At 35.3% G+C, this 119628-nt stretch overlaps 11 protein-coding genes across 14 annotated transcripts; 6 read left to right on the top strand and 5 right to left on the bottom strand.

Moving 5' to 3' along the window:
- Window positions 1-2400: 2400 nt before the first annotated feature.
- Window positions 2401-18198, top strand: LOC104887305 (aquaporin PIP1-2). The gene is made up of 4 exons (XM_010671921.4): window positions 2401-2879; window positions 3927-4216; window positions 15409-15549; window positions 17919-18198. The coding sequence occupies exons 1-4, from the start codon at window positions 2501-2503 to the stop codon at window positions 18045-18047; spliced, it is 939 nt and encodes a 312-aa protein (XP_010670223.2). The 5' UTR covers window positions 2401-2500; the 3' UTR covers window positions 18048-18198.
- Window positions 18199-26041: 7843 nt separating this feature from the next.
- LOC104887286 (probable glycerol-3-phosphate acyltransferase 8) lies at window positions 26042-33879 on the top strand. The gene is made up of 3 exons (XM_010671902.4): window positions 26042-27186; window positions 31981-32543; window positions 33424-33879. The coding sequence occupies exons 1-3, from the start codon at window positions 26569-26571 to the stop codon at window positions 33740-33742; spliced, it is 1500 nt and encodes a 499-aa protein (XP_010670204.2). The 5' UTR covers window positions 26042-26568; the 3' UTR covers window positions 33743-33879.
- A 3401-nt stretch (window positions 33880-37280) lies between these two features.
- On the top strand, window positions 37281-47166 carry LOC104887276 (ascorbate transporter, chloroplastic). 2 transcript variants are annotated; one of them, XM_010671892.4, is made up of 11 exons: window positions 37281-37680; window positions 39125-39744; window positions 39870-39977; window positions 40238-40393; window positions 41058-41273; window positions 44009-44218; window positions 44989-45126; window positions 45284-45385; window positions 45557-45622; window positions 46440-46524; window positions 46637-47166. In XM_010671892.4, the coding sequence occupies exons 1-11, from the start codon at window positions 37626-37628 to the stop codon at window positions 46732-46734; spliced, it is 1854 nt and encodes a 617-aa protein (XP_010670194.2). In that variant the 5' UTR covers window positions 37281-37625; the 3' UTR covers window positions 46735-47166. The 2 variants fall into 2 exon arrangements, with proteins under 2 accessions (XP_010670194.2, XP_048494243.1); XM_048638286.2 differs by lacking the exon at window positions 39125-39744 and having other exon boundaries at window positions 37286-37680.
- Window positions 47167-48774: 1608 nt separating this feature from the next.
- LOC104887268 (cytochrome P450 86A8) lies at window positions 48775-50940 on the bottom strand. The gene has a single exon (XM_010671882.3). It carries the CDS (start codon window positions 50758-50760, stop codon window positions 49177-49179), a length of 1584 nt encoding a protein of 527 aa, XP_010670184.2. The 5' UTR covers window positions 50761-50940; the 3' UTR covers window positions 48775-49176.
- Window positions 50941-53703: 2763 nt separating this feature from the next.
- On the bottom strand, window positions 53704-58195 carry LOC104887262 (origin of replication complex subunit 5). Its single transcript, XM_057395371.1, has 6 exons — window positions 57954-58195; window positions 55987-56870; window positions 55452-55880; window positions 54681-54999; window positions 54311-54592; window positions 53704-54162 (listed from the first exon to the last, which is right to left on the bottom strand). The coding sequence occupies exons 2-5, from the start codon at window positions 56805-56807 to the stop codon at window positions 54542-54544; spliced, it is 1620 nt and encodes a 539-aa protein (XP_057251354.1). The 5' UTR covers window positions 56808-56870; window positions 57954-58195; the 3' UTR covers window positions 53704-54162; window positions 54311-54541.
- Window positions 58196-59726: 1531 nt separating this feature from the next.
- On the bottom strand, window positions 59727-65163 carry LOC104887248 (hypothetical protein). 2 transcript variants are annotated; one of them, XM_010671860.4, is made up of 3 exons: window positions 64885-65163; window positions 62501-63409; window positions 59727-60165 (listed from the first exon to the last, which is right to left on the bottom strand). In XM_010671860.4, exons 2-3 carry the CDS (start codon window positions 63407-63409, stop codon window positions 60073-60075), a joined length of 1002 nt encoding a protein of 333 aa, XP_010670162.2. In that variant the 5' UTR covers window positions 64885-65163; the 3' UTR covers window positions 59727-60072. The 2 variants fall into 2 exon arrangements, with proteins under 2 accessions (XP_010670162.2, XP_010670155.2); XM_010671853.4 differs by having other exon boundaries at window positions 62501-63426; window positions 64885-65162.
- Window positions 65164-67669: 2506 nt separating this feature from the next.
- On the top strand, window positions 67670-71866 carry LOC104887219 (hypothetical protein). Its single transcript, XM_010671818.4, has 9 exons — window positions 67670-67829; window positions 67924-68004; window positions 69590-69679; window positions 69770-69939; window positions 70681-70750; window positions 70987-71066; window positions 71174-71236; window positions 71381-71457; window positions 71596-71866. Exons 1-9 carry the CDS (start codon window positions 67752-67754, stop codon window positions 71694-71696), a joined length of 810 nt encoding a protein of 269 aa, XP_010670120.1. The 5' UTR covers window positions 67670-67751; the 3' UTR covers window positions 71697-71866.
- A 163-nt stretch (window positions 71867-72029) lies between these two features.
- On the bottom strand, window positions 72030-74568 carry LOC104887231 (hypothetical protein). Of its 2 annotated transcripts, none has more exons than XM_010671828.4 (3): window positions 74191-74568; window positions 72849-72977; window positions 72030-72374 (listed from the first exon to the last, which is right to left on the bottom strand). In XM_010671828.4, the coding sequence occupies exons 1-3, from the start codon at window positions 74515-74517 to the stop codon at window positions 72207-72209; spliced, it is 624 nt and encodes a 207-aa protein (XP_010670130.2). In that variant the 5' UTR covers window positions 74518-74568; the 3' UTR covers window positions 72030-72206. The 2 variants fall into 2 exon arrangements, with proteins under 2 accessions (XP_010670130.2, XP_048494218.1); XM_048638261.2 differs by lacking the exon at window positions 74191-74568 and adding an exon at window positions 73087-73517.
- A 9075-nt stretch (window positions 74569-83643) lies between these two features.
- Window positions 83644-88049, top strand: LOC104887240 (bifunctional L-3-cyanoalanine synthase/cysteine synthase, mitochondrial). The gene is made up of 10 exons (XM_010671840.4): window positions 83644-83999; window positions 85484-85593; window positions 85692-85749; window positions 85860-86123; window positions 86408-86545; window positions 86646-86697; window positions 87022-87101; window positions 87185-87244; window positions 87450-87530; window positions 87705-88049. Exons 1-10 carry the CDS (start codon window positions 83835-83837, stop codon window positions 87801-87803), a joined length of 1107 nt encoding a protein of 368 aa, XP_010670142.2. The 5' UTR covers window positions 83644-83834; the 3' UTR covers window positions 87804-88049.
- A 5391-nt stretch (window positions 88050-93440) lies between these two features.
- LOC104887210 (ATP-dependent helicase BRM) lies at window positions 93441-108880 on the top strand. The gene is made up of 14 exons (XM_010671807.4): window positions 93441-94505; window positions 96562-97890; window positions 98349-99656; window positions 99826-99938; window positions 100117-100204; window positions 100285-100371; window positions 101573-101665; window positions 101756-101839; window positions 101926-102129; window positions 102586-102828; window positions 102910-104448; window positions 104538-105083; window positions 105575-105823; window positions 107888-108880. Exons 1-14 carry the CDS (start codon window positions 94245-94247, stop codon window positions 108548-108550), a joined length of 6807 nt encoding a protein of 2268 aa, XP_010670109.2. The 5' UTR covers window positions 93441-94244; the 3' UTR covers window positions 108551-108880.
- Window positions 108881-109185: 305 nt separating this feature from the next.
- Window positions 109186-114740, bottom strand: LOC104887203 (ubiquitin-conjugating enzyme E2-23 kDa). Its single transcript, XM_010671803.4, has 6 exons — window positions 114382-114740; window positions 114161-114240; window positions 113489-113603; window positions 113344-113396; window positions 113109-113237; window positions 109186-109547 (listed from the first exon to the last, which is right to left on the bottom strand). Exons 1-6 carry the CDS (start codon window positions 114423-114425, stop codon window positions 109417-109419), a joined length of 552 nt encoding a protein of 183 aa, XP_010670105.1. The 5' UTR covers window positions 114426-114740; the 3' UTR covers window positions 109186-109416.
- Window positions 114741-119628: the final 4888 nt, after the last annotated feature.

Genomic DNA, 119628 nt, shown 5'->3' on the forward strand with positions numbered 1-119628 from the left:
ATCGCCATTCGTCAAGTCAATGCTTGAGAGTAGAGATATAAAGGAATCTGGCATACTTCCAAGCGCTTGCGCTAGTGTGATTCGAACTTGAGACCTCAAAGTCACAAAGTGAGTTTCCACCACCTCCACCAAACAAGCTTGATTAGGTTATTTCTTTAATACTGGACGACCAAGCTTAATATTTTTTTTTGTACGCTACTTTACTATATTATCTTCTTCATTTTATATGTTTTTTTATATATACAAATGAGAATATTCGGTTAAAGATTTTAAAGTTTGACCCACCAAAAATGAAGTAGGCACTATATTATGGGACAAAGGGAGTAGTATGCTTTCTCTGTTCTAAATTAATTACAACAACGTTTGCCATATTTAGTAATATCTTTTGTAATTTATATCTTTTTTATTAGATGAGTCGCACTTTTTATCTTTTCCTATTTCCTCCTTTTGCCACGACTTTATTAAATTTTATTTGTGTCAAGAGTTAAGCTCTGTTTGGGGAAGCATTTCAGGTGACTTAAATGATAAAACGCTATAATTTTAAGTCACCTCATATGATTAGTGGTGTTTGGTGGAGGAACTTAAATAAAATTTAAGTCTAGAATTTGATTCAAATTGAGTTGGAGTAAAATATAGAGTTTGAAATTAGGTGTTGATTTTTTTTTCTTTTTTTTCTTTTTATCTTTTTAAGCCTAAAAAGATATTTTATTTTTTATCTTTTTACGCCTAAAAAGATATTTCAACTCAGTCATAAATAATTTTACCAAACAAGTTATGCAATAAGCTATCTTATCCGTTTCAACACCTTAACCGTTTCAGCTGCTACCTAATCAGTTTCAGTCACCTTATCAATTTCAGCCAGTGTTGCCAAACACAGCCTTAGTATCACAATAAAAATATCTAAATGAAGTATTACTTTGTAAACTAAACAATACTTCACAGCAAATCAGTAATAGTATTTTTTTTGTCATTTCACTTTGTAATACTTCATGTGTTATTTTCCTCATAACTATGATAAAAAGATTAATAATAATAAGTTAATAACTTGATACGTATTTTTACGTACACAAACTAAACAATGATGTTTCTCATTCCATAAATCATTGAAGCAGAAAGCTAAGGGAGTGAGAAAAGGAGATTAGTGGAACTAGGAGGAAGTGGTTTCGACGGAGGCTGCAGCCTTGGTGACGGCGGTTCATTCAAGTGAAGGCGGTGGTTGTCCCGATCGAGGCGACGTTTGTGGTTGGCCTAGTGGGTTGGTGGCGGGTGTGTTACGTACTTACGTGTGTAGTAGACTAGTACTAGACTACTAGCGTACTCGTGGCTTGTGAATTGTGAGGAAGGGGAGAGGAGAGAAATAATTATCACACCAATCATTATCTATCTTTTTGAGATATCTTCAAACAAATAATTCTTGATATTTTCTAGAAATTGATTATAAATAATATTTTTGGGATTCTTTTTTGGAAAATATCAATAACATTTGATGATATACTCCAATCTCAATTATACATCACTATATTTTTTATTTTTTCTCAAAAAAAAAAGTTTACTTAAATATGATGAGTGGACCTATGTAATATTAAGTGACACACACGATCATTAAGATGTTAAATTCCACTAAGAGAAATAATATATATAGTATATTTGACAAATAAAAATGGGAAAAAAGATTTAAATTCTATCTAATGAGCTTAAGATGTTCTAGAGAATAATTGTATCATTTACATGGGTCCGCGACATTAGGTTTGTTTTCTCATTTTTCCTCTCTTATTTCACGATCGAATTCTCTTTTTCCAACTACTCCTCCACCTTTTTTTGAGCCAAGAAAAATGTTAAATTTATTATAATAAAGTGGAAATAAGTAGTTTTAAATTTATTTTCCAATAAAATAAAATAGCAAAAAAGAAGAATGAGTTGGCATATCATGTAGGCAATATGATTTTAATTTGATCATAGTTAGATTTTTTAGTGATTACATCTAGAATAAATCTAGCCAAATATGAAACTAGATTTTATTTAAATAGTTAGCTAAATTATTTTTCCACGAGTCTAGTAGGCTATTTTTGTAACTTCACTTATTGTAGGGCCGACAACTCTTCAAATCTCGAATTTAGCTAACTTGGACATACTTCCTCCGTTTCATAATACTCGCTACACTTTTCATTGAGGGAAGTTTCACATGACTTGCGACACTTCCTTTTTGGCAATAAACTCTCTCTATCTTTCTCTTTTCACATGGGTCGCTTTTCTTTTTTACTCTCTACCTCTCTCTTCTCCAAAAATTGCCTAAGAGTTCGTGAATTGAGAAGTGTAGCGAGTAAAATAAAACAGAGAGGAAGTACAAACAATACATTCTCCCTATACATCTTTTGCCTATAAAAAAAGGTCACTTCTCTTTCAACTCTTCCCCAACACAAAACACCTCTCAATATATCATCACAATTCACATACATACATACACTTTTCCATTATTCCCACAAAGCAAGAGCAAATATTAATGGGGTCTAATTCGAAAGCAAGAAAAGAGAGAGATTTAGAGAGGGAAGAAGCAGAAGAAATAGAAGATGCAGTAAGATTAGGAGCAGACAAATACCCAGATAGACAACCACTAGGAACATCAGTTCAAACAAGAGACCATACTAAAGAAGAACCACCAGCACCTTTGTATGAGCATGGTGAGCTCAAATCATGGTCATTTTGGAGGGCTGGAATTGCTGAATTTATGGCAACTTTTCTCTTCCTTTACATTACTGTTTTGACTGTTATGGGTGTTAAAAGAACACCCCAAGTTTGTGCTTCTGTTGGTATTTTGGGTATTGCTTGGGCTTTTGGTGGTATGATCTTTGTTCTTGTCTACTGCATTGCTGGCATTTCAGGTAAACTTTTAAGAATTTTTTTGGTGAAAGAATGTAATTTTTTTTTTTGCACAAGTGTTATTTGAGGTGCGTGGAGGCACATGACATGATGATGATAACCCTATCTTAGATATTTAATTTTAAGATCATGATATAAGGGTTTCACTTATTTTAGAAGGAAGAAAATATATAATATATACTTTTTTCGTTTTATAATTCTTGTAACATTTTGATTTTTGCATAATTTATATAATATTAACTTTGATTATGTCTTTTTTAGAAGAAAAAAAATACAAATAAATGTATTAATACAACGTTTGAGATATATACTTTCTTAGCTTTATCATACTTGCAATAATTTAATTTTTGCATTATCTATATAATCAATACTAACTTTGACTATATATTTTAGTTTTTGAAAAAATATATACAAATAAAGGTATTAATATATAATATAATAATAAGCAGCATCGAAGGGATTGTTTAAGATAGAGATTAGTGAAGGTATAAAGACAAATTAGATAAAAAAATAAAACATTGGTCAAAGAAAAGGTTTTGATTATTAAGATGAATTGAATAATTTTAATTAATTTGTTCGTTAACCACTACTTTGATCTTTTTCCTAAAAATATGTACATGTCTAACCATTATAATGCAACTATTAAAAAGACCAGGTTTAAATGTATAATTTTCGACATATCAACTTTCTATTCCATACAATTATTTTTAAAATATACTAATAACTAGAGATATTAATATTCAGAGTGCCACAAACGTAAAATTTAATGTGTTGCAAGAGTTTTAAAATAGAAAAAGTATGTGATAGTATGATTGTTATGAAATAATGGATGAGATGGACAAAATTTTGGCCGGTGTTTGAGATGGACGTATCATCATGTGGAACTTCACTGACCTTAAAGAAGAAGAAAATTATAGACAAAGAAAGTGATTTTTTTAACTTCTCTTACACAAAGTTCTAATACATTGCAATGACAAATTAAAGTTCAATTTTGTGAAAATTATGAGCTAAAAAATAGGATATGTATGTGTTTGTGAAAAATTGTGCAGGTGGTCACATAAATCCAGCAGTAACATTTGGTCTATTACTTGGAAGGAAGTTGTCTTTGTCAAGGGCAGTCTTTTACATATTAATGCAATGCTTAGGAGCCATATGTGGTGCTGGTGTGGTTAAGGGTTTCCAGCCATCATTATATGAACTTAAGGGTGGTGGAGCCAATGTGGTTAACCATGGTTTTTCTAGAGGTGATGGTCTTGGTGCTGAGATTGTGGGCACTTTTGTCCTTGTCTATACTGTCTTTTCTGCTACTGATGCCAAGAGAAAAGCTTCCAATGTTCCTGTAAGTATCTCTCCAGCTCTTCCAAAACATTATTATTCTTTTTATGTTACTTTCATTTTTGATTTTGTGAGTGTTGCATAATTTGTTGTAGATTTGTAGTAGTTTTTTTTAAATTTTGAAACCATATATGTTGTAGCTGCTTTGAACATATGCATTGAACATGCAGTATTAGAACCGGTAATTTTATGGTACAATTGTTGCGTCACGTGGCAATACAACTCTCTTACGATTCTGGAAAAATAAGACGATTGGGAGAATTATTGAAAAATAAAAATAACTTTTAAAATATTTTGATTGGTTGAGAAGGATTTGATTGTATTATGTACTATTTACAACAGTGTCATATAATTAGGTTTTACTTACATAAAAATTAATATTAATGGTTAAAGTGAAGTCTATAAATAGAGAAAATACAAAAGTTTAAAAATGCATTTGAGCAAAGGAACCATTCTTCTAAAAGGTACACTAAGAAGTAAGAAAGTTATGGAATATTACTTAAAATTTACTATAGTTGTTCTCACTTAGTTCTTATATATTTCGGTTTTTTCACCATATACTCCTGACAATTTTTTTTTTGCACCATATACCTTTTCGACTTTTGAAATTCACCAATACCCTTCACTTTTCAAAAAAATACATCAAACTACCATTTTGACTAACGGTGTTAAATTTCCGTTAGTCATCAACCCTTAATCTCCCCAAAACCTAATTAACTACCCTAAAACATAAACCCTAAGTAACCCTAAAAACATAAGTAACCCTAAAAACCTAACTAACCCTGAAAATCTAACCCTAAAAGCCCACCAGCCCACCAGCCCCCCACCCTAGCCCACCACCCCGATCCCCACAACTCCAGCACCCCCGCCCCTGCAGTCGTGCCTCCCATTCCCCACCACCCCAGTCTGTCGCACCTCCCCCTTCCCACCACCCCCAGCTGCATCCCCTCTCCCACATCCCCTCTCCCATTCAAATCTCGCAGATGCCCTTTCCCTTTCGAAAAATAGTTGACCGGCAAAAACAGAGGAGAAAGAGAGAGAGTGTTGGGTGTGCGTTTTTCCGGCAAAAAACAGAGGAGAGAGACCGTGGGATACTGGGATGTGCGTTTTTCCGACAAAAAATAAAGGAAAGAAAGAGAGAGTGAGGTGTGCGTTTTCCGGCAAAAACAGAGGAGAGAGAAAGAGCGTGGGGTGTGCATTTTTCCGGCGAAAACAGCGGAGAAGAAGAGATAGCGTGGGGGTATGCGTTTTTCCCGCGAGGGTGTTGCTGTGTGTAGGGGCTGCGGGAGAGGGGGAGGGGGAGGGGGAAGCGGGTCTACAAGGGAGGGGGGCTGGTGGGGGGGTCAGGAGGTGGCACTGGTGGTGGGTTAGGGAGAGAGAGAGAGTTAGGCTTTACTTAAGATTAGGGTTAGGGCGGGGGAGGGTGTTTAAAATTAGGGTATTAGATTAAAGATTAGGGTTAGTGTTAAGGTTAGATTTAACTTAGTTAATTAGGATTAAAAGAAAGTTTAGGGATTAATGACTAACGAAGTTTAATGCCGTTAGTCATTAAGGGTAAGTGAACGTATTTTTTGAAAAGTGAAGGCTATATGGTGAATTTCAAAAGTCGAAAGGGTATATGGTGAATCTTCAACCAACTATATATATCAATCAAGAAGATGTATACAAAGAGAGTGTATAGCAGTAGAATTTCGGCCTTATAGTCATGGTCAGACAGATCAGTGTATTTGTGAAATGTAATTTTTTTTTTTGTAAGAAGAAAAGGCCCGAACCTCGGTTGGGTCTTAATGGGCCAGACACTTGAGAGTAAGGAGGAAGGGTAAGGGGAATACGCTCACGGCCCGTTTGGTAGTTGGTCATAAAATTTGTGTGTAAATTTGTGAAAAATATCATTGTCCATTCCTATGGTAATGCTAATTTATCCTAAAGTGTCCACTTTCCTTCTTGAATTTTCATTCTCATCCAATACCACCTTGTAGGTGGTAATGAGTGGTAATGAAAATTGCTTCCCCTTGGAGACAAAAATACAAGTTTAGGAGTGAGATTGCTTGCTCACGGAGAAAAAATGCCTCCCCATGAAAATTTTAAGGGTGTTTTCCTAATATAATTACACTTAAAATTTATTATCATTACTGCAATTTATTAACGTCTACCAAATGGGCCGTCAAAATACTTCTAATGGAGATTGAACCCCAACCTTGAGATCGAAAGGATGCTCTCCTTACCAGTAAACTAAGTAATATATTTGTGAAATGTAATTAGCCTCAGTGATTGATTGTAAAATTTAAATAAGTCTGGTCTTGTCTAACAGACAAAAAGTGTCATATATTTTTTTTTTGGTGAAATATGGATTCAATAAGCTTAAATGTCTTGGGCTAAACGCCTTAATACATAATTATCCCACATGTTCAAAAGATAACTAGGGGGGGTGGGGATAAGCCTAGTTACATTCACATCCAACAAACTTTTCCTTCCTTCCTTAGCCATCGAATCCGCGATCGTGTTGAGATTCCTTGGGCAGTATTGGACCTTCATCTCTTGGAAGTAGCGGCTTTGCTCCCTGCATAACATAATAGAGTGGTCATTTGGAGCTGTACATTTTTGAATGTCTGTAATTTGTTGCATCGCTTTTTTGCTGTCCGTGTTAATCTGAATGTGTGTCACCCCGTGCTCCCTTGCGATTGATAAGGCCCAGTAGATACCAAGTATTTCAGCGTGTAGAGCATTATTTGCATAAACTTTCCTCTGGAAACCTCGGATCCAGATACCTGTATAATCAAAAAAAATACCAGCCACACACGAAGCAGATTGAAGATTGACGAAGGATGCGTCAACATTTATGATAAGCCATGGGTGATGGGGGGTGTTTAAGTGCTGAATCTCGGGTTCTCTTTGTGACAGTGGGTTGGGGGTAGCCCTATAATGGGCCATAGCATTTTTGTGAGCTTTATCAATAGTGAGGTCGAGAGAGGGCAGCGGGCTATTCTCAAAGACAAATTTGTTTCTTTGGATCCATAGTTCCCAGCAAATGAAAGGAAACAAGTAATTTATAGGAAGACCCCTAAACATTGTTTTTTCCTGCAGGTTACTCTCTAACCATTCCTCAACCCTATCATGATTTTGACTAGTGAGAGACAATTTTTCCCAGACACCCCGGGCATAAGTGCATTCATTGAGGACATGTTTGGAGGACTCCTCGAAGGAGTGGCAAGCTGGGCATAATGGAGATTGAATGATGTTACGATGATGGAGAAGCTTATTTGTGGGAAGGCGATCCCACCATACTAGCCAAAGAAAGATTTTTATTTTGGGTGGCATATTGCCTTTCCAAAGCCAGTCCATGTTAACCACGGTTCTTCTATTTTTTGTGATGGCATGGTAGGCCATTGTTAGAGAAAATTTGCCCTCAATCTCAAAGGCGGAAGATGGTCTATCACAAGATGGATTGTGCATGTCTGGGAATTTTATTTCCATGATACGAGACGAAATGAAGTCCGGAAGGGGTAGAGAGATGGCATCAAGGTTCCACTGGTTTGCTTGCCATAGATCCCTAAGCTTTAGAGAGGATTCGGTTTGACTTAAAGGTCCGCTAATGAAAGATCGAATGGCTCCTATACGTAACCAGTTATCGTCCCAGAAAGAGATTTCTCTCCCATCTCCTAATTGCCAAACCTTGTTTTCCTGCAGGAGGTCCCATCCTAGACCTATGTTCTTCCAAATTTTTGAACCATTTTTGAAGGGAATGACTCTATCTTTTTGGATATATTTAGACCTAATACAGTCTTGGGCTAGGTTTTGTGGCCCCTGGCTCATTTTCCACCCTAAACGAGCCATATAGATAGTGCTAAGATCCTTGAGGGCTCTAATTCCCAAACCTCCTTGGTCTTTGGGGAGAAAGGTGGCAGCTTTTCCTACAAGGTGAATTTTTTTCTTTGAATCTTTTTCCCCCCACAAGAAGTCATTGCAAATCCTATCCAACTCTTCAGTGGTAGTGACAGGGAGGGTTTGATTTTGGAGATAATAAGCAGGGATGGAATTGAGTGTAGAGTTGATAAGTACTAACTTTCCGGCTCGTGATAGGTAATTTGTTTTCCATGCAGCAAGTTTTTTCCTAGCTTTATCAACAATGAATTGAACATCTCGTCTCTTTGGTCTTTTGTGGGAGAGGGGGACCCCTAGGTATGTTCCTAAATCAGGTGATTCCTTAACCCCAAGTGTTTCTTGAAAGAGGTGCTTATGGTCCGGGGAGGTGTTGGGCGAGAAGAATAAACGACTTTTTTGTTCATTAACTTTTTGACCTGATTCAGCACAGAAATCTGCGAGGGTATCTCTTACAGAGAAGGCCGTGTCTTCATTAACTTTCCCAAACAAAAGGAGATCATCTGCAAACAACAAGTGAGATATAGGTACTCTTTTCCTACCTACCCAAAAAGGGGTCCAGTTTTTCTTTTGAGTCTCTATATTTATTTTCTGCGTTAGGTGTTCGAGACAAATATTGAACAGATAAGGTGACAGGGGGTCACCTTGTCTTAGACCTCTAGAATGAAGGAAAGGTTGGGTCATTTTACCGTTAACCAAAACAGTGGAGGAAGCTTGCGAGACACAGTTCATAATCATAGCTATTGAATGGTCATCTATGTCTAGGTAGCTAAGGCTTTGCTTTAAGAAATGCCACTCAATCCTATCGTAGGCTTTTTCAAGGTCAATTTTTAAGGCAAACCAACCGCTATTACCTTTTTTTAGGTTCATTGAGTGAAGAATTTCAGTGGCTATGACAAGGTTGACCTCCGGACCCCTCCCTTTTATAAACCCATTTTGATTTGAAGAGATCCAATTAGGGATTATTGGTTTAATCCTTTGAACGATTATTTTAGTCACGACCTTATAGATGGTGTTACAAAGGCTAATGGGTCTAAGTTGTTTGACTGTGGTTGGGTTTTCAACTTTAGGAATAAGGCAAATTAGGGCATTACATAAACTTTCTGGGACCTCAGCTTTCCTGAACCAGTCAGCCAGTGCTATTTGAAGGTCTTGACCGGTGGTATCCCAGGTGTTTTGGAAGAAGAGGGGATGAAAACCATCGGGGCCCGGTGCTTTAAGGGGTTTCATAGAAAAAAGGGCAGTCCTAACTTCTTCTAGAGAGGGGGGGTGGGCATAAGACCTACAAAATGTGACAGAGGGTCTCATAAAGGTCTTATTAGGGCATTGTAGTGAATCAGACGTGAAAAGATTGCAGTAGAAGTTTCTTATATGATCTCTAAGTTGATCGGGTTCAGTAATGTCCTCCCCAACATTATTCTGAAGACTTAGGATTTTTCCTTTATGTCTGCGGATCTGCACATTTCTGTGAAAGAAAGCGGTGTTTCTTTCTCCTAGGGCATACCAATCCATACGACTTTTTGTAAGCCAAAGAATTTCTTCTTGGTCAAGAATATCAATTAGGTCCTTTTGTAAATTTTCTAGCAGGTCTAGATGAAAAAAGGAATCCGGGTGGGTCTGAATGTATTTTTCTAAGCCACTTAGTCTACTAAGGGTCCTTTTTTTACGATGATAAATGTTCCCAAAACTTTCTTTGTTCCAAGAGGTTAGGTCTTTTCTAGTGTTATCTAACTTGGAAGCCAACTCAGACCCCTCCCCCCAGGCTTTCTCGACTACACTTAGGAATGAAGGGTGAAGGGTCCACATAGGTTCGAATTTGAAAGGTTTCGGGCCGGTTCGGGCCGTAGGCTTGTCAAGGTGGAGAAGCAAAGGGCAGTGGTCGGAGGTGATTTTTGGCAGGTGAGTTATGGTGGAATTTGGCATTTTAGCGAACCATAAATCGTTTGCGCACCCTCGGTCCAATCTTTCGTGGATGGGGTTGTTTTTTCTTTTGTTGTACCAAGTGTATTTAGATCCGATAAAACCCATGTCCAGTAGATTACAATCATTCAACATTTTATTAAATAAATCCGTCCGAGTTTTCGAAATTGGTCTACCCCCCCATTTTTCATGCTGACAAGTTACCTCATTAAAATCCCCATATACTACCCATGGTATATTCATGTTACTTGCAATATCATACAAATGTTGCCAAAGTTTTTTACGTAATTTAAGCTTAGGACTTGCATACACTGCATTTAAGAAGAAGGGTGAGAAACGATTTTTTACCTCCACCAGTGCGAGGACGCTTTGGAGGTTGGCACTCAGAATAGTGATGGTGACACGAGCAGAATTCCATAGCAGAAGAATTCCTCCCGCAAAACCGATCGGGTCGACCAAGAACCAGCTATCAAAGGGAAGCTTTTGAATTATTTTTTCAGTGGTTTTTCGGCTGGCATGTGTTTCAGCTAGGATAACAATATCAGGGTCGTGATCTTGCATGATCAAGCGGAAATTGGGTTTGAAAGAAGTGCGGGCAATGCCCCTTGAGTTCCAATAGATGGCTGACATATTATAGGGTAGGCTTGGTTTGGCCATTAAGGCCTTGAGTAGTGGTGACTTGTTCGCGGCCCACGGATTGACTTCGTCCCTTGAAACCGGGTCTATCCACATCCCTCTTTGCGGAAATGCCGTCAACGTTGCCTTGTTTGGGAATTTTCTTCCTCTTCCCTCTTCCCAATTCACTTGGAACGTCAATTGATGAAGCATGGGGAGAATCCTCACTTCGACCATGGCGTTCGCATGGCTTAGGAAGGTCCAGTCGATGCTCCTGTGCTTCACTTGGTAAATTTCCCTCAGAAAAGGGAGGACCACCGTCGGATCCATCCATGGCCCCAATCTTAGCATCAACAGCCTTTCTTCGTCCTCGTTGGTTATCGGCTTTGTTAGGAGCCATAGAATGAATAGAAGCAATGGTTGGGGAGATGAAACATGTCCTGCATTTGAGGTAAATGGGCCGGAACTATGGCTCCTTCTTCGTTGTACATCAACAAATTCAGAAGGTATGGTGGAATCATCATCGGGTTGAGAATGAAGTTTTTGACTTGTTGGAGTGGGATTTCTATGAGGTTTTCGCCCTCTTTCCAAAGATAATAGACATGGACTTGGTTGACTTCCGGTTTGGTTGGGAGTGGTGGTTTCTCGAAAACACATGGGAAAATCCACTCCTTGAGGATTAGACGTGGTGGTGATGGGGTTGGGCTTTGTGAATCCGGTGAAACCGGTGGTGGTGGGGTCGAGGGATTTGGGGAGAGAGAATTTTCCATGAGTGGGTGATTTTTCAGTTTGGTTACAGGGGGTAGAGTTTTTGGGGTCTGATGAGTTTAAATTTTTTTGAGGAGAGGTAGGATTTACGGGTGTAGGTAATTGTAGGGGAGGGGTTGAGTGATTTGATTTGCCATGTTTCACATGGTTAGAGGTGGAGAACTCTTCACACAAATCTTCTTTTCCTTCTTCCAAGATTTGTAGCAGTTGAAATGAGTTCTGGGTTGGCATAGGTTGGGCTATGATGTGACAAGATGGAGTTTTGCTCATATCTTGAGCAACAGGATTTGATGGGTTTGTGGGAACCGAAGTGTGGGAGGAGACTCTCTCTTTTGAGTTTTTTGTTGGGTTTTTTATTGGGGTCCACCTTTGGACTTTGAGACTCTTATTTGCGGGACCCTTTTTTTCTTTTTTGTGCGCCGCATATTCTTTCCATTTTGGGTCATCTTCCTCCTCTGAGATTTGCAGATGGGGGCCTTCAAATTTAATGGTGCAATTCCGGTTACTATGGCCAAAGTTTGAGCATTTATTGCAATACCAGGACCCTTCCAAGTATTCTACACTTTGGAAGACGTTGCCCAACCAAATGCCCATGATTGGTTGACTTTCTTTTTCAACAAGGACACATATATTTGCATACCTTTTACCTTCTCCCTTTAGGGTATTATTATCTATCTTCACGAGCTGACCTAGTTTTTTCCCCACTTGAACTAGAATGTCCTGCCGGAAAAGTTCCAAAGGAAGCTCAGGGAGTTTGACCCACACCGCTCCTTTCTCGCACTTTGCGTTTGATGGCTTAAACCCCGCTTCCCATTGTTGCACCCAGACATGGTGGTTTTGAATACACCATGGTCCGTCTGCGAGGACCTTCGCCCTTTCATGGATAGATGAACAGTTTATTGAGTAGAAGCCTTTTCCGAGCGCCGCAAGAGTAGGAGTTTGTGACCAAGCCCACAGTCTCGCTAATTCTTTAGCCAAGAATTCTCTCGCATAGGACCTGCCGATGACTTTAATGATAACACACAGTTTCCAGGGGGCACATAGCTCCTCATAGTGTTCCTTAGAAATTGGAATGAATGGAGTTTGGAGTGAAGTGGACGGTGGGGGGGTGGTAGCATAGGGAGTTACTAAGGGTGGAAGGAGTGAGAGGCTTTCATGTTGTGGGTTTGGGGTGGAGGTAAGGATGTTTGCGTATGAGGGAGGGGTGGTGGAAGGGGTGGTACCTGGGGTTTTGATAGCTGATGAGATGGTCGACTCTCTGAGTGAAACCAAGCCTCCTGGTGGAGGATCTTCTTGCTCAGCATTGATGACTCTTTCTCTCTCTTTCTCTCTCTCACTTTCTCTCTCTTGCATTTTTTTCCCCTGACCACATACTACCATCATCATAAAAAAGTGTCATATATGGCAACCAAAGTTTTGTATTGTGTTATCTAAATTGGAGGATTGCGATTTCTTTTTTCGACTTTAGGGTTACAACAAAGTGAAAGTATTGATGTGATTTTAGAATTGATATCAGTAACTGACACAATATAGTACTGTAGTAAACTACTTTCCAGCTTTTTTCATTTTCAGTTGGGATTTGGGCATTCGAATCTAATTTATTTTCATCGGACCTTCAGCTTTTTTCAATTATTTTTCTTGTGGGGTACGTCTCATCAAAAATAACTCTTATCTCCTATGAATGGAAGATGAACTATATTCATATTGGGTTCAACATTTAAATCCAGTTATTAAGGGTCCGTTCGGTATTACGGTAATATGCTGTTTTTTAGTTTTTTGATTTTCAAAGTTATGATATTTGTCTTATACTGAACACAAAATTAGTCAAATTTATTGAGAACGTGATGATTTTGAAAACTGACAACTAAAAAATGAAAATCACTTTTTTTTTTGGTTCCTTGTTTTTCGTTTTTAGCTTTTTTTTAAAAAAAAAAAACTGAAAAAAAAAAACGATAACGAATGGGCCTAACCAATGGGTTAATTCGTTATTGTTCTTGTTTCTAGATTTTTAAAAACTAGCAGATATCAAATTATGGAAATCATATGTATAATAATTTTCAGTTTTTTGTTATTAGTTTTCAATATTCTAAAAAGGTTGAATAACATTGGTTTCATTATAATAACTTACTCCCTCCGTTTCAAATTATAAGACATGCATGATGTTCGAGGTCGAACTTTGATCGTTAATTACTCTAAATTTATATTGATAGAAAATTTGAAAAAAATGATGTTACTGTAGTATTTTTTAAGACGAATCTGACGGTATAATTTTATTTATCATATTGCGAGAGATATTTGTGGTCAAAACAGATTTTCGTAAAACGTAAATGCCTTATATTTTGAAACAGAAAGAGTATATAATATGGCATTAAAACAAATCTTAAAAACGAATACTGGAAATTGACACTTATTTGTTATCATTTTTTCTTGTTTTTGGTTGGATGTAGTAGTACTTGTAGCACCCCAACATTATTGAGTTATCAATTGTCATGTGTGTGTACCAAATACAATTGTCGAAGATAAGGTTGCTTATTTTTGACCTTTGTGTCATAGTTTGAGTCAAGTGCCTTGGATATTGGTAATTTTGAAAATTTGAATTATGATAGGGTTCATAATTTTTATACTAGTTTTTGAAATGGTTAGGAGAATATAATTGACCAAACTCTAACTCTCACAATTTTCTGAATAAATTTGTTTAATGGTTTGATTTATTGAGTTTTTTTTTGTTAAATCAGAAGAAATTTGAGAGTTGTGGTGTTTTACATTACAAAGTCACATTGTTAATAGGATATTTGAAAACATGTAAATATCATAGCAATAATTCATTTGAGGGAACTCATAATATCGTAGCAATAATTCATTTGCAAACTTATTAGCAAAGACACATCAATTACACATAGATTCCCATCCCATATAGTTGAGTAGACATTCCATTTACAAGAATAATATTCAGTCACTTAAATTTATTTGTTTTCATTGACAGGAATAGTATTTAATGATTTGAATGTTCATTTCAATACATTGAAGTAGACATTTCAATGACAAATGATGGACATTTTAATGAGTTAAATTGTGCATTTTGAATCATATTCTCATCCTAATTGTTCAAACTAATCTTTCATAATAATAATAATAATAATAATAATAATAATAATAATAATAATAATAATAATAATAATAATAATAATAATAATAATATGATAAATAATAATAATTAAATAATATTATAATAATAATAATAAATAATAATAATAATAATAATAATAATAAATAAATAATATAAATAACTACTAATATATTATAATAATAATTATTATTATTATTGTTATTACTACTAACATTATTATTGATTATCAAATCACATTAACAACAAGAATAAGAACAATAATATAAGAAGAAAAAACAAATAATGAAGAAGAGATATTCACAATAGTTGCACTAACAATATTATTAATAAAAACTTTTAATTTATGTTAATTAAGCTGAATATACATGGCCATTCTAACTTCTAATCAATTCGTAATTGAAAATGTAGAAGTAAAATAAGTTGAGAAGTAGAAGCAATGTAAATAATAATGTAAAGTTAAGTTCAATTTGTAGACAAAAATAATGATTTATATTTACACGTGATTATGTGAGGGTATATATATATGTAGAACAGGATCACGTGAAAACAATCCTTATGCTGAAAACTGAAAACTGCAACATAAAATGAGCAAAAAACATAAAATGAGCAAAAATATAAAATGAGTAAAAAACATCAAATAAGCAAAAATTTGTAAAATGAGCAAAAGAAACAACTCAAGAGGGTATAAAGAGCTTCTAGGCCCCATATGGTGAAACTAGCTTGGTCAAAACACATTTTTTCATTAACATTGCATTGCACTGTTGTGGATTGGATATCTTAATTGATTGTATCTGAGTCGTAAAATGTTTAAGAAATCTTTTTTTTTTTCTTTTAGTCCAACAAATTAAATTATGGTAACTTATTTTCCTATTATTGAAAAATTGCAGATATTGGCACCACTACCAATTGGATTTGCTGTGTTCTTGGTGCACATGGCCACCATCCCAATTACAGGTACCGGCATCAACCCAGCCAGGAGTTTGGGTGCCGCCATCATCTTCAACCAGGACAAAGCTTGGGATCAACAGGTACCAATATGAACTCTGAATTTAAAAATTTTATGAATAGAAGTTGCCTTAGTTGGTAAGAACCTAAACGAGTTGGAGGGAGTAAAGAGAATTTCAGCTAGGTTGTCAAGGGTGAAAATCAATCTCAATAACTCTTGTAACTAAGATAGATGCGCAAGGCTCATAACGTTGAGGTCACAGGTTTAAATCCTGTTTCCGCAAAAATTTAATATTGTCAAAAAAATTTGAAGTTTTTTGCGGGGATATACCAGAGTAATAGGGCATTTTGTGGGGATATGCCTCACTAAATTTTTTTGTAGGGATATTTTAAGTTTTGTTAAAAGGTATCAAAAACACTATTTTTGGCAAAAAAAGTCAAATTTTCAGCCTTTGACTTGGTAGAAACTTGCGAGTGAGCCACAAAGTGACAGTGAGGAAGTTACAGAAAAATGAATGTAATAGAAGCAATTGAATAAGGCACACAAGGATAGGAGTTAGCTCAAGTGGGTAGAGCGCTCCCCCTTGGCCCTTGAGGTCAAGGGTTCAATCCTTACCAATGCTGGGGTACTTCCTTAGCATGCTATGCGTGTGTTACCAGCCAATGTGTTGGTAACTTAATTTCCTAATCAAAAAATTTAAAAAATATTGAATGAGGCACACTATACAAAGAGTTTTTAAGCAAGTCAAAGGCTGAAATTTTGACTTTCTCGCCGAGAATAGTGTTTTCGGTACCTTTTAACAAAACTTAAATTTAGGTTGGTATATCCCGACAAAAAAAATTTACTGATGTATAGCTCCACAAAATGTCCTTGTCCTATTACCTTGCTATATCCCCGCAAAAAACTCAAATTTTTGGTTTGAAATGGATATTAATTAGGTTTTTCTCTTGGGTTGAGGTGAGAGGGAAAAAAATAAGAACGAGAAGGATAGACTCACTACACTATTCGGATCAACTAAAAACTATAATAAAATTCTTTAATCATGAAAAATAAATGGATTTTCCCTTTAGGTTTCGAACCCATGTCTCTTCCTTGAAAAAGAGAAATTTTACCATTCAACTATATCCGCATGTTTCCTTCTTGAGAAGATTGCTCACTCTGAGTTTGATTTGAAATAAATCTCTATTATATAAGGGAAGGGGTGAGCAATGGTGTCCTCTTTTGAAATGCATATTTTGCCCCCTTCCCTTTCTAAATTACAAAAGGAATGTAAAAATCAAAATCGACACTCATAGAAAACTACCGAAAATTAATTTACAACACTCACTCACAATTCACTCACAAGAAGAAACTTTACAAATCACTCATATATTTGAGAAAATCAAGTTATAAAAATCATGTAAATCATTCAAATAATCATGATACTTTATTAAAACTTAAAATTAACATACAAACTAAAACTAATATCCTAGAACATCAATACATACAAAAAGATTTACAAAAATTTTCAAATCACTATTCTCAAGAACCATTCACAATTAATGGTGGGTCATGATAAAAAAATAGAGGTGTATTTGTAGTGAAATCAGAATTTAGAAGTTAGAAAGGAAAAAAATTATTTACTTTTTTGTAGTGTTTTCTATATATAATGAAACTTTTACATATATTTGGACCTATCTTTTTCTATTATATAATAGCGATTAATTATCAAGGTTAAAAGGTTTATGTAAAATATCATTCAAGAATTATAGTACAACATATCTCTTTTATATAAGGGAAGGGGGGAGCTATGATGTCCTCGAATGAAGAGACTATGTTACCTCCTTCCCATTCTAAATTACAAATTCACTTACAAATCAAATGGGGGTTCAAACAAAAATACCAAAAAATATTATTATAACAATCACTCACAAGTCAACTAAAATCATAAAATTGCATAATTTACGTTATGCAAATCACTAAAATGAGAAAACTTTACAAAAACTTAAAAATTCACTTTTAAACTACAACCTATAATAAAATTGACTTGAAATCAAAGTGTTCACTTTCTTTACAATTTATGAAGTACTGTACTTAATTCAAAAATCAACTAAAAAATTATAACATTAGAAATCAATACATAAATTCAATATAATTTATATTTTGTTCATAGAATTTAACTTTGAAAAGTAAAAAAAAAAAAACAAAAACAAAAAGAATGGTGAGAGACTTAAGTGACAGAAACTAAACCAAACAAATTTGCAACTAAAAACAATTATACTTCGTATGTCTAATGTTCAAATTTTGACTCTTATGCCGAAGAAAATCGACTTTCTGTTTTGAAAAAAATTCAAGCACGCATCGCGTGCAAAAAATTCTAGTGTGTATTATGCAATGCCATTGTGGTATTATATATAAGTACAAATATACAATAAGATGACTTTTTTTTTGTTCTTGTGTGTGCACGCGCAGTGGATTTTTTGGGTTGGGCCCTTCATTGGAGCTGCACTGGCTGCATTATACCACCAGATGGTGATCATGTCGACCCCTTTCAAGTCCAAGGCTTTCAAGCCCACACCCACGCCCACGCCCGCAGTTTGAAAACCGGCATTTTCTAATCGTGTAGTGAAATATTATGTAATGAAAGAGTTAGTCTTGTAAGAGACCGCTTTGCTAATTTAGCTTGTTGTTATGCTTCTATATTTTAAATATTATGGTTTGGAAATATAATCAAACTGTAATTTATGGTTTAGTATGAAGTTTGTTTCTCTTGAAAAAAGAAAAAAACACAAATCGTCCCAGGCTTGAAGTACTATTAGTAGTTTTTAACTTTTTATCATATAAAAATCATCCTAGCCATAGGTGTATTTTTTTTAATATTAGGTGTTCATTACTTCATTGACTCACACTTCTTTAGGCCTTTATTAAGCATCAAAGCTATAGATAATTTTCATTAAAAAAGGAAAAAGAATTAAGGTAAAGGAATCCCTGGAGTCCCCAAACCTCAAGTACTGCAAACGGGAAGGTTCGATCTTGTCAGTTGTCACCTTAAGATTACAAGATGAATCCCCAACCAACTATCACAATATTTTTATTTGGTGCAGTTTAACTTGGTTTTGGTCCCATTTGTGTTTTGCATGTGAGATTCTTAGAAGATATTGTATCTTATTAGTATATAGAATGTCAACATCAAATCTTCTTAATAATCGTGGATATTACCGCTATTATTATATGTGATTATACTAGAATTTAAATTTTGCTTAAGGAATTCGGTCAAGCCACAATTTGCATAACAACTAGTTTTAGTCCCGGGATATATTCTGAATAATTATAATTTTCATGTATTAATTATTTACTTTAAAATTATAACACCAAACATTACTTGGTTTAGTAGTTAAGACTATAGTATATAAAGCTTAACGTCATGAGATCAAATCTTATACCATGTAATTTTTTTTATTATATGTGGAGTTCATGAACCAGACACTCTAATATATAGCATCACGTGGCACAGTTCCTTACTTAGGAATATCTTTTATTATATTTGTATAGATGAAAAATGTTGACATAGGAGGTCCAAATGGCCCAAACGTGTTTAAGTAATTGGGCTAAAAATTGCATTGAGAATACATGGTTGCACAGGGCCAAAAACAGATTGGTTTTGCGGACTAGTGCAGGCCATATTGGAAAAAGTTCTAAATTAAAAGAAAAAAAAGTCAGATAATACGAAATAGATGACCGAGTTATTATATATATCACGAGCGATATGGAAATGGATCGAGTAATCTGTTCTTTTATCCAAGAAAAGGTATTTATAGTTTGCATGGTCCAATCATTGATTCCGAAAATTTCTACAATAAATTGGGTAGGTTTAGTAAGTTCCCTATCCCCGATTCTGCTATTTACTTTAACCGAAACTGAATTTTATGAAATAATATTACTGGAATATGGGAGGAACTCCCCGCCTTAGATGGTAGAAATATAAAGAGGAAGTACAATTTTGAATGCTTTGGTTATGTACAAAGTAACAAACATTCAATTCTTAATTCGAATTGGATTTAGATTCGTATACCCTTTTTTATTCTTTTCAGTCATTCATTGAATGATAAATCACTACAAGTGATGGGGATACACGATTTAAATAACGGAAAATCCAATATTTCAAGATTGTATCTAGAATGACTGGAAAAGTGGAAACAAGACCAGATATAATTTGATCGTTATGGGCAAATCCAAAATCTTTGTAGATAGAGCCAATCATTAGTTCCCAACCATGGGGCGAGTGAAATCCGATACATAAATCAGTTAATAAAAGAATAGAAAAAGCTTTTATTGTGTCACTTAATTATATAGGAATTCCTGAACCAAGAGTTAAGAAGAATAAGTTCTTTATTTGCCAGAATAGAATAACCGCTTAGAATAAGGAAACAGATTAAATTTGTCGAGAAGTGCAAAATAATATGGATACAATCCTCATTATGCATCTTGATCAATTGAATCGTTTCATTGTGGATTCCTATACGAAGCTTTTGAAGGGGTGTCCACGCCAAGTTCTGTTTGGCAAGCATGGACAATAATCCAGGAGGTGAAGAAGGGAGAGTCCCTAGAGGACTTAGCTTGGAACAAGCACAAAACATACGAAGTGATAGACAACTAGAAGATCTAACCACACGTATAGACGAGCTAATGCGCATGATGCAACAAGGTATGCATGGGAGGCGCAACAATTCTCCTAGTCCTGTTAGGAGTGTACATACTAGCCACCATGAAGCTAGTTCTGATGAGGAGGTTCATCATCCACGCCATAGACAACCACCAAGGATGATGATAGAGGTTTAAGGCTTGATCTCCCATATTTTGATGGTGCTATGAAGCCAGAGAAGTTCCTTGAATGGCTACAAAGATTAGAGAGAGTCTTTGATTATAAAGACTATGATGACAATAAGAGATTTAAGGTAGCTATCTTAAAGCTCACAGGGTATGCTAGCCCATGGTATGAGAATCTAAGGAACAAAAGGCGCAAAGATGGCAAACCTAGTTTACATTCATGGGAGAAACTAAAGACTAGGATGAAAAAAAGGTTCCTTCCTTCTGATTTTACTCAAGATATGTTTCGAAAACTCCAAGTTTTGCAACAAAACTCTCTAAGTGTGGAGGAATATGTGTGGAATTTGAGAAAACAAACATGTTATGTGATGTAGATAAGAAAGCTGAGCATAAGATTGCTCGTTTCATTGCTGGATTGGATAAAAGAATAGCTAAGAAGGTGGATTTACAACCTTATTGGAGCTTTGAAGAGGTGGTACAAGTGGCTTTGAGGGCTGAAAAGTATGTCAAGGCTAAGAAAGCTCCAACCTTTAAACCTTTTGTGAAGCAAGGAGATAAACCTTATGGTGGCGCCAAGAAGGAAGAAGGTAATACATCTACTTCTAAGTTTGATAAGTTTAAAGGGGACAAAGGTAAGGCTTCTACACCCCTGGGAACAGATGAGAGGCGCATATGCTTCAAGTGTAAAGGTTATGGACACATCTTGAAAGATTGTCCAAATAATAGGGTGATGACTTTAAGGGACATCCAAGAGATAGAGGATGAGTATGCTAAGGGCAACTTTGAAGAAGAGGAGCCTAAGGAAGAAAAGGAGCATGAGGATGAGGCCACCTATGAAGCTGATTCAGAGGAAGAGTCAGTGTATGAGGGCCAATAATTGATAGTAAGGCGCATGCTCCACACTCAACCAGCCCCTTTGGAGCACACTCAAAGGGACAAGATTTTTGTCACTCGTGGCTTAGTGAAACAAAGGGTATGGGATTTAATAATTGATAATGGTAGTTGTGCTAAAATAATGTGTTCATTAATCATACATTCGGTTGTATCATGTGCATGATACACTCAAGACTAATTTTTACTCATTTGAAACTTTCATTTTTCGTACATTTTACTTATTTGGATTATTTTTAATGAGCAATAAAAAAAAAACAACTTTAGATTTACCATGCTTACCATGCTTACTGTACACTCGATCATATGGGTGCAAGATAAAATTTGTATAAGAAACTTGTCAAAAATCAATCCAACGCTAATTACATCCATCTCCCCCCAAGAAAACATATGGCTATGGGACTATGCCACTATGGGACTATGGGTGAAACTCAAATCTACTGGCCGGGTCAGCTTATGATATTAACTACTACTATTATTAAGGAGTAAGTTTAGATTTCAGATGAAGGCTTTATAAATCTCTGACACTTGCAATACTTCATATAAAAAGTGGCATGTTATGATGTTAATAATCATCTAACATTTCCTAGACATGCATGGCATATAAATATTTCTTAGACAAATATGTTTAACTAATGTATTATTCTGCAAGTCTAACCTTAGGGTCTATTTTTCATAACTTATTTTCACTATACAGTTCAGTTACAATCAGTTTAATTTATTTCCAATATGTTCAGTTGAGTTCAGTTCACTTCTCAGCTCAACTCAATTTTTAATTCATTACTTTTAGTTATAGTTTAATTCAGTTAAGTTGCAATCAATTCAGTTGTTTTATGCCAAATAAAACAAGTCCTAAATCATAACTCACAAGATCAAAATAAATTATGTATATAGTATCAAAGTTAAAAAAAAAATGTGTAATTTAAAAAGAAATGAAGGGAGTAATGTCGTGTCATGTAATCGTACAGTAGTTGCATTAGATACTCAGTGGTAGTTTTGTGGAATTTGGATACTCTATATTTCTTTTTTTTCTCTCAGAGCAACTACAATGACAAGCTACAACCACTTGTAGCTTTGTGTCCCACATTAGATTTCCAAACTACAACATTTTCAAGCTATAACCTCTCCCAATAAAAAACTATAAACAACGTGAAATAAAAAGTAAAAGTTAAAAGTGAAAAGTGAAAGTGGAGGTGTGGAGCTACTTAGCTTCCCAAAACAAGTTTCCTTTCACTCCAACAATGAAGCTAGTAGCTCCAACTCTTTGATATTAGCAATCTCGAATTTATCATTATTGTCCGTTGGGGGCTGCTCTTAGCTATTTCCAATCAAATTGTTACACTGAAATCAATAAAAAACAATTCCAAAAAATCACCTTATATTATTTCCCTTCATATAATCCTAAATTGATATAATTAAGAAACAGACCATTCACCTCAAAAAAAGTAAAATTAGACCATCCGTTTCTTAGTATAGTGTGGACTTTGGTAGTAGACTAGGGGTGTATCCTTAAGTCCTAACCTAGTTATAAACCCACCACCTACCCTCAATTAATTCTTACCAACAATCTACAGCATTTCTTGGTTTATCTCTCTTTCAATTTTCTCCATATGACAAACATTAAATTTAGCAGGCATATTAATTTCTAGTAGTACATGGACTAACTTCTGCTAGCTAGATGTCAAATTGAAGCAATAATCTATGACTTCATTTTTCTCCATCCAAATTTTCGGTCTTTAAGAAATTGGAGCAATTTATTCCTAGTAACTAAGGAGCCTATTATGTCAACATTATTATAGCAACCTATGTTAAGTAAGGAAAAACAACTTACCTCTTATCACCAAAATAAAATAAAAAGGAGCAACAACAACTTACTTCATGAACTTGGTATGCAATATATCAAAATTGAATGCACCACATTATCATCATGATTTTGGAGTATCTAGAAGTTATATATGTCTCAATCACATATTACAACAAAATTAAATTAATTATAACTTTGTAAAGACCTTACATGCATAACACTTATTTTTTATGAGTACTACATAATACTCTGATTTTTCTTAATTATGATCCTTTTTCTATAATTTTTTTGGTGGAAAGAGATGATCCTTTTCTATTTAATATATTTTTTTAATTAACTTAGCTTGTAAAAGAACTATATATATATATATATATATATATATATATTCTCATGCTCGATTCTTTTAAATTATATTTCCTCTTTATTTTTTAGTTGACCCATTTCTATAGGCACATGATTTGCGGACACACTCATTTGAACCTTAATATTTTTAATTATCAATAAGCAAAAATTACAAAAAAGTATGCATTGAGAAGAACCTAACAAGATTCGACATGATTATATCTCTCCTTAAATACAAATCACAATTTCTTGTCAAAGTCATATGTAAATAATGCTTAAGTCGAAATATGTTATCTGATAGAAAACAGAGGGAGTATATATGTTAATTATACATATCCAGTGTCTATATCGGGATTAATCAAAAGCCAACCAAAGATTGTTTCATTATCGCGTCTTTTTACAAAATATTGTGAATTACTCCTATATCTTATAAGAAGGTGGCATTTTTCAGTACCCTAGAATTATACTGTACACACATATGCTTATATATATAAATTAGGTTATGACTTTTTGGGTATAGAGTACTCTTGAATTCACTAGTAAGATAAGCGTTGAAGTTTCTGATCTTTTGCCTTTGCCTTCAAGTAGATGGATTAGTTGGACACTTGAACATTATACTATGTTTTTTATTGGGTGCGCTACGAATTTGTTGGTCTGATCAAACTACTTTTAGTAGTTTTATTTTCTTTTGTTTTTGTCTTTTTGAGTAATTTACTTAGGTTTAATCTCGTTTTTGAATGAACTTTTTCCCTGAACATGAAACCTTACAAGGGACCATATCATGATTCATGATGTTGATCTTCAACTATGTAGAATTGATTCAAAAGTAGCCATTATTTATTATTTTAAGTGTTGAATGTAGTGGTGCTTGAGCTTAAGAGGAATCTTAATAGCTGTATTCAGGGTATATTATCTAATTTCTACCTTATATGGTAGTAGTATTTTCACAAACTTCATAATATATAGCACCTTTAAAATATATGTATTGTACATTCTGACCTAAATATAGCCATATAGCTAGGTAAACTTCACGATGTTCAAGGCAACGTGTGCATAGAAGTCCTCATGTGCTTAAAGTGTAAGAACAGGCTCTCAGGCCTCAGCCCTTAGGTCTCAGTATGTGTTACTTGGAGCGTATGCACCCCAAGATATAGGATGATAATGAGGCTGGCCTGATCGATTAGGTTAAAGCTCGAGACAGACAAACCTTGGCTCGTGGTGGCTCGGCTCGAAAGCTCGTAAACAAACTCGATTATACTTTTATATAGAAACATAGAGAAACAATATATTTATATATATACATAAATATATTACCCTAGATATCACACAATAATAAGTTAATAGTTTCATTGTCTAAAACAAAACCTATAAATTTCAAATATTAAAAAAGGAAAAACATATAAAACATGTGAAGATTAGGGTGATAGAGAGTCAAGCCTGTTTGTGAACAGTTCGAGCTCGGCTCATTTAAATTTGGTCAAAGATTACTCGTTAAGCTTTTAGTTTGGCTCGAGCTCGAATAAACTTAAACGAATACAAGTCGACTAGCTGAGCAGACCATAGTTCGGGCTTAGCTCGATCGATAAGCAGCGATAGGACACATGTAACTCATTCTTTTGGACCAAATTATTGGAAAATGATCAATTCAGTTCTGTTTCTCTTACAGTTTTTATTCAAGTCAGTTCAGAAATATTAAGTTAAGTTTGATTCGAACAGATTCAATGAAGTTCAATTCAGACAAATTAAGTTTAGTTCAATCCAAAAGAACATAGCCTAAAAGTATGTGAATTATTGTGCTAAATGCTAATGTAAATATTGCATGGAAAAAAGAAGTTGAAAAATATAATTTCAAAATTGCGGATCATTATTAAGAGGGTGCTAATGAGTCAAAAATATCTGAGTTTTTTAAAAAAAGAATTTTCACTAAATGCAACTAAGTTCGACTCAAGAAAGTCGTAAATGGTAAATGAGCTCAAGATTTTTTTTTTTCCTTTTCTAGTTTATAGTACAAGATACTTCATAGGACTGTGCAACTAAACTGGTGAGAAAGTCAAAAGAACTAATAAAATAAAATATACTATAATTCGATAGGACTATGTTCGAAGGAGCTTAATTTTCAAATTCATGCTAAGTTTTAAGTTAGACAAAACTTAAAATCTTAAAATCAAAGATGCTCAACACTTGAAGAAGAGTTGGAGCATTTACTTATAAGCTGTTTAGCCTTGTACCAGCCTCTGAGCTGGTGCATGCAAACTAGTAGCCTAGCAGGGTTTGGTATTGTAACCAATTATCTTTCCTCATAAAAAAGGATGCTCAACACTTTGCACAAGTTTCACTACAACACTATAAGTGTTTCAAATTGAGCCGAACAACTCCAAGCTCGAACCCAATTCACCTTGATAAGCAAGTTTTTTTTAATCCATATGAGTCATGAAGCCAATACAAAGTACAAAAGAAAGGGAGGGAGATTTGAACCTATGAGTTATCATTCATAGCACCTCAATCTTAACCAATGAGTCAAGACATTTTTGATATTCAGCTTGATAAGTGATAGTGTAGAGGTGATCATTTTGGCCCGGCCCGGCCCGACCCGCTTTTGGGCCGGATTTTGGGCAGAATTTTTCGGCCCGCGAGCCGGGCCCGCCCGTATTTTTTTGGGCTTTGGGCAAGCCAAAAACGACTTTTTAGTCTATTTTTTGTTCCGGCCCGTTTTGGCCCGCAAAAGCCCACTATTTTAGCCCCGAAATAGCGAGTTTTGGACACAAACTTCGGCCCGAATTTAGGCCCGACCCGACCAATGGGTAATTTTTTTTGACCCCGGCCCGATCCGGCCCATGATCACCTCTATGTGATACCACCCCGAGTTATTATATTAGCAGCAAAAAAAAAAAAAGCAATATCTTGTAGGTTACCCAAAGATCATAAATACTCCCCTCTCACACGCTAATACACCAAATAGTAGTAGCAACTAGCAAGCAATAAAAACCATTTAATACACCTTCAACTTCCAACCCACACACCTATTTCTTTTTCTTTCTTCATTCATCTTTACCTCTTTTATTCACACTTTAGTTTCACAATAACACCACAAAAAAACATCACAACAATCTCTCTCTTTTCCTCTCCCAACCGTTGGCCAACCCTTACCCTCCCTCCCAAAAAGTCAATTCTCTTCCCTCCATATAAATCCCCCATATATACCACTTCCTCCAAAACACAAACTTCATCATATATAAAACCAAAAAAAACCCATAAAAAATGGGTAAGTTTCCTTGCATAACACAATGCAACCCAGAAAAAAAATCATACAAATCAGTAGCAGCAGATTTAGATGGAACCCTATTAATCTCATCATCATCTTTTCCATACTTCATGTTAGTAGCAGTTGAAGCAGGAAGTTTATTAAGAGGGTTTATCTTACTTTTATCACTTCCATTTATTATAATCTCTTATCTTTTCATCTCTGAATCTTTAGCCATAAAAACTATGATCTACATAACTTTTTCTGGTTTAAAAGTGCGCGAGATTGAGCTAGCTGCTCGTGCTGTGCTCCCTAGATTCTATGCAGCTGATGTGCGTGCGGAGAGTTGGGCTGTGTTTGATAAATGTGAAGGGAAGAAAGTTGTTGTTACGGCTAATCCAACAATAATGGTGGAAACATTTGTTAAGGAGTATTTAGGTGGTGATAAAGTGTTGGGGACTGAGATTGAAGTTAATCCTAAGACTAAGAAAGCTACTGGATTTGTTAAAGGAAGAGGTGTTTTGGTTTGGGAGAAGAAAAAAGAAGTTGTTTTGGAAGAGTTTGGAGAGAATGATTTGCCTGATGTTGGTCTTGGTGATAGGGAATCTGATCATGAGTTTATGTCTCTTTGTAAGGTATGTGCAATTACTTAGGTTACTTCCTCCGTCTCATAATATAAGTCAACTTGTTGCGACTAAATTTTGACGTTGGATTTATAATCATTAGTATATCTGATTAGGTACATTATACGTACTATTAAGTTTGATTTTTATTCCTAGCTATAGCTAACTGCTTCGTCTCTTTTTTACATGTTATATTATTTTTTAAAGATTAGTGTTTTAATATTTGACTTATGATTTAGAATCTTGTTAGATTTGTCAAATGTATTTTTATGATATAATAAAAAAAATAAATTAACAAAGATATACCCTGTATAAAACAAATTTTACATGATGATGTTTACTTTTTATGAACTTTGACCTCCAATAGTGAAATTAAAGTTTACTCATAAGTAGCTTTCTACAGTAGAATTTAAAACAACACAATTCACGTTAAATATCGTTTTATATACCCATAACTTTATTAAGAATCAAAGAAATACTTCGATTTTACAGCATTAGTCTTTTCGCTACTTGCTATGTGGGGTCACGTGCATTACATGCTTTCTTTGAGTTTCTTTTTTGTGTGTGTGTGTGTGTGTTTGAGTTGTGTTGTCATTAATTACAAGTTTACAACTTACAAGTTCATGTTTTTAATGCACAATGGACCATACATGATACATGTGAGCTGTGTTATGCTATTGTTATTGCCCTATTGAGTAGCAGTTGAACTTGAAGACTTCTGTTGCTGTACATTGAATGCATGTTAACACTCCATGCATGTATCATCAATCATACTCGCTCTGTTTGTTTTTACTAGTTACACTTTGCGTTTTAACACTATTCACAAAATTAATGTTTGATTATCATATATGATTAATGGATAAGGAAAAATATAGTCATATGATATCTTGTTTGATTCGTTTCGATAAATATTTCAGAATACAACTTTATAGATATATTAATGTTCAAAGACTTCAAACGTTTACATTGACAAATGTGAAAAGATAAAATGTAACTATTAAAAGAAACACGGGTAGTATCCAGATTGTCAAACAATATTATATACATATAATTAGTATAGCTTATAATAATAAAAATGGATTTTAAATGAATTTTAGTTTTAATTTATACACTTGTTAATTTTGACCATTATATTATTATATTAACATCTTATATGTTAAGATTGGATTTAAACTTGTGTACTAAAATATATGGTTAAACTAGATATAAATAACCTAAAAATTAATATGGAGCCTCTATTTAAACAAAAAACGGGAGCAATAATGGTGAGATAGAAACACTAGTCAAAGATTTATTATGAGAATAATTATAGCAAACCAATACGACAATACGAGTTGATACTATATCTTTACATCCAGATTGGGATATAAATGTCTTGAGCAGGGATATAAATGAGGCATGCATGCCAACCCAACTACTACCTACATCATTGGTCAATCATGTAATAATACATATTCTAATTAAATAAATTCATTCGGAAAACCTCATGATATTTATTAAATTTATTGAAAAAATGAAAGATATAATGCCCTCCATAAGCAATTCTACATATAAACATTAAATACATGTCTTAAAATGGAAATAATTTATGAATTCATGACAAAATTTCACATCATTTGAGATAATAAATGCTTGATTCAAATTTTTATTTCTATTTTAAGCTTCTTATATATGTATATCATTTTCCAAAACTTAATACTCCCTCCGTTTAATTATAAGGCATGTAAACCACTTGTACGCATATTAAGAATTTAATTAGTTTTCGTTAGATTTGCATAGGTAATAAGAATTGACATTAAATATTGTATTGATAATAGAAAATAACCTATAATCTTATCTTGATAGTATAAAGTTGCATTTAATTTTATATTGGTAATGTACAATGCCTTATATTTTGAAACAAAATTTTTTAACTAAAATATTTTTTGGGAGAATCCTATCACTCTCTCTATTCTTTTTAATTCCGTGAAAAAAAAAACACTATATTACAGGACGAATAAAATTGTAAACTCTCATGTATAGATCCTTGGAGTTTTAGAATCAAATGGTCAAAACACACAAGTCAAAGGTTAGAGAAACTTGAACCTAATCAATACTCTTATCTCGCTTAATAAGTCATGGAAATTGGATTTTGCTTGTACTTCTTCAATAAGCTAAGTTTGCTGGTAGGTGAGCTAATTGGAGGTTGATCATCAAACTAAGATTCTCCCCTGCATAATGTAAATGACGTGGAAGTGGACACAATTAAGTAAAGTAGTAAACACATGTATATTTTAAACGGTTATAATTATCTTCTCGAACTAACTATTTAACATAATTATAGGAAGGATTTTATATTTTAATTAATTAAATTATCTAATTGATAAGTCTTAACTTTTGCACTAGGTAAATAGGTTAGAAAAAGCGTTTTTAAAATTCAATATACTATTTGATTTCTTGTCCCGCTAAGAAGTTGTTTGGCTGGCCTATGTAGGAAATTACTTGCAGTTAATAGCTATAAAAAAATATTCACATACACAAATTATTCTGGGCAAGGATGCAAAAGAACAAAAAATAACTGTAATAACAAGGAACAAATTGCCCTCAAAAAAAAAAAAAAACAAGGAACAAATAAATGAAATGAGTGTGTGTGGAAGAAGTTTAATATAATATACCCTCAAAAAAAGAAGAAATATGACATGATTAATACATGAGATTGTCTATAGGTGGAGGTGGGTCGTGTTACTCATGTATGTGTTGAATTAGGATCAATATTTAGACTATTCTTAGAAATATAAAGTAATTATTCGTGCTTAGTACATTTGTAAAAACTTAAAAAAAAAATGTTCTTTTTCTTTCAATTTTTGCTTTCTAGAAACTAGTAACAAATTTTTTTAAAAAAAATAGGTTCAATATTTTGTTGTACATTTTCAAATGGAACATATGAAATATGAGTACAACGAATTTAAAGTTAATTCATTAGATAACATATATGATCATATGACGTGTAAAATCTTCTAGTCAAAAACTCAAAAATAACATTAGTACTAAAAGAAGTTTGGTTGTACAAGGAACTATTTTAACTAATGTTTATATAAAAAACCAAAAGTTAAACGTAAATCCATCAATTTAAGTATAATATACATGTTTTTTTGGCCTCCACTACGGACTCTATGGTAAGATGAAATGTCTTGTTGAATCGAAATGGCTCGGATGTTAATCCGGCCTAGGTTTGCAGGCAAATACTTTAAGAGTAGGGAGGAGTGTAAGGGAAAACACGCTTTAATTTCAAAGTGTCCGTAATAGGGTTCAAACTTTCAACCCAAAACTTGAGATCGGAAGATTCTTTCCTTGCCAGTTGTTACTAAGGGCCAAGCTTAGTTTTCAAAATATACATTTGTATAGAGCCTAGAGGTGCCTTGAACATGCAAGCTAAGTAGGTGAAAAAACAATAGAATATAACACTGATTTTCTTGGAATAAAATTGGTTCTCAACCTTCTTTTAAACCTTTTGCTTTCGAATAAAGAAAAAGAGGTGAAAAATGAAAAGGTGTTATATTCTATTGTTTTTTTATGCTTTTGGGATAAAATTTAAAAGCTCCAAGAATGATGATATTATCTTCTTATTTATTTTCCGCTAACCTAAAAAATGAAATTAGATAAAGGGGTACAAAATTAGTTGAGCTGAAAGGCCACCATATAAAATTTAAGTAGCCACAACCACAAAAACACAATATCTAGAGTACTACTTAACTGCTTTCCAACCAAATAACGCATTTGTAATCAGAGTTATCTTATCAGTTACTGATTTATCTCCATCCACATTTTAATTTGAATATCATAGTATTTACTTTCATCTCCAAATTTTTGTTCCCTTGAATTTATCTACAATATTTTCATGTAAGTACCATACATCAGACGATACCAGTATCTTCAAAATTTTGTGTAAGTGAAATTACTTCATAGGAAGTTATACCACAACTCTTGAAGTAATTTCACTTACACAAAATTTTGAATTAGACGGATATATAATAAATGGGTCACTTATAAAGAAGTGACCTCAAAATTACCCGACAATCGAGGGTAACTTTTAGCTCTTTATTAGGTTACTTTCTGTTCTATAAAACTGACCCAATTAAAATAAAATATTGTCTTTGTTTAAAAGTGACCCTTTCTAATCTATACTGAAACTAATTGCAACGTATATATTAAGGGAAAAAAATATATATCTCCATTTATCCTTGTTGTAAATCTCACTTCTATGCTCTTACTTAAGTATATTTATTAGCGTATATATTAAGGTACAAATATAATTTGTCTCACACGAAGACTGGCCTTCATTATATTAACTTTTCTTATAATTTATAGTCTTACCTTAAATGATAAGGTGATAACATATTTTAGGTACTAAAATGATCAGGTGACCTAAAACAACTAATTTTATCAAAATAATCTATCAATTTAAACAACTAATTTCGTCAAACAATTAAACTAATCAGTTCCCGCACCTTATCATTTCAGCTCTATCTTATTAGTTTCAGTTGATTTTCAATTAGTATTGTCAAACAAAACCTATATACTTCAACATATATCCTTAATGATTAACAATTATCCTTAATTATAATTTTATTTACTGATGCATGTAAAAGCCCATGATATTAAGCTTATACTGGTGAGACATGTATCATTGACCTACTTTTTTAATGACATGTATATGGTGAAAAATTCGTATATAATTTTAACTGGTTTTATCATTAATAAATAATAAGTACTTCATTTTGTTAATTTTAATTACAATGTATAATGTATTTGACATAATCTCTACAGGAAGGATACATGGTACACAAAGACAAATCCGCAAAACCAGTACCACAAGATCGACTAAAATCACGCATAATCTTCCATGATGGACGGCTAGTACAACGTCCGGACCCACTAAACGCATTAATAACCTATATATGGATGCCATTTGGCTTCATCCTAGCCATTTGTAGAGTTTACTTCAATCTTCCACTACCTGAGCGTATCGTAAGCTATACATACGCCCTCATGGGAATAAAACTCGTCATACGTGGTAACATTCCACCTGCACCTTCACCTGGGTCCCCTGGAAACTTATACGTGTGTAATCACAGAACTGCACTTGATCCTATTGAAATTGCAATTGCACTTAAAAGAAAACCTTCATGTGTTAGTTATAGTGTGTCCAAACTTTCAAGGTTGATATCTCCAATTCCTACGGTTGCTTTGACTAGAGATCGTGCTATTGATGCTAAAATGATTCGTAGTTTGCTTGAGAAGGGTGATTTGGTTGTTTGCCCTGAAGGGACTACTTGTCGTGAGCCTTACTTGCTTCGTTTTAGTGCTCTTTTTGCCGAATTGAGCGACAGGTAATTTATACTTCCTCCGTTTCTTTTAAATACGTGATACATGACACTTTGTTATATAGTGCTCTTTTTGCGGAAGTGAGCGACAAGTAATTTATCCTCCCTTCGTTTCTAGATACGTGATATATGACACTTTGTTGTATAGTTTGTTTTAGGAGTATAAGGTAAGAAGAGTGATAAATATATCTGTGTTTAAATTATTTCCTTTGTATTTTTTTTTATTGCAACATTAAAGGTTGAACCATTATTAAATCGAGGGTAAGAGAGAATTTTTTAGCTAAATTTAGTTATATTATAGATTAATGATGGCCTTGTTTGGTAAATAGGTTTGGGGCAAAAATAGGATTTGAGCTTATTAGAGGATTTGACTAGTCAATTCTCTAATTTAAGTGTTTCGTAAAAAGAGAATTCAATTAGCTTATTGAGTCTAAAAAGCTCTTTTTGAAAAAATTAGGGGAGAAATTTTTTGACATTAGAGGTTTGGGATTTAGTGGAGCAATTATATTTATGTCTTAAATTGTTAAGAATTACATTAATATATAACAAAACGTACAACAATATATTATACACACGTCCTTATTTAGTCATTTTACACAATAATGTAGTAAACAACTAGCAGCTATTCATCAAAAATCTTTATACAAACAGATAATACAATCAGCTAATTATCAAATTGGATAATTTAATTTCCAAGTAAGACGTCATAATATAAAATTGATGGTACAAGATTGTGTCCAATTTAAAAAATATATGGTGGATATAGGACTAGCTACATCACAATTCAATATTGTTGTTTGAATTTTGAAGAAAAGTTACTATAGTGATGTCTGAATTGATGCAAGTACTTTATATAGATTTCTGATATTTTGATTGTGTGTAACAGAATTGTTCCGGTGGCAATGAACTGTAAGCAAAACATGTTCTATGGGACAACAGTAAGAGGTGTAAAGTTTTGGGACCCATATTTCTTCTTCATGAACCCAAGACCAACGTACGAAATGACCTTCCTAGATAAGCTGCCGGCGGAGATGACGGTGCAAGAAGGAAAGACACCGATCGAGGTGGCGAATCATGTGCAGAAGATGTTGGCAGGGGTGCTAGGATTTGAGTGCACACAACTCACTAGGAAGGATAAGTACTTGTTGCTTGGTGGAAATGATGGCAAGGTTGAATCTATTCATGCTGCTAAGAAGTCTAGTTAATTACAATTAATTAATCATGGATTTGCTTAAAAGATTATAAATTATATTTAGTCTTGGTTTTTGGTTGATTGGTGAAATTGGAAAAATATTATCGGGAGTGCAAATTTAATGATTATTACTATTGATCGTTGTAGACTTGTAGCTGTGTTTTGAATGGGTTAATGTTTGAATTTTGTATTCTGATAAATTGTGATTATTGACGATAAGTGCCTGGTAAGAAGTACTATAAGACATTCACGCTTCACGAAAAGTTATTTTGACTACAAATTTCAAATTATAATATGACAAATAAAAATAATAACAAGTATATTATTTGAGGCTTGAAAATTATTATAACAACATTTTTTTTCTATCAACATGAAATAAGAGTAGTTAACCGTCAAAGTTCGACCTTGGACATCATGTGTATTATATCTTGAAATGGAGGGAGTGTCAACCTAACCCGTTTTACTAGATGGCTCATATCTGACCGAATGATCTTATATACTTAGGGGACGTTTTGTTCAAATAAAGGAATGAAAAGGAAATGGAATCAAGTAGAGAGAAGGAATGTTAACAATAATTGTTACTTTTATTGAATGTTTGGTTCAACAATGTAAAGGAATCACTTGTAAGGGAATGAAAATGATTTTGTTACCCCTCTAATTTGAAGGGTAACATTTTGGGAGTTTGGGTTACCATCAAGTAAGGGTAATGATTAAGCCACTAACCACATCAAACACGAAGTAATTGATTTAGATTATTGAATCCGTCTCCATATCCTAAAAAAGCTCAACCAAACAAGACATTAGGTAACGTTTGGTTCAAGGTATGGAATGGAAAGGGAATAGAAACAAATAGAGTAGAGTATTAGATGTTTGGTTCAATACATGAAATGGTTACAATTATCACCAAATAATGCATTTTGTTACTTGAGAGAGAGGAAAAGGTAATAAATTAAAGGAGTTTATTATCACCAAGTAACGATAATAAATTGACGAGCGATTGAATCAAACAAAAAAAGTAAATCAATAATTAATTTCGTTTCTTAAAACTTTAACCTGTATTTGTTATTTTCTTATCGAGGTTGAGTCTGAGTGCTTTTCGTGTTATAAAATGTCAATTCCATGTGGAATATGATTCAATATGTTTTACAAAATAGACAATGACTTAACCATTTTGGATCGGGCTGATTATTCATTATAGAATAGGACTATAGGAGTATACATTTTCGTCGGGTCAATTCTAATCTCATTATGCCAACAAAGAAAAGGGAATAAACATTTTAGGATTTGGGAACAAAAAATATGCACACTGTAAACAGTTTAAAGGTAGGTGAATGAAGATTGAAGTCCACCCAAAAATCTACGTGTCAATTTATTTAAACTCCACGAAGGACCCAAATAAACAAATGATACATATTGACTTATCGTTCGCTTTTTGCCTCTATTGACCTTTTCCTTGCTATCAATAAATTGCGGCTTTCTTATATTTCAGGACGTGAATTTCCCACAATACCCACCGCACCACCAGTATTTTAACCTAACGCTATTTGCAGTTCGTATTTACTAAAAATCGTCTATTCTTATTTATTTTTCTTATTTTGATTTCTTTCCCTCAATAAAATTCTAAATAACAAGAACAAATAAAATTAAGAATATTTTATATCTAATTAAGGTTATTTATTGTAATAAATAGGTATAAGTGAGATCGTTAGATAAAATATATATATATATATATATATATATATATATATATATATATATATATATATATATATATATATATATATATACAAAAACTTAAATAGTTATACAAATTTGTGAAGTTAACTACAAAAATAACACGCAAAGATTAGAAACAAGTAAAGTGATATGACCAAAGAGTAAAATGATATATAATTTCCAATATTTTATAGCTCTATCGAATTAAGTAATAGGTGATAAAAAAAACTTAATAGATCATGCTTTAACGATTTAAATTTCTTTTATAATTTCACATATAAGGCATGAAGAGTCATACAATATACTCCAAAAATTAGGTAATATCGGAGTGATGTTCGATTTTTCTAATCAATATATGATTGATTTAATAATGATCCCAACAAGACTTACACTAAAATTAGTTATCCTTATTACTAGTATAACATTATCACTTATTAAACCGACCGCTAAAGTCTTACCTTTATATTTTGTATTTTTTATTTATAGTCTAAAGAACTTAAATGAAACGAGTTAATAATAACTTATTATGCATTGAAAATCATATAATATAGTCAGTTTTCATTTGATGTAGTTAATTTACATTTGATATAATCAGTTTTATATGATATAATCACTTTTATACATGTATCTGACATAGTCAATTTTCGTATGATATAATCGGATTTTTTTTTAATATAGTTAAACTCGGTCGACCCGAGAGTCTTAGGCTATGTTTAGTTCACCTGAACTTATCTGATCTGAACTTATTTTTTCTGATCTGATCTGAACTAATCTGATTACAAGATCTTATCTTTTAGATTTTTCTCAATATATAAGAAAAAATATAGTCATGTGGGGTCTTGTTTGATTCGTCTCAATGAGTACTTTATTAATATTCAATTATTATAATTTTTACTAATATGTAATGAAAGATATATGATTTTTAAATATAAGCATGATCTGATCTGAATTTATTTTTTCTGATCTGATCTGAATTTATTTTTTCTGATCTGATCTGATCTGATTAAGGGTATTGTTAAACATCGCCCATAAATTACTTAAAATCGCCCAAAATATATTTTTATAGCCCAATTTACCCTTTCCTCTTTTCTACACTACCCACCACCCCCACCACCAACCTTCTGCCATTTCACCTTCTCTTTTCCCCACCACCCCACCACCACGTACCTGCCCACTATCACCGTCGCCGCACAATCAATCCTCCAAACTAAACAGAATTCTCTTTGAGTTCAATAGCAGAAAAGGATTCCTTTTGTTCGTGTAATTGGAGCTCTAATTGAGTTTCCAGAATTCTCTCCTCTTCGTTCGCCATTGTTGGAGCTTCGCGAAGCCGTGGTGCCACGACTACGTAGCCACCTTGCACACCGCAGCCAGCGATTTTTTTTTAAATTGTAGAACGTCCCGACAGGATGTTCAGCTCATGGGGCGATCGTCCGGCCAGGACGTTCAGCCCATGGGGCGATCGTCCGGCCAGGACGTTCTACAATTAAAAAAAAATTCGAGCAGTGTGCGAGGTGGTTGCGACGTCACGCTGGGTGAGGGTGGTGGTACATAAACAGTGAAGGAGAGACAGTGAAGGAGAGAGAGAGGGGTAATTTCAGTGGAGGAGTGAGGTGCGTGGGTGGTGGTGGTGGAAGGCAGGAGGTGGAGTGGATGGTGTTGATTTAAGAAAAAAATAAGGAAGGTTATAAATGTAATTTCATTATTTTTTTTGGGCGATTTTAAGTAATTGTTGGGCGACGTATAAAAGTTCAGCTGATTAAATATGAAATAAGCAAAAATAAGGTGAACTAAACATAGCCTTAATATTGTGTAATGAATATTGATGGGGGGCATTAATGGGAAATTAAGAGCTTCTATAGCTAAGGTGGAGTGAGCAGTGACGTGTCAATACGTGAACCCTCCTTCTTCCACATGCTAACCTCAACAGTTAACGAAAGCGGGAAAAATTCCTTGAGATATTCCGTCAAGTGTCAACCTTCTTTCTCTGCTTATCATCTCCAAGTGTTCGTTCACTTAGGAGAGAGATAGAGAGAAAGATAGAGAGAAGAAAATAAATAGCTGAAATTGCAGAACTAATTTTTACTTCTGCAATTTAAAGATAAACCAGCAAATTTTTGAGATGATTTAACGATTCTCAAGTTTAATTCATTCTGCAAATTCAAGTTGCTGCTATAACAATGGCAATTGGTGGTGTTATTTCTAATCGAAGCTTTGGTTCTTTTCTCTCTCCTGGTAATTTTGCGAATTCTATGGTTTGAATTTGTTTCTTTTTAATGTAATTTCAGGTATTTTAATTTTGTTGACGATGATTCGAATGTCTACTGATTTGAGTTTTTCTGGAAATTGAATTGTTCTTCTATGTTGTAATTTGGTTCACACTAACCTAATTTAGTAGGAAATGTAGTGATTTGTTCTTCTATCTTTGTGTGGATAATTTCGTTGATACTGATATTGAGAATTGTCTGAATTGAGATTAATAATTTCAGATAATTCTGGTGGTAAAATACTAATTTGATTATTTTATTGTTAAATTTCATTTATAAAGTTAAATTTGTTACAACAATCGACATGCAACTTTACCTTTACCAAGGGCGGGTTTTACGAGGTCCAGATATGTTTGTATATGCAACTTTGCTGTGACCTGCATTAGTACTTTTAGGCTGGCTGACATTCGAAAATACTCTCTCCGGTCTCTATTAGTTTACTCATTTCTTTTGCACAAAGTTCACAAAGTTTTAGGAGAAACAATGAACATAGAAGGAATGAGAAACTATTATTTTATGTTAAAGTTGAATGTATGTGTGATAGAAAGTTAGTGGTCTCATCCCAAAAATAGAAACAAAAGAAATAAGTAAACTAATAAGAGACATCCCGAAAAGTAATATGGGTAAACTAATAAAGACCGGAGGTAGTATTGATTAAGGATTGATTTTTTGTATGAAGAACACTTGTACTCATCGGAACTTATTAGAACATATAAGAATTTATCTAAACTTATATTAGGTCTGAATTGAGCTTGGATAGAGTTTATTGGAATATATCTGTAACTTATTTGAACTTATTTTACGTTAGAATTTATCATTTTGAGGGGAAAACAACAAATTATAGCCTAAGATACTATTCTCAGTCGAGACTTTTGTGCGGGGGTTCTTGATGGATGCATGTTGGGTTGTTGTTGTTGATTATGGTTCATTTGTCTCGGATTGCCGATTTGGCAACCTTAAAGGTCACAACTCACAAGTTAAAGAAGTTGGGATCGCTCAATGATTTGTTAGGACTTCAGAGTAAGGTTGCATAGATTTGAAGTTCTACTGACCTTTTTTTTAATGAGTTTCATGCTGGTTTCTGTAATGTTTCCATGGTGAGTGGATCACTTTGTTTTGTAACATCTAAGTTGTGTTTGAGGAGGGCGGACTTATCAAAATGACGATTTTGTATGACCAAAAACTTGTTTTATGAAGCTGCATTGCTGTCTATGATTGATGCAGCATTTAGTACTTCTATCTTAAGTCGCCAAATCCTCAGTGCTTTTCACCTGGTTATATGGTATAAATATTGGAGCATTGGCTCTGACAAAAAGCGGTTTAACTTGTTATGGCGATGGGCTACTAGATATTTTGATAGGAGCAAAGTGATGAACAAATCCTTTACAGCACCTATTTCCTCTATTGTACAGGTATAGTAAGCCAGAAAAGATCTGATGTAGCACGTCTCAAAAAAGAGGATTTTGGACTCTCTTTCGGGCTATTCGGGAAGGAGCAAGTGCTGAACAGAATATCCCACCACGTGACTAAGAACTGTCTAACTTCGAAATGCTCACATTGCGCGCTTGTATGCATTATAAATTCGTCAGAATCGAGAAATTCCAAGCAAGCCAAGGCAACTTATGATAATAATAAATGGTATCCACATTTCCAACATAAACATGAGCTCTTCTGTGCTCCAAGTTCTGTCAAAAGGATTCGAGTATCTAGATGCCGCATCTCTCCTGTATCCTGTTATAGAGGAGACACTGTGGTGCCATCTGGAGCAGTAGATAAGTTTTTTGTTGTTAACAACAAATTGCCTAAAATTAATCATGTTAGGGATCACGGGGTCCGTGCTTACTATAAATCTGAGGATATCGACATAACGGAATCGACCTTTGAGTCACTGGGGACACCTGAGGGAGCAGGTGAAGTTGTTCTCCCTGACAAAAGTACACAGAAAGCAGCTTCTTGGTTGGATCAGCTACCTAAGCGTTGGGTAGTTGTGCTGCTTTGTTTTGTAGCATTTCTGTTATGCAACATGGATCGTGTGAGTTGCTCTCCTTTTCTTTCTTCTGTAGCTAATTACTTGGATAGTTCCTGTAGAACCCTGTGTATGCAACAAGTGATGTGGTATTAGTCAAGCGACATCCTAATTAAAAAGTGTGTTTGCAGGTAAATATGAGTATCGCCATACTTCCGATGTCCAAGGAGTACAACTGGAATAGTACGACTGTTGGTCTAATTCAGTCGTCCTTCTTTTGGGGCTATCTTCTTACTCAGGTTTAGCTCTAATGCTCAACAAGTCGAACTTCTTAGCAGAGTTCTTTTCATCACTTAATTTGCACACATATTTTTTGTATGTAGAATTAACACGAAAATTATGGGAAATTTTCTGTTTAGCGTGTCTAAGTATTACTGAAGCATACACAATTATATTCATAGATAGATATAGCAATCTTATTTGACTACCTAAAGTATTTTCTCGCGCATGGTATCCGCTTCTGAGTTCTGACATATTCTTTGTGTTTCCTGACATACAGATTGTTGGAGGTATATGGGCGGATAAGGTTGGTGGGAAACTTGTCTTAGGTTTTGGAGTGATTTGGTGGTCAATAGCCACAGTGTTGACTCCTATTGCTGCAAGGATAAGCCTGCCTTGCTTACTTGTCATGCGCGCGTTTATGGGGATTGGTGAGGTTGGTGTAGCTCTTACAAAGCTTTGTGCAATAAATACAATTATGCATTCACATTTTGATTCAGATAATGCTAATTTCTTCTGTGACAAGCATGCTACATTGCAAGTTGTTAGCATTGGGCCTATAGCAATGGCACGGTTATGCAGGCAATGCATGCGCTATATTTCAATCTGCATAAGTAGTTCTATTGGGTACTTGTTCAGATTTTGTTTAGGGCACTCGGTTGTGTTGCTGTCGTTAATCTAATACAAGTTGATGACCTGATCTCTATAATTGTCACAAATGAATGCAACACACTGCCTGTTGCCCTGCTGTCATTCACAGTCACACAGGTTTTGAACAACTTCAGAGTTCAGACCTACATACTCGCGTTTCCTAGTCCTTGCTAGGTTTAAAATGTAGCCATCTTGACAGCTCAAAATGTCTTTTTTCGTCAAAGTTGATGTAGATAGAATCACTGATTTCTTCTCTGAACATTTCCGCAATAAAGAACTCTAAGAAACCATCAACAAAGTCCAAACCAATCATAATGCTAAAAGCAATGGAGGAAATACGTATCTGCCGCTTCCGCACGTTCTTTTTATCATATTATCTCCTATCTAAATGCACTTCCTGCCTCGTATTACTTTATCTCTGTCCCTCAAATAACTGTTTCATGTTTCAGGGTGTTGCTATGCCTGCTATGAATAATATGATCTCAAAGTGGATTCCTGTATCTGAGCGAAGTAGAGCACTATCCTTTGTCTACAGTGGCATGTATCTCGGCTCTGTGACAGGATTGGCCTTTTCCCCTTTTTTAATCCACAAGTTTGGCTGGCCTTCAGTATTCTATTCTTTTGGCTCTCTTGGAAGCATCTGGTTTGCGTTGTGGATAGCTAAAGTAAGCGCACTCTTCTCTTAATCACATTTACATTGGACTCTTTAACTTCCAGCTGCCTGATTTTTTTTTTTTTTTGTCAATAAGCACAAGGCAAACTGTTTTCATGCTGTGTCACTGCTAATACCACTGTCTTTGCCGTCTGGCTATGCATTGTAAATGTGTAACTATGCATTATATCAGATGCTCATGGTACTAACCTTTAGAACATGATTGAGATTGTAATTTTATCAATCCGATTTATCAATGTTCTGCCTTAATTTTTCTGATGGGAAAATCTAATTCGGTCTTTCAGAACATATTTTAGTAGAATTGCTATCAGTCCCCTCTTTCCTTCAAGGGCTGACTTCATTGTATGTCGTTATGATAGATACCAAATAGGTGAGATAAATTTCAGTTCTGTAGTCGGTCAAATATCTTTTTAAATCATTACCAATCCCATTTTACCTTGGTAGCTAGTATTTGTTGTGTATCACTAGAACATCTATTGAACAGATGAGATGAATTGTTTCCCCTTGGTTGTGAATGACAAAGTTGTAAAAAGAAAAAACTCTAGAAGGCCTTTTAAGCATGTATAGGGGTCTCAATACCCAAGAGTCATAACAAAGCATCCTAGGTCATAGGAGACCATTTGAAATAATATCCATTCCCCAAAACGAGCATATGGTGGCCTTTGGAGATATTTCGAGGTTGATCTGCAAATATAAAACAATAGGCATTTTAAGTTACAGTAAAGGGCCTCGAGCATCCGGGACTCATCCCATGTAGGGATGGCAATTGGGTTGGTGCAGGAGATGGTCCCTCCACACCCGCACCCGCATAAAATTCCCATCGTCATCCCCGCTCCGCCATCCATTGCGGGCGGATATTTCCACACTCATCCCCGCAGCGGTTACGTATTTAAACTCATCCCCTCCCCACCACTCGCATGGGTACCCATGGCCCGCTTCATACCTGGGGCGTACCCTCTTCATACCCGCAACTATCCTCCCAATTGTCAAACAATCTATCAGTACTACTTCATAGCATAATATAGAAAAAAATTAAAATTGATAAGTCACCACAATTAGACAGATTTTAGTCTTGAGTCTTCAACTCATGTTATGGGTGATGGTTACATTTTCGCAAAATAAGATTATTAATAATATAAATATATAGCATGTATTTTTATAATAAATTTTCTAATATATAATATGTTTTTTAATAGATAGAAGGGTATGAGATGGAGGAGAAGCTGGGCGAGTTGGGATACGTGATGTATTTATTCTTCAAGAATCAAATACTTGTGCGGAAGCTAATCAATAACACTTAATCAAAGTAACCAAGTAACCAGGATAGAACTTAGATTATTCAATGATAAAGGCTAAGCCACCACAAGGAATAATACTAAGGGTTTTGAATGCATAAAGGCTAAGCCACCAACACTCAAGAGGATTTGTAAACACTCAAGGTTTAAACAAACTCACGAAAATTCTTATTAACATCTGTAGGAAATTCGAACTACATGCCTTGGTATTTATACTACTTGACAAAAACATAAACCTAGTAGAATTAGGACAAGTCCCTAATTCCTAGACTCCTTAGACTCTTTGAATCATGTAAAATCCATCGTTTTAAGAACGTAGGCAAAACCATGATTCCTAATTCAACTCTAACTAGGAAAACAATTAAATGATTCCTACTTCAACTCTAACTAGGAAAACAATTAAAGATATGAATCCTAATAGAATTAGGATCCTCATAGACATGTCCATTTCACACGCCTATTCACTACCTAGGTTAGTTAGCAAACATGCTACCACCTTAGTAGTCATTCCCATGAAGAGTCCTCCATGTACATCAATTGAGCCAAGGTTTAAGGAGATACTCTTGTATGCAAGTGCTAGAAATGCTCCTGTATCAATACGGGTATAAAGGCTATAATTTACACTTTTGGACATTTATGAGGCTTGGGCAACAGACCTCACGGGATGCATCTTGGGCTCATGTGATTCTCTGGAGCATAGATAGCCTTCGCAACTGTTTTAGGGTTGAACTAAAAATATACAATCACCGTAGACTCATCCGGAGGCCTTTAAAAAGGTCACAGATAGATAACATCGTTGGATCCGGAGAAGTCTAGATTTAGCTCCAAAATAGCCAAATCTGTGAAAATATCGTCCGTCATAAAAATCTAAAGGCTATAGTTCACGCTAACGGACATGTCTGGGGCCTAACTAACAGACTTCATGAGATTCATCCTGGGGTCATGGGAGCTGTTTGTTTGAGTATCACTGGTATATCTACTGTCACATCATATAAATTCTAACCCTTTGGTGGTGATGTTTGTTTGTGTATCATTAGGATATCTAGTGAACAAATGAAATGAATTTCACTGCTAGATTTGATAATCTTCCCCTTTTTTGGGGGTTGTCGGAGGCATGCAACTAACCAGTATAAGATCTGAAGTTAGTGCTCAAGGAAAAAAAAAGGGTTTATCTTGAAAGGCAGATCCTTTAGTCTGATTGGATGTTGTAGATACATAGATGACACTGGATGTTGTAGATACATAACATTTTCTCAATCTGATTGCCTGATCCTTTAGTCTTCTAAATACTGATCTCACTGATCTCCCTTTTTCATTCTTTAGTCATATGTTTGTTTCATGTGTCACTATGAATGATAATTATCAAGCAAGTGTGGTGAGTTCACTTCAAAATTCAGTTGGAAACTTCATGTTTGTCTTTGACTATTCTCAGGCACATAGCTCACCGACAGAAGATCCAGAAATTAGCGCTCAGGAGAAAAGATTCATCTTGGAAGGCAGCATATCCAAGGAACCTGTTACTGTCATTCCCTGGAAACTGATTTTATCAAAAGCTCCAGTCTGGGCTCTCATTGTATCCCATTTTTGCCACAACTGGGGTACCTTCATTCTCCTGACATGGATGCCAACGTATTACAATCAGGTATCTCAGAACTAGAGTCTGCCATGATGCTCCCTTCGTCCTAATTCAATCTTCCACTACTGTTTTGTATGTCCCTAAATTATCTTCCACTCACCTTTTATGTAAAGAAATGTCCAACCCCCATGTGCAGACTGCAGTGGATCACATTCTTTCACTACCTTTTATTTCTATCCATCATATAAACCTTTTTTCTGTCAAAATTCCTACACTTTCTCTTACTACTTTCTCTCTCTGATTTTCAATTTCTTATTCATATTTAACCACCATTTTACCCTGGTGCGTACTATTTTCTTTTTAAATATGTGTGCTCAAGCAGAAATCAATTATAAGTTGCACGAAATTATCAAAAATATGGCAGTATGCAGTTGTAGACTTGTTGTAGTTCTCAGAGGCCAGAAGAACTCCTCTTATAAATGACGCTAGTAATGGTGCCTCTTCTTTGAAAATTTTTGCAAATTGATAGTCCTCACCACAGGATGATGCTCATATCTATGTCCTGTCAAATTTGCGTGTATAGCGGAGTTAGAAATGGAATTCTGAATTCCTGCTTCTTGTTTATCAGGGCATTGATTCTGCTGTATGCCTATATCTTTATGGTTCGAGTTTCTTTTCTCTATGACTATATTATTCAAGCGACTCTTTCATGTGACTGTTCTTAGGATTTAGGACTCTGAATACTTAATCTAATAACTTCTATCAGTTCGCTTAATTTGACAGTATAGTAACATGTTCATGGGCTTTCCTACTCTAACTTGAGCTGCTTATATCAGGTGTTGAAGTTCAACCTTATGGAATCTGGGCTTTTTTGTGTACTTCCATGGTTGACTATGGCTGTGTTTGCAAATATAGGAGGCTGGATTGCAGATACACTCATCACCAAAGGCCTCTCTGTTACCTCAGTCCGTAAGGTAAGCATAGCACAAATCTGATCACTACCATATTCACATATGCTTTGAGTCATTAGTTATAGTTGGACTGCTGGGGTTGTAGAACCTGAAACATAGATTATAAACTTTTTGCATCATTTTAGATTGGCTTGTTTAAGGCTCTAGCATCTCTTTGCAGATCATGCAAACAATTGGATTCATGGGCCCAGCTCTCTCTCTTTCACTACTAAGTCGAGTTAGAACTCCTGCTTTAGCTGTACTCTGCATGGCATGCAGTCAGGTATACTCTTTTATTCTCATTTTCTTATGCTATTGAATTTTGTGTAGTTTAATATGCCTTTATTCATATTGATTGTGCAATTATGTGAATAGCTTGTGTGATGCTTGGCATTACTCTTGTTCTATGTATAGTATCTTAGACTGATAATAGGATTGCACTTTATGATGACAGGGATCAGATGCGTTCTCACAATCTGGATTGTATTCCAACCACCAAGACATCGGGCCTCGATATTCTGTGAGTTATTATTGACTATATGTATGATATTGACGACAAGAGGCGCTGTTCTTTAATTTATTTTTTAAAAGGTTCCCCAAGGGCCTGTTGGAAGTTTGGAACTCATGGGTCCATCCTTATTAAGATGTGAGATGTTTGGTCCAGTGCCACCAATTACCCACAAACCTTGAGGTATATGCTTTGTTTCAAGGGGATTTGTGGACAGAGTTTGGATCTTGCTACAGTCTTAAGGAATTGTCGGAGACTCGAGCTGGCCCCAGTGAACCTCCTTTTCAATTCTGGGAAATATTAGAGTTGACTCCCTTTCTCGGAGTGCACTAAGTAGCTATTAAGTTTTATACATTGACTTTGGCATGACAATTAGCAATGGCTTCTTGAGCCACCTTCGGAGAAAGTGAAGTGTTATATATGCCACCCTTGCTCAGGGGTGCTTCCTAGTTGAAAGGCTTTTGAGTAAGTGATGCAAGTCACCTCCTAGTGGCTTGGATCCCTAGTTCCTCTTGTCAATATTATTCACCCATAGGGTATATAATCTATTCAACTATTTTGTCTAACTTATGGAACTTATCATAATTTTTCTGAAATAAGTGAAATTAAGTTAAACAAGACACTACCTTAGTCTATTAAAAGTTCATACGATGTAAGGTTGTCTGGGCCTCTAGGGTAAATTTAGTAAGGGCGTTCTTACTATCTTTCTCTTAGTGCCTCCTGGACTTTGCTTGATCATTTATCTCCTCTTATTTTTCTTTGCCAAGTTCTACCCTCAGGAATCATGAACCATTTTCTTTCTTTTAAAATCCCTACATCAAATTTGCAGGGCGTATTGTTGGGGTTGTCCAATACAGCCGGTGTTCTTGCTGGAGTCCTCGGAACAGCTGCCACTGGATTCATTCTACAACGAGGTATATAAATGCATCTGTTATCCTTATCTAAGCTTCTGTTACCTGGTTTCTCATTCTCCCTGGAGCTATTATCTATACTTGACTCTGACCTAATCCACATATCTATTTATAGGCTCCTGGGATGATGTGTTTAAGGTGTCAATAGCATTATACCTTATTGGCACTCTAGTATGGAACCTTTTCGCAACTGGAGAGAAAATTCTGGACTGAAAGGGCTATAGAGAGATACCTTTGCTAAACCTACAATATTCCACGATACTTATATCTGCAAGTGATGGAACGGTTTATCACGCATAAATGGGAAAAATATTGTGAACGCGGAGGGAGGTGAAGATTGATTTGGAGACATTAGATACCTCTGACCCTCCTTAAGACTGGAGCAAGAGTTGGCATGGATTACTATGATCTCTTAATTGTTATATATCAACCTTTTTGGTCTAAGAAAATTTTGAGGAAGATGTTGCCTCGTGGAAGTTTGATAAAAGTTGCTTATTGTAGTGCTTCTCTTTCGTCTACTGGTATAAGGTCCCATATTAGGAGAGAGGAGAAATATGTTAAGACGAGTAACATGTAATTTTTTTAGAGAAACAACCTGACATAAACATGATGTTGATAAAATGTAGTAGTTCCTTTTCTTTTGCATGAGTTTCCTTCATCTTTTTCTTGTCCGGTTTGTTAATGATGTTTATTATCATCGTTGTCTCAAAGCTCAAAATACTATGAAGAGACTAAAAATAGGCTCAAACACTGACAAGGGAATTGAGGAGAACTAATTTCCTTTCCCTATCCTGAATAGGCTGAACGGCTGAACCAAACGGCGTTTAGACAAGGGTAAATTTGTACCCTTGCATGCACACTGTTATGTACAAGGTTCTAACACTATAAAGAGATACAAATATAATAGGTGTTCATTTGGTTGACATAATAGAATGAAAAACACGGGAAGCGAACGTTTTTAGGATGCGGAGAAATGTTGTGTTGTTTGATTGGCAAAAATACAGGAAAACACAAGCTTTAACTCCTAGGAACTTTTACTTAAAAATGGAGAAAGTAGTTTACCAGGGGCGAAACCAGGCTTGGTTGTGAAGGGGGCCAATTTAACAGAGAATTTTAAACATGGTTGTTGAGGGGGATCAATTTACCTATAAAACAAGATATAACCGTTGATTACTATTGATTTTCTTCAAAGCTATGTTGGGGCCTAACATAGCTTCGCCCTTGGTTTACCTCATTGACTTATTCCTATTAGCCATTAGGTAACTGGATGTTCTACACTTCTACCTTTTGCAATCAACCAGATAAAGATGTCAATTTCCTTTCAATCGCAATAGGAAGTGTAACTTTCTACATTTAACCAAAGGACCATAAGTGAACGACACCGCAAAACAGAATACAGAGAACAATTCTGTTTCCTTCTCCTGAATATCCTGAATCGACCCCTGTGAAAAAGGCAGATCATATCCCTTGGATGCACAATTCGATCCATACTCAAATTCATTGTTGTCTCATAGTTTTGAGAAACATAGTTGCATTCTTTAATGTTGCAGGGAAACTTAGATGACAGGAAAAAGCGTTACCAGAATTATATCATTTCATCACTTGCACTATATTTAGGTCATGACAAATTATACAGTAATAATCTCCTTTTTTCCTGTCACATCTTCCCCTGATTATAAATGATTTAAGTGAAACTCAAAATTTCTAATTGTTGTAATTTATAACATACTAAAACACTATATTTCTTAAACTTGTTTCAAAACCCTCTATTTTTTCCCAAATTTCTTCCTACAATCCCGGGTTGGTTGGAATGGGAATTAAATTCCCATAGGAATTTACAATTTGTGAGAAATTAATTCGCTTATGAAATTCCTAGGAATTAATCTAAATTGTTTGATAGTTATAAGGAAAGTTGCAATTCATAGAAATCTATGTAGAAATTGTGAGTGAATAAGAGAAGGGTAGGTAAATAAATTCCTACATTTTGTGGCATTTCCAAATTTCCATCAATTTTCATTACCCTCATTTTTTCATTTTCTGTCAACTAAACAATTTCTCAAATCTGAAAATCGTGAAATTTTTTATTGCTTATATAATTTCCTGTATATCAAACGACGACCAAATATCATGACACTGACTGCTCAGTGCTCCCCTAGGAACCTAAGAAATCATCCACAGTAACTATCACCACAACCCATCTGACATTTTACGAGTCATGCATGGTCTTAAAGAGCACAGAAACCGCGTAAATAATTGAAGAAATTAATACAATACTTTATTGCTTCAGATATACTGTAATTACAAAATGTCAATAAACAATTTAAACAAAAATTGAAAAAGAATTGCCTGAACAAATTTTCAAAGGGTGCCCTACAATTCTAGGGTGGCCCAAAACACACAGGGTTATAAATGCCCTCTTAATACAAAAATTAAGAATTTCTCATGAAATGCAAGACCAAACAGCTGTAAGAAAGACAACCCAACCCTTAAAAGTCTTCTGAAAATATTCAAGTCATATAGTGTGTGATCCTTTTGCTCTCTCACATATTAAATGAAACATACCTTTCAGCATGAATTTTTTGCACCTTCCCAAAAATTGAGCCAAAGTTTCATTCTTTTACTGCAGTAAAAAACCCTGAAATCTAATTGTATCTGTTACTCTGACAGTAAATTTTCTTTACCTTGCTTCAAAGTTGCAATTACTTGGTTTAGGTCCCTATGATGCACATTCACCTTAAGCCCATATTTCATGAACAATGTAATTGACATCTTCTGCTCCACCTTATGCCCTGGCACCAACACCATTCGGTGGCGGAGCAACACTGAGGCCGCCACTGACTTCATCTGTAAGTAAGCCAAATCTTTCCCTAGACATATTCTAGGGCCAGCATTGAATGCCACAAATTTGAAATGATCATGCATCATAAACTTCTTACCATCAGGAGATAACCACCTTTCTGGCTTAAACTCTAAACAGTCCTCTCCCCATGTACTCTGCATCCTCCCTGCAGAGTATATTGAGTACGATATCGATGAACCTGCAGGCACAAATGTACCGTCTGGCAACACATCATCAGCAACCACATGCTTCGAGTCCTCCGGCACAGACGGGTACAGCCTTAAGGTCTCTGACAATGCTGCCTTAAGGAAAAATAAACGATCCACCTCTTCGAACTCCAATGGCTCATCAAGCCATTTTTCAATGTTAGTACCGCGTGTTTCAATCAGGACATTGCAGATTTCATGTAATATTTTTTCTTCAACCTTAGGATTCTGTATCACAAGCCAGAAAAACCAGCTCATTGCCACAGAGGATGTATCACGTCCAGCTAGGATGAAATTTAATGCCACCTGTTGAAGAAACTTGTCTGAGTAGGATGAGTATTCCTTCCTCTTCATAAACCTTGAGAGTAAATCATCATAGTCCCTTTGCTTATTCAGCAATTCTTGCTTACGTGTCTCTATGACATCAGACAAATAATTGTCTATTTGGACAAGGCTTCGGCTCAAGCTGACTTCTAACCCAAGCCGAAGCCATTTCTTAAGCCGCCATATGATCTCCGGGAAAATAAACCGTTGGAGGGATGCTTCTGTGGCTCGATCAAAAGCGTTGGCAAAACTATTCTCCGGTAATCCCGGAGCTAATGTATTGGGATCCCTACCAAACGCTAAGCCACATATGTTGTCAAATGTAAGCCGAAGCATAAGATCTTGGAGATCAACTGGCTCGGCTTGGCTTTGAGCCGATTCAAGAATCGGACAAAGCCGTGCATGGATTGATCGGTTAACCCATCGAGCCATGGCTTGACGGAGGGTTCGAGTTGTAAACTCAAGGGCAGCTGTCTTCCTCTGGAAGAGCCACGTGTCACCATCTGAGTTGAAGATTCCAGCTCCAAGTAAATCATGAAACACAGCTTGCCATGTAGGACCTTTAGGGTAATTATCAAACCTATTTTTGAGTATATGCTCTAGATTTCTTGGATCACACGTTACAGTAACAAGACCTTGCTTCTTTGCCAAGAAAGGTATGGCGCAGATGCATGTTTGGTACGTGCCACCACACGCGCTGAGATTATCAGCCATCCAATCATGCATTCTCTCAAAATTCTCGATCAATCCGGGTAAGCTACCCAATAGAACCCAGACACGTGGACCTCGAAGTGAGCGTGACATGAAGGTAAACCATAGCAAGTAAGATGTAACAGCAGTTAATAATAGCAAGCCCACAAAAATATCCATTATCAAAATGATTTCTTGTGCTAGTATCTTGTAATGGGGTTAACGTAATGTAGAAGAAAGCAGAAAAATGAGGGTTTACTTGCAAAAAAAATCACTACTTCTACAAGATTTTTCAGTGTTTTTCTTAACACTATACTTGACCAAAAGATATCATCAAAATTTGCATCTCCTTTTGTTGAATTGGTTTCGATCTTCAAATATGGCACTTAATTTAGCAAGTGAGTCGCCTTCATCTTACCTCGTTAGAATCCTGAAAACATAGAGGAAAAAAGTGCAAGAAAATGAGGGAAGAAATAGAAAATGGAAAGAAAAAAGTGAGAGAAAAATAAGGGAAGAACAAAGAGAAAAGGAAAGATGAGGTGAGTGAGAGTGGAGAAGTAGAAAATATATAAGAAAGGGAAGGTAATAAATATAAAAGACAGAGCAATAAGTAAGGCCAGTTGTAGTTCATAAATAATAAATTCACCCACTTTAATCTGAAGAGAAAAGTTTGATGTGTGCTAACTAGTAACCATTTTTCTGTACTCACATTAATGGAAAAAGGAGATGGGAAGGTGGTAGAGTAGAGGTGGTGAAATAATGGAGTCACAAAATTAAGGGTAGTTGTTGTAGCTGTAGCCTGTATGTATTGTATAGGGTTGTTTTTTGTAGTAAATTTGGTAATGTAACAGTGAATTTGTGAATAAGAAATGGGAGCACTATGCACCATTTTCATATTTTACTCACACGAGGGGTAACCGCATAAAGTTTTTAAAGTAAAAGAATATACGATAATGAATTTTATAACATACTTTCATACAAGGACATATAATAATCCATAATAAAAGAACACGCAAGTATAATGGATGAACTGTCGAGGACCTTTAGATCCAATGGTACGACTTCTTATCTCCCACATAAGATATCAAAATTTAAATCTTGATAGAAGAAAAAATTTCAATATTGTTGGAGGTTGGGCCGTTGGGGGAAGGGTTTTGGGGCTTGTTGGGTTTCTGGGTGAGTGGCCTTGTACGAGGGCAGTCCAAAGAAGATGAACTGAAAATATATAGAAATGAAAGGGCTGCAATTAACAAAGCAGTCACTTTAAAAAGCTATATTTGACAAAAAAAAATCCTTTTTTTATATAAATTAAAGATCATGTAGAATTTAGTAGATTCATAAAACTATCAACTAGTATAATAATATATAATTCATAAAAGTCAAAGTCTTAGAGAGAATACATATGCTAACATTTACTATTTGGAGTTTTCTAAAAGGGAAAAAGAGTTAAGTTTCATACCTCAAAGGCTCAAACACAACATGAAGCTTCCCTTCTCCTCTGTCAAATGTATTTCCAATCCACCTAACACAACAGGGCTTTTAAGTTGGTGCATTCAATGGAGTGAAAAATATTTATTGTGATTAGTTGAGAAACTAGCCCACAACTATTATGTTTGTTTGGAAATATTGAAGGTACTAGTAACTACTAACTAGCAAGAGAGAGAGAGAGTGTGAGATGAAATCTCTAACATACACAATCTAACAAAGATTAAGAACCATATAACTTCATTAGTTGTTTGATAACACTTCCCTCAAGATAACCATAATACATTTTTTCATACTTTTGCACAAATAATAAGAAGCAAATACCCAAGAAAATTGAGTTTAACTTGTAACTGGGTTTAGGATGTAATTTCTAATTGTGTAGTGATTAAGAAAAAAAAACATAAGTAGAAGATGAATTTAAGAAGAGAAGATAAGCTAGGTTAGGGTTGGGTGAGCAACTAAGAATTTGTATAGGAGAAATTCAAAATTATTCTTTGCAAGAAATTGCCAAAAACTCAACATCTTGCTGACAAACTGAGTAGATCCTTCCAAAAGAAAATTAATTAGAGTCCAAATGCATGATAACAACTTAGCCCTAGTTTTATATTTTTGTAATAAAGTTGGGTTTACCGCTATACCAGCTTGGTGGAAAAGAAGACATTGATATGGAGTGATACATTTATAGGTAGGTTGCCTGTTTAATGTAACTATGTTACACCCTAGTCCCTACTAAAGTATGGTTAGTTTGACAAGTTTTTGAATGATGTTGTTGACTATTGCATTACATAATTTAATCTATTACTAAGATTTAAGACATCACCGTTTAATTTGTATGTGTAAATTGTAATGTGTGCGAATATTTTGGGTTTGTAAAGAGGTTTTCAATATGAAAGCTGAGGAAAGCATGCCAAAAATTACTTCTAGAGAACTTGTTTCGGAAGTCGGTCCGAAAGGAACAAGATTTAGATCCAAAATTCATATTTTCTTCGCTTATAAATAGTTTGCACCACTTCATGTTTTCAAGCTTGTTAATATGTATCTCAATCATTACTATCTTTCATTATTAATAAGTAAAAATTATAGGAAATTGGTGTTCAAAAATATACACGGAAAGAAACCGAACGCTAACAAGATTTCATTTTACTATACATTGAAAGATGCATAATTTCCCGTAATTAACTATTGTTGGAATTCAGATCACTAATCCGGCTCTTCTTATTTCATATTAGCAATCATTTCAAAATTGGCAATTACGGGTGAGGTAATGTGTAAATGGAGAAGAGTATACCGCATACAACTAGTTCTTTTTGTTTTTTGTCCGGAAGAATCATATACATTGAGATAAATCTTGTGTTTTCTTGTTAGTTAAATGACATAAATTTACAAAAAAAAAAGTCACCCGATCACAGTTATATAGTTATATCCTATGTTTTCTTGTTAGTTGTAAAGTTGTAATCCTATGATTTTCACGCTTGCAAGCACACCTTTAACAAATAAAATCTATTATTACTTTGTAAATGTACATTGAGATAAATCGACAGTATTTCACATACTAATTTTTTATAAATATATTAGACTATTAGTGAAAATTTTCCGATTAAAGTTAGTACAAATAGAACAAAAATCAGTACAATCACATAAAAAAGGAGAGTTGTATTTGAAATTCGGGTTGACTACTTCTGCATTATATTATACAAGATCAATGGTTGGTGAAGAGGTAGTTGAAAGGAAAGCAGTACATTTATAGTTAGGTCAACTTCCCTTCTACTATTTGGCTGAAGGAGACTTGGATTTAGAACCCACTTGAATTGGCATTCAAGTCTTCTATGGACCCACCCAACCCCAACAAAGAGAACACCCATCCAAAAAAACGTCCACGGGCATTTGGACCATTACATGGGCCTCGATTATATTGACTTGCCCCGGTATACTATTGGATCTGCTTACTTTGATTAGGCTGCTCAAGCTCCAATTTGTTCCCCACACAAAAGATTCAAGATCTCAATGCTTACAGAATGTAAGAGCAATACTCTATGAAGCATTCATCAACAATCAATCACTTTGCATGATACCTCTCCCTAACTTCTCTTCCCACAGCTAACATATCAAACAATGATGTTAAATGTTAATGTGCATGATGCTTAAGCGATCCGATTTGTGCACCTTGGTAGATCAACCAAAAAAGAAAGCAGGTACAGCAATCATTTAGATGAGCTTATATTTTTCTGTAGCGGAACACACATACCTGTGGATCAACTCGTGTATTATCACCCTTCAGCTATGAATCTTGCGTTCTATGCTACAGTCCAGAGTTGAGGACAAACGGTCTTCAAGATCTGTAAATCCTATGTCAATTGTTTCAATGACCATTGAGATGCAACAATTTGCTGATGTGGGCATAAATACAAGAAGCACAAACAACTTCTGATCTGTACTCTAAAAGTTAAAACTGGCTTTCTGCTTCTACAATGCAATATCATCGTCTATACAAGTATCTTGAAAGGGGAAACTTGAGGCTCCTCGCAACCTGTGAGCAGTTTCAAGAAATGAGAAACAAATGTAGATAACATACATGTCAAGTGAAAGAACACTTGCTGAATCCCATTAGAAGTTACCTTCAGAGCCAATTCTTCGGATACAGTAGACTTGTAACGAGTTGAACCCTCCAGTGGACAACTTCCCCCTTTGCTTATAAAATTAGCATTACATAGACTAGACACTTGCAAGAGAACATTAGAAGTGAGGTCATTTTGAGCTACTTCGCTTCCCAGAGGGTCGTCCTCATTGCGCACCTCTTCGTCAACAGAACTGTCTTCCCCATACGTGATGCACTGGAAGATAGCTAGCAACCTTTCCAAGGGGAAAGTCCCAGGGCCCTTCATAAGTAATTCCTGCTCCGCCATTTCCTTCTGCTCCATTGCCTTCTCAGAACACCTAAAGAACCATAAAAATATAAGAGAATACCAAGCAAGTGCCCACTAAAATGGGAACATAGCTCATACTTCCACAAGGAAAACAAATAAAGAGAGCTGGGAGTTCGCCTTCAGGGAAAAAATATTATTAAAACCAACATTAAGTATAATAAACTGATACAAGCATTCATGAAAAATTTGCCAAAATTTCATGACAGAATATCATACATCAGAAAGATGGTCAAGTTTTAAAGTTTTGAGCACCGGGTTCATCAACTAACAGTCTGACTATTTAAACACAGACGACATACATGCTAGCAACCGACATTGAGTATGATGACAGTAAGAGAAAATGTGCCACTGGCCAACCTTCATCATAGGATGATCGATCAATCACTTCAATTGGGAGTGTTAACTCAAAAGGACACAGCCTGCATAATGAAATGCTAATTTCAACAGTATGAAGAAACTTACTTTCTCTTCTTTTTGCCATTAGAAGGACCTCCAGTTGAATCAAACAATGATGCATCAAGAGTAGCAGGGTTTCTTGAAGCAAGAAATGCTGAAATAAGAAGATATTTTGCTGAAATAGACATGTGGAAATCCAACTCTTCATCAGGAACTCCCAATTTTTTCACACTCGCCCTCCCCTTCACTTTATCAGCTTTAGCTTCTACCTCAAGAGATGAAATTCTGAATACTTCATTGAGAGAAGGACGAATGTGGGGCACAAGATGACTATAAAGTTTTCTCTTTGCATCTTCTCTTTTCTGTTTGGTTTCCCAGCAAAAGTTAGATCTTGGATCATTCAAGGGCTCGCAGTACTTCTCGTACAGTGGACGTAATGCAATAGATAATTCATCAACTTGTCTCGTAACTCTAGAGAAAGGATTCAGTGAAATACTGCAAAGCAAGAACAGAAGCGCAAACCATCCTTACCAGTCACTAAGTTGATATATAGCAAAAACTTCAACAGGATTTAAACTCACAAATCACAAAAAATACTTACTCAAGAAAATTCGACATTTGCTCAGGTTTCGATTGTTTCTGCATGAAAATTTGATGAAGATCCTGCTCCGTATATCCAGGGAAATACAAGGGGATAGGTTCTATGTGACCAGAATTTGAATAGTAAGCATCAGGAGACACTTTACTGATGAAGATAATACCAACTTCAGGCAAACCCAACATACGATAGAGGCCAAACAAAAAAGGCAAAACAGTAGCGCTTTTATCCCATTCTCGAACATGCTCAAAATCGTCGAAAATCAAGTAAATCATCTTCCCTATATCATCCTTACACGCTCTCTTTCCACTCGTTCTCTCAGATTTCCCCTTCAAAATGTCCAAGACATTCACCAACGCTTCTCGAACAAAGTTAGCGAAATCAGAGGGCTTGTCACACTTCTTAACACTCAAATAATCATTTTCCTCAACCCTTACATGAAAGGCCAACTTATTCAAGATGGACTCAAACAAAATCCTAGGACTATAACATGAAACACAGCTCGAATACACGAACGGGCGCTTCAAATGTCGAAAAACCTCCAGAATGATGCTAGTTTTTCCAGTGGAAGCAGCACCATAGATAAACAATGGAAACATAGGAGAATTCAAGGGACCCACGTGACATAAAACCTCAGTAATTTCATTATTTCTACCAGGGAAACTAGAAAGAAGATCATCCAAGCTTAAATGTTTATCATTCTTATATAAAAGATCTCTAATTGTTGGTTTATAACTGATGCTTTTTCTGGGTGTTTGTGTACTAGCAGAAGCCAAAGATCTTGTTGTTCTTCTAGTAGATTGCGGTGATTCTTCATTACCCATTTTTGTTTGTCTAATCTTATAAATTTCCCAAATGCAGTCAGTGGTGGACCCAGGAATTTGAATCTGGAGATACGGGCATACAACAAACACAAAAGTAGTGGGAAAAAAGTTCACAAAAATTGTTCAATACATAAGTCTTACAACCAAAATATCCAAATTATGAAAACATTGATTTTGTTCAACAGCAATACTACAACATTAGTATAAATCTCGCGATAAAAAGAGTTCTGAAAAGATATAGATTTATATGATATATAGATAACTATTGAAGTCGTTTTATTCATCAAATAGGAGTAGGAGTAGATAGAGTAAATAATTCTAAGGTTATGTAACTTATGTTACACTAAGTTTAGTATTTGCTAGCCAAAAAAAAAAAGTGTTTTTGTTTCAATTTACTTTCATGATAAACTATGATAGTATGATCAAACACCTCAAATATCAATTGTATACATGTAGCCATATGTAGATTTTGTGAAGATATCTATCATAGCATGATTTTGTTTTTTGTGTTTTCTTTTACAGCTTACTATATACTAACAGATAGCATGAGACAAGTAATATCTAGTTTAGTTAGTAAAATGTTGGAGAATAGTATGATGATTTAGAGCAGGAATCTGCATATACTTCTTATCATTTACTGCTTTACAAGTAACAACTACCTAAAGATAAGGAAAAAAAAGAAAGTGAAAATACTATCAAAATTGAGGAAACAGTTGCAAATTAGTCATGCAATATCCTGTATCTATGTCTAATGTAAACTTTGAAAGTGGGCGTCTTTAATACCGGCTAGCAAAATACCCACAGATAAAATTTAATACATTTGAATTTTTACCAGCAGGGGAAATTTTGAATTGATAAAAACATCCAAAATTGTTCGATACATAAGATTACTTGACTTGGGTGTATCATTTTTCATTTCCTAATTGAATTGATAAAAATTAATTGATTGTCAAAATTTCAATTTCAATATTTGATTTCAATTCCGAATTTCAATAATCAAGCCCAAACTAATTAATGAACAATATCAACATTCAACAATTTACATCTAAATATTTAATTAATCCAAGAATCTAATATATTTAAACTTATAAAGTAGGAAATTATGAAAATTGAAAAACAAAATAAAAACCCTAACACAAAACTTACTGTGTATTGTGGCTTTTGAGAGTGTGAGTCGACAACTCGACTGAAGTGAACTGGGGGCGCCTCCTCACCGCCGGACTTCCAGTGTGCTCGTCGGTGGTCGGCAATGAAGTGTCGTCAGTCGTGTGTTTCAGAATTCAGAGAGAGAGAAAGTTTGATTTTTGTAATTGGTACTAAAACCTCATTAGTAACAATGACAAAATGCTTTTGTAATTGGTACTAAAAAAAAGTTAGAAAAAGAAAATTTGATTTGTACTCAAGTATCTTCCAAATTGTATTTATATTGCATTTTGGTACCAATTAATTTTATTCGAAACTATTTTTAGGTAGCATTTTAAAAGCATTTAGTACCATTCTAGGATGTTAGAAGCAAGCATTCAGTAATGTTGATTATTATATTATAATTTGTGAAACAAAATCATTTTTTCAGGGTGGTAAAAAAAAGTTTTCGAATATGATATGTGTAATTGGGTAGAAATGATAAATTAGTGAATTACACTCTAGATAATATGAGTGGAGATAGGGTGATAATGAATCTGGCCGGTTCACGACCAGTTCGGACTCGGGTCGATCAAAGCTCGACTTGATACTTTAATGAGTCGAGCTGAGCTAGGCAAAGCTCGTAAAAGGACTCAATTATACTTTTATATTAACGTAAATATTGCACAATAATAAGTTAATAGTTCCTTTGTCGGAAAGAAAATCTATAAATCTTAAATATTAAAAAAGGAAAAACAAAGAAAACATGTAAAAACTAAGGGTGATAAAGAGTCAAGTTTGTTCGTGAACAATTCGAGCTAGGCTAGTTTAGCATTTGGCAAAGCTCAGCTCGAGCTCGAATAAACTTAAACGAACACAAGCTGAGCAGATCACAGTTCAAGCTCGACTCGACCAATAAGCAACCCTAAGCGAGAACATTGAGAAAAATTATTGAGATTTAATTGTTACAACAAAATGTAAATCAAATTTAAGACATATTTCATTTGTCCCTAAATAGAGTGGTCATTTCTTTTGGGCACAAGTATTAAGAATAAATCATATGTAAGACCTTAATTGTGTCAAATCATAATTAAATATAAAAGTGGGTACACTTTTATGAATGTTTATTAAGGAGAAAGTATGTGAGCTAAAATGGAGAAGTGAAATATTCTAATTGGTGAACCCATACCAAATAAGAAAATGAAAAATTTATTTGGGATATTCATAAATGAAAAAATGAACACTCTATTTAAGAACATAGGGAGTAAATTGCACTTTTCAAAAGTCTATAATGAAATATTGTATCTTCGTAAAAATCCAAATTGAGAACACCACAAAACTCAAAAGACATTGTGTGCTTAATATCTAAACAAGATAATTATCAAAGATAAGAAGGTTAAATTTGCAGTTTAGGAAAGCTATGAATATTTACCTTTTTAGTAAATCTAAAACTTATAAATTGGAGTTTGTTTTGTAAAAAACCGCTTACTTTTTAATCAAAATTAGACAATGATAAGCACAATATTAAAAAAAAAATTAGCCTAATAGTAACTAGGTTAATTTCTTTTAGTGACTAATTTAATTCATTTAGTGCCTAGGTCTACTTTTATATTAAAATTAGACCGTCTCTTTTGATAATTTTTGTATAAATTGTAGAATTGTTTCAATCTTTGGGTATTTATAGGTTGAAAGTCAATAATTAATATTTAATGCTAAGAATGATGAGTGTAAATGGCAAACACGTCCAGTGAACAGATTATACAAAGCAAAATTCAAAATGGCAATTGCACAATCAACTGCACAAATTAAAACTATACAAGCTTTTAGCCATAATGAACAGAACAGAACGTTCACCAAGTAATTAGAACTTTGCAATTGAGCCAAGTTCGGACACTTCTAATCTCATTAAGCAAGGGCCAAGCGAGGCCATTTTAGGGAACCATATGCAAAGTCCAGCTACCCAATATTAACAATACAACAAAGCGAAGCAAACAAAAGTATTAAAAGCTATCGGAATTCGGAATTCGGAGTTAGCTCCATGAGAATATCATCTGAATCATCCTTCTCCAAACATCAATCTACCAGAGTTCTGTCGTATATCTCACGTTTTTCTCAACACAATAGTGAATTTTTCGTCGTCATCTTAATGGTCAGCAGAGGCAGCAGTGATATATGTACTACGGCGACTTCCTCCAACAATCATATCTTTCAGGCGTGACAAGATCCTTCCCGATTTCTGCAAAGAGAGTTTTACATATATTATGTGAATCAAGAGTCAAAATCTATACATTCTCCATCTCTATACAAGTGATCTACAAGGTCAAGCAATTAAGATGATGGTCATTGTAAGGATATTCGACAAATGATATTGCATTGCTATCTTTAACTAAAAAGACAAAAATGATCTCAGGAGTCGGGATGAAAGAATACAGAACGGAGAACAATCATAAACATGTTTTTGTGCCTAAAATGAATTGAAGATAGAAAATGATTTCCATGTAAGCAGGTAGCAAGGTTTTGTTACTTTTATAGCCTAAGGATGCATGTTGCACTAACTACCCCTTACATATCTATCATAAGCCCACACAATCACGCATGTCTGTCTGTTTAATCTGTGTCCAACCTCTATTTTTAGCATAGCCAACAGAAACTTTTACCCCTCCCCCAGGTCATGAAAATCGGCTCCCTTTTGGTTCAGAGTTCAGATAATATGGGGATGGAGTTGGAACTTTTACACTTAGCAACAGACAATAGGCGTTCACGATCTCTTTTCATCAGTTCTAATCAAAGCACCGAAGATGAGTCTTGACCCATGGAGCCAACCCAATCAATTAGGATGAATGCAATGCCAACATTGTTGTTCTTGTATTACCACCAACCATAACACAAAGAATACAAGTAGAAGAATAAAAAAGAAGATAAGGGACAAACCAGATATGTAGCATAAACCCTTATGAAACACTTCTGGACACCAATTGCACATACCATAAAATTTGTATTTCAACACCACAGTTCCTATGAAATTTACCAATGAGCTTATTGTCATATTAAGAGAAACGCAAGAACTTAAGTTCCAGCTGAACTTAAGTGCCAATAAATAATACCAGTAACCAGCAGCAAAAGTTGATTTTCCTATTAAATCTCATATCAGATAGCTGGTTTCCTGTGGGTTAATAATTCTATGTTATATCAGCTGATTAATCAAGAAATTAATGCTCTTTTATCTTCTTTCACCGTCAAAAAAAGGCAAAAGTTCCATTTTTCTACTTGGTACTTTCATCTCTTGCCAGTTCCACCATACAGCGTCTTCCTTTGACTCATCTCAGGCTATTTAAAAACTCAGAAGAGTGCTTATTGAGTTATTGGACCCTGTTGCAAGGAAAACTGTGAGGAGGCTGGACGTCTAAAAGAGTGCTCCTTTCCCCCCAAGGGGTAAAGTACACTTGCACAGTCTTGGCTTTCTAGAATTCCTTCGTACCTCTTATCCTTTCTACAATCCCAGTTGCTGTGGTTAAAATGTTCCAGGATGGATGTAGATTTCCTTTAAACCCAGTAGAAGCAGAGAGAACATCTTATTAGGGTCATGTGTGTGAGCCAGTAAAGATACTCAGATTTTTGGCAACTCTATTATCAGTAAAAGAGTCTGTGGTAGATCTCACAGGAACCTAACTCTCAATTGCATAGCGATTATCAGCAAGCACAGTCTTTAAAGGCGTGACTAAGAAGTGTTAGCAAATCCTAGGAAGTTTGTTTATCAGGTCTCAGCCTTTATTTATGTTCCATCAGTAAAGATCTGAGGTCAGTACTAAAACTCTTAAATACCCATTCAATTTACAGCAATATAGTACCCTGCACCCCAACTAATTTCCAGTTCTGTTTAGAAGGCAAACATCCCACAGCAAGTCAGAACTTTCACAGAAAAGCAGGATGAAACTCAATACTTGTAATATATCATCACTACAAAGACTCAACAGTAATCAGTGATAATTTGCTGCCACCAAAGGTGCTTGCAAGAAGATGCATTGTCACTGGATTACCCACTGCAAACTTAGCTTCGTTCCTGTGCAACCAGCACACTAACAGTTGGAGTTTGTAGGTCGTGTCCCATGACTACTCTAAGGTACCTGGCTACACAGTTAGGAAGGCCTAATAGGATCTGCCCCAATCAAAGTCTGCACGTGTTGACATTTATTTGTTTGGATAGAGTTCTGCGCTTAGAGTCTCTTATGCCTGTACACTGTGCCCAAATTAATCTTCTCAGATTCATAACGATACCCATCTGCTGCTTTTGTATCCATGAAAGATTACATAGCTGTTGATCTTTTTCCTGAAAACTGTCTCTCAGTGATGAATGTTTTCTCTATGTAACAACTCTTATTTCCTAAATGGCCTGATGAATGAACAATAATTTGCTTGAGTTGGTTCTCTGGTAGCACTCCAGACTATTGTTTCAGGACAACAACTATGTGTAAATTCATTTCTACAAAGTCTTACACATATCAAGAAAGAAATAAACGCCAGATCTATCACTGATAATATCCCAACCTAAAAGAAAGAACAACAAACGATACCTCATCGCCAATGCTGAGCTGCCACCTCCGATGCAAAACCTCCCACCTCTCTTGTTGGAACCGTTGCCCAAGAATGACAAGACCCATTACAGCCGCGGCAACAAATATGGACCAAAAAGCACTTGTATCTTTCACTTGAGCACACAAAGAGACCACTCTTCTTTTCCACCAAGCCCCACAAGGGAGCTCAGAGTCATCAATTTCATCTTCTTCTCCAGATTTGGGAGGCTTGGATCTAAAAGATGACGGATCTAAACAAAAGTCAGAAGGTTCAGCAAGATCAACACTTTCATCATAACCCGGTGATCCACCAATTTCTGTTTCACTGTGAAATGAACTAAATTTAGCAGCTCCATACACATCTTGTTCTTTGTCATCAACATCCAACCCATGTAGAGTTGTTGCTTCGTCAAATCCTGGACCATGAATTGATAGGATCCTATTGCCCTTGTCTTCAAGTAATGGAATTCCAGGAAACTCCTCCGGCACATTCAATCCTTCTATCTTCCAGTTCTCTTCTTCCTTCTGCTCAGCTTTACTCTCATTAGCCACATTCATTCCACCAGCAGGCTCATCGTCTTTAACTCCTTTGGAGATTTCTAAGTTTTCACGTTCTATGGGTAAATTTTCATGCTGACTTGGAGGAAAGACAAAGTGACCAGACATAAAAAGAGCTCTAGAAGTTTCTGCTTCATAATCTTCACTTAAAGAAGGATCCTTCTCCTCGTGGATTGATTCATCTCCCCTAGGACCAGGAGCTGCAGCGTAAGTAGAAGCTGTTAGTGACACAACTTCCCATTCATTTCCACGTGGCGCGGCTTCCTCTCCCTCCTCGGTGTCGGCCATCTTGGGAGCTTCTTGTTCAATCCCACGAGAGGTGGTCTCCTCTATGTCCTCGTTATCAGCCATCTTAAATATCAGATTATCTCAGGATCAAAAAAAACCAAAAAAAAAAAAAAAATCAATAAAACAAAAGAGATCAAGAATAACACTTCGAAGTTGCAACTACAACATAATTGCATGCATCATGGAGCCCGTCTAATAAAATTTTAATCTGCAAAGGGTCCTCTTTGACAAAATCAAAGACAAATACCCAGATCATTCAACTACTGAGTTAACAAAACTATCTTTCATCTTTACACTTCTGTCAGAATGACATAAATCAAAATTTCTAAAAACATTATTCACAAATTACAAACATACTCCCTCTGTCCCTTAATAGACTTCCCATTTCTCTAATGCACGTTTTGTATCGTTGATATCTTTAATTACATATTAGTAAAGAATTATAAAATTTTGATATTCCTAATGTACGCAATGAGACAAATCAAACAAGATTCCACATGACTATGTTTTTTCTTATATATTGGAAAAAGATTTGGAAGATTTTCTTTATTTATGAATACTGCCAGAAATTAGAAATGGGAAGTTTTATTTGGGGCGGGAGTATAAAAGGTTCTCCCAACTCTCTTATAGAATAAATCCATCCACATTTGTTGTTGTCATCAAGTGAGAGGATAGCTCACCACATATACAGCTAAATAGCTAATCCTATTATCTCATGGTGCTCCAATACAAAAAACCTCATGGTGCCAAACCAAAATCATGTGTCATAAGCAAATTTACTACTATAGCTCTTTGACCAAACTAAAGAGTCACATTGTAAAATATTTCTACCTTAGTCCCTTCACAAAGCAATGATCATCTCTAAACACCAAAACGTTAATAATCATGGAATGATTAGCTTTAATCAAGTAAAGGGCTTTAATCAATCAATAAGATGCAGATATTATGATAAAAAAAAAAAAAAAAAAGGTGCAACATCAAGTTTTGCTCAGAGATTCATCCAAAACCGGAGCCAATAATAGTTGGAGTTTACTCAACACTGTAGAAAGGTAATACTATCACAGCGACATTCATAGCTCAAATTTCATTCAACGATCAACAAATAAATTAGGGAATAAACATCAATGATACAATTGCCACAGATGAAACTTCATAAAAATCAATCGCCACCTCATCTCATATATTTCAGGCAACTATCAATCAAAACTGATGCAAAATGAAAAATTAATATTAACAACAATTAAAAAACTTCAATCAAACACATTTGTTCAATGCAAAAATCAATCAAAGAGACAAAAATTCACTATAACATCCAGAAATCAGTAAAAAAAAACATGCACAAATTCCAGAAATCGAAAACCTAAGCAACTAAAATACGCAAATCGTGAAAAAATCAGATAACAAGAACTAATCCGCATATAAAACAACAAAAAATTGCACGATTATTAATTAATCAATGAAAAAATTCATATGAAGTGAATATATAATTCGATCTTAACTAAAGATGATGAAATTAGAGAGAGAAAAGAAGAACTCACAGAAAAATCGGTGAGATCGAAGGTGATCGTCGGAGAAAGGGGGGAAAATAAGTAGATAGAAACTGACTTTTGAGAAATACGAATAATATGGGAGATGTTGTAATAAGTAAAAGGAAAATATGATAAAGATAAAGAAAAACCGGGAGAGCCGGTGGAAATGAGATTTGGAGTTTGTAATGTGTCGGTTTTTGACCGGTTTTCGTCGGTAAGTGTTTGTCACGTAGTGGAAAGGGGGTACCGGAGTGACCTGGTATTGGAAGTGGAGGACTATGATATGATGGCGTTTGCGTGCAAGGAGAGAGAAGAATGTACGGTTAAGAGTTAAGAGATTAAGATAAAACATGTCTAGCAATGATTTTTGTAATAATACTACTCAATTTTTTTTAAGTAATAATATTGATAATAATCAATCATATTTTGATGCTAATACTATCGCTTTGTTTTTTAATAATTATATTGACTTTTAATACTATTTACACTTTTTATTTTGACTTTTATTATAGAGGAGATCATGGGTCGGGTCGGGTTTGATCAAAAAAAGTGGGTCGTTTCGAGCCAAAGGTGTGGGCTAAAAAAACAGCCTCAAAACTCGTTATTTCGAACCGGGATTAGTGGGCTTTTCGGACCATGTTGAAATTTAGCCTATTTTCCAAATTATCGGTTGCCCATAGCTCGATTTTTTTTCCCCAAAAAATCGGAACGGGTCCGATCGCGGGCCGAAAATATTTGCCCAAAACCCGCCCATTCTTGGGTTGGCCCGAACTCACCTTGATCACCCCTACTTTTTTGTGTTATGTACTTATGTCTACGTGAGGAGGGGAAACATAATCATACGATGTTGTTAATTTCGTTCTGATAAGTAGTTTTATAAAATTAATTTTTTTTTTACAATCATGCATGTAGTGTTTGGGTATAATTAATAAAAATGGATGATGTGTAAATCAATAATGATGATCATATGATGTACAAAATATTGTCCTATAATGCAGAAGCAGTTGTTGTGGTATCTTTTCATTAACGGTCACGATAGTTGATTACGAGCCGTATGGACAATAGTTTTTTAAGTACTTCATTCGTTTTTTTTAATTGCAACATTTTGACCTTTTCACTATTCATATTCGTCCTTTGACCTTCCATAATAAATAATACGTGAGAAAAAACGTAGTTACTATATGAGATCTTATTTGATTTGTCTCAGTATGTATTTTCAAAAAAACTAACACCTTTGCATATTTTTTACGGATATATAACTAAAGATATAAATAGACATAATCATATCTTGATTAGTGCGAAAAAATCCAAATGTTTCAATTTAAAAAGAAGAAAATAAGTATTTTGTAGAGTTTCAACTAAAAACAACTAATGATAAAAAGTAGTGATAATAGGAATTTTGTTTGAACTGTCTTTTAGTTGTTAGAGTAGTGTTTAAAAATAGAAACAAAAATTAGATTTTGAGATAGAGGTAGTTTTTGAGAATAGAGTGTACTTAATTTTCGTTATCATTCTAAAACAATTGCTCATTTACTAAACATTTGAAACATTTATGACAACTAAAAACTAACACAATAGCTAATAATTATCACCACTCTCACAACAATTACTTTTCTTTAACAAAACCTACTTATTTTTAACAATAGTAGCCGATTATGAGTTAATTGTTATGGATTAATCTATCATAATCATAAATTTAAAACGTGTTTGACAACAACTTTTGAAGTGTTTTTTGCACTTGATCAAAGTTTTACTAGCTTTTGAAAAGTTGTGTTTCGAGTAACTTTCAGTGGTTAAATAAGTGTTAACATATGACACAATAGCAAATCACTAACGAGACAGTTAATAATTACTACAACAACTATTTAAGTCGAAAAAAATCTTTATTGTATGTTGGGTAAAACTAGACGTTGGATTAGTGTAAAGAAAAAAACACTACATTTTCTCTTGAAAAACTTCTCCGATCACTACCACAACCTCAAGAACTAATGATTCGGCCTTTTTCATAAGACTGTCTCAAATTCTTATCCTGTTAATACAAATTATCTTAAATTGGTGATTTAGTACACACTATGCACATTGACATTACTCTCATTTACCAGATTTTAACTTGGCCAAACCTCACTCTTTCAAATACATAAATTACCCAATTGCTAGAAGATAGGAAGAAAAAGTAGAGGAGGGAGAAAGATGACAAATAATATAGTATATATAAATACGTACGATGTTTAATAAATACGGGAAAACAAATAAACAAATTGCTATTACGTTACTTCTAACATATTATCTTTTGCAAGGTTTTATCATCATCACTCTTTCCGATTTCTAGTAGTTTACCCGTTTTTGACTTTTGACACTATTAATATACATGACTTTGACTAACTTTTGTAATTAATATTTAAGGAAAAATATAGCCACGTGATATCTTGTTAGACCCGTCTCAATGCATAATATCCGAATAGAGTTATTAAGGTTTAAATTAGTGTATCGACGAAGAAATGCATAAACTAACAAGAAAACAGGAGGTAATTTATCCAGTGTAAAGATGTGATTACCGCTAACCAAAGGGAGAGAAGGAGAATACGTGGAGGTTTATAATAGGTAGGACTTAGGAGGAGGACTAGTCGTCTAGTTTTTATTTTTTTTATCCATAAGTTACGAAAGTAGTACAAAGTATCAAGAAAGGGAAAGGGGATTCGAACCTGTGACCTGTAACACCTCAATTTTAACCACTAGACCGAGATATTCTTGATTGTCCAGCTTATTTGTTAGTGAAAAGTGAGTGGCGGGTGGTGAAGTAGCTGCGTTGCGCAAATTGATATTAGTCTATTACCAAGATAGAGCAAACGAGAGACCAAAACAGAGACGAGGTAGAAATGGGGGATTTATATGCCCTCGATTTCGATGGTATTTTATGCGATAGTTGTGGCGAAAGCTCCCTTTCTGCTGTCAAGGTACCTTTTTCTCTCTCTCTTCACCTTCTTGCACAATTCAAACTCCATTTTTATCTCATATAGCTTGACTCTTGAGCCTTTTTTGTTTAATCAGGCTGCCAAGGTTCGATGGCCGAGTCTATTCATCGGCGTTGATTCAGCCACTGAAGACTGGATTGTTGACCAAATGCATATTGTATGTATATGTCTCTCTCATTATATTAAATTGATTTTATAGACTATTCTTTTCATTTCTATGCTTATCTCCAAGAATTTTATTTGTTGGTTGAAATTTTTTAGGATATGTTAAAACTTTGGCAATTTGATTTTTGCACCAACTTAACATTTTTTGACAATTAGGATTTAGGCTCAAACTAAACTGAATCGAACTAAGATGTCTTAACTAAACTGAAGTGAACTTAATTGTCTGAATTAAAATTGCTAGAGGACACTAGGTGAACTGAATTTGTCTGGACCAAACTGAACTGAATTTGTCTGAACCGAACTGAACTGAAATTGTTTGAACCGAACTGAATTTCCATTAGTTCAGTCCAAAAGAATAAAACCTAATAAAAGCTTGGAAAAGTCGAAACGAAAAAGTTGATTGGAGATAAGAGTTGCTACACTTAGTGACCATCCTGCTTCTTGTTCTAGGCTGTTTCTCTAAGCTATAGTGACCGCTATGCTACTAATTGTCTAATAGTCAGGAGTCATTTTTGTAAGAGTACCAAGTTCGTGTTAATGACTGCACTTGTGCTAAAGTTCGTGTCATTGAGTGTAATTTCCCCTGAAGAAAAGAGAGTGATAACATGGATGTGCTTGGAGCAGAGAGTGAGACCATTGTTTTGGGATGATTGGTAAGGTGAGTAATCAAAAGTAGTATATTTGTTCAATCTTAAGAGCATGTTTTAATTGAGACCGTCTGTCACTAATTATTTGTGAGACGTATGAAGTGATGATGCTTTAGCTACTCAATATAATGCTATATTGCTGATGCACATCCAGAGATTACTGGGATTTATTGAGAGCTGTGTTATAGATACCTGCTTCCTTCTCATGCTTCTTGAACCCTTGTATGTTGTTGTCACTTAACATGAGGAGCTCGCCTGATAAGGACTTGCACGTTCATTTATATCACCAAGTCGTACTTTTTTGGATGGGTTTGTTTGGACTCCTTTACATCATCTTCAAGTCTCTTTTTTTTCAACATCTATAGCTCTATCTTAAGTTATTTGCCTGCAATGTATAGCAACTTTTTTTAGTGACTTATTGCTCTGAAGGGCCATGTGTAAGAGTTAGTTGTGAAAATTATCAAAGTAGACAAGCTGTTAAATAAGTAGTTAAGAAAAATAATATCATACCCTCATAGGGAAAATAGGTTCCCCTAGTCCATGTAGAGTAATAATTTCCGCTCCCTCCTCTCTACTCTAAGAATACGTCAAATACCCACCCTCACACTTTTAACCTAAAATTGAGTCATACAACCTTCACTTTAAGTACTAACTAAGACAATACTTATGTGCAAAGGATTTAAATGTAGGTTGGCTTCATATGAGTATATAAGACAGCAGATTGTCTGTCAATAATGAAGCCTCTTCTTTCTATTGTTTACACAAAACTGGTGTTCACTTTTTGGTTTTGCATGAGCTCTCAGCTTGAACAGAGTATATCTTCCAATAGTAAGGAAAGCTTCATGTTGTAGTACTTTAGTCTTTCTTTCTGTTAGGGCATTTGCTAATTAAGTGAAAAGTGCAGCATGAAGTTTGATGCTCTTGTTGCAGGTGCGACCTGTGGTTGAAACAGGGTATGAAAATTTGTTGCTTGTGAGGTTGCTGTTGGAGATTAGGATTCCTTCCCTCCGTAAATCTTCAGTAAGTGCTCAGGTTATTCACTGTTCCAGTTGTATCTTGGCAATCATCATTCTTATGATTTGTACGATTCTATTGTCTCCAATTGATAAGGTTGCAGAAGGGCTCACCATTGAAGGCATACTTGAGAACTGGCCGAAGCTGAAAGCAGTCATAATGGAGGAATGGGATGAGAAGAACAGAGAGGTCCTAATAGATCTTTTTGGGAAGATCAGGGATGAATGGATTGAGAATGATCTGGCTACATGGATTGGTGCAAATAGGTGATTTCCATCTCCACCATGATCAGGATACATAATGTTCACACAATGAAAGATTTTGTTTGAACCCTCCCTCCCCCAACTAAAAAGAAAAATGCAACTCAGCAGAAAATAGTGAAATCTTTCTCTTATGTAGTCTATATGAATTAGTATGCTATTATGTAGCCCAGATCCCCTCCTCCATATAACAGACAAAAAACTGTTGCATAATAGTGCAAATGGATCAAAGTTGAAGAAAATAGGGTTTTAGTCTTGTAGGAGATCTTACTTTACTCTATCATCTTCATTCTTCTGCTGATTGCTCATCCTAAAATTAGTGGAATGGGCCAAATTGTCATCAAGAATGTTAAGTCTATCGCTTTGACCTCAAATGGATAAGATGCATGGTTTTGTCCCACTATCAATAGGGCATGTAGATTTGAACGAAGTAAATTACAAGTCACAATTTGTTTATCCTATCAGCATGATCAAGTATTCAACAGTATGTATGCTTAAAGAAGATAACTAGGAGCTTAGGCGATGGTTAGTAATGACAAATTTCTGATTCTTTTTAAGGCTTTTCTTTGATCATGATCTTTTGTTGCTTCTGAACCATGTGTGAAAGCTCATGTGCTTGAGGCAAGCCAGCATTCTCATCTGGACCATTCGGAGGATTATATGCGAGCTAGTCATAATATTAAATCGATTTCTGAGATTCTCACTTGCAATACATATAATTTTCTGAAAATTTTACATTGCCTGCAGACTGTATCCTGGGGTTTCAGATGCTCTGAGATTTACAAGCTCAAAGATATACATAGTTACCACAAAACAGGTACTTCCTACCCTGTTGGGTAATTAACATGAAACAAGGGTGAAGCAGCAAGTTATGAATGAAATAGGATGATGGAATGTAAAGAGAATAAAATATTTTAGTTTACCTTATGTAGTATGATTTTATAGTAGTCAAATTTCAATGCATGTTGAAAATTGTGTCTTTCGCCTTTCAACTAACTTATTTCTCTCATGACTCGCTTACTTGTCTATGTGCTTTATGTTGTCCCTAATCAGAGCCGATTTGCAGATGCACTACTGCGAGAGCTTGCTGGTGTGACTATACCACCTGAAAGAATTTATGGACTTGGGACTGGGTAAGTTCACATTGTCTGCAAGCATGTCATAGGAGGTCTAGCTGAGACTTTTTAAATAGGGCTCTAAAGAATTTTTACCAAGTCTCATTTTTAACTTGAAAACTCAGCCCAAAGGTGGAGGTGCTCAAGATGCTTCAGAAACTACCAGAACATCAGGGACTTGCTCTACAGTAAGATCTTTATCCTGCTGTCATGTATACACGACTAGCAAGACGTGTTAAGCAACCACTCTATTGAATTTAAGCTACATGCTGTATTTTTTAGATCTCCACTGTTCAAAGTCTTGCCTGACATTCTAACCAAATGATGTACAGCTTTGTAGAGGACCGACTTGCTACTCTGAAAAATGTCATCAAGGAGCCAGAGTTGGACGGTTGGAACTTGTATCTAGGTAAAGCAGTCAATCTTTGTTCTTTGCAGATGTGTGGGTATATATTAATTGTTGTTTTTTTGCTTCATCTGTTACTTAAGTCCTATGCTTAATCATAGTCCACATCTAATTATTGCTTTATCATGCTTTTCTGACCAGGTGACTGGGGTTACAACACCAAGAAAGAAAGGGAAGAAGCAGCAACTATCCCAAGGATTCGTGTGCTTGAACTGTCTGAATTCAGTAAGAAGCTAAAATAGATTCACAATTTGTTTGAATGTAGTTACCCATTGTCTTCTTTCGTGCAATTGTGCTCGGCATTTCTACTTGCGCAAAACACTTAGAAGCCCAAAATTATTCTTGTAGACATATTCTTAAAAGTACTACACAAGGAGTTACCAATTACATGTTTTATTGTAATATCTAATTACATAGCTGGGTGTGATGCTTTTCACGGTGCAGCTACCACAGCAGTGGAGCTTAGCCTAAGTTTTTGGACTTATTTTGACGCTTTCTTTATCATTGTAGTACTCCTGAGCAAACTGAAGCCAATGGGTTGTTGGACTTGCAGAAAATAACATAGTCACAAGAACTGATAAACATAAAGTCATTTATATGCATTGCACTACTCAATCTGAAAGTTAAAACACAGTAATTAGGAGTAGAATTACAAGCTAGGTTTAGGTTTTTCTTGATAGGTGCTAGTAAATATTCGTTCGGAGTTAAGCCAAGAAGATCATCGGATCATTGTGGGTATTATGGCTTTGCTGCTATAGTTCATCCTTCTCATGCTCCCGGGGAGCAGGACTTTTATCATCCTTCTCCTTTTGCAGCATCTCAATAACCTCCTCAATTGGGGGATCTCCAGATCTGCGATAAACGTTGTCCCCGATCTTGACTTCATATGCATCCGGCTGATCCAATATGAAGTCCTTAAGCTGGAAATAAAACAAGGAAGAGTCACAATAGCTACATAATCATAGGTAAGGCTTTATTCTACTCACCTTATGTTCATTTATTTTAAGAAGGTAAATAATTTCAAATAAGGACTGATCATGGCTAGTACACAGTTTGTTTGGCCTAGGCAAAGTGGTCTCCTAAAGTGCTTAAGGTGACCTATCTCATTCAAAATCTACAACTAAGGCCAAATCGACAAGTTTTTTATGATCAGAACGAGTAATTCAGAAGTAATTCAGAAGTGTTCTCGGGAAATATTCCGACAACCCATTTTACAGAGATACAAAATTGTAATATTCAGTTTTCACTTGAGATAACTATTACAAATCAAAATTTCACTTCTTATCAAGGGTACAATATGGAAATTAGAATGAGAGAAGTGCCAAATAAAATCTGAAAGGAGATTCATGTTCTGATTAATGACAAAAAAAATTGTACTAGTGAAGGACACATACCTCATCCATATCTTGGCCTGCTTCCATGGTGAACATGACCGTGCTAAGATCCACCCCCATAAATTTTACCTCCAAACCTCCGGTTTTAGATACTTTGCTCCATTTCATGGCTGTCTCAGAGACCTTATCCTGAGAAATTCGGTTCCGAAAAAGTCAATAGTTGATTGAAGCTCAATACCAACCGAAGAACCATGGTTGGATCGAATTATAATAGATAGGTATAGATTAACTTCATAACTTGAATAATGAAAGTATCAACAGAAGATTTCCCAAACACACTCCAGGTTTGGACAATTTTCAATGGCAACATATGGTATACTAGTGATACACAAATTGTGGGACGACACACGATTTGGGTAGGTTTGGAATAAAACCCTACCATGGTTAAATCAAATGATCCATTCCCAGATATTCGTCAAGGCTTACCTCAAATCAAGAGGCGGTTAGAAGTATTTCTAGCTAGAAGGGGCAGTTTTGGAAATCAAACAAATGATACCGTACAAAGAAGGGGAGGATTCGAACGTGTGACCTATCGTTCACAGCACCTCAATTTTAATCACTAGGCCAAGACATCATTGGTTAATGATCCAATCTGGTAAAGGGGTCAAATTCTCACTTTGTTTATGTACTCAAAATGGAGGCTATAATTACTTCTCCATAGTTTCATGTCAAAAAAAATTCCTCATCTAAGCCTAGCGAGCCAACTTGCCCTCATTCTTGAATCTTAGAAGCTCTAATACACCTTTTCAAATAATACTTGCACAAAAATGGAATTTGCAAATTTTATTTGAATTCTTTTTATTGTTTCTATACTTGTTTGGTTTATTAATATCAAATACCTATAACTCTAAAGAGAAATGCTAAACATCTAAATGTGAAATAAAGAAAATGGCGGGTTTTACGCCTAATACATTAGCAAATCCAAATTATCAAAACACAACATCTCTATTTTTTTTTTTTAATAATTACCTGATAAAGGAAAAACACAACATCTATATTACATAAGGAAAAAGGAGGGGAACACCAAAAAAGTAATTCTTTTTATACCTTAAGTAATAAAATACAAATTCACCATTTTTCATCATTATATTCTCAATTAACAAAATATTTACATCATCATTGATTCATTGGCTTTCAAATAACAGAAGACAAATATACAATCAACTTTATGAATAATTTTTCATATACATTATTACGCAATTAATCTTTTGTTTGTTTTCGCACGCATCGCGATGCATATAGGATAGTCATAGAATTAATCAAGAACCATAGACATTGATATAATTGCATAACAACAAAAACCCAAACGAGAGATGAAATTGAGCCAAAAAGTTGAAAATACCGGGGTTCTGTGGACGCCTAATCTGAGCTTAACAAACCCAAAAACTGGACCTGTCTGATGCTTCATCAGCTCAGCTTGGATCTGGGAAGGGTCCATTTTATCCAGATCAGACGGATTTAAGTCGAATTCGGGTGACGGGTTTGGGTTTTTCTTACCCCAATTCTTCCAATCGTCGTCCTCCTCATCATCGATTACGTCATTGAGGTCGTCGGGGATGTGAATCTTTCCTGCATTGGCAAATCTGAGAAAATGGGTGGTAGTTTGATGAGTGAAGAGTATAGTGAGGAAGAGGAAGCTAGAGAGTGTGTATTTGATTTGGTTAGTCATGGCTATTGTACGAGTGAAAATTGGTAAATTTGGGCTTATTTATAGGTTTTGATTTGGTTAGTCACTCATGGCTATATTAAAAGTGAAAAATATTAGGCATTGGTTAGGTGTCCAGTAGAGGTGATCATGGGCCGGGCCGCGGCCAAAAAAATTTGCCCATTGGTCGGGTCGGGCCTAAATTGCGGGCCGAATTTTTGTGTCCAAAGCCCGCTATTTCGGGCCTAAATTAGCGGGCTTTTGCGGGCCAAAAAATAGCCGAAAAAGTTGGTTTTGGCTTGTCCAAAGCCCGCCAAAGCAAAAAAAAAAATACGGGCGGGCCGGGCCGAAAAATTCTGCCCAAAACCCGGCCAAAAAACGGGCCGGGCCAAAATGATCACCTCTAGTGTCCAGTTGATAGTTCAGCGTACCAAGGACCCGTGGGTCTAATGATATGACTTTCTATCTACGACATAGAAGATCAAGGTTCAAATTTTGGTGGAAGTAAAAATTTCAATATTGTTGGGAGGGGGTTGGGTTTGTTGGGCCTCTGGGGTGAGTGACCTTGTGCGAGGGCAGCCCAGAAGAAATTCATCCTACCAAGGGTTCCCGAAAAGGGGCCCAAAATAAGTTGGTAGTTCAACGTTTTAATATAGATGTAGTGATTGTAGATCTTAATGCTGGGGACTGGGGGTGTAGGTTGACTAGGCTTCGTACATTGTATAGGAGAGACTAGGGGGTCGATGTAATACTCCGTATTTTTAGTAAGTTATTATTTATATTTTTATAAAAGTTTTAGTCTTTGAAAAAGGTTTTATTTACTAAAAAAGGCTTATTATTTATTAGAAAGGCTTTTATAAGAAAGGTTTTGGGTATTTAAAATAAATTTTAACCCAAATGAATTTTGGACCTAACTTTCCTAAGTTTTATATTCAAGTAGTTTGTTCAAAATAAAATTAAAAATATTTTAAAAATCATTCCAAAATGGTTTGCAAAAAGAAAAAAAAAAAAAGATTTATAAAAAGAAAAAGAAAAAAAAAATAAAAATAAAAATTCCGCCGCACCATATTCTTAGGCGGTTATGTTGACAAATTTTGGTTACCTTTATTCCTTTTTAGTTATCTTTTAGTTATGTTATCTTATATAATGATGTATTATGGGATAATTTATATCTTTTCCTAATCTTATTTGGATAAGCGTAAATATTAGTTAAATCTTAGCTAGATTAGTTTATCTTTTTCCTTAAATCTATCTTTTAGTTTCCTAATCCTATTCCGATTCTACTTTTCCAACTAGTATAAATAGAGGTCTCCACCCATCATATTCTTCACACCAAATTTGAGAAATAAATCTCTTTTCTCAAATTTAAACTCTCTCTCCCTCTTAGCCTACCTTTCTCTTTCTCCCTAGTAATTCAAGGTGCGTGTGTATGTAGATATGTAAATATTATTCTACATATGTAATATCATGTTTTTAGGGTTATTATTTTACATGTTTTACGAGTTTACATGAATTTGTTAAATTTATTATAAGCATGGCAAGTGGTCCGTGTTGAATTTATTTTCAATTTGTAGATTGTAGGATATAGTAAACCATGCAGTTGCCGTCGTTATGCGTGGAGTTGTTTTTTTATACTGTTGTCATGGTTTTGTTGCCTCATTACTAAGGTTATCATTATTAGTCTCCAAATCCATGTACCGAGTTGGACTATTACATTGTTAGTAGAAAACTTTCTACTTTAGTTTAGTAGTATGCATGTATTTAGTTTTCAAGGTTTATGAATCATGTTGCATGATTCTTGCATAGTACGAATACTTTACTCTGTTGTTATTAACATAATTGTTTTTACTATTCACATTAGTATTATCATAAAAATTATTAGTTCATGTATGATCAAGATTATTTCATGAACAAGTTATATATTTTATTTATGCCTTTATATGGCTAAGTTTAAAGAATTATTATTCTTTTAAAGGAGGATTATTTCAGAAGGATTTTTATTAGTTATATGATCTTTTATGATCACAATTTATAAAGAGGCCACGGCTTGTTATTTATTAGCAAGAACGGTAGCTATTATATTATTTACCCATGTACTTTTTGTATAAGTCATGTGGACAAGGTAGTTCCCCTCGTAATAGACTCAGTAAGGAATACTAAACTTGGGGGGTGTGCACACTTTAGGCAAGGTACCTAGGCAAGGAAAAAGGATTTTTATCAAGGTTATATACTTTATATTATATAAGTATTATCAAGTATCCAAGAAAGGTTTTTTGAAATTAAATATTTCAAAGGTTTAATTAAATAAAGTGTTTAATATTCCGCATATACATGTACTCAGTATTTTTACTGACACGCTTTTGTTTTGTTTTGTTTTATGGCTTTGTCCCTGTGATGACCCTTTTGGTGAGCAGATTTTACAGGTTGATTGATGCATACTTCATATTGGGGAGCTAGTGAGGAATCATAATTAGTCAAGGAGTTGTTATTTTATTGTCTTTATTTCCATTGTTATATAATTGTACAATAAAGTTTATATTTATAAAGAGAAGTTAGTTCAGTTATTCCGCTGCATTAGTTTAAAGTTCAGTTAGTAGTTAGTATTAAAGCCTTTAACGTTATCACGTGGCGGTAATACTCTCAAGTTTCTCAAGGAGTTTTATATTAAAATAAGTTTTCCAAAAGAGAGAAATTTGGGGGTGTTACAAAGTGGTATCAGTTTTTCAGGTTCTTTTATAAAATAAAATAAACAGTTAATGAGAGTATGGGTAGATCTAGGTAGGGCATATAAGATAGAGTTCCGCAATCTATTTGCATTTTTTTTTTACATTTTATATTATGTGAAAAAAATATATATATTTCTTCCTTTTTAAGCAAATAGTTATATTTTCAAGTACAAATATTTGATATTTTGACGAACGGAATAAGTATGTGGATTTATTTTTCTGAGGAAAGTTCTGGCTAAGGAAAGACTTGGTACTTAAGTTGGCCGTTTGTGCCGCACCTCTCTTTCCTGGGAACTCACTCGACTAATTATTCATACACTAAGCCTAGTACTCAAATAAACAACTATTTTGGTCATATACATATATATGTATTTTATTTTTCAAGAATATCAAACGAAATTATTTTTTTAAATTTTTTTTTAGGAATTCCAAATATATTTTTTCGATTCATTTTACAGTTCAAATGTTGTTTTGACTATTATGTCAACATGCAATCCGTATTTATCTTATAAATCTATATATTTATTCGAATTATAAAGCTGAAACTTTTTTATAAAGTATTGATTTTTTTTAAGAATTGTTTAGTGTTTATTTTCTTATTTGTAATATGATTATTTTTAATATATTCTAAGGAAGTTTGACTTATTGTCAAGTTAATATGAAAAATCTTCGTATTTTTCATAAGCAAAAGAAAGAGTTTATATTGTTTATTATAAGAATTGAGTTATTATTCTGTCTTTTATGACATATTATTAAGAAAAGCTACTTGCAAGTTGTGAGATTACTATCTCTTACGATATATTTTTTTGGCATGTATATTTTCTATGAGTTGAAGTTGTTTTTTTTTTTACGTCTTATATGACATGTATGCATGTGATCTAATTCATGCAAAGTGATTTATTTACATTGCGTAAAGCATCAATATGTTTATTTTGGTGTTTATAAGTGTTAGGAGAACCTATGAGTTCAAAGTAAGCCAAGTTACTATTTGAGATCCATTAAAGGTGAAAATTGTTCTAGTTTATTCCTTTGAAGGAAAGAAGTTTAGTAGTTATTTTGTTTTAGTAGGAGTGAAGAAGGCAATACATTATATTATGTGCTAAGAATTGTGAAATTAGTTATTTGAAGTTTTATGTAGTTGGATGATCTTTAATGTTTAGTGACATGAGTAAGGAAGGAAAATTTGCTTATTTGTGGAAACAAGTAGGAGGTTAATGGTTTATACCAGCTTGGATGAATTATTAAGATTTAGATAAGTTGTATATTTTGTTTATGGATATAGTCAACACCGTCTTAACAATTATAGAGATAACCTTTGAAAGGTGACAAATAAGGAATATTATGAGGACTTATAGGTATATGAGATACCATATTTGAAGCTGGATTTAATAAGGAATTTTCCCTATGCTGAATCGCAAATTTTTAAAGGAGTTATCGTTGTTATAGTTAAGCAAAGAAAGTACGAAGTAAGACCATATTTGAAACTTTAGCAGGTTCCTTTAGATCATTTTTATTTTCAAAGGTGAAGTAAGATACTAGAATTCTCTAAATGTATTCTAAGTTGATTTTGGAGATTATTGAAGGTCAAGAGGAGTATTATTTTGGGAATAGTCTTAAACTTTTGCTTGAATGATAGTGTATAATAATGATTGTTTTGGCAATATGAAAGATAGAGTGATTATAAGGATTGGTACATCACTTATTGAAATAAGTGACTCTAATAATAGAAGGAATATATTCTTTTGGGAGAAATATGAAGCTTAATAAAAGAGAAAAAGGGACGAAACTAGTCAATCAAGGTAATGGATTTTGGAAAGAATAGTCATATTTTTTTGTATTATGGATTTAAGCATTGAGTTTATATTATATAAAGGAGTTGATGAAGATTGTATGAATTTTCAGAAAAAGATTGGTTTATTTACTATCTCAAGTCCTAGTTGACTACAATTTATTTTTGGGAGAATATTAATTATGGTACCTTAAGAACATTTTGAAGATGAATTTCGAGGAGTTTTAGTTTTGAGGACCTAAGTAAGGAAGCCTATTTTTTTCTTCAAGTATATGTTGTGTTAGTATATATACTAACAAGTTTTACTTGTGATTAATGATGAATTGATATGATTTTGATTAATCAAGTAGGATCAAGGGTAATTTTTTTTTATGATATTCTTTGTGAGACCTTCATGAGTTATGTGAAGCTGATTAAATTTTGAGGAGAAAGCAAACGTATTTTACAAAAAAAGAAAAATTGTTTGAATATTGTATTTTCGAGTACAGCTTACGAAAGGTTTTATAAAGTTCTTTTGTTCTCACTATATTATAGTATTTTGATAATATATTAGTATTTTCTCAAATAGTGTTCCTACAAAACTTATCTTTAGTATCAGTATGTAATTCTTTATTTCAAGAATTTGGAAATTTTCCTACTCAAGTTTTAGAAAATTTTCAGTTTGTCACAAATTGTACCCTTTTGTACTTATTCAAATACCTTCTTTATTATGTTGATCTATTATTGAAAATAATTATTTTTTAATACCTTGAAATAGAGGTTAATTTTTTTTTAAAAGCTTAAAAGTTATTTTTGAAAGTGTTATTACCTCTCTAGTGATTTTATTATTACATTTTCAGCAATGATTTTCATATTGTTTGTATTACAAAGTTGATAAATAATTTTAAGTCAAGTTTTAAGCCTTAGCGAGTTACGGGGGCGTAACTCCTTTTAAGAGGGGTAGAATACGATAGAGTTTCGCGCTTTTAACTTAAAACGCTATTTTTGACCTACTTTTGACTTATTTTATGAGTTATTAAGTAAGCCAACTTACTTTAATAGAATTTTTTTTTGGTATTTATGTTAATTATTTGCTTTATTTCTTACTTGCTTGCTTCAAGTTTCGAGGACGAAACTTCTTTTAAGGGGGGTAGTTTGTAATACTCCGTATTTTTAGTAAGTTATTATTTATATTTTTATAAAAGTTTTAGTCTTTGAAAAAGGTTTTATTTACTAAAAAGGCTTATTATTTATTAGAAAGGCTTTTATAAGAAAGGTTTTGGGTATTTAAAATAAATTTTAACCCAAATGAATTTTGGACCTAACTTTCCTAAGTTTTATATTCAAGTAGTTTGTTCAAAATAAAATTAAAAATATTTTAAAAATCATTCCAAAATGGTTTGCAAAAAGAAAAAAAAAAAAGATTTTAAAAAGAAAAAGAAAAAAAAATAAAAATAAAAATTCCGCCGCACCATATTCTTAGGCGGTTATGTTGACAAATTTTGGTTACCTTTATTCCTTTTTAGTTATCTTTTAGTTATGTTATCTATATAATGATGTATTATGGGATAATTTATATCTTTTCCTAATCTTATTTGGATAAGCGTAAATATTAGTTAAATCTTAGCTAGATTAGTTTATCTTTTTCCTTAAATCTATCTTTTAGTTTCCTAATCCTATTCCGATTCTACTTTTCCAACTAGTATAAATAGAGGTCTCCACCCATCATATTCTTCACACCAAATTTGAGAAATAAATCTCTTTTCTCAAATTTAAACTCTCTCTCCCTCTTAGCCTACCTTTCTCTTTCTCCCTAGTAATTCAAGTGCGTGTGTATGTAGATATGTAAATATTATTCTACATATGTAATATCATGTTTTTAGGGTTATTATTTTACATGTTTTACGAGTTTACATGAATTTGTTAAATTTATTATAAGCATGGCAAGTGGTCCGTGTTGAATTTATTTTCAATTTGTAGATTGTAGGATATAGTAAACCATGCAGTTGCCGTCGTTATGCGTGGAGTTGTTTTTTTATACTGTTGTCATGGTTTTGTTGCCTCATTACTAAGGTTATCATTATTAGTCTCCAAATCCATGTACCGAGTTGGACTATTACATTGTTAGTAGAAAACTTTCTACTTTAGTTTAGTAGTATGCATGTATTTAGTTTTCAAGGTTTATGAATCATGTTGCATGATTCTTGCATAGTACGAATACTTTACTCTGTTGTTATTAACATAATTGTTTTTACTATTCACATTAGTATTATCATAAAAATTATTAGTTCATGTATGATCAAGATTATTTCATGAACAAGTTATATTTTTATTTATGCCTTTATATGGCTAAGTTTAAAGAATTATTATTCTTTTAAAGGAGGATTATTTCAGAAGGATTTTTATTAGTTATATGATCTTTTATGATCACAATTTATAAAGAGGCCACGGCTTGTTATTTATAGCAAGAACGGTAGCTATTATATTATTTACCCATGTACTTTTTGTATAAGTCATGTGGACAAGGTAGTTCCCCTCGTAATAGACTCAGTAAGGAATACTAAACTTGGGGGTGTGCACACTTTAGGCAAGGTACCTAGGCAAGGAAAAAGGATTTTTATCAAGGTTATATACTTTATATTATATAAGTATTATCAAGTATCCAAGAAAGGTTTTTTGAAATTAAATATTTCAAAGGTTTAATTAAATAAAGTGTTTAATATTCCGCATATACATGTACTCAGTATTTTTACTGACACGCTTTTGTTTTGTTTTGTTTTATGGCTTTGTCCCTGTGATGACCCTTTTGGTGAGCAGATTTTACAGGTTGATTGATGCATACTTCATATGGGGGAGCTAGTGAGGAATCATAATTAGTCAAGGAGTTGTTATTTTATTGTCTTTATTTCCATTGTTATATAATTGTACAATAAAGTTTATATTTATAAAGAGAAGTTAGTTCAGTTATTCCGCTGCATTAGTTTAAAGTTCAGTTAGTAGTTAGTATTAAAGCCTTTAACGTTATCACGTGGCGGTAATACTCTCAAGTTTCTCAAGGAGTTTTATATTAAAATAAGTTTTGCAAAAGAGAGAAATTTGGGGGTGTTACAGTCGAAGGCTCAATTAACTCAACTAAGTTGTTGTGCTAGCCGCGAAGCGTGACCTAGGGCGGTCTTGGACCAATCAAGCTACCGGATGGACCCAATTTAGTTTTTAACCATTCGTGCATGAACCCGATAGTTATTGTACGACTTGAAAATGGACTAGTTCAGTGATCACATATTTGCAGCACAATACCAATTCTCACTTTAGCTACATGAAAGAAAGCTCATTTGAAGTGTTGAATATTTATCCTAAAAAAATGCAATAGAATAAATTTAACTCTAATGCTTATAAGATAAGCAGTGAGAATGAAGCAATATAGTCATATACTCATATAGATGACCAATATTGAAGAAAGTCTATAAATCAAATAAAGAAGTTTTATAGACTTTTCATAAAATCTTTAGTTAGTGATATTGACACTTCTAGAAAGAAAAATATCCCATACTAACTCATACTAAGTGTCCAACTGAAACTTCCTTTGAAAAGTATATTGAAAGTTTTGTTGCTCTTGTCCAAAATTTCGAAGTTATGTTTGTTTTAGTAGATTCTGTAGATATATTTCTGGCTCTACAACTCTTCCCTACATCTTGTCCTCGTAGGATTAAGGATCTACATCAATGCAATAATCTGGAATAATTAATAGCATGCTTGATCCAACACTAATAAAGGTGATAAATTTTGTTACCATTTAACTCCTCTATATAATTATATTCCCATTCTATATCATAACTTGAATCATACATGCAGGGACGTCTCCGACAATTTAGGGACATTGTGTCATGTATTAAACATGGGCCCTATAGGGATATAAATGGATCTTTAATCCCATATATATTATTAATAACTAATTTGATCTTTTATAAAAAATGGTTGAAAAATGAATTAACTTTCTTAAATACTTCAATGTTATTTTTTATTTTTGGCAAGGAGACTGGTTAGATTTAAAACTTAAAAAAATACATGGTAAAAATATACCAAAGATAAAACTAGAATAAGCTATGAAACATGGGACTGTCTTTCTTCCTTGACTACTTGAAAACTCTCCTGGAATTCGAACAACTCTTGCCAAAAAATTTCACTACTTTTTTTTTTCTTCTCATAAGATTTTGTTGATACCGTATCCAAAATAAAGATACAAACTCTGGAGAAGAAAATAAAAAAGCGAAATTTTTTGCCGATTATGAGGAAAGCCCTCATTTAATGCTCACCTGTTCATTCGGAGATTGAATTATGCATTTTTCTTAATCAGCGCGTCGCGCCAAAAAAGGCGATAAAATTTAGGCGAAACTCGTTAAAATTGAGGGCCGTGAGCTGTCGTAGCTGGTTGTCAAAATCTCTAGAATCATTTCTAGTTCCATTGTACCTAGATCTCTTATTATGAAGTTAAAACGAGAAGAAAAAGGCCAATGTACAGTGCAAAGTATCCAGCCACCATTGGTGACTATTGTGGGATTTGGGATAACATGACGACAAAGAGAGACAATTATACCTCCTCACTTCCACATGCTATGGATATACTAGTATAACTATAACACTGCATCATCAATTTAACTAACCTTTCTTTCCCACCAAAAGACAAGAACTTATTCTACCACACTTGAAATTTCTCTTTCTACCAACCATACTTTATAAATTTACACATGCAAGAAAAAGCTTATAAAAATGCATTGTTAGCTATTCTAAGCTAATACACTTTTATCTTTTCTCTCTCTTATAATTATTATAGGTGAACTTAAAGAGTTATGGCAACTGTGTCTAGTTTCATGATGAGAAGATCAAGAACAAACTCTCAGATCTTCAAAAGTGCAGTAGTTAGATGCTTCTCCAGTAGTTCTGATGCTTCACAAACTGTTGCTGATTCTGCTTTCTCTTCATTTCCTCCTACAATTAAAACTCATGTTTCTCAAGTGAGTTTTTATTTTAAGTTTAACCATTTGATTATATGACATTTATTCTTCAAAAGTATATTATTTGATGAGTACATTTAGTAGATAGTATCATGTTTCTTGTAATTTTTTGCTATGTAACTATGGAATATTGCTTGATGATTCTTTATTATGATATGATTAGTTAGATTGTTTTAGAGACTCTTGAAATAGTTGATGGATTAATTTGGGTCCATATTAGCTCTTTGTAATTTTTTTTAACAGTTTTAGCAATAAATGTAGTTTAAAAACCAAGGTGGCCTGGTATGGTTGGTTGGGGATTCGCCTTGTAATCTCAAAATCACAAAGTAGATCCTCTTAACTGCTGGTACTTTTTTTTTTATTTCCATATGAGCCACGAAGGCGGTACAAAGTACAAAGAAGGGGAGGGGGGATTCGAACCTGTAACCTATCGTTCACAGCACCTCAATCTTAACCACTAAGCCAAGACATCCTTGATAACTTGGGTGCATTGATTGCCCTTACCTTTTCACCTACTCTCAAGTGTCTGGCGCACAAATGCTAGACCAAAACACCGTGTGGTACTGCAGTTTGAGCTTTAGCTTTACACAGAGATTTTCTCCTTGCCATTTAAAAAAGTAAAAATAAAAATAAATGTAGTCTAAAAGAGGGAGAATATTCTGAGGTGTAGATTTTTCATCATTCTTCCAACTCATCTGGGTGCTTCTGTTTTTAGATAAGGATAGCTCCCACAGAAGTCCAGCAGCCATATGAACTGTGGTGGGGACCACATACATAACTAGGAAATGTTTATTTGTACAGCCAATGGTCATCCGTTTTTATTGGTAGTCGGTAATAAATGGCGATAATGATAATGGGTCTACATGTACTTTTGTGTGGAAAAGAATTACGCCAATACTTATGGTAATGCTTACCACCCTGAAATCTGAATATCTATTTTTCTTCATAAATTTCCATTATCATTCAACACCAACACTAAAAATCGTAATGAGGAGGAGAATGCAAACTATTAGTATGAAGTTGTTCTATCATGAATTTGGGATAGATCACTGCAAATTTAGATGTAAGTGTAGAGCCATCATCAATTGTTATTACAGTCTATCATACAGACAGTTAATTTCCCGTATTTTCTTTACAAATGAGACCTCAGACAGATGATTAAAATTGAGACTCTAATAGGACTATGTGATAAAATTTACCTTGTTTTATTCCCTAAATGGCGGCTGTTGCGTGAAGTATTTGGCATAACCACTTTTTTTGGCTTGTTTGTTGTTGAACAAAGTTGGATGATACTCCATGATGTTATTATTAATATATAGCTATGTGTTGATGTAGTACAAACATCTTATTTTAGATTCTGCAATTAAATTTACATGTTTATAAACCATTGTACAAGCTCTTAAATTGCAAGGATATTTACCTATGTCATAAAGAAAATGGCAGAAGATGAAAGTTGGATTGATTTTTGAGACATAATATTACAGCTTGTTGGGAGGACTCCCCTAGTTTTTCTAAACAAAGTTACTGAAGGATGTGGAGCATACATAGCCGTCAAGCAGGAGATGATGCAGCCTACTTCTAGTGTCAAGGACAGGTATTTATCCTTGATTAAGTTGCAACACTTCTTTGTGAGGCAGTTTGCAGTAACTCTGATACTATCTGCTAAGTGCTAACTGTTTTCAACTGATGTAGACCTGCACTGGCCATGCTTGAAGATGCGGAGAAAAAGGGACTAATTTCTCCTGGAAAGGTAAGATACACAGTACTTTATGTCATTTTTAGAAAATTGTTTGGTGAATCGGAGTTTTCTCCAACTGAGTTTACATGAATAAATGGAACCTCTTATGTTTTGATGACCAGACAGTGTTGATCGAACCTACATCAGGAAACATGGGAATAAGCATGGCATTCATGGCTGCAATGAAGGGGTACAAAATGGTGTTGACAATGCCATCATACACTAGCATGGAGCGAAGAGTGACTATGAGGGCTTTTGGTGCTGAGCTTATTCTCACTGACCCTGACAAAGGAATGGGGGGAACTGTCAAAAAGGCTTACCAGCTTCTGGACTCCACTCCTGATGGTTTCATGCTTCAACAATTTTCTAATCCTGCTAATACTCAGGTCCTCTCTTCTCTTGCACTCGTTATTCGTTACAATCATCCACAAATTGGAGTGCATCTAAAAAAAAATTGTGTTCTGAGATATTATTTGTGAATGGCAAATGTGTTATTAACTACACAGTTGTATAAATAGATTAGTCAAAAACCTGTCAAATTGTAATCACATGAAGTCATGAACGGATGCTTTCCCTTGGAGAACTCATTTTATACTATCCTTGTTAGTTTGGTACAAAGTCCTTATTGTCAGGACAGTTGATGAAATGTTGGCTAATGTCTGAAAAACAGGTTCACTTTGAAACGACGGGTCCTGAAATATGGGAGGATACTCAAGGGAAAGTGGACATCTTCGTCATGGGAATCGGAAGTGGGGGTACTGTGTCTGGTGTTGGACAGTATCTTAAATCTCAAAATCCTAATGTCAAGGTATTATGTTTTTCAAATCAACTGGTTTGAATTGTTCATGCGTAATTACATGTTACGCTGTATTTTCTTCCTAATGTTATTCATTTTTACTGATGTATAGATTTATGGAGTTGAACCAGCTGAAAGCAACATACTTAATGGAGGCAAACCAGGTAAAATTATGCAGTATTGCAAAAACCAAAGGGCACACTCAGTACCACTGCAGTATTGATGGATTTGTGATCTGGAAAGTTATATGATATAGGTTGAATAATTAACCTCAAATTATTTATACTTATAAGTTGTAATCATGTTTATTCTGAAAACTTAAAACAAAGAACTCAAAACTACTTTTGGTTTCCATAACTCTGTTTTTAGTTTAACAAATTTAAAATCTAAATACAAGAAACAATCAAATAATATTACTAAGTGTGTTTAGTATTGTCAGTTAAAGATAAATTGCTCTTGCTGAACTTCTTATATATTGATTGTAATAGGTCCTCATCTTATTACCGGAAATGGGGTTGGATTTAAACCAGACATTTTAGACATGGATGTAATGGAAGCAGTTCTTGAGGTGAAATTTCTCTTGATAAGCTGTTCTTTCCCACAACTTGTGCACTTCTATATACGACTCAAATTCTGAAATCTTCATAACAGGTTAAAAGTGATGATGCAATAAAGATGGCCAGGCAGTTGGCATTGAAGGAAGGACTTATGGTAAGAAGAAATTATGCCGGTGTACTAGACTTTTGATCATCTTTGCATCACAATATTATAGAACTAGCTAATATTAATAAAATCGTCGTTTAGTGTGGTATTAACAGCATGCTATTCGGAGCTTCCAAGTTCAACGTCTCTAGGATAAGATCATTTTCATGTATGTAGTAGTAATTTTTTAGTTTTGCTTTCATTGGATATGTAGGTTGGGATATCATCAGGAGCTAACACAGTTGCTGCCCTTGAGCTTGCTAAGAGACCGGAAAACAAAGGCAAACTCATTGTGGTAAGAAATCGCTCTCCTCTATTCATATTATGTACTACTGGCTCCTTTTCGATTTAGCTGCCCCGTTGATAGTTCATATTACACTTTCAATGTGACAATTATTACACTATCAATTGACTATTGTGGATCTTAGTTAGTTGTCTTATAAAGATTATGTTTCTTTCTTGATCATAGACCATTCACCCGAGTTTTGGAGAGCGATATCTGTCTTCTGCCCTGTTCAAGGAGCTGAGGGAAGAAGCTGAGCAAATGCAACCAGTCCCAGTTGAATGATTCTGGCGCATAGGCATAACTCTACTTGAATAAAAAGGATATACTACTACTAGTTTGTTATCACTACTATGAGGAAACTAGGTTTCTCTTTGAGTAAAGTTTACAATTGTACAATGAAGTTATAGGGATGATCATCAATCAAGTTAATTTCATTGTTGCATAGTACTTTTTTTGCTTCAAATTTTGCAAAATTTTGAATTTTACACTATTCATGTATTAATATTATTTGACCATTTTCTTTATTAACATATGCATAACAGATGCAATGTGATTACTAAGGGTGCGTTTTGTTCACCTTAAAAAATTAAGTTTTAGGTCCAATCAGTTCAGTTCAAATAAGTCTCAATCATGTCCAATAAGTTCCAATCAGGTGCAATAAGGTCCAATTAGGTCCAATAAGTTCAAGTAATATCCAAATAGTCAAGATTAATCAATTTAAATTAAAAATTTAATCAAAGTACCACTATGAATTATTATATTATACTATGTTTGTATTATTGTCTATTATTTTATTATTCATATTACCATTAATTGATTATTTTATTATAGTACTATTACGGCTATATAGTATTATATTTGCATTATTGTTCATATTATTATTATTAACTGATTATGTTATTATTAAAAAATATTATAATCACGATCAAATAAGATTAACAATAATAATCATCATAATTATAATATTTTGCAATTCGTCTTTAAATAAATAGAATTAACATGTTTTCGTGACTAATAACAATGAAAGATATAAATGTTATCAATCGATTGCTTCATTATCATCACTGGAGTATCTTTCTTCATCGGAGTATCTTTCTTCATTTTCTACATCATCCTCTTCAATAAATGTTAATTTTTTATATGTGCCAATTTTAACTTGTTAGCAATAAATGTTAATTAACTTTTAATTTTCTACTAATGTTTTTATAAAATCAAAACAAGACTATTAGATATATTAGTGGTGAAAGTTATGTATAGGCAAATATATAAATAGTAAATTTTTTTGTTAAATTATTTATCATAAGAGATAATTGATAATCATTATTTTTTAAAAGACGAATTATAATAATTATTACTCCATAAAAAATCTGAGAGGTAGTATTTACGTTAGTGGTAATATTTATGTTATTCATGGTCAATGTTTTTGTCTAATAAGGTCAAATAAGTTTCAATCAGGTCCAATAAGGTCTAATAAGTTTCAATCAGGTCCAATAAGGTCTAATAAGTTTCAATCAGGGCCAAGGCCAATAAGGTCTAATAAGTTTCAATAAGGTCAATAAGTTCCAATAAGGTCCAATAAGTTCCAATCAGGTTCAATCAGGTCCAATAAGTTGAATCAGGTCCAATCAGGTTTAATAAGTTCCAATAAGTTCAGTTCAGGTTCAATAAGTAGTTCAGTTCAGATAAGGTCCAATAAGTTCAGGGCTAATAAGTTGAATAGAACGCACCCTAAGTTGAATTAGGTTCAATCAATTCAGAATTATTCAGGTGAAGAGAAAGCATCCTAACAAGTACATTATATGCATTTTACGGTGCGTTCTCTTCAACTTATTGGCCCTGAACTTATCTGAACTGAACTTATTAAACCTGAACTGAACTTATTAAACCTGATCGGACCTGATTCAACTTATTGGACCTGATTCAACCTGATTGGAACTTATTAGACCTAATTGGAACTTATTAACCTAATTGAAACTTATTAGACCTTGTTGACCCTGATTGAAACTTATTAGACCTTATTGGACTTGATTGAAATTTATTAGACATTATTGGACCTGATTGAAACTTATTTGACCTTATTAGACAAAAAATTTTGACCATTTATAACATAAATATTACTCCTAACGTAAATACTACCCCTCAAAATTTATTATGAAGTAATAATTATAAAAATCCATCATCTAAAAAAATTATTATTATTAATTATCCCTTATGATAATTAATTTAACAAAAAAAATTTTACTATTTATATATTTGCCTATACATAACTTTCACCACTAATATATCTAATAGTCTTGTTTTGATTTTATAAAGCACTAGTAGATAATCAAAAGTTGATTAACATTTATTGCTAACAAGTTAAAATTGGCACATATGAAATATAGTTGGATGTTGGTGAAAAAAACGTATTGATTGAAGAGGATGATGTAAAAGATGAAGAAAGATTTCCCCTAAAAAAAAAAATACTCCGATGAAGAAAGATACTTCGGTGATGATAATGAGGCAATCAATTGATAATATTTATATCTTTCATTGTTATTAGTAACGAAAACATGCTATCTCTAGTTATTTAAAGACGAATTGCAAAAATATTGTAATTATAATGATTATTATTGTTAACCTTAATTATTTGACTATGATTACAATATTATTTAATAATAATATAATCAGCTAATAATAGTAATATGAATAATCAAATAATAGACAATAATACAAGTGTAATACTATACATTATGGTACTTTAATAAAAAATTATAATAATAACATAATCAGCTAATAGTAATATGAATAATAAAATAATAAACAATAATAAATAATAATAAAAATATTTAATAAAATAATAGACACTAATACAAGTATAATACTATATAACCATTATGGTACTTTAATTAAAGTTCTAATTATAACATAATCAACTAATAGTGATGAAATTATGAATAATAATATAATGGACAAGAATACAATGTTTATTAAACATTGACTATTTGGACCTTATTAGACTTGATTGGACCTGATTGTAAATTATTACACCTTATTGGAACTTATTGAACCTTATTAGACCTGATTGGAACTTATTTCCCTTATTGGATCTTATTGCAACTTATTTGAACTTATTTGACCTGAAACTTAATTTTGTAAGTTGAGGAGAACGCCAATTAGTATATTATGGACCAAGGTGTAGGATGAGCATCCTACACCAGCTCCAAAACGCAAGGCAATAAGAATGAAACACACCATTCAATATGCAAAAAAGTAATTGATTTGACAGCTAATGTACATTCCCATTACATTCAGTGTACATGTCAAAAATACAAAAAGTAACTGATTTGACATTTATTGTTCACCATTTAATAACTGATTTGATGTCCCCCATATACTGTTCACCACTTCTTTTGTTTTCCACACTCAAGCTCCTTCTACATTCTTGGCTTCGTGGTTGTTCATTAACAAAATCAAAATGTACAATGACAGCCCCCATCTGAAAGTAACCCAATTCCTGAAGCTGATGTCAAGTGATTAATTTGCAATCTTTGTACACTGGGTGTGTTGATGTTTGTTCACTAATGAAATTCAATATGTACAATTACAGTCTCATACCGAAATTCACCACTTCTCTCTTTTCCACACTCACACTAGTAGAATAAATGCTACTTGCTGCGGTTAAAAAGTGTCATATTGCTGCGTTTTTGGGCGCGCAGCAATTAAGGGCGCAGCAATAGGTATTAATAATATTGCTGCGGTTTTAAACCGCAGCAATATTTCAATATATTGCTGCGATTTCTAGCACAAAACCGCAACAATATTATCATTTTATATCAGAAAAAATCCAGTATATTGCTGCGGTTTTCAGGTCAAAACCGCAGCAATATGACCTGGTACAAAAATTTTTTTTTTTTTTTTCAAATTTCTCGATGTATAAATATTTTTTGATTATAATACTATTATAATATGTTACATTGACAATAATCCACTGTTATAAACACTAAGAAACTTGAAAATATGAAAATCGAAAAAAAAAATCTTAAACAACTACATCAAATATAACACTGAAACTGTAACTATAACACTAAGAAAATGTAATTAAACAAATACAAAAAAAAAACAGAAAAATACATTACAAAAAAAATCTGAAAAAACTAGTATAACACTAAAAAACTGTAACTAAACACTAATAAACTGTAATTACAAAAAAAAAACAGAAAAATATACTAAAAAAAATAAGAAAAATTACAAAAAGATGAAATATGGATAATGACGTACAACTAAAGCAGAAAGACGAAAGACCTCTGATTGGACGGCGCCAATCGCTTGATTTGAGCGGTGCATCTCCTTTTTACTTCCTGATTTTCCCCATCCCCCCTTAAGAACATCACAACACCAAACTAATCGAGAAAAAAAAGTCACCAAACTGGACCGACGAGGCTAGATCTAAAAAATCGAAACTGGACCGACGAGGTTAGATCTAAAAAATCACCAAACTGGACCAACGAGGTTAGATCTAAAACACTAAAAAATTTAAAAATCGAAAAAACTACAGAAAAACGAAAAAAAGTTAGATCTAAAAAAGAAACAAAAAAATCGGCATTTGTTGTTGCGAAGAAGACGACCGACGAGGTTGGTGAGGGTTTGACAGCGAAGAAGACGACCGCGAATGAGGACCGACGACCACGAACGATGACCGACGGCTTAGTGAATGACGACGACGTTGGTGAGAGAATGAAATGTGGAGACGACGACGACGTTGGTGGGAGGTGAACGACAACGACATCGAACGAAGAGGGAAGAGGATGAAAGGATGAGAGGATGAGAGGAGAGAGGAGAGAGGAGAGGTTTGAAAAATGGCTGAGGGTTGGATGAGAGAGAGAAGGAGAGCGTGTGAGGTTGAGATAAGGAGAGTGGGAAAAAAACCCTAACAGATGGTTTTAAGATAATGTCGTAATGTAGAGTTTAGCAGCGTTAGAGTATATATGTGAAGAGCCTAATATTGCTGCGGTTTCCACGTAGGACCGCAGCAATATATTTAAAAAATAGTTTTTTAATATATTGTTGCGGTCCTACGTGGAAACCGCAGCAATATTTGTTATTCAGGGTCCCACGTTATTTTTAAAAAATATCTGTTAGATAATATTGCTGCAGTTTTGGGCGGAAACCGCAGCAATATTGTCGATTTCTATTTTTTCTTTTTTTTTTGCGTGTTATATTGCTGCGTATAGGTAAAACCGCAGCAATATCACCGCAGCAAATAGCATTTATTCTACTAGTGTCAACCTCCTTGTACATCCTTGGCTTCATGGTTGTTCATTAATAAAATCAAAATGTACAATGACAACCCCCAGCTGAAAGTAACCCAATTCATGAAGTTGATGTCAAGTGAGTAATTTGCAATCTTTGTACACTGGGTGTGTTGATGTTTGTTCAGTAATGAAATTCAATATGTACAATTACAGTCCCATACCGAAATATGTCAAGTGAGTAATTTCCATTCTTTGTACACTGGTGTGTTTGATGTTTGTTCACTAATGAAATTCAATATGTACAATTACAATCTCATACCGAAATTCAATAAAATCACAATGTACATTGATGGTCATTGCTTTGATCACTGAAAATCCCTAAATGTACACTCGTAGATTATTGTACACCAAACCATATGCATTTGTACATTAAAAAAATTGTTTCACGTGATGAGGGAGAAAGAGTTGGCCCACTTTCAAAAATATTGCCAAAAGTCAGCCACATGGACAAGATGTAGGATGCTCATCCTACACCTCGGTGCAGGATCTAATTTGTGGGAGAACGCACCCTAAGGTTTAATAAATTCCAACCAGGTCTAATATAACCATGAGTAACTATTTTGAATCTTGATGTTTTTCTTTACTTAGGGCTCCATCGTAAATTAGATGATTCATAAGGCCAAAGTTAATGGAACAATAACTTTACTTGGAAACGTAAAACTCTCGCTACTTTTTCTTTCTTTCCTTTTTTGTCCTTAACCATGGTTAACCTCACTACCACCGAAAATAAGCACTCATAGTCATCATCTAACTCATCTCCCAATTTTCCCCACAATAAAATTCCAATCTATCCCATCAAAATAAATTAAAAAATTCCCAAAAAAAAAACCCAATTTATTTAACCTCACAGAAAAAAAAAACTGAGAATAAAAAACCCCCCAAAACAAACAAAGCAATTAGGGTTTGACTGATTGAACCCAGAAATTCACGATAAAAAATCATCCAAAGAGGAGAGAGAAAAAGAGACAGAGAAAAAGGGCAAAAAGGAGAAAAAAAAAGGAAAAAAGAAAAAAAAAATTAATTTAAAGGCACAAATCAGCAGATTCCGACGAGTTCGGATTGAACGGCCAAAAAAACCCACATCTTCTTCTTCTTCTTTCTCCGATCTATTAAATTGGGCCCACAAATTTACCGCCAAAATTCACTTTTTTTTTCCTCTTTCTCTCTCCTAACACTGCTCATTGATTATCATCACATCTTATAGTTTTTCAGAGTGAGATTAAAAAAGGAAAAAGAAAAAAGGAAGTGAGTTGGTGGGGTATTATTGTTTTTTTTTTTTTTTTTGGTTGGGGGAAAAATTGACACTCAATTTTTTAGAAGTGGGGGCAAAATTTGAATTGAGGGGTTTGTCATTTTGTTGAAAAGAATTTGTGGGAAGTTTCCAAAATTTGATTTTTTTTTTGGGGAGTTTTTTTAGGGGTTTTATTTTATGCAATCTGGTGGTGGGTCCCAGCATACTGGCGCCGGTGGACATGGCCGGAGTCCGGCGTCTGCTGCCGCATCGCCGACGTCGTCGTCATCCGCCGTTTCGGCTTCGCAACAACAGCAGCATTTAGGGTTTGATTCGTTTCAGCAACAACAGCAACAAAATCAGCAACAACAGCAACAAAATCAGCAACAACAGCAACAAAATCAGCAACATCAACAACAAAATCAGCAACATCAGCAACAACAGCAGCTACATAGACAGGTTAGGGGGTTTAATGGTTGAGTTGTTATGTTTCAATTTTGGATTTTGGGATGTTTTTGGGTTGTTGGTGATAACATTATTTTCACTCTTGTTTCAAATGGGTTGAGCTCAATTTTGTGATATATGGTGTTGATTAGGTTTTTTTTTGAGTTTTTGATACTAATGTTGGATAGTTTCTTCAGCTGGGTTATGCTTAATTTTGGTTTTGAGTTGTTCTTGGGTTGTAAATTTGTTGCATTTTTACTGTCTTGTAGCTCAAATTTGCGATTTATAGTTAATGTTGGAAGGGTCTCAAATGGGTTATGCTTACTTTTGGGATTAAGAGTTCTATATATTGGATTTGGAGATTTTTGTTCCTTACATTTGGAATGAATGAAGTCAATTTTGTGATTAGTTGTATTGATTTGCTGTTTGTGAAATGTTAAGTTGGGTGTTTGTGGTGGGATCATGGTGTGACATATGGTGTTGCAGTGGGTATTACTATTTATTATTCTAGCTCGTATTTTGACCTGTAGTTCCAATTCAGTTCAGTACGAGGTTTATGGGGAAAATAAACAAAGGTTGGCCAGGTGTTCTTATGTGTGTATGTGTGTATGTGTGTTGCTTTATACTTTTCCTTGCTTGGTCACTTCTTTGGAGTAGTCAATTGTGGGTATCTTGCTTTTGTAAGAAATAAGAAGTGACAGGTGGATGAGTTATTACTTAGAAGTTTGACTTACCTTAGTACTGGTTGTTTGATATTGGCTCTTTCTGGCTGTAGATTCTTTAAGTTCTTGATCCAGATTTACAAGATCCCTTGTCTTAGAACCTCTGCAGCTCTTTTTTTTTTCCTATTCTTTTTTAGTTGAATTTTATGTGCTTTGTATCTGTTTGCTGAGCATGTTTTAATTGGATGAGTACTGTTATGTTTCACCGTGTTAGTCAAGTGTTGGTACCTTGCTTTAGTAAGAACTAAAATGTTTGAGGAACACAAGCATTGGTAGTTAAACGGGCTCTTTCTAGCGGTAGATATTATCAGCTTTTGACCCATTTGTGCAGGATATTCTGCCCCCCCTCCCCTTTTCTTGATAATCGAATTTTGCTTACTCTGTATCTGTTTGATGGGGAAATTTTGATTGGAAGTGTGCTGTCAGCTGTTATGTTCAATAGTTCAAGCCTTCAGGGTTATGCATTTTTACTGTCTGATTTGTGAGCCTGTACATGTTGCAATATATATTCCTGCAGTTCCATTTGAAATTTGGATGACTACAAAATGGTCTATACTTCCTATACGTTCTCTTCGAATCCCCAAATTCCAACATGGGGTAGGTTAGGACAGAGGTAAAAAGGGACCCAGAAATCATATTCAAATTAGGTAATGTTGCAATCATTTTGAAACTTTCCAAAAAAAGTCTGTTGCAATGAAGGAAGTATATTGTGTGATTATACTTGATTCGCTCCATTATAACATTACAATACCTGGAGGGAGATTGTCTTTTGCGGCTCATGAGTTGCCTGTGCTGAAAATTAATATTTTACCTACTTTTTTCTTCCTATAAAATGAACAAGATTATGTGTGAGATATTATTTTCGTTGTTGTACTAATGGTTTTGTTCCAAGAGACTACCCTGTTCAGCTGTTTGGACTTTGTTCTCATCTTTGTTTCGTTGGGGTCCATTTTATATCTCTGCTTGCCATTGCTATCTTCAAATAAGAAACATATATTTGTATATATTGCTCATGTTCATCTCTAACTATGCCTTTACTTTCTCCATCTGGCATTTGCTTGTGTCCTTGATTTAGTTCCCATGACCCATCTCACTCAAATTCGTTGGGTTACGGAGTCACAGTCTGTTTCTAAGGTTGATGCTCTTTATTTTGGTCTTGTTATTGACTTTTCATGGTTTGCGTCTTTGTTGTATATTGTGTAATTGTGTAGCCATCTAGCATTGAGCTTCTTTGCATCAAATTATGGTGTGAGCTGACTGGATTGTCCATATTGTTGAAAACAATATTTGATATATCTTTGAAATTGGTATAATATCTGAGTTCTAGTGTTGTATACTTACTTTTGTAGTCACTACAACATCAACTACTACGGAAACCTGAAGGAAATGAAGCCATCCTAGCTTATCAAGCAGCTGGCTTCCAAGGTGTCATGGGAGGGGCTAATTTTATGGCATCTCCAAGCTCATTGCAATATGCGCAGCAGCAAAGAAAGTACCTTGATATGGCACAGCAGCATGGATCCCCTCATTTACGTGAAGAAGGTCAAAATAAAAATCATGTTCATGAGCAACAGGGAGTAAATCCTGTCCATCAAGCGTATATGCAATATGCTTTCCAGGCTGCAAAGCAAAAGTCTGGTTTAGGCATGCAACCCCAGGGGCAAGCCAACTTGGGAATCGGGAGCCCTTCATCTGGAAAGGACCAGGACATGCGAATGGCAAATTTGAAGATGCAAGATCTTGTTTCGATGCAAGCAGCTAACCAGGCCCAGGCAGTAGCATTAAAGAAGTCAGCTGAGCCTTTTGGTCGTGTTGAGAAGCAGATAGAACAAAGCCAACAAGGGGGTTCTGATCAGAGAAATGAGCCAAAGCCTCCTTTGATGCAGACGACAATGGGACATCCTGCGTCTGCCAATGTAATGAGGCCTGTACAACATCCACAGGCTCAGTCAGGGATTCAGAGCATGGGAAATAACCACATGGCTGTCGCTGCTCAATTACAGGCATGGGCACGTGAACGCAATATCGATCTGTCGCAGCCTGCAAATGCCAATTTGGTGGCACAACTGATGCCTCTCATGCAGTCTAGGATGATTGCTCAGCATAAGACAAATGAAGGGAATTCACAATCTTCTCCTGTTCCTGCTCAAAGACAGCAGGTTACTTCCCCGCCAGTTACTAGTGAAAGTTCACCTCGTGCAAATTCTTCAAGTGAGGTTTCCGGGTCGTCAGCTACCAGAGCTAGGCAAACAGTTCCACCTGGTCCCTTTGGCCCAGCTTCAAATGCTGGTATAGGTAATATTAGTAGCAATTTGCCTTCACAGTTCTCTGTACACAGTAGAGAAAATCAGGCACCTTCAGTGCAGTCAGGAATGGTGGGAAATGGAATGGCTTCTGTCCAGGCATCACGACCTCCTATGAACTTGAACCAAGGTTCAGAACATTCTATGAATGTCAAAAATGCATCAACTGGTCAGGAAGCATTGCAATTGCAGCATCTCAGGCAGTTGAATCAGTCCTCACCTCGACCAGCTAGTGCAACTAATGATGGAGGTTCAGGGAATCATCTTCCTCTCCCAGCTCAGCCACCGTCTCAGATCTCTCAACAGCAATCTGGCTTCACTAAACAACAACTTCATGTTCTGAAGGCACAAATACTTGCTTTTAGACGTTTGAAGGTTAAAATCTCTTCATTTACTATCTGCTTGATGTTAATTATTCCTTGGAGTCTGTTGGATCCTATGTGAACTTGATTTATTTATTTTTGCTCTACTTTTGCTTCTTTCCCTTAACCTTGCATTCGGAAGTTATTGCTTGCATAACAATGAAGTATGAGGGGTCATCTCCTGATTTGAAGACTGTAGTATGACTAGTATAGGACACCTTATAGAATACAAACTTTGCTGTCTCCTTTAGCTTTATGAATGTTCCATAAAATTGTTCACTCTAAAGAAAAAGCTCTTGAGATGTCCTATTGCCCCCAAATTGTATTTAAAAAACGGATTTTCTCTTGCTGTTTCTATTGTCAACATCTGAGTTATTACTCTTTTTAAAATGTGTTGGGCTACTATGATAGATGTTACAATTTATCCATTTGTGTAACTCTTTCTCTTGCTCGTCTTTGTTTCCTTTACAGAAAGGGGAAAGCACTCTTCCCCAGGAACTACTTCGAGCTATTTCTCCACCTCCTCTGGAATCACAACTTCAGCAGCCTGTTGTTCCTGCTAGTTCTACTATTCAGGATAAATCTACTGTCAGGAGCGGTGATGAAAGTGCAAAGCATGCAGAGTCTGGCGAGAAAGCTCTGACGGCTCCTCCTCCTGTGCTTGCAAAAGAGGAGGTTGCTACAATTGATGAAAAAGCAACAACCTCAAATAATATGGCAGGTGTGACATCTGTTTCTAGAGAGGCTTCTTCAGTCTTATCTTCTGGGAAGGAGGATCAGCAATCTACTCCTGTTGCTGTTAAAGCTGAACAAGAAGTTGAACGCAATATACAGAAAACTCCTATCAGAAATGATTTGAGCATGGACAGGGGAAAGGCCATTGCATCGCCAATAGCTGGTGAAAGTGCACAGGCTAGAAAACCCCTGCAGGCTGGCTCTGTATCACAGCCAAAAGATATTGGGTCAAGTAGAAAGTACCATGGCCCATTATTTGATTTCCCCTGTTTTACCAGAAAGCAAGATTCTCTGGGGTCAACAGTTATGGCTAATAACAATTTATCTTTAGCTTATGATATCAAAGATGTCCTTTCTGTCGAAGGTATGGAAGTACTTAATAGTAAAAGGGCTGACAACTTGAGGAAGATTGGCGAGTTGTTAGCTGTCAACTTAGAGAGGAAGAGGATCAGGCCAGATCTTGTTGTACGTCTGCAAATTGAAGAAAAGAAGCTTAAACTTTTGGATCTTCAGGCACGTGTTAGGGACCAAGTAGATCAAGAGCAGCAGGAGATTATGGCAATGACTGACAGGGAGTATCGGAAGTTTGTGCGTATTTGTGAGCGGCAGCGTTTGGAACTTTCAAGACAAGTTCAGGCGTCACAGAAAGCTATGAGAGAAAAACAACTTAAGTCGATATTTCAATGGCGCAAGAAGCTTCTCGAGGCACACTGGGCCATTCGTGACGCTCGAACTGCTCGCAACCGAGGTGTTGCAAAATATCATGAGAGGATGCTTAGAGAATTTTCAAAGAGAAAGGATGATGACAGAAATAAAAGGATGGAGGCACTGAAGAATAATGATGTTGAAAGATACCGGGAAATGCTTCTGGAGCAGCAGACTAGCATGCCAGGTGATGCTGCTGAACGATATGCTGTTCTCTCAACATTTTTGTCCCAGACAGAAGAATATCTTCACAAATTGGGGAGCAAAATTACTGCTACTAAAAGTCAGCAAGAGGTCCAAGAGGCAGCGGCTGCTGCTGCTGCTGCTGCTCGAGCTCAGGTATCATAGCCAACTTCTTGCTGCTGTTTTGTAATTGCAGATCTCGTAATCATCAAGTTTTCCTAGCAGTTTCTTCTGCTTCTTTTATGTCGTGTTCTTATGCTGACTGCTGATACTTTTTTTTCTTTTCTGACTGGGGGTTGGTTTTGTGTTGTGCTGTGTGATAAAGGGCCTATCAGAAGAAGAAGTCAGAGCTGCGGCTGCTTGTGCTGGTGAGGAGGTCACAATAAGGAATCAGTTTTCTGAAATGAATGCGCCTAGGGATAATTCATCTGTGAACAAGTATGCTAATTTCTTGGCCAGAGAAGTTGATATAATCTTTTCTGTTCTTTAAAAGAATTTGTGATATTATTCTTGTTTCATAGAGGTGCAAGTATGTCGATCTTGTACTTATAAATTTTAATAATTACTTAGCTCATTGTGTTCCCTCTACTAATTATGCAACACTATAATTTTGCAGGTATTACAGTCTTGCGCATGCTATAAATGAGAGGGTTATGAGACAACCGTCGATGTTAAGGGCTGGGACTTTGCGAGATTATCAGCTAGTAAGCTGCATTCTTTTGATCATGAATATCTGTTTGTATCTTGATGATCTTCTAACCTTTTGGTCACATTCAATTGGTAGGTTGGTTTACAGTGGATGCTTTCTTTGTATAACAACAAATTGAATGGAATATTGGCAGATGAAATGGGTCTTGGGAAAACTGTACAGGTAAATTGCACTTTCTCTTATCCTCTTCTCCGATGAATATTGTACCATTTGAATGCCACTACGAGTCTAATTCTACTATTTGGACTGAAGGAGTGATAATATAAAGATGAATAAAGAGGGCATTTAACTTCTTTAGTTAGTGCCACAAATTTTTGGGACTCTTAGGTTAGGGATTTTCTGCAGAAAGGAAAGGGAACATCCTTTCTTTCTTCACTTAGTGTTTGGTTCACTTTGTTTACGTATCCTTTTCCAACTTTGGTTGGTTAGTTTCTATTGTATGCCCTCTTACTCGTTTCTCCAACCCCCGTGGGTTGGGACTCGGGTTCTCTCGACTTGAGTAGTTGGGTTTTGAATCTCAAGGAACTACTATCAAGTCCTGCAACGGACGTGAAGCCACTAACACAAAGTTTACCACTGCCACTGCTCTTCTTTGTTAGCACGCCAAGTTTCTGCCAATCCTTGCTACCACCAGCATCCATTTTCAAGGCCTCCCAATATGTAATAACCTCACCATTATCATTACTCTTTACCCCACCATTTTGATCCTCTTTAGCCACCTAAAACCATCTTCATTTCCCACACCGCAAGTGAAAGATTCTGAAATACACACTTCTCCACAGGCCACACTTAACCCCCCCCCCCAATATTTCTACTTCCAACAATCATTATAGCATTCACCTTCCCTGATTCAAAAACCTTCAAAATTCTTTAATGATAACAATCTAAATCAGATAACACGAGGTTCAGAGAGAGAGAGAGATGGGAGGGAGAGAGAGATAGGGGGAGAGAGGGAGAGAGGAATTAATGGCTATTGATGCTTCTTAACCACCACAGTAGTTTGGTTGCTTCGGGGGGGGGGATGAGAAAGGTGGTGGTAATGATGATGGATGATGGAAGAGAGAGGATGCAATTGAGGAGGTTGGTGAATGAGATGGGAATCAAGGAGGTTCGTGAATGAGGCAGGAATTGAGGGGGGAGAATGACGGATGATTATGATGGAGGAGAATGCTTTCTGTTGTTTGATTTCTGGAACAAACCAGTTTAAAAAGGAATGAGTCTGTTCCGTTATTGAACTGACCAAAGTAATCTATTTCCTTTCTTTTAGTTGGTTTCTTTCCCTTTTCTTGAGTGAGCCAGACAATCTATTAATATATTAGACATTGCTGATACTGGAAGTTGGAACTCTTTTTATAATCTGCAGGTGATGGCGCTGATTGCTTACTTGATGGAGTTCAAAGGGAATTATGGACCTCATCTAATTATAGTACCTAATGCTGTTTTGGTGAACTGGAAGGTATGTGGCTTTGATTTCTTTGTCAGCTAATGAGCTAAAAGCACATGTATGTTTTTTGGTCTTTGCTAACTGCACTTGCTTCCTTGGCAGAGTGAGTTGCATACCTGGCTGCCATCTGTATCTTGCATATACTATGTTGGTGCAAAGGATCAAAGATCCAAATTATTTTCTCAGGTAAAAGGGATTTGCTTTTGGCCATTGTATGTACCAATGTGATAAACTTCCATGGGCTTAACATCTTTCCTTTCATGATTTCCCAGGAAGTTTGTGCCATGAAATTTAATGTTCTTGTCACAACCTACGAGTTCATTATGTATGATCGTTCTAAGCTTTCTAAAATTGATTGGAAGTACATCGTTATAGATGAAGCTCAACGAATGAAAGATAGAGAATCTGTTTTGGCACGTGACTTGGACAGGTATCGCTGCCAAAGGCGTCTTCTATTGACAGGGACTCCATTGCAGGTTTGTTAGAACTCAGATCCTCATGGGATATCTATGTTCATTATTTATGCTGCTCAACTCGTGGTCTAGGGTCAATGCTTGTGATACTGAATAAGCGTAACTGTTCTCTGCTAAAGCATTATCTATGTTCTTTTTCTTGGTTGGTGGGGTTTTCTAGAGATTGAGGTGCATTCGTGCGAACCTCTTGGCTCTTGCTAGTTTGCAACCAAATAAAACTATTGCAGTAATCACTGAATTTTGAATGTTTGTAAAGTTTTTAACCAGTTACGAGGAACTTTCTGGCTTCTGTATGGGTTCAAAGTTTTCAAGTGTCTGATCTTTTGAAGTGTGTTTGCATTGATCTGCATAAGTCATACAATAGATAATATTTGCTGCATGGTATGGACGGTGAGACTATGTAATTGATTGATGCTTTTGTGTCTGTTTGATTTCATGATGGATATTGCTATTTTGTAGAATGATTTGAAGGAGCTGTGGTCACTGTTAAATTTACTTCTGCCTGAAGTGTTTGACAATCGCAAAGCATTCCATGACTGGTTCTCACAACCATTTCAAAAAGAAGCTCCTACTCATAATGCAGAGGATGATTGGCTTGAGACTGAAAAGAAAGTTATTATCATTCATAGGCTTCATCAAATTTTGGAGCCATTTATGCTCAGGCGTCGGGTTGAAGATGTAGAAGGCTCCCTTCCACCTAAGGTATACTTCTACATCTTAGTTTTTCCCAATTAGCTATCCACTTGTGCTGTTGTATTTTTCTGACATCTGGCTTGGTTGCAGGTGTCATTTGTGTTAAAATGTAAGATGTCTGCTATTCAGGGTGCCATATATGATTGGGTCAAAACAACTGGGACTCTTCGTGTGGATCCAGAGGATGAGAGTCTTAAGGTCCAAAAGAATCCTTATTACCAGGCTAGAACTTATAGAACTTTAAATAATAGGTGTATGGAACTTAGGAAAATTTGCAATCACCCATTGCTTAGTTATCCATACTTTTATGACCTCTCAAAAGAGTTTCTTGTGAAGTCATGTGGAAAATTGTGGATGTTGGATAGAGTTCTAATTAAACTTCAAAGAACTGGGCATCGTGTGCTCCTCTTTAGTACAATGACGAAGCTTCTTGACATCCTGGAGGAATATCTACAATGGAGGCGACTCTTGTATAGGCGAATTGACGGAACTACTAGCTTGGAAGACCGAGAATCTGCCATTGTGGACTTCAATAACCCACAGTCTGAGTGCTTTATCTTTTTGCTAAGTATCCGTGCTGCCGGACGAGGATTAAATCTTCAGACTGCTGATACTGTTATCATATATGATCCTGATCCAAACCCTAAAAATGAGGAACAGGCAGTTGCTAGAGCTCATCGGATTGGGCAAAAGAGGGAAGTCAAAGTCATATACATGGAAGCAGTTGTTGATAAAATATCCAGTCACTTGAAGGAGGATGAGTTCAGAAGTGCCGGGATGGTTGACTTAGAGGATGATCTTGTGGGAAAAGATCGGTATATGGGCTCGATTGAAAGTCTTATTAGAAACAACATTCAACAATATAAGATTGATATGGCAGATGAAGTCATCAATGCAGGGCGGTTTGATCAGAGAACAACACATGAAGAGAGACGAATGACGTTAGAAACACTGTTACATGACGAAGAGAGGTATCAAGAAACTGTCCATGATGTTCCCTCTCTGCAGGAGGTTAATCGATTGATTGCAAGAAGTGAAGAAGAAGTTGAGCTCTTTGATCAGATGGATGAAGAGTTCAATTGGATTGAGGAGATGACGAGGTATGATCAGGTACCTGAGTGGCTTCGTGCTAGTACAAAAGAAGTTAATGCAGCCATTTCTGCTTTGTCCAAGAAGCCATCAAAGGACGTAATAAGTGGTAATGCTGAAGTGGAAGCAGGTGAAACTGAGAAGAGAAGGGGGAGACATAAGGGGAAGAAACTTCCTGTGTACACAGAGTTGGATGATGACATTGGAGAGTCCTCTGATGCTAGTTCTGAAGAGAGAAATGGATATTCTGCTCCGGAAGAGGAGGTTGAAGTTGGAGAATACGAAGATGAGGAAGATGCAGCAGCTGCAGCCAACAAAGACCAGTCAGAGGAGGATGTTCCTGTTAATGATGGGTTTGATTATCCTCAGCTGCAGGCAGCAAAGACCAGAACTGCTCATATTGTAGAAGATCCTAGATCACCTGGATCGTCATCCGACAGTCGAAGGATGACACGAGCAGTCTCTCCCTCTGTATCTTCTCAAAAGTTCACTACTCTATCAGCTATAGACGCCAGGCCTAGCTCTGGTTCAAAAAAGCTGGTATGTTTTTTCCTGTTCCTACAAGCATATTTTGTCGTCACTTTAATTGTTATTTCAGAATTTGAATTTTCGTTTGATTTTACGTTCAGCTTGATGACCTAGAAGAAGGTGAAATTGCTGTCTCTGGAGATTCACATTTGGATATACAGCAATCAGGTAGTTGGAATCATGAGCGTGAAGAAGGGGAAGATGAACAGGTGGTGCAGCCCAAAATCAAAAGAAAACGGAGCATAAGACTTAGGCCAAGGCATACTATCGAAAGACCAGAAGAGAGGTATTGTGAAAAAATGTCTCTTCAACGTGGAGATCCATCACAATCTCATTGTTTAACGGATCAAAAGTTTGGAAGTCAACTAAGGATTGATCCTGAGTCCAAAACAGTCGGAGATTCTTCTACTCCAAAGCAAGATCAAAGTGATATGTCTTCAAAAACTCGTCGAACCTTACCTTCTAGGAGAACCGGGAGTACGTCAAAGTTGCATGCCTCTAGTAAACCTGGTCGATTGAATAGCTTGTCCAATCCCTCTGACGAAGCTGGTGAAAACTCCAGGGACAGTTGGGAGGGTAACAGAGATGTAAACACATCCGGAAATTCAAGCTATGGTGCTAAGATGTCCGACATCATTCAAAGAAGGGTAAGTTGTGCTTACTGTTATCTAATTGATTCCATTTTCACTCTTGTTCCTCTTTGTTTGTCTTCGTCTACGTCTCCGCATTTAGAGAAGCCAAAAATTTCACTGAAATATTTCTACTCCCTCTGTTTTCTCGTCTTTATTCAACTTTGACTTTTACACTATTCGCATACTTGACCTTATTTTTTGTAACTAATACAGAAGTAAGAACAATAGTTGTCATGTAATTTCTAACAGGTCTTCGTAATTCTGGTGCTTGTCATATAATGATTTGCTTGTCGTCTACTCAATTCAGTGTCTGTAATCTGCTTTTGAGGTTTGAATTTAGTCTGAGAGAAGCAAAAGTTTTGTAATTGACGGTTCCATTCCTCCCACTGAAGTCCACATTTGATTTTGACTATCAGCAAAGTGTTTTGGTGTTCCTTTCCGCAATTAAGTTCGAAAATTCTTGAAATCTGTGTGTGGTAGTAATTCAATTGTATGTCGATCTGCAGTGCAAAAGTGTGATTGGCAAGGTCCAGAGGAGGATAGACAAGGAAGGACATGTTGTACCTCTCCTTACAGATTTGTGGAAGAGAACTGAAAGTTCTGGGCATACGAATGGGCCAGGAAACAAACTGTTGGATTTACGTAAAATAGACCATCGAATTGACAGATTACAGTATTGTGGAGTTATGGAAGTTGTTAGTGATGTGCAATTGATGTTAAAGAGTGCAGTGCAATATTATGGTTTCTCACATGAGGTATGTCATCCTCATCTCTTTATCAATCTCTATTCTGAACTTCGTAACTGCATCTTTTATAGCACAAACATGGTTTGACTTTTAGTTTTTTATGATAACCACAGCTGATTTCACTATGGTTCATATTGTTACTGCTTGCTAATAATTAATATTCTCTGTATATTATTCTTAACTAATGATCTGATGCTAGAAATTGGCCTTTGAAAGGGTCATGAGTTTAATGTAATGTCTGATTTTTAGTGACTATCTATTGAGTACAAATGGTCTTTAACAGTTAAGAGTTTTTTGGACCTGATGCTCTGTGTTTGTGGTATTCAGCTTGTCATTCTCTATTTGTATCTTGAGTAATTTATGATCATGAAATCTAGTAGCTGTCTTAAAAAATATACCTTCTTGATTCACGAAGTTTGGGAAATGGATCTTAAAAAAACACTCTAATAGAAGTGTGGTTGAGTATATACTATATAGTAACGTCTTCGGAACGAGTAGCTGGATTGTCTTGTTTTGGAGTAAGTTGTTAGGATGTAAATTATAAAGCAAGCTGTCCCATTTTTTTTTTTTCCTTTTTCTGGGTTATTGTAAGATACTAGTGTTGCATGATCCTAATACTTTAGGTGTTAGGACATTTATTTGACCCTTGTTTAGGATTAATCGAAACTCAAGGGAGCGCTACTTTTTGGTAGGAAGAAACTCTCTCCCACTGTGCCTTGTCTCTGTATGCGCCAATGTGAATGGTTTTTAGCCTCTATAATTGCATAGATTAGTCCAACTTTTGATTGGCGATCACTTAATGTCAACTGAATATAAATTCAGTTGCTGTAAATTACGGAAGCCTGCCATTGGAAGATGTCTGTTGAAGCAGTTGATGTTGTAGTTTGTCAACAAATACTGAGCATGTGTGAAAAAACTGGTGCAGTGACATTAGCCTTAAATTTTTTCGATCATGAAGTCCTCTTGATATGTGATCTCACATGAATTTGTCTTCTCATTTGAAGAAGAATGTTCCGCTCAAATTTAAGCTTTGATTTGCTGAAAAGTGCTGCTTAATTTTCTTTATAGAATAATATTTCCTTGCACAAGCGACTTTTTATAGTTTAGTACTTCCGCCGTTCCAAATTAGTTGTAATATGGGGGAGGGGAGGGGGGGAACATGTTTTAAGGAGTGCATGTTAATAGGAGAGGGGGATAAAAAGAGGGACCCATCTGATGAGGAGAGAGATGGAGAGAACCAATTACCAAATAGAGTAGTGAAACTAATTTGTAACTTCCAAGGGAACTGTTGCAACAAAATTGGAATATAGGAAGTATAAATTTACTTGATGTACTATTGTACCCTCTCTTTGACCTCCCTCGGAAGCGAAAAGGTAAAGAAAGGCATCTTGCACGATGATGGTATAGTATCTCAGATGCTTTTCAGTATATGAAGCAAGTTGATCATATATATTTAAGGAGATGGCAACTTCTTTGGATTATGTGAATGTCCACATTATACAATGTAATAGTGCTTACTATATTGCTCTGTTTGGTAACTTTGGGATTCACTTGGAAGGAGAAATTTGTGGGGTTCGATCCTCGAGAAAGTGAATTTTAATGCTATAATTACTTGAGCATTTCGTTTAAAGTTGCTGATTATCTAGTTAGCTTTTGTGTTTGGCTGTTTGTGTTGGTACATGCTTAACATATTTGTGAGCTGTTTTCATGGTCTTGTTTGTACCTGTTGGCCTATATTGTTATTTATAAAAATTGAATTGGTAAGATTAATGTCATTAATTTTTCTCTTAGGGCCCTAATACAACTTACCCGAAATCCTCTTACCTCCCTTAATGAGGTTTGATCTCATAATCTAGGCCATAGGAGACGAGTTTACTCCATAACGGAGCTACCCCTCAACCTTGGCCTATATATGAGCATGTGTTGTTTTATTTTTATTTTTATTTTTAAAAAATATAGGTTAGATTTTAGTATATATACTCAAAAGAGAACTGAGAACGTAATTAGCTCATGCCATATTGTATATTACTACTACACACGAAAATTAAAACTGGCTATTGTTTGCATCGCCAGGTGAGATGTGAAGCAAAAAAAGTGCATGATCTGTTATTCGACATATTGAAGTCATCTTTTCCAGACGTTGATTTCCAAGAGGCGAAAAGTACAGTTTCCTTCTCTGGTCCACCATCAACTGTGGCTTCGGCTGCTTTGAGGTCCACATCTGCATCACAAGGTAGTAGAAAGAGTAGACCAATGAACGACGTTGAACGCGACATGAACCCATCTCCTAGGCAGTCATTGCGAGGACCCATCTTGGCTAATGAAGACTCGAGGATGACGAGATCCCAACCTGTTAAAGAATCAAGACTTGGCAGCACCAGTAGTAGTCGAGACCTCGGGCAGCAAGATGACCCTCCCTTGCTGACTCATCCAGGTGACTTGGTGGTTTGCAAGAAAAAGAGGAAAGACAGAGAAAAGCCTGCTGCTGTGAATACAAGATCTGGGTCCACAGGGCCTGTCTCTCCTCCAAGTATGGGACGTAGTATAAGAAGCCCTGGTTCAGTATCAACCCCGAGGGAGAGTCGAGTTGGGGCCCAACAGCAAATGTGGTCAAATCAGTCAGGCCAACAGGTTAATGGCAGTGGTAGTAGTGGTGGCGCAATTCCAATGGGATGGGCAAACCCTGTAAAGAGATTGAGGACGGATGCGGGAAAGAGGAGGCCGAGCATTATGTGATTTAAAGCATTTACAATTGATGTAGTATGGTGTTGAAAGAAAATTCCTTTGCCCTTGAATATGTAAGCAAGTATAGGGTAATTAGTAGATCTGTACAAGTACAGTTACATTTAGGCTTAGGCATTACCCGTTTTATTAAGAGCTTTTGCTTCCTTTAGTATGGTTATACTTTCTTTTCTTGAATATAATGCGAGCATCACTGCCGCCTTTGTAAATCTGGTGCTCTTCCTGTGAATGTTATATGCTCTCACAGCAGTCTCCTCTGCTAGAATGATGCTCCTTTTGAGTTTTGACCCATCTATCTATCTATTAATATATTATCTACCACAACTCGTAATTGTTTTAATGAAACGGCAAAGAGTAGACAAGGTTCAATTTTATGCCTTGAGATACTCGCATTACTCTCTAAAACTTTACTATATTCTTTCCATATTAGTTTAAACACTTATCATGGATGATAGAACATAACTTTAACTTCTAAGAGATGAGTTGTTGAATGGTTACTAACTGTTATTTTCTTAAAACAAATTAGATGTGTTAATGGATAGCAGAGTAATTTTTAAAAAAAAATTAGTTCACTGCCCTCGCACACGGTCCCACATGTAGGCCTATTTCAAACCATATACCCCCACAGATTAAGGAAATTTCACAGTTGTACATTAATAAACAAAGAGTACATTTATTTACAAGTACATAGATTAAACAAATCAAAGGAACTTGGGGATAAATATATTGAACTCACAAATAATTCCCAACGAGACTAAAGTCTTTACATTAGTGTTGGGGATTGATTTGAGCAGATCTAAGTGATAATAATGTACAGAATACAGTAAATTAAATGGGATAACACGAGTGAATACGTGCGACTAGGGATCGGCTTCACCCACCATTGCTTCATCACTTGAAGCATATTCATCATCGCTCAGTTCTTCCTCACTCGTGTTTTCTTCAGGAACAGCTCCTGCATCCTCTGGCTTCGCATACTTCTCACAGTATTCTGTACAATTATAAAATATAAAGCATGATTTAGTGACCAAATGATAAGGTAATTAGGATGGGAGTTTAAACATCCTACTGACTAGGTGAATATTTGATCATCTTAATAGTCAGTGTAATTACAAGCACTTGATAGATGAAAGAGTCGACTGTGTCAATTTAATTCGACTCCAATCGCAAATATTCCAATATCATTTCATTTTCACAGGTTGAAGAAAGAAATAGGCACCAACGCCAGTTGGGATCCCGTGTCTCATTCTGTCTCTCATCTGTGTCCCAACCCCTTCTTCTAACAACACATTACCAATTTTAGGTGATGTTTCGAAAGGATAAGGGATTGCCACAAGATGTGATACGGAATGGGACAGAGGATCAAACAGGAGGTTAAGAAAACATATAGCACAATTAATATCAAGTTTGATTACGGAAAAAAAAAAAAAAGGAAAGAGAGAGCAAAAACAAAGACTAGCAAATTTAATTATGTATTTCATTCAGTGGCAATTTCAATGAGAGCGAAAGGAGAAAACAGATTCAAAGCAGCAAACCAACGATCATAAGAATTATTGGCAATTATTATCACGTCGAAAAAAATTAGTAAGTATATAACCCCCTAGAGATTGATAGTATATTGTATATATATAGTGAAATCAGCTCAGCAATAATAAAAACAAATTCCATTCTCTATTTCTAGTGGGTAGATTATTCAGCGAGTTAATAGTGCAAACTTCTATCATACATCTCTAACCAAATACCGTGACAATCAACAGAAAACACAGCTCACTTGAAAAGACCGCATCTACTAGATTCACAAGTGAGCCAAGCTAAACCTCCAAGGACAATACAAGAACAAATTGTTCCCTGTCTCTCCAGTAGCAAATACAAGAAAACAATATACACCCATGATGAGACAGCCTTGTTTGATCTCCCAACCATAATATTCTCAGGAGTGTAGTGCTGTTTCATTTAGCAGCGCACACAAATGCTCTTACCTGTTCAGGTATATCCAAATTCTTCTTTACCGGAATCTCACAACGTGACAGATTACGCTTTACAAGTTTCAAGGTTTCCCTGACTCACACTCATGAGGATTCCTCCTGAAGTGGAAGTTCCAAGAGAACTAGTAAGAAAAGAAAGAGATGAATTGTTGACAGTTTGGGAAACGAGAAGAAAAGGATACCAAAAGGTTGCTCCCCTGCTGAAGAACCCTCCCGAGAAACAATGAGATTATCATTACTATCTTGTTGTTAAACGAGTCTAGAACCAGCTAACAATGCCTAGGAAATATTTTTCCAGGGATAGCATACAGAGAATGAATCTTGCTAAAGCAGACAGAATTAACCCCTCTTCCATTATCTAGCTTCTTAGAGACTCTTTCAACAATTAAGATACAAAAACTACTCCTGAGACTGTCAATAACAGAAGCCCAAGGTAAGCACAGGGGAAACTATGACGAAAAAAACCACCAAGAAAATGAGTTGACATTAATCTCAGTGACATTAGCTTAATGAAAAAGAGTCGAGGCAATTTTTAGCTTCTCCAAAGAGTATTTAACAATAAGAAAACACTAGCATCAGCAAACACTATCTAGACAAAAACCACATATGAACTCTATCTCCTTTTCTCAAGAAAGCATCCTCATCACTTCATCAGAAGCATCAAATTTTGTAATGCTTAGATAAAAAGCATGAGTCTGAAATGGGCAGAGAGAAAATATGATTCCTATATACGGTACAAGCTTGCATCAAGGGAATTTCACAAAAACTAAAAGTGACCAAATTAAGCCTTTCGATCTCACAATTTATCATCATTGTCAGCACTTGGGCCAAAAGCTCCTCTTTTGAAAAAATAATGATTTCTTCCACAAAATAAAGTTTAACCATGCCTCCTTAAAACCAAAAATCATTTGTGGTGAGTTGCATATAATATTATTGAGTCTTGCTGAAATCAGAAAATAGAAGGCCTCAAATCGACACAGCCTATCTCCAATCACAATTAGATTTCGCATATCTAGGAAAACCTATTGCAACTACCTCAGATCTTTATTGATTCTCAATTGCTCATTATCTAAAGAGATTAAACAATAAGTGCATAGCAACTTCCTGACTCGCTAATAACAGACTCACAGCGCCTTCTTAAAAAATTTATAGCTGCCTTTCTTGTGTCAAATTTCCCCAAGAATCTGCAGACTGCATCAGTTGTTATTGCTAGTAGCTACACCTTAAGAAAGAGCATGACATAGTTTATCTGAACTCTGCATACCAGTTTTGAAATGTTCTCATACTGGGTACACATTTTTTTCCCTGGGGGTAAAGTAAACCAATTTATACAAATGCAATCACTTCCATATTCCACAGAATTAGAACCTGCTTCTATCTCTCTTCAATTTCGATTATCAGAATTCAGAAACTTAACCCCTTGATTTCCATAGTAGCTATCTCTGTATACTTTTGATTCTACACGTACACATTGCATACCAAATCAATGGTCAATTGGAAACAACCTCTTAGTTATCGCATGGCTAAATCCATGTACATTTAACTCCTTTTATTCTGCCTGAGTTAGGATCCTTTTTAAAGGTACTGCGTAAAGTTGATCATAAAATCAAAGTATTCTTATTGGCAGCTGCAAACCTTACCCTGAAACATCCAAGAACACATATACGAAAATCCTTCAAGACTCTTTTCCAACCATTATCAACTCTTTGCCAAATGAACAAGATACCACAGCCTCAAACAATAACAATCGGTCACTGTAAGTGATAGCATGAAGACTTAACAAGTAACAACATAAGGAGAATTTCAAACAGACAGCCCAAATATATGCCTCAGCAAAAGAAAGCACGGCACCTCTAAAGGCTCTGAGGAAAGAGTGATAAGGTAGCAGGTAGACAGTTCTGTGGTATTAGGTGTAGAAATATCCTTTCTTAACACTCAATTCTGGACTAGCCTTTTTCTTCAACTGTCATAACCAAGGCAGTGAACCAACTTGAAGGATCCATAAAATATGCTAGCTCCAATCTCAGCTACTTATAATTAGTGAAGTTATAATAAAGCTTTGACATGTGCATCAAGACAGATCAAAAGAGCATCTGTTACTCTATTGGAAGAAAGGTTAGGGATAGGCGTATACTGCGGAGCACCATACTCCAAAATTTGCCAGAAAATCTTAAATTGGAATAAACTCGAAGAATATAACACATTACCAATGAATTATCTTCGATAGCACAAAGAATAGTACAAGAAAATAACATAACCAGACGAGAACGCATTAGAGTCTATACCCAAAGGCTTGTTTCTTGAACAGGTCACAAGAACTATATAACTAAAGCGATCATCATCAAGCTAGATGGAGTTTTGATTTAAGACAAACATAATCTTCTCAGTTCTTAGTAACTTAAGTTAATGACACCATATATTATGAGTACATTATGTGGGGAAGAAACATGAACGGAGATGATGTATACTAGAAGAAAAATGAAAACCCGCCATGGCGGTCCAAATTAACATTTCGACCGCCCATGCCAACTACAAAAACTGCAAGATAAGTGCACAGCAGTTGATACCTTTAACTCTTTGCTCATATGCAGCTCGGTCACGCATCATCAGAGCAGCAGCCTCTCCATTCAGAGGGTCTGAAGGATTTGGGTACAACAGAAGCTGGGGGAGGAACACCTCAAAAACATTTACCAGATCTGGGAAACATGAGCATTAGCATGTAAGGCCAATTACCTTAATCAGTAACAGGTTATGAACTCCTTAAATGATCATGAAAACCACTATAAGAGATCTCAGCATTACCAAACATCGGACTCCAAGTCTGATTAATGACATCAAGACAAACTGATCCTGACCTGAAAATACATAGTTTGGAACACTACTCAAACAAACAACTAAATATTGGACAGCCAAAAATGTGAAATGGAGCAATATATCACTAGCTTACATCTCGTCGACATTGGGATGGTACATCTTGTTTATGAATCCTATAGATGGAGATTTGTAGGGGTAAGCATCTGGAAGTTCAACTCTAATCCTCCAAACACCTCCATGATAGGGACCTAACATGATCCAATTTGGAAATCACAAAGAAACCCATCAGAATACAAGAACACATATACTCATTCTCAAAATAGAGGGATGAGGACCAATAGATATAATGCATAGAACCATAAGCACAACAAACTGATAGACCTACTTCATATGTAGACAGAAACTAGAAGCTAGTTGAATGCAAAGCATTTCTCAAAAAAGGAAAAAAAATAAACAGGGTAAAGTTTGGACATTTTAAGTTGAAAAATTATCTAATGAATCATATCCCAGATTGTAGGTTCAAAGCTGAATTCAAACAAGGGAATTTACCCTAAAAAAAAGGAACTATCTTTCAGTATAGAGACAAGAAGACTACAATGAGAAACAGTAAGGCAATAACTAAATTTCTAAAAAGCTTTCCATAAACACCAATGATCTAAAAAAAGGTCAAAGTGGCAAAAAAAAAAAATCAAAAACAGGTAACACCCACAAAAATTCATCAAACAAAAAAGCAAGCAAATTATTCCCACATCAAAAATAACCCAACAAAAGGAAAAAAAAAAAAAAATTAGTGTAAGAAGATTACTCTCACTGGGCCCATGAAATTCCACATAGAATTCTTGCATACCATCATTAATCATCTCCACTTTGTAATCACTCATCATCCTGTTTCACAAAATTAGACACAAAAACAATCAATCCATCACCCAAAAATACTAACCCAGAAAATAAACATAAAGCTAGCTCCATAAAAAAGAGAAAAATTATATCACAACAAAGTATAATTAATTCAGATAAGATAGTCACAGTTTCATCAAGTCCATCTCTCGACGTTTGCTTGGGGAAGACATGGTTGCTTAATAAAGTAATCAACTTTCTGGGTTTTTTTAGAGAGAGAAAGAAGAGAGAGTTTTATGGTGTTGATAAAAGGAAAGAATGGGAGGTCTGCAAACAAACAACAATGGTAGAGGAAGATAGAAGAAAGAAGAAAAGTAGGAGAATTACAGATGAGGGCCCAATTTTTAATGCAAATAGTATAATTTTTTATTACAGAGTGTTTAATTGAAGTAATTGCTAAAATAATTATAAAAGATGGCTTGCACTTTCAAGATTCTGTTTTCACTTTTCAATTTTTGGCACCTCTTTCTTTCTCTCTCACACACTAAATTACAATATTTCTAAGATTGGCAGTAGCAGCATTGATCCTGAATCTTATCTACAAGTCTGCTATAATTGGGTTGGGTTAGGCTGAATTGTTATGTTAGTATTAAATACTAGTACTTGATGTAGTAGTTTATAATAACTAACTAGTTGGTGTCCTGAGCGAAGTCCCCGGTCATTGTGTGATTAATTGAATGATATATCCTATATCAGCGTATATATTTAGATGATAGTGACGACCTTCAATACTTCATAACTCTCAATTAATATTGATCAATACCGGATTCATAATGAACTTATTGTGATATCATACACTTTTTGCAAAATGGATCAATCTTTTAAGTCAAAATGATTTTTTTTTTTTTATCAAAAAATAGTTGTTTACCTTAATGAGTCACTTGTATATAAGTAAAAGTGACCCATTTCAAACAAAAAGTTACTCATGTCTAAAGGGTAACTTTTTATATTTAATAGATCAGTCTTATATAAGTTTATAAGTGTCGATATAATTAAGATCAATAGTTACCTACGCATAGAGCTGGCCATGGGCCAGGCCGGCACGAGGGTCGGCACGGCACGATTTGAGTCCGGCCCAGCACGAGCCCGCTATGAGCACGGCACGGCACGCCAGCACGAGTGGTGGGCCGTGGGTCGTGCATGGGCCTTAGATTTTACAACTTGGCACGAGCCCGGCACGACACGAGCATTTCTTGGCCCGTTTTGGCACGGCACGTTGTGGCACGAGGCACGCGGGCTTGGCACGTGGGCCGTCCCGGCACGGCCCGTGGCCACCTCTACCTACGCACAAACTCGTATCATACAATGGATCAGTCCTGAAATTAGTTGATTCAACACAACAAAGTTTGTAATATCATTTTTCAAGTCATAAAGACACGTTCCATTTTCGTTCCTACCTATAATTAATTGAAGTTATTAACTACAATACAATTTTCTCAAATTTTTCCTTTGGATAGGTAGTAATACTCCGTCTTTTTATTTTGTAAAAAGCTAAGTATAAATTAAGAGTTGGTAGGTCCACTAGAGATTATTATAATGCAGCAAAGTTGATTTGATAATTTCACTATTATGGTAAACAAAAACATGATAGGTAATATAATTTGTAACACGAAAATATATTAATATATTACTCATTTACTCATCTATAATGTAGGAGTTGAATTTGTGTGTCAACTTAAGAAGTATAATTACTTTCACTTACAATAGATAATCAATATAAGCTTGTAGATTAATTGGTTAGTGTATTTATAGCTCAAAGGAGAGGTCGTGGGTTCGAGTCTTAATACACACAATTTTATTGTTTATGTGTCAATTGCTTGGCAAGGGAGAAAATGTGACAGTATGTCATTTGTTTGCTTTGGATTTTAGATATATCACATGAGAATTAGAGTTATACCCCCTAAAATTTTTTGACGAAAACCTTCCTATGGGTTGCGGCACGACTTATAATCCATTTCGGGTGCTTCAATTCGCACCATCTGAATTGCCCTAGAATGCCACCAAATAACCCATTTATTATTTTGTCATGCAGCGACGGAACGACCCCGAAATGGTTGTAAAAGTTGTCCTTATGCCTGTTCAAAGCCGTGGGAATCCTAAATATACCATCCCATGTCCCCTCGAATCATCTCACGACATTCGATGCACGGGTCTCGTGGACGTCTAAAAGTGTGACTTATAACCTTCAATTTTGACCGTTTTAGGGCTCCTTCGAGCTCGGTCATAATTCCACCCAGAACCTTCCTATGGGGTGCGGCACGACTTATAATGTATCCCGGGTGCTTCACACCATTTGAATTACCCCAGAATGCCACCAAATGACAATTGATTATTTTGTCGTGCCGCGACGGAATGACCCTGAAACGGTTGTAAAAGTTGTTCTTATATGCCCGTTCAAAGTCGTAGAAGTCCTTAATATACCATCTTATGTCCCCTCCAGACATCCCACGACATTCGGTGCATGGGTTCCGTGGACGTCTAAAAGCATGACTTATAGCCTTCAATTTTGACCTTTTTAGGGCTCCTCCGGGGCCGGTCATATTTCCCCTGAAAAACCTTCCTATGGGTTGCGGCACGACTTATAATGCATCTGGGTGTTTCCCAACATCTGAATTGCCCTAGAAATGCCACCAGACGACCCATTTATTATTTTGTCATGCAGCGACGGAACGACACCGAAACGGTTGTAAAAGTTATTTTTATGTCCGTTCAAAGCCTTGGGAGTTCTTAATATACCACCCCATGTCCCCTCGAATCATCCCACGACATTCGATGCACGGGTCCCGTGGACGTCAAAAAACGTGACTTATAGTCTTCGGTTTTGACCGTTTTAGGGCTCCTCCGGGTCTGGTCATATTTCCCCTCGAATCATCCCACGACATTCGATGCACGGGTCCCGTGGACGTCAAAAAGCGTGACTTATAGTCTTCGGTTTTGACCGTTTTAGGGCTCCTCCGGGTCTGGTCATATTTCCCCCCCCCATAACCTTCTTATGGGGTGCGCACGACTTATAATGCATCCCGGGTGCTTCGCACCATTTGAATTACCCCAGAATGCCACCAAACGACCAATTTATTATTTTGTCGTGCAGCGACGAAATGACCCCGAAATGGTCGTAAAAGTTGTTCTTATTTCCTTTCGAAATCGTGGGGGTCCTCAATATACCTTCCCATGTCCCCTCGAGGCATCCCACGACATTCGTTGCACGGGTCATGTGGACGTCAAAAAGCATGACTTATAGCCATCAATTTTAACCATTTTAAGGCTCCTTCGGGCCCGACCATATTTCCCCCCAGAACCTTCCTATGGGGTGCGCACGACTTTTAATGCATCCCGGGTGCTTCGCACCATTTGAATTGCACCAGAATGCCACCAAACGATCAATTTATTATTTTGTCGTGCAGCGACGAAATGACCTCGAAACAGTCGTAAAAGTTGTCTTATGCCCGTTTAAAGTCGTGGGAGTCCTTAATATACCATCACATGTCCCCTTGAGGCATCCCACAACATTCGGTGCACGGGTCACGTCGACGTCTAAAAGCGTGACTTATAACCTTCAATTTTGACCGTTTTATGGCTTCTCCGGGCCCGGTCATATTTTTCCTCCAAAACCTTCCAATGGGGTGCGCACGACTTATAATGCATCCCAAATGTTTCGCACCATTTTAATTGCCCCAGAATGCCACCAAACGATCAATTTATTATTTTGTCGTGTAGCAACGGAATGACCCCGAAACGGTCGTAAAAGCTGTCCTTATGCCCATTCAAAGTCGTGGAAGTCCTTAATAAACCATCTCATGTCCCCTCGAGGCATCCCGCGACATTCGATGCATGGGTCCCGTGGACGTCTAAAAGCGTGACTTATAACCTTCGATTTTGACCGTTTTAGGGCTCCACCGGGTCCGGTCATATTTTTCCCCCAAAACTTTCCTATGGGTGCAGCACGACTTATTATGCATCCCGGGTGTTTCGCACCATCTGCATTGTCCCAGAATGCCACCAAACGACCCATTTATTATTTTTTCGTGCAGCCATAAAATGACCCCGAAACGATTGTAAAAGTTGTTCTTATGCCTGTTCAAAGCCGTGGGAGTCCTTAATATACCATCTCATGTCCCTTCAAGGCATCCCATGACATTCGGTGGATGGGTATGTGGACCTCCAAAAGCGTGACTTATAGCCTTCAATTTTGACCGCTTTAGAGCTCCTTCCGGGCCCGATCATATTTTCCCCCAAAACCTTCCTATGGGGTGTGGCACGCCTTATAATGCATCCTGGGTGCTTCACACCATTTGAATTGCCCAGAATGTCACCAAACGACCAATTTATTATATTGTCGTGCAACGACGGAATGACCCCGAAACGGTTGTAAAAGTTGTTCTTACGTCAGTTCAAAGTCGTGGGAGTCTTTAATATACCATCTCATTCCCCCGCGAGGCATCCCACGACATTCGGTGTATGGGTCCCGTGGACGTTTAAAAGCGTGACTTATAGTCTTCAATTTTGACTGTTTTATGGCTCTTCCGGTGCTGGTCATATTTTCCCCCCAAAACCTTCCTATGGGTCGCGGCACGACTTATAATGCATCTGGGGTGCTTCATACCATATGAATTGCTCCAAAATGCCAAGAAAAGACTCATTTATGATTTTATCGTGCAGCCACGGAATGCCCCAGAAACGGTTGTAAAAGTTGTTCTTATACCCGTTCAAAGCCGTGGGGGTCCTTAATATACCATCTCATTTCCTCTCGAGGCATCCCACGACATTCGGTGCATTTTTTTCTTCTAATATTTTTTTTTGGAGTTCCATCACTTTTTCATTAGAGTTGCATCACTTATTCATTAAGAGTTATAGCTCTTAAAATTATTCTCATATTTTGCTCAGACTTTTTAGAAACAATTGTGCATTTTAATTATGAATTTTAATTTGGCAATAAATAAAAAGTTAACTTTAACCAAATTTAGGTTTGTATCATGTTGAAATTATATTTTTGCATCAATTTATCGAAGCACCTATGCCTAATACCAATATGTCATCGGGATTTTATATTCCAATCTAATAAAGTCTAATTCTTACTTAGACCATTGGCAACCGACGAATTAGATTAATGAGAATGTTAGTAGTAGTCTAATGTGAAAGTTCACTCTCTTCCCATAAAAATAGTCTCTAGATATATATATAGTTTGAATCAACTCAACTAAAAATTTAAGCTGATAATTAACGTTTTTAGTAATATTTTTATACATTATCAGCACCTTTAATATATTTGAAAATTGTTTTATTTTTCAAGATATTTAATATTAGTATGTAAGTGATTATAATATTTGGATTCCCCATGGAAGAAGTATATTACTTTGACACTAACTCTCTTTCAGT

The sequence above is a fragment of the Beta vulgaris genome, chromosome 1 (assembly GCF_026745355.1).
Source record: "Beta vulgaris subsp. vulgaris cultivar EL10 chromosome 1, EL10.2, whole genome shotgun sequence".
Taxonomy (NCBI): domain Eukaryota; kingdom Viridiplantae; phylum Streptophyta; class Magnoliopsida; order Caryophyllales; family Amaranthaceae; genus Beta; species Beta vulgaris.

What these genes read in the sequence shown, in the direction of transcription:
- LOC104887305 (XM_010671921.4), top strand. Translation starts at nt 2,501, where the DNA reads ATGGGGTCTAATTCGAAAGCAAGAAAAGAGAGAGATTTAGAGAGGGAA. An exon ending in CTGCATTGCTGGCATTTCAG is followed by an intron (nt 2,880 to 3,926) that starts GTAAACTTTTAA and finishes AAAATTGTGCAG; the next exon opens with GTGGTCACATAAATCCAGCA. An exon ending in ACAAAGCTTGGGATCAACAG is followed by an intron (nt 15,550 to 17,918) that starts GTACCAATATGA and finishes GTGCACGCGCAG; the next exon opens with TGGATTTTTTGGGTTGGGCC.
- LOC104887286 (XM_010671902.4), top strand. Translation starts at nt 26,569, where the DNA reads ATGGGTAAGTTTCCTTGCATAACACAATGCAACCCAGAAAAAAAATCA. An exon ending in AGTTTATGTCTCTTTGTAAG is followed by an intron (nt 27,187 to 31,980) that starts GTATGTGCAATT and finishes TAATCTCTACAG; the next exon opens with GAAGGATACATGGTACACAA. An exon ending in TTTGCCGAATTGAGCGACAG is followed by an intron (nt 32,544 to 33,423) that starts GTAATTTATACT and finishes TGTGTGTAACAG; the next exon opens with AATTGTTCCGGTGGCAATGA.
- LOC104887276 (XM_010671892.4), top strand. Translation starts at nt 37,626, where the DNA reads ATGGCAATTGGTGGTGTTATTTCTAATCGAAGCTTTGGTTCTTTTCTC. An exon ending in TGTTATGCAACATGGATCGT is followed by an intron (nt 39,745 to 39,869) that starts GTGAGTTGCTCT and finishes GTGTGTTTGCAG; the next exon opens with GTAAATATGAGTATCGCCAT. An exon ending in TGGATTCATTCTACAACGAG is followed by an intron (nt 46,525 to 46,636) that starts GTATATAAATGC and finishes ATCTATTTATAG; the next exon opens with GCTCCTGGGATGATGTGTTT.
- LOC104887268 (XM_010671882.3), bottom strand. Translation starts at nt 50,760, where the DNA reads ATGGATATTTTTGTGGGCTTGCTATTATTAACTGCTGTTACATCTTAC.
- LOC104887262 (XM_057395371.1), bottom strand. Translation starts at nt 56,807, where the DNA reads ATGGGTAATGAAGAATCACCGCAATCTACTAGAAGAACAACAAGATCT. An exon ending in AATGGCAAAAAGAAGAGAAA is followed by an intron (nt 55,000 to 55,451) that starts GTAAGTTTCTTC and finishes ATGGTTCTTTAG; the next exon opens with GTGTTCTGAGAAGGCAATGG. An exon ending in CCGAAGAATTGGCTCTGAAG is followed by an intron (nt 54,593 to 54,680) that starts GTAACTTCTAAT and finishes AACTGCTCACAG; the next exon opens with GTTGCGAGGAGCCTCAAGTT.
- LOC104887248 (XM_010671860.4), bottom strand. Translation starts at nt 63,409, where the DNA reads ATGGCTGATAACGAGGACATAGAGGAGACCACCTCTCGTGGGATTGAA. An exon ending in AGCTCAGCATTGGCGATGAG is followed by an intron (nt 60,166 to 62,500) that starts GTATCGTTTGTT and finishes CTCTCTTTGCAG; the next exon opens with AAATCGGGAAGGATCTTGTC.
- LOC104887219 (XM_010671818.4), top strand. Translation starts at nt 67,752, where the DNA reads ATGGGGGATTTATATGCCCTCGATTTCGATGGTATTTTATGCGATAGT. An exon ending in ACATAGTTACCACAAAACAG is followed by an intron (nt 70,751 to 70,986) that starts GTACTTCCTACC and finishes GTCCCTAATCAG; the next exon opens with AGCCGATTTGCAGATGCACT. An exon ending in ATTTATGGACTTGGGACTGG is followed by an intron (nt 71,067 to 71,173) that starts GTAAGTTCACAT and finishes TTGAAAACTCAG; the next exon opens with CCCAAAGGTGGAGGTGCTCA.
- LOC104887231 (XM_010671828.4), bottom strand. Translation starts at nt 74,517, where the DNA reads ATGACTAACCAAATCAAATACACACTCTCTAGCTTCCTCTTCCTCACT. An exon ending in TAGGCGTCCACAGAACCCCG is followed by an intron (nt 72,978 to 74,190) that starts GTATTTTCAACT and finishes CGAATTTCTCAG; the next exon opens with GATAAGGTCTCTGAGACAGC. An exon ending in CAGGCCAAGATATGGATGAG is followed by an intron (nt 72,375 to 72,848) that starts GTATGTGTCCTT and finishes TTTTATTTCCAG; the next exon opens with CTTAAGGACTTCATATTGGA.
- LOC104887240 (XM_010671840.4), top strand. Translation starts at nt 83,835, where the DNA reads ATGGCAACTGTGTCTAGTTTCATGATGAGAAGATCAAGAACAAACTCT. An exon ending in TTAAAACTCATGTTTCTCAA is followed by an intron (nt 84,000 to 85,483) that starts GTGAGTTTTTAT and finishes ATAATATTACAG; the next exon opens with CTTGTTGGGAGGACTCCCCT. An exon ending in CTCAAAATCCTAATGTCAAG is followed by an intron (nt 86,546 to 86,645) that starts GTATTATGTTTT and finishes ACTGATGTATAG; the next exon opens with ATTTATGGAGTTGAACCAGC.
- LOC104887210 (XM_010671807.4), top strand. Translation starts at nt 94,245, where the DNA reads ATGCAATCTGGTGGTGGGTCCCAGCATACTGGCGCCGGTGGACATGGC. An exon ending in GATAATTCATCTGTGAACAA is followed by an intron (nt 99,939 to 100,116) that starts GTATGCTAATTT and finishes ATAATTTTGCAG; the next exon opens with GTATTACAGTCTTGCGCATG. An exon ending in GCTCTGGTTCAAAAAAGCTG is followed by an intron (nt 104,449 to 104,537) that starts GTATGTTTTTTC and finishes TTTTACGTTCAG; the next exon opens with CTTGATGACCTAGAAGAAGG.
- LOC104887203 (XM_010671803.4), bottom strand. Translation starts at nt 114,425, where the DNA reads ATGTCTTCCCCAAGCAAACGTCGAGAGATGGACTTGATGAAACT. An exon ending in CATCCCAATGTCGACGAGAT is followed by an intron (nt 113,397 to 113,488) that starts GTAAGCTAGTGA and finishes ATGTATTTTCAG; the next exon opens with GTCAGGATCAGTTTGTCTTG. An exon ending in GACTTGGAGTCCGATGTTTG is followed by an intron (nt 113,238 to 113,343) that starts GTAATGCTGAGA and finishes CATGTTTCCCAG; the next exon opens with ATCTGGTAAATGTTTTTGAG.